This window comes from Pyrgilauda ruficollis, unplaced genomic scaffold, assembly GCF_017590135.1.
Source record: "Pyrgilauda ruficollis isolate IOZ18807 unplaced genomic scaffold, ASM1759013v1 scaffold135, whole genome shotgun sequence".
NCBI classification, from domain to species: Eukaryota; Metazoa; Chordata; class Aves; order Passeriformes; family Passeridae; genus Pyrgilauda; species Pyrgilauda ruficollis.
In genome coordinates this window covers 651,159-789,394 of record NW_024511988.1, presented here as the reverse complement: position 1 = coordinate 789,394, position 138,236 = coordinate 651,159, and the positions used below count along the sequence as shown (strand labels likewise).

General features: G+C 42.2%; 3 protein-coding genes across 6 annotated transcripts in view; 2 read left to right on the top strand and 1 right to left on the bottom strand.

Moving 5' to 3' along the window:
* PPM1A (protein phosphatase, Mg2+/Mn2+ dependent 1A) overlaps positions 1 to 36,622 on the top strand; it is a 37,078-nt gene extending 456 nt beyond the window's left edge. The window contains exons 2-6 of one of the 4 annotated variants that reach the window (XM_041459388.1): positions 13,994 to 14,845; positions 16,561 to 16,678; positions 21,679 to 21,787; positions 24,446 to 24,503; positions 36,468 to 36,622. In XM_041459388.1, the coding sequence (XP_041315322.1) occupies positions 14,012 to 14,845; positions 16,561 to 16,678; positions 21,679 to 21,787; positions 24,446 to 24,503; positions 36,468 to 36,482 (1,134 nt within the window). In that variant the 5' untranslated portion in view covers positions 13,994 to 14,011 and the 3' untranslated portion in view covers positions 36,483 to 36,622. Of the gene's footprint in view, positions 1 to 13,993; positions 14,846 to 16,560; positions 16,679 to 21,678; positions 21,788 to 24,445; positions 24,504 to 26,716; positions 34,407 to 36,467 lie in introns of those variants that run through there. The other 3 variants (XM_041459387.1, XM_041459386.1, XM_041459389.1) reach the window with 3 other exon arrangements.
* Positions 36,623 to 90,535: 53,913 nt separating this feature from the next.
* CUNH14orf39 (chromosome unknown C14orf39 homolog) lies at positions 90,536 to 115,728 on the bottom strand. Its single transcript, XM_041459423.1, has 17 exons — positions 115,680 to 115,728; positions 115,315 to 115,371; positions 112,248 to 112,374; positions 108,551 to 108,640; positions 104,945 to 105,132; positions 104,435 to 104,477; positions 103,860 to 103,980; positions 102,639 to 102,733; positions 97,939 to 98,078; positions 97,386 to 97,465; positions 95,283 to 95,368; positions 95,125 to 95,189; positions 93,960 to 94,027; positions 93,502 to 93,641; positions 92,852 to 92,987; positions 91,376 to 91,433; positions 90,536 to 90,738 (listed from the first exon to the last, which is right to left on the bottom strand). The coding sequence occupies exons 1-17, from the start codon at positions 115,726 to 115,728 to the stop codon at positions 90,536 to 90,538; spliced, it is 1,746 nt and encodes a 581-aa protein (XP_041315357.1).
* Positions 115,729 to 126,840: 11,112 nt separating this feature from the next.
* On the top strand, positions 126,841 to 128,743 carry SIX6 (SIX homeobox 6). The gene is made up of 2 exons (XM_041459400.1): positions 126,841 to 127,421; positions 128,575 to 128,743. The coding sequence occupies exons 1-2, from the start codon at positions 126,850 to 126,852 to the stop codon at positions 128,741 to 128,743; spliced, it is 741 nt and encodes a 246-aa protein (XP_041315334.1). The 5' UTR covers positions 126,841 to 126,849.
* Positions 128,744 to 138,236: the final 9,493 nt, after the last annotated feature.

The following is a 138,236-nucleotide window of genomic DNA, read 5'->3' as shown; positions in this document are numbered from 1 at the left end:
CGGGGCGGGGTGAGGGGGCGGCGGGGCCGGGGCGCTGCGGGGCCCCGGGGCCTGTAAACAACCGGGGGCGGCGGAGCGCGGAGAGCGCGGGAGCTCGGCGCCATCCCCGGCGGCACAGCTGGGAGCGGGTCGGGCGGCCGGAGGAAGGGAGGGAGATGGATGGGGAAGGGGATGGGGACGGGGGGAGCGATCCCGCTGGGATGCGCTGCCGGGAGCCCCCTGCATTGCAGGCGCCTGCTGAGGGTGGGGGTGTCCCCGCAGCCCCCCGGGCACGGCGGGAGGAGGGTGAGCAGCGGGGTCTGGGCCTGGCTCAGGTAGGAGCAGCAGCTTTCCCTTTCTCCCTGCCCCCTCCTTTCCTCGCCCAGAGTTCATTTAATAAAGGCTATAAACAGCCTCCTCTCCCATCGCCACCCTAACGCTCGGGGCACGGCGCTGACTGGGAGGAAAAAAAAATAAAAAAAAAATAAAAAAAAAAAAAAAAAAAACAACAACGCGCATCTATTTATAAAGCACCCCACCCTGGTGAGGGTCGGAGCATCAAGCGCTCCCCAAATAGTGACATTGTGAGGCAGCGGGCGGCTTTCCCTCGCCAACGCCTTTCGGGCGTTTAAAGTTTGTGAGAGATTTCGGTGCCTTTGAAAACAATGTCGTGAGCAAAGGTTGCGCTGACGATCTGTGATCTGTCACGGCGTGCGTGGTAAAAGTCCGTGGAAGAAAATGCTGTCCTCGGTGAGAAAGTTGTGCGGCGATGTGCTGGGTAATTGGGCTTGCGTGTGAAATGCCAGAGGTTCTCAGCATGGTCTAACCTTTTTGTTACATTAAATTGTATTCTAGTAGCTGTGATACAACAGCTTGACGGTTTCAGGAGAATTGATTTTGCAGACATCTGTTCGATATGTATTTGTATTTATTTGATACGGTTAAAATATTTCTTCTTAGTGTTGCCATGTGGATGGCAATTTTGTGGGTACAGAACTAATGTTTAAGTTTACAGTAGCACTTGGGAAAAGCTAAATTTTTTGGAGCTATATATTCTGTCAAATGCAAAAGTGCTGTGCACTGGGGTGGCCTCTGTGGTAACCTTAAAGTTTAAGGTCCTTAAGGTATTTAATCCAAAGGAAATTTTTATTTTCTTAAGCAGAAGGCAGTTTTAGATCATGAGAGCAGCAGCTGGAAAGAAGGTAGGTGATGTTTTCCTTAGGTTGTGATATTTAGCATCAGAGTAAGCAGAATCAATTTAAGAAGTAGAAGTTCTAACTCTTGTATTCTAGGAAATGAATTTCCAAATAGGAACCCTTGTAGCACCTTCCTGAGCTGTTTCAGTGATTAGGTGGCTGAAGCAGATTTTGTGAAGTACTGGTGGAATTAGAGCTGGATGGCTACTGTTACTCAGGACCCTGAGTGAATTGCCAGATGACCAAGAATTGTGCAATTTCTACCCACATTTCTTCTCTGATAGCTTCCCATCTGTTGCTATTCATAGTTTCTTCTGTGAATAACATCAGAGAAAACGTGGGCCGGGGAAGTTTTGCACTCTACCTATCCAGTCACAGCAGTGTTAAAAGGAAAGGTTTTACAGGACAGCAGCTTGGATCGGTGCACCAGCATCAGCTGCTCCTAAAGTTTTCACTCCCAGGCCTTTCTGTGTCTCCCTTTTGTACATGAGACTGGGCTACAAGACTTGCTGATGCATCTTGCCAGTTATTAATGTTTTCCTCACAGAGATCTTTGTTAAAATCCTGGGATGAACATGGAGAGAGTTTGTCTGTCCTCTTGCTCTCCTCTGGCACAGCCATGTTCTTCTCATATACAAGCAAGGCCTAGCTCTGGTTTGCAGGTTTAGTCCTCTGCTTGGTGGTTGTCAGGTAAATCTCTCCCCTGGAGGTACAGTAGAAAACTTTACCTGTTTTCCAAGTATTTCCTTAACTGTCTCTAGGTATGTTCGGGATACTTTTGTTGAAAGCGAGGAGAGATGGAAATGCCAAATGACTGGTGAAGCTTGCAGGTCCAAACAAGCAGAGCTCACTCAGAGCAATTTGAATTAAAGCAGAATACTAAAAAGTTGGTTTTGGTTTTTTTTTTTTTTTTTCTTCCCTATAAAATCAAGCTGGTTGCTTCTTATCTGGAGTGGAGCTTATACAGTGGAGTTGAGTCATTCTTGCTGAGATAGCATTTTGAGAACTGTCGTTAAAATGCTTAGATATTTAACTCTGGCACAGTATAATTTGCAAACTTATGTAACTGGTATGTTTTTGAATGCAGCTGTCAATAAGAGATCTTGCACTTTTCGTTTTTAGTGGAACTAGGGAATCTAAAGCAGCTGCTTTTACAAGATGACCTAAATATAAATAATTTAAGAATAGCATATTTCTTACTAAAATGTTGACATTGCTGTTGGCTTAATTTTTATGTGTTCAGGTCAATTCTGATGTACAAAATACTTACGTAATTGGCTAAGCAGAACGCCATTGCAATTAAGTGATGGAATGATGCAGGTTGTGCTAATAAATAAACAAGTTTTAGAATGGGAAGTACTGTAAAATAACTGTTTTCATTTTGCCTTTGCAAACCAGAGACGTTTTAAAGACTTGAATAGTAGTAATGTTCGAAGTCAAGACAATAGTGGTTTATCATAGTTAAACCTGAGCCAAACTGCATTTATTCTTGCTATAGCGTGTGGACCTTTGCAATTTTTGCTCCTCTTTTCTCATAAATCATACTTGACTTTTAGTTTTTTATTAAAGAATTTACGTATCATCTGTTTCTTTCTAAATGACGCAGCTTGTAGTCTTATTTGTTCTTTTGGAAATTAGTCTGTTTTTGATAATACTTGGTTGCTGAACTCTTACAGATCTCTGTAGTTTTAATCACATGATCCAAATTTCAGTTTAGAATAGTAGGATAAGAAATAAACTTCGGTAACATTTACACACTTAACTACAGTCCTCTTCATTGAATGAATGGCAAATGCGAAGTATCAAGTCTGTGTATACAATGTGTAATCCCTGAAAAAAGACAGCGTTCTTAGGATATTTAGAAGATCCAGGGAACGTGCATAAATGTACATTTTATGGCATTTTATGTGCATTCCATTCACCAACGCAAAAAAATATTTTTAAGGGAGGATTCATATATTTGAGCCATGATGTGGTGCAGATCACAGTGGAGATAACGTTTCCTACTTGGAGCTTCCTTATGTTGCTCTCTGTGAAGGAACAATTTAGCATTTAATAAGATTTAATATTTCTAGAGTAAATCACTTGACTCTTAAGACTGGGAAGAATGTTTAGGCCAAGGGAATTGTAATCAGGGCAGGAGGAGAAAGCAAGGGTGATACCATGGGAGTGAATAGGCTGATTTTTGTTCCTGGGTAGAGGCAGTAACCACTGGGTGTTACTGGTGTTAAGCTACTGCTGCAAGGTCTGCTTTTCTGTATTTGTGTGCTAAACTCTGGTCTGTGTTAAACCACATTCTGAGTTACAGATTTCTGTCAAGTTGCTATCTTTTTTCTTATTTATTTTGTTTGTGTTTAAACACAAATACCAGTACAATTCACTAATGGATATTTCAGCTGCCTGTTGGAGTCTACAGAACAGAGTGTGTTTATAAATACATGAAACAGTTGCTCAGATTTTTTTAACAGCTCTTCTCGAAAGGTGTTTATATGTGACTAAAACAACAGAATAAAAACTTCTTTCACTGACAGACATTTCCAATGAAGTACACTTCTACTATTTAGAGTGTAAACTTTATAGCAGTTTATATGTATCTATATGTATCAAAAGAACATCTAAGAGTGTTGTGAAAGAAAAAGCAAAACTGGCTAACCATGTTTCAATATTGAAACATAGAGAAATGCAGCTTACAGAGAGAGGAAAAAGTACATTAGCCTCTTCATTGCTAGCAGGTTAATTCTCAAAAGTAAGAATATTTTAGTAGATAAAAAGGTCTCTAAAGTCTTCTAAGATAATAATTTACAAACCTAACAAACTCAAGTGTAACATGACTTGTATTTTGATAGCTGCAGTTTAAATAAAGCAAAGCACTTCAGTGTGCTTGTGGTGTTACACCACGTGCAGCTGAATTATGTAGGACTACTCAGATTTGTGATGTTGCTCTCATCTTCAGTGCCTTGCTGGATTGTGACCTAGAGAATGAAATGTACTCTCATGTTTGGGTCTCAGCTGTAATGTGAATGATTTTCTGTATCTATGTGTACCATTCATTTTTACTGCCAACTTTCCTTGTCATCTTAAATTCTAATGGCAGCCTGTATTCTTCTTGACCATATATCATAGCTATTTGTCCATTAAGTTCTGTGGCATTTTTTCCTTAGAAATGCTCTAAAATGCAGTAGCTACAAGAACTGTGTAAATTGTGCCTGAGCTCTTTGTGTTTGGAGATGAGTTTAAGGAATTCTCCAGCTGTTAAGTAAAACCCAGTCTTTGGAAAGGAGTGCAGAATGTGGAAAAATGTGGGCGGCTAAGCAGCTAGCATTAAATTGTAGGAAAATTTAATGAAGAAAGAATCAGTTGCTGTCAGTAAATAATCTTCTAGTTCCCTCAGTCAATTACAGTAAGTATTTGGACAGACCCTTGTTAAAAATCAACTGCTGCTGCTCTCTGTAAAAAAACCATTCTGAGGCTGCAGAGCAAGGCTCTGTAAGCTTAGGAAATGCTGGCATTAGCACTGCTTTGATTTTTTGAAGAGCAGGTGAATTCAACATTGTCCTCATTAAATGACCAGAATGTTTGGAGCTGTCATGAGCTCTGGTTTGGAGTGAGAGGAGCACCTTTACTCCTTGTTATCATGGGCAAATCACCTCTCTGTTGGTAGTGATAGAAATGAACTTGGCAATCAGTGTGCCCTCAGAGGAAAGCCTTCTGTCCTGAAAGCTTCTGTCTGCATAAAAGGCTAAGAACAAGGGTTGCTTTTTGAAATGGTTTATTTTTTATATTTTATGTAGTCTTGAGCGAAAAATCTGTTTTATTGCAGCAGTCATCCTCTGTCCTTGTTCTTTTGATGAGATAGGAATGCTGGGGATGTGAGGGCAAAATAGCTTTGTAAATAAAAGCTCTGTGTGTGTACAAATGAGCAAACTCCAGCTTTTCCTAAGCTTTGAGGATTTAACTTCCAGGTCTTAATGTGCTTCTGGCATAGTTTTGATGTCATTTCCTTGCAAGCAAAGCCAGGTTCCAGCTGTAACTTCAGAACATTTCCTATTTTATTGCCGTTTTATTCCCGTGTGTAGTCATCAGGTTTCGAGTCTCTCGTGCATGCTGCTTTTCCTATATCCTTACCAGAATAGTGTTAATGTTGCTGAGATTAGAACCCCACAAATGTTTTCATGTAAAGTGAAGGATCTGGGAAATTGCTTGTGTATTATTTCATAATATTGAGTGCTTGACTAAACAGGAAGTTTTGGGGCCTCCATGCAGACATCATCTTCTAATTATTGGGCACATGCATACTGGTTGTGTTTTCTCAAAATAGTTTATTTTTATTTTACTCCCAAGCTCTGTCTGTATAAACTTTATTTTCACTTGGGTTTCTTTCAGCCATATTGTTAAAATAAATTGCTCATAAGACAAACCATAAACAGTTGACTGGTGCTTCTTGTTGAAGTTAGGAAGATCTGAAGTTGGAAAGCTTTAAATAATTAGTTTTTAAAAGGAGCAGTGACATTGCTGAGCAACTGGAAACACAGGAGAAATTAAGGAGCAGATAGAGGAATGATTCCATGTGTTCAGTTTTCTTGAACTATTTAGGACTGTATTAACTAAATTGTTAAGATGTTTGTGGTGAGGTTATCAGTGAAACCATACAGCAGAGGGATGGTGGGCTTCTGTAAAAATTTGTACACATTGCCACAGGCAACAAAAAATGTTAAAAAAAATGGCAGCTTCCTGAACTGAGAGTGACTGTGAGTATTTTTTTCCCCATATTTCAGGAATAGCTCAGTTAATACAGTTGCTGTTTTGTTGTTTTTTAAATTATTGTTATTTGAGCCTCCCTTTGTTTTTGGAGTCTCGATGAATAATCCCATTGGGACCTTTTTCCATGGAGCATCTTTTTCCTGATTTATTTTAACACTTAGCTAAAACACTGACAAAAACAAATTGGCAATAGCTTGACTTCAGGTGCATTTGAACAACCAGAACAGTCATGGACAAAACCCATTCTGCTCTAGAGGCTCTTTACCCAATATCTTCACTCTTTTGGGTAGGGGCAGGATGGGCTAGGACTCCTCAGTTGTCTTGATTTTTCTGAATAGATTTAGTTGAACTTGATTAAAAAAAAGTAAATGCTTTTTGTTTGGTTAGATTTGTTTTTTTTTCTTTGATACAGAAATGGCAGTGGAATTATGTGAACCTCTAAAGAAAACATTACTCTGTGAATCTTTAACTTTCTTTTTTGTGGCAGGTATTGTTTGATTGGTAAAACTGACAGTGAATGAAGATATTGAGGCTTCAAGCTGTAAATAAAAGATTAAAAAAAAAAAAGCAATTTAGAGAAAAGGAGGATTTTAGCTATTATTTGAATAATTTGATGTGTTCAGATTTGCTAAATTCTTGCACTCTGAGTGGCTTGTACTCAAGTAGGAATTTTCAATTAGACCCACAGTGTTTAGGAGTGGGGAAATGATCTGCTGTGATGAGAAATGACAGTGGCAGAGCACTCGTGGTATTACAAATACTGGAAAAAATTGTAATTCAACTTTTATGACTTACTATAGCTCCATTCTTCTGGGTTGTCTCTTTCTGTTTCCCTTTCACCCATGTTTTCTTTGTGGTGAAACTTGCTGTGTGCAGTTCTGTTGGAATGGCTGTGTAGCACTGTGTACCCCTTCTGTCATGAGCAGCTTGGTTGGAATCCTTAAATTCACTTGTTTGCCTTGCTCTTTCAAAAAATTTGAATCTTACTGCATCTCATTGATATATAAACTGAAGCAAGGCCTTTCTTTTCTCCCAAATTCTGTCTACACAGACTGCAGCTTCCTTGGATCTTCCAGTTCTTTTTTTCTGTTGTTTCAATGGGGCTCTGAATTTTGACTGGAGCCTGCAGGAATTTCTGCACTGTTAACAAAGCAGTTGTCTAAGCTTTTTGTCTAAAATGGGTGTCTTTTGTTTATCTTCCAACACTTCTAAGTAAGAAATCTTTGGAAGGTGAAGTATAACCAGAAAGGTGCTGAACTCAGCAGCATGGACATGTTTTCTGCTTATTAATGCTTTCAAGCAAGGACCTTGGCATTTTCATTCTCATGCTGTTCAGACAGCAGCACATGAATTTATGCAGAGCTACCTCATTGCTTTTCATAGTTCTTGTTAGTACCATTTTGGTTGTCTACAACCAAATTGTTTTTCGTAGTGATTGGGCTGCTCGTACTTTGATGCTCCTGTGGTTTTTTCTCTTATGCCTTCCCACTTCTAATTTGTAGTACAGATATTTAGAAAGAAGCAAGAATTCTGTCTGGGCCAAGAAATACTCACTTAATGTGTTCTGAGGGTGCCAGTCATGTTAGGATCCTGATAAGTGACTGGCACTCATGGGTGCAAATTGTTTCTCCTCTCAGAATCAGTGTAGTGAATTTTCATTCCCAGCAGTGCTCTTGGTGATTCTGGAAATAACATAGTTTCTTCCATAACTGACCAGATTGCAAAATTAACTCCATAAAGAATTCTTGAAATTACATCACCATCTTTCAAACTTCTGAAGGAACAATTTGTTAGAGGTGAATTATCTGTTTCAATGTCCAAGGCTTCCTTTTGCAAAAATCAGATTACACGTGTCTCTGCTGGAGAGAGTTTGAACCTCAGCCAAAATACACTCATATTGAGAAGCTTCTCATTTAACCTTGGAACAGGTTTAGTTGTCTGCAGGAAAGGTAGGTAGGAGCAGAAAATAATGTTTTAAGAAGAAGCTGAAACATGTTGTTGAAGGGAGGGTGTTAACTTAGAAATGGTTACCTTCTGTGTTCCAGAAGGCTTTAATAATCCTTTCCTAAATCCTACCTGCCCTGCCATACTCACCACGTGGGATAAAATATTTTGCTGCTTAGTACAGGGAGGCATTTGGAAAGGCTGTCAGCTCCTAGCAAGGAGAAGGGATTTTAAGCAGAAGTTATGTTTAAAAAAAACCAACTCTCCAAACAACTTAGCTGAGTGAAATGGCAGTGCCTGTGGACCAGCTATTAAGAGGTCAGAGCTCATAGGTGTTTGTATCAGAGGTGCAGTGATTTAGTATTTTCTGCTGTGCTGTGAAGTTGTAATAGCCATCACTGTTGCATATTAATTATTAGAAGAGAGGGAGGATAAGTTGGGGAAATTTGGAATAGTTCATACTTTCCTTCATACAGACAGTTAACTTGCTTCCTTGCTTCCTCTGTTGTCTTGTTTTTTGGTTTTGTTGTTTTTTTTTTTTAGTCTGCCACAAGCCATACCTCCTACATCTGTTCTAAACCAAAAGTTCTTAATGTTATTAGAAATTTTCTTACCCATATGGGTAGTTTATGTTCTTCCTTTTGCAGTTGTCTTACTGAAATAGAACACAGACTACAGTTGCATCCCCAAGAAACAAATGTTCTGGTGGGTTAGTCTGTGTTTATTGAAATAACCCCAGTTTTGTATTTTATTTCTTTCACATAAACGGTTCATGTCTCCTAGCTGCCATATATTCCTGTGTCTGAAAGTACACATTCAGAAATACCAACTGTAATTTTTTGGTGTTTTATTGATGTTTCGAAGCATGAGTGCCAGAACTCCTTCATATAGCCTCCAATAGCTTTTAAATAGTTTCATTGGCAAGAAGCTTTTTCATGACTTCATTCAGCCCATGACTGTGGTGTAATTATGTCTCCTCATCTGCGTGTTCTGTTTTATTTTAGTCATTCTTCCGATCCCTGGGATGTTCTCTGACATGTTGTTTGTTAAAATTAATTGATTTGGGGCATCCAGTATGTACTGTCAGTTTTTCTTTCAGGAGGCTGTAACTTCTGAAAATGTTTCCACGTTTGCACAATTACATGCTGTCTGCTACTGCATCCAGCCTGCTTAAGGCACAGGGAAAAGTGCTGCAGATCAGGCTGGAGTTGAAGTGAACAAACGCCCTTTTTCTAGTCAGTAGCAGTCTGTATGATTTGGTGACTTGCTCTGTGTCCTGTAGTTCAAGTAAAGGTTGTAATCTTTCTCTATGGTCCTCATTACAACACACAGGGTGTAGTGTCACTGAGAGAATTGTTCCAGGAAATTGGAGTGTGGGGGTGTTTCTCAACTCAGTTAGAACAAGTGCCTGTGACTTCAGTGTGGTTCATGTAAGCAGCTTATCCTAGTGGAAGGAATACAGCTTGAACATTGTTTGAAAAGGATTATTAATTTACATATTGTTCAAGTGAAAGTTTCAGATGGGGGTGGTTTGTTTTCTGGGACAAAATGATCAAATCTTTGTCCAAATTCCTTGGAAAAATAAATTTATATTTCTGTTAGGGGTACGTGGAATTGCATTAACTGTCTTTTGTGAACAATTTAGGGCTTATCTTCGTTTGAACCTTCAGGTAAATAAACATGCAAATAGCAAACCAGTAAAATTTATTTTCCTGTGTAGCAGAAAGCATTACAGTTGTGCTGCCTGGATAGCACAATTTGAGGAACAAATGAAGGGGCAAAGAGATTTCATGCATTCCAGTGATGTATCTGTGGTTGTCCCTGGTTGTCCGTGGCCTGGTATACTAATTACCCTCCTTTTTCTTTGCCACTCTGTTCTCCAGTTGCATCTACTTTCAAGGAGTTTAGAGTTTAGCTACTGACTCTTTGGCATGCTCCATTCATTATTTCAGTTTTGTTTCTAATGCTGCAGTCCTTTGAATTTTGGCACTCTTGTGTTTTATCCAAGACCTTGTTATTTGTGTTGATTTTTCTAGGCTGTGTACAGTATTCTTACTTTTCTGTCTGGAAATTTAACTTGAGGTTTCTGTGCACTTGCTGGAGAGGTTGTCCTTCAGTTTGACCTCCACAAAATCAGTGCTTCAGAAATTGTGGTTAAAATGCACTTGTAGATGCAGAGACGCCCCCCCTGCACATTCATTTCTGTTCACAGGGGTCCATTTTCACATGTAGTTTTGTTCAGATGCTTCTCTCTTCTTCAGAGCCAAAACCCAGAAACTTGGACTGCAGAAAGCTCTTGTCTTTTGGGACCTAAAACTAATGGAAGTCACTGATTTGGAAATGGTGATCCAGGAATCATCTTAGATTAAAATTGAAGCTTGCTTGGCTGATGGCTGTGCAGTTGTAGCACCAGATGATGTGTGAGAATCACCATGTATGAAAAAAATGTTGCACCTCTGATCTTTTTACAAGGCACCACCCTTGCAGTCCTGTTCAGAATGTTCCTGCTTTAAGGAAAAAAAAAAAAAAGTGGTGTATTTTGCCACTAAACTTCATGATTAAAGTGCCTTTTCTCTTACTTTGCCTTTAATAGGAAGAATGTCTGTCTCCTTCACTACATATGTGCATCATTCAAGGCTTCCAAAAGTTGAGGCTTCCAGGGTAGAGGACTGGTTCTGTCTCCTGCCATGAGACTGCAGTTTTCTGATGTGGTTGTAGAAATGTGTGACTGGATTAATTCTTTGGAGAATAAAGATCATAAAATGAGGGCTTCTCTTAAGAAAGATGACTAAAGACATGAAGAGAGGCTGAGTTAAGCCATGTTCAGGATCTGTTTTACGTATTGCACTTACTGCACGCAGTGTGTTCTGGGTCTGTGTTTTTACATAACAAAGTCATGCTGTAACTTGGGCACTTACACTGCTATAGGTTAATCAGATTTGCATACGGAGTTATGTGCTTAACCAAAGGTGTCATTCCAACTCAGTCACTGAGTGCACACAGCACCTCATCAAAGAATGACAAATGTGCTCATAATTTAGGTAGACACTGGTGTGTGAAAGATGTTTCTGTAGATATGGACTCAAAAACAGGTCTGAAAGGTATTTCTAGCAGGAAGGAGGAATGGCTTTCTTATGTCAGCATTTCTCTGTGTGTGTCCATACTTTCTTGTAAACCTTAAGATTCTTTTTGTTCATAGCTAAGACTCTTGAAATTCTTTAGGTTTTAATTACACATTAAGGATATGGGGGGAGAAGTAGCAGGTAGTCTCCAATTCATCAGAATTCACAGATGGGTCAGTTTTAACTGAATTTTTTCTGAATGAGAATTGGAATTCTGGGAAAAAAAAACTAAAGATCTGGCACATTCATCTTAACCACAAATAAACGATGCTTTTTCAGCAGATACAGTGAGGGTTTTGAAAACCTGGCCTATTCTCCAGGTTTAGATGGCTATTCTGGTAGAAGTCTGGTTAGCTGGAATATGGCAGGGAAGACAACTGCAGTCTGTTATTGCAGTTTTCAGAGGGGGATCACTTCCTGCTGTGGGCAGTTTCTGAAGGAGTTGTTCCATGGCCACACCGTGGTTTTCCTTTTTGCCCAGCTGTGTTCTCATCCATGGTGGGCAGCTCTCACTCCTGAAGAATCCTGAATCAACATCTCACCTACAAAGCTTAGCTTCAAGGACCTCCAGCTTTCAGGTTGCCTTCTGGGAAGGGATAAGGCAATTTGGTACTTAAATGGAGAGTGATTTGTTAACTTAGAAGGTGTGCTGGCAGTTCTGTAGTTGTTAGAACTTCACACAGATTGTCTGTACATATTTCTAATTTGCATGATAAACTACTGAGCAGGACAAACAGTTTACAAAGCACAGCTCTGAATGTTGTGTGCATACTAAGGTGAGAGATTAGGAGAAAAAAGGCCCTTTTTAGTCCAGATTTTGACAGTGTTGTCAGTGTAACTGTACACTGGTCTTAATGTTTTCCTGTTTTATTTTAAATACAGCAATAACGTCAAATACTGTACAGAAGTATATTTGCTAGGGCAGTTTCTGCTTTTTGAGCTTTAAATTAAGGTAAAAAAGTTGAATATCTGCATTCTGTTTAGTGATCTCCTCAACAAAAAGAACATTCAGTGTTAAACTCTCCTCCTATCATAGAATGAATAAAAAGTGTTATTCAGCAAAATAATTACCCATGTGATTTATAGCAGCATTCTGTAATTATTTTGATCACTCTGACTTCACTAGAGTTGCATGTGAAGATAAAAAAGTCTTAAGTCGTATTTTTTTCCTAGCAACTGCAGTAATGTGAACCTCCTGCATGTGCTTGGGACACAAGACACATGGTGCACACTCTGTTTTGTTGGTTAGTTACAGCTTGCTTGGGCATCAATATTTCGTGTTTACTTGAGAAGAGACAGAACTCCAGAGCAGGGTTTAGGGTGAGGGGAAGCAGAGGTGAATTGCTGCTGCCATCCCCCTACAGCTGAAGTATGTGTTTTGTTTTTGTTAGCAAAGCATGTGAGCCAAAGAGTGCATAACCAGTCCCCATGCCTCACATTTGAATCACTGTTGTGGTGAGATCAAATATAAACATTTCTTGACTGTTTATTTTAACACAGATGTTTCAGAAAGGTTGACAGTGGAAGAGACAGTGTGAAGAGCTTTGTTGGATATATGGTGTCACTAATGGCTGGTGCTGTATTGCAATAAAAGCATGTTATAAAAATGTGATGTTGTCACTTAGAAAACTGATCAAATATATTCCATGGTCAAGCTAAACATGTCTGAAACCCCTGGTGTACTAATTTTTCTGCTAGTGTAGCTTTTAGCTGGGGCCTCAGGTAAAATCTGTTTCTGAGGTTCTTTTCACAGCTAATTTTTGTCCAGAGTCTTCAAACAGAAAAGCTCATAGTTTTGTTCCATTACTTTGTATTGTATAACAGTGATTTGCAGACTCTTTTGATGCTTCCCAAGGCATAATTTGCAAGTATGCAAAGTGTGTGACCTGTTTTGTATGATTTTTTAATAATGAATGCACAAATAAAGTGATGTGGATTAGAAGGGTGGGTTGGATGGTTAGGGTGTGAAAGCCATGAAGATAAACCAGTCAGTTTACACTGCCTGCAAATATAACTCTTACTCTCTTAAGCGTGAATATTCGCTGCATCACATCCCAAGGAGGAAGTGAAGGAGGAGAGGGTGCTGTGTATGGGTCTGGCTTGAATCTTGATTCATACAAGAATATACAATACACGTGATTTTATTTCCAAACAGATTTCCTCAGACTTGTCAGGGGCAGTTGTCTTCCAGTGAAGCATGAATACATGAGGGTTTTAAGTAAATCTGCAGCACAGACATCTGAGAAGCTGCTGCGTAATTTAACCGAAAATCTAAGGATGAGCTTTCACAAGATGGCTGAGCCAAACTAATGGCTTGCTGCTGCCTAAAGGGACAGCTGCTCTGTTCCTTCCCAGTCCTGCTGCTAATTTATCATGTTGCTTTTTCCTTTATGCAGACTCTGGCATCCTCTTGGTCATTCTTATAATTTATCTGTTTTAAAAAAGCCAAATAACAACTGAACCCAAAAAACCCTGAAATCCCCTTCTTAAAAAAAACCCCCAAACTAATCAGTTTGCTTTCATTTCCCCATCGCTCCCAGAAAAGCAATGTTAGCAGGAATTTGTGGCCAGCAGGTAGGGATCTAGGGAATGCCAGTGTCCTGGAAACATTGAACTCTTTCATGGCTCAGTAGTTGCAGGGGACAGCCATTCAGATGTGTGCCAGTTAACAAGTCCTCTTTGAAACTGGTTTCATACATAGTTCTATTAGAGCTTTTGTCAGAACCATGAATGACAGTGAACATAAATTTTTCAAGTAAAACAGCTGAAAATAGAAAAATGTGAAAAGTGCAGTTCAGCTAGTAGTAGTGTCCTTGTTTCAATTAGATGAAAGCAATGCAAATTTTACTGGAGACACAGAAAAATCAGCTTTATAGCTGTGTATTTTGGGCATCTTAACATGACTTGTACCATTATTTAATATCTTCCAACAGGATTTTTAAACTAGGCATTTAAGAAATATCTTAATAATCCTTGTTTTTTCCTTTGTAGAACTGAAGGAAGGTCACCATGGGAGCATTTTTAGACAAGCCAAAGATGGAGAAGCATAACGCCCAGGGGCAGGGGAACGGGCTGCGTTACGGTCTGAGCAGTATGCAGGGCTGGCGCGTGGAAATGGAGGACGCACACACGGCTGTCATTGGTTTGCCAAATGGACTTGATGGATGGTCCTTTTTTGCTGTCTATGATGGGCACGCTGGATCCCAGGTTGCCAAGTACTGCTGTGAGCATTTATTAGATCACATCACGAGCAACCAGGATTTTAAAGGGCCAGATGGGCCACCATCTGTGGAAAGTGTAAAGAGCGGCATCAGAACAGGTTTTCTGCAAATTGATGAACACATGAGAGTCATCTCCGAGAAGAAGCATGGCGCAGACAGAAGTGGGTCAACAGCTGTGGGTGTCATGATTTCTCCCCAACATACGTACTTCATCAACTGTGGAGACTCGAGAGGTTTGCTCTGTCGAAACAGGAAGGTTCACTTCTTCACACAGGATCACAAACCAAGTAACCCGCTGGAGAAGGAGCGTATACAGAATGCAGGTGGCTCCGTAATGATTCAGCGTGTGAATGGCTCCCTTGCTGTTTCAAGGGCACTTGGGGACTTTGATTACAAATGTGTCCATGGGAAAGGTCCTACAGAACAGCTGGTCTCACCCGAGCCTGAAGTTTATGAAATTGAGAGATCAGAAGAAGATGATCAGTTCATCATCCTGGCGTGCGACGGTATCTGGGATGTTATGGGAAATGAAGAGCTGTGTGACTTTGTAAGATCCAGACTTGAAGTCACTGATGACCTTGAGAAAGTTTGCAATGAGATAGTTGACACCTGCTTGTACAAGGTAGCCAGACTTGAGAGAAGGAGTTTACTGTGCTTTCCCTATTAGAAGTTTATGAGCAAGCTAATAATAACTTTGCTTCCAGTCTATAAATATTCAGTGGTTTATGGTAACATGACTTTGACAGTGATGACCATGTTTCCTACAAAAATGGTGATAGAGGGGGAATGAACACACAACAGAAACAATGTTTTTCTGGGTGGTTTTGGTTAATTAATCATGTACAGATACACTGTGATCAGTGGAAAACTAGAAGCTAATGGGAATTTATGGGCAAGCTAAAGACAATAACTGCCCTTTTCTGTTTCATAATGTACTTTACAAAACCTCAACTCTTAAGACTTAATCAGGCTAGGGAGTGAATTTCCCCTTCCTAATCTTCCCCTGCTTCCTTGGGCACATAGTATTAACATTACTGTCATATTTGCATCAAGATACATGCAGAATCAATGAACCTTGACTTCATATTTTGAAGACCTGGCTTCCTAAGTTAGTTTTTGTTTTGGTTTAATTACTGTATTTCTTACTCACTGTTGTGTGATACAGCTCTGAAACCAGCTCTAGTAGATGAAGATGAGACTGTTTGGTTTAACAAAACTATGTAACTTTGTCTGCATTAACTTCTACTTTGTATTAATAAGTTGCAATGTGATGCAGTTACTGAGTTTCATAGCTTGATACTTACTTTGCAAAGGTAAACTGGAAGTCATAAAGCAAAAAAAGCCAACTTTTTTCTAAAGAAACAAGACAACATCCCTGCTCTTCCCACGTGGCTAACAGGATCATTGTTTCCCTTCTAGAAAATTGTAATTGCTTTCCAACACCTTGGCAGATTGATAATGGTTATATTTTTGTTTACTATTTTTCTTTGGCAATCCTAAAAGCAAATACCAGGAAAGGAACAGTGGCTTGTGAATGCTGTAAGCTTTGCAGGAGCCAACTGTCAGCACCTCCCCATACCCATATACTGTTATTTTGCACACTGGCTTTTTCTTGATCTTGCTGACATGAGTGGAGTTAATTAGTGTTAAAAGTTAAGCCTGTGGATGCATGTTTGTAGGCCAAAGCACAGGGGTATTGAAAGTAAACCAAACAGTTACTTTGCTTAAGCAGAATGTGTTTGTATTCAAGTACTGGGGTTCATTTATTTGGAGTTTTAAATGTAAACATTTTTTGCAAAGATCTGAGTACCTTACAGCTGGTTTTCTAACAAGTTCTATCACTTGCAACTTTTCATGTTTTAAATGAAAAGGAGAAGAAAAAACCTAATAGCTGTGATTTTTAGTGGAATTACTGTCTGAATTTAGCACCTTCCTGATTAGTGCTTTTGAGCAGTAATGGTTTTGTTCACATATTCAGCTGTTTTCCCAAAATGATTGGATGGCACTTAAACCAAGATGGAACACAACTTTGTAATTATACATCACTCATTAGTCATGTCAGTTTTTAGATGACAATGGGGTGTCTTTAACTGGCTCCATGTAGTCTGCAGACCATAAAAGTGGAAAAAACAATGACTGAAGAATTGTACCAAATGAATGGGTCTGGAATTCTGTAAGGGGTACAGGGAGATTAATTCTAGCGATAATATTAATCCATAATAGCGAAAGTTGGATTCTGATATCATATGATTTGTGAATTTCTGTATTTAAAATGCTTTGATGTGTGTTTAGCCTGGTGTGTATACATTTCTCAAATCATTTTTTCTTTTCCACCAGGGAAGTCGAGACAACATGAGTGTGATATTGATCTGTTTTCCGAATGCACCAAAGGTATCACCAGAGGCGGTGAAAAGAGAGGCAGAGTTGGACAAGTACCTGGAAAGCAGAGTAGAAGGTGGATCATTTAAAAAAAAATAAGTAACTTTGTTTCTAAACAGACCCCTGGCCCCCTTCCCCTTCCAACAACTAAACCCTTAACACATACAGGCTTTTTAATAGACCTTCAAGTGCCATTGGCCATCCTGTGTACCTCTGAAAAAGGCACTCATATATGTCCTGAAAAAGTTCTGCTATGAAAGTGGAGCAGCCTGTAGCCCTGAAAATTATTCAGGATGGCAAAGAATTTATTTATGCCCAGTGTTCTTCCTGAGTCTGTTGACAGCACTAACTTCAGACCAGTGAATCCTGGTTCCTGTTACACGGAGTTAAAGAAAATAATCAGAATGTCTTACAAAGTGTCTGTGAAGATGGTAATTTGAGTGCCATTTATAGTTAAATACAAATCAGTTAGCTGTGATACTTTATTATCCAGTAATAGTAGGGTTACAACTTGATTACTATAATCTTTAAACACCTGCTTACATATTTACTTATTTGAAAGTACGTCAGAAATTTGTCAAAGCTAATCTTTAAGCATTCATGACAAACAAAAGCTGGGAACTCATTTTACTCATAGTAACTTAAAAATTTTTCTTTAAATTTGTATTTCAGGAGTTCTTAAACTTTAAATTGAAACTGCAAGTCTGGGGCTTTTTGGATCACGTAAAATGATATTTGAAATCAATTAGATTCAAAATAATTTCTGATTAAAACTGCATTTATAGTGCCTTTTGATATTTAAAACCAACTACATCTTGGAGTTTGTTTCTGAAATCTAAGACATGCTGTATGCATTATTTGCATAGGTTAAGTCTATTTTTGAAGTGGACTCCTCTGTGTGTTACAAGTCTAGTTATGTGTGTGTATACTCCCAAGAATCCTTAATAGCACAGGGCACGATAGGCAGAGTTCTCCACAACTATGGTAGCAGTGATTAGTAAGTTAGAGGAGTACATTATGCACTTTTTTCCTCCTTAACTTGCATGATGGTAACACAGTGCAGCTCCAGAAATTTCACAGAGAACTTGCCTGCATGGAAATTTTGGGCTCAGACAAATCCATGTGCAATTTTTAAAGCACTTACAACTTGTGTAGGTGCTCCTGCAGAAAATACCACGTTTTTCAGAGGCTTCACTCGCCAGGTCTCAGCAAACTGCATCTGTTCTGCCCCTGAACAAATGCCCAGGCAGACATTTCTGTTTTGTCATCTCCACACTTGCCTGAGAGGAGAGGTTGGTGCACAGTCAGTGCTGGTGTGAATCTCCCTGACAGCGTGGCAGGAATGTCCCAGTGCAGTCACACTGCGGGAGGGAAGTGTCAGCAGAGCAGGGAGCAGGTTTGCACCAGGCCTGTGAGGAGCTCGCTCTGTGTGCCCACCCACAGATCTGGTGGAGAACAAGTGTGCTGTACATTCACACATTGATTCACAGCGTGGTAACTCTCCTTATCTGGGCAAGTGCTGCCTTCTTATCTTAGATGTTGTGTCTGAGCTCAGACAAACCCGTGGCCTAGAATAAGAAAATATGATGAAGCCAAGGCTGGCATCTTCAGCTGGCCTCATCATACCCCAGGAATGTTACAGTGAGGAAAGCTGACATTTTTGTACAGCTGCTTCATTTTGTAAAGGAACAGCCTAAACACTGGACCTGCATGTGGTTATGGTACATACAAGGAATTTGGCTGCTGGTACTTTGCATTTATACAAATAGGAAATTTGCAGGAATGATCAAAGTGTGATAATTGCATAGAGGCAGAAGGATTCTATATGTAGTTATAAAGCACTTTAATACTAATTTAATGGGATGATGTCTGAACAACTTGAGGAAATATATTGTACTTCCTCTCAAGGGTCTTTGCTTAATATCTAGAGTTATCCTCAACCTTTTGTCTGTTGTTGCACAAAAATATTATTTAAATGAATGAATATTTAGTAAACACTACTCAACCCAGCAGTGATTTGTGTCAGCTGTTTGCAGAATTTGGCCTTTTAGGACTTATGCATGAGGAAAGTTGAAAGGCCTGAACTAAGGCAGAATTTCAAGAACAGGAGTTGATAACTTTGTTATATTTAATATATAATTAATTAATGTGCCATTGCATTTTTTCTGAAGTGGATAATGCCTTATTGACTAGTAAGGTAGGACTGCTGCAGCATCTGAAACTTTATACACTACAGTGAATAATCTTGCTCTTATATTAGGATACTATAAGAGTGGCAGTGCTTAACTTTAAAAGCCTGATTTTTGGCTGAAGGAACTAAAAAATATAAAGAGTACTTTTAGAATGATCTTACTAATATGTAATATCAATTTAATTTAAAATTAGTTAAAATGGAAACTTGATCAAAATGCATATTACATATTTTTATGCACTTCAGTACTCAGTGAAGTCCAACAGATAATAAGAGTCGATCCTTTCTAAAGTGCATTTTTTTTTCTGGTTGTATTTTTATCCCATTGGCCCAGAATATACCTTTATACTGTTAAACACTAGTGCAAATTTTAAGACTGAATAGGATTTAATAATGATGGTCATCTTGAATAAGGAGAGATGATTCAGATCTTAAAAAATGTAGAAACTTTTCTACTTACTATGTCACTTAAGACTCTCCTGATGTCTTTGTGGTCCAGATTTGTAGCTGCAACAAATAATGGAAGAAGCAGCAAGTGTGGAGAAGCATCCTTGTGCCAATACTTGCAATAAATCAATGTTACTTCTAAAGTAATGTGAACTTCATGGTAGAAGTAATCAGTCATTCCAAAATGTGTTGCTATTATTTGCACTAATATGTGTTATCAATGTGTTGACTCTAAAAAGAAACTTGTCTAAGCTTTTTTTTTTCTGTTCTTTTTTTTTTTTTTTTTTTTTGCATAAAACCATTCCGTAATAGATATTCTCTGCAATATTTATACCTATGTAGAGATAAAGAATTTAAAGTTAGCTGTTATATGTTCCTTCCCTAATTTTCACATAAACAAAGTTCTGGCTTTTTCTTAAACTTTGTATGGAATTCCCATTTTTCAATCCTTTCTTTTAGGGTTGTAAGTACATTTTTCCAGTACTTGATGCCATGAAAATGTGTAGAAGGTTTAAAAGTAAATCAAAGACTGGGGGGAGGTTCGAAGGTGTATTGAAACAAGATAATTCCAATAAATTAAACACAGCTAGCAGACCGACTCCATTTGTTGTGTCTTCAGTGTTCATTCAGTCTGTATCTATAGTTTTTTCAAAATATAAATGTATTCATTTAGTGGAGACTGTATGTTAAATGTACTGCAGTTACAGGTTGTGAAACTGTGTAGTATAGGTCAACTATAAATTCCTTATTTTTGTACAGCAGAACTTTAGAACTAGCACAATGTAGCATATTCTAGATGTTCAAAATTGCACAATAAAGGAACTTGGCAAACCAAATCTGAGATCTTGGCTTCTTATTCAGATTTAAGATTCATAGATTATTTCTTTGCTAAATGTAAGATGGTAAAATGAACTTCGGCTGTAGATTTTGAGGAAATGGCAAGTTTTTGAGGTGTCTCTGGTGTGCGGTGTCATGTGTTTAAAATTTAGGTTTTGAAGTGAACAGCTTAAAGTTCTGTGCTGCAGAATTTGATTCTGGTTGAGGACTAGGCAGTGTTTCCACTATACCTTGCAAATAATTTACACAGCCTGACTGCAAAACAGAGCTGATGGTTTTTGTAAACACACACAGCCCTGAAAAACCATTACATACACACAAAGTAATTCACAATTGTTTTTTAGGTTTTGTTTTGACTAAAAAGGACTGGATACATGTTGGTTTTAAAAACTTTCAATGTGCCTTATCTCACAAATTATAAAATGGAAACTTTGTATGTTCTTCTGGAATTTAGGGCAAAATGTGAATGCTTGAGTATTTTGCAAAAGTGGTACTGATGAATTCCAACTGCTTTCAAACTGTGTAATGCTTTACTACATGAAGAATAGTGTGCATGTACATACATGCATGTTTAGATGTGCACACATGTACACATTATTGTATGCATGTTGCAGTATTCACTTGAGGATGAAAAGCACCAGGTCTTAATAATTCACAATTTTTGCAACTTCTGAGAGGTCGTGTTTGCAGAGAAATGAATGAGATGCATTTTAAAAAATGTTCTTGTTCTTTAAATTTCATAAAATACCTATTTAAGGAATGACTCTTCAGGGGTGATATGATCTTGAATGTCTTGAATTCAGATAAAAATGCGTGCTTTTGACTTGAGGAGAAAAGTGAAAAAAGCAAACACAAAAAAAAAACCTCATAAAAACCACCAAACCAACCAGGCCTAAGAACAAAATTAAAGGATTAATGTCTTGACAAATGTGGCTGTGGCTACAGTACAGATGCTCTTCACCCAGAAGCTGGAGTGGATCAGCTTTAAGTTTCTGCCCTGAATTGAAATATCTTCTGAGCTGAGGATGAAACTGTCAATTAGATGTGGTGTCCCTGGCTTTTAATTTATGTGTAATAGTCCTTAAATTTGCATGTTGCTGTAATGCAGTGAGGTACAAGTATTGGTTAATACACATACAGCCATGGGAATTACTTCTGACATGTCTAACCTTTTATTTCTTGAAAATACTATGTTTTCTGTGATGGCAATAGTATTTTATATTGTGTTGCAGTGATAAAACTGGTGTTAATATCTGCCCCATGCCTTGGGCATATTGTGGGAAGATATTACACCTTCTGTCTAATGTATAGCAGGAAAGCCATTAAAGATTTTTTTCCCCACTGTTACTAGATAGCTGTGTATTTCTAAAACCAAGTCAGCATGTTGAACAGCAGTAAATCTGTGTCAAATCTGTTACAGGTTTTTACTTATGGAACCAAAGTTAACAATTACCATGTTGAGTACGGTCTGTCGCTTTAATTTTTTTTTTTTTAATTTATTCATTTTTAATGTTAAGCTGCCTTTTTATAAAACTGAGTGTTTCAATCTTTTGAAGTTAAATTTGGACTGCACTTACAAAAAAAGTACTTCTGATTCCCAGAGATCATAAAGAAGCAGGGTGAAGGAGTGCCAGACTTAGTCCACGTGATGCGTACGTTAGCAACTGAGAGCATCCCAAACCTCCCGCCGGGGGGGGAGTTGGCAAGCAAGTGAGTTCACATCAGTGTACATGTGGGGTTTGATTTAAATCACGTTGTAACTGCAAGGCCACTCTTAAAAAAGTTGGGGGGCAGGGAGGGAGGAAGGGCACAGGACAAAAGGTGATGATCTGTTCTCCAGCTCTTACTACTCAGTTGTTCTGGATGAAAAGGACAAGCCTAAGAATGGAGTTGACGATGAATCATTGCAAAAATTAAATGTCAAACTGTAGTTTTGGGAAGGAATGAGGGGTTTTTAAGGGTGGCCTGAGTGTCTGGTTTTTGTAATGAACTGGGGTTTCTGGGGGGATGTTACATTTGAACATGTGAAAATAATGCCCTGACTTTAATTACTTGGGTTGAAGTGTTACACATTTCAACAAGAAGTGATATGCATAAAATGTTTTGCTTGGCAGCTTTCTTTTCTTGTCTGTAGCCGTGTTGTAATTGCTTAAAAATTTGCTTTTGTTCCTCTCTGTTTGTGACAAATCTGAAAGCAAGATAGAAATCTATCAAGAAAGAAAAGTGGGAAGTTAAATTTGTAGCTTTATGCAGCTGGCTTTGTCCTTGAAGGTTTCAGTGGTGATGCTTTTTAGTTTCCCAAATATTCAGTCTTTAAGGAAGCAATGTGCTCAGCTTGTTTGCACCCCAAACCAAGTGCTTTTTGATTCAAAAGATTCTTCATGAGCCTGTGCTGTGTTAAAAAGGATTGGGCACATATGATACAGAGTATTTTTGACCTTTCAGAGTCTGATTTTTGTATTGTTACACCAAAACATCAGGACTTTAGGCATATAACTGAATAAATTAGAAAATTAAAAATTGAATAAATTATGAAGGGATAAATTCAATAAATTATAAAGTGACAACTGTAAAGATGGCTTCTAGAAAACAATATTGTTCTTATAGGAGCTGTTTGACTAGGAGAAGAAGAGATGGCAATTTAAAGTATAATAGCATCTCTTTAGGATGGGCTGCTGTACTGTTGAAGTATGAGTGAGTCAGTTACTCATGAAATGCAGCATACAAATTGATTTTTCTTCATCTCCTTTGGCTGGAAGTAGCATCATGGCTGTGAAGAAATGCTGAAGTGATGTGACTTCAGCATTTTGTGTCTCAGTGATGCTAGTTTGAATAGGGACTTAGAGAAATATTGATTTAATTGGATGTTTATGTAACTTAAAGCACTATTGCCAATTTGGAAGGAAAATAATGCTTTTCAAGAAACCTGCCTGTATTTAGAATCAGAGATACCTATTTCTTGAAAGATATGGGAAACTTTCCAATCCATCTATGTAATGTACCTTGTGTGTAATTGCTTGATTTTATTGCTTTAAATCCAACCTCTTCTTTCATGCCCTATAACCATTCACTCTGATGTTTTATCGTGGTAGTTCCTGACTCTTCAGTGTTGCAGGATGATTCCAAAGCTTGTCATCTGCTTTTTCCTTCTCTTGCACTCCTTTGTGATTGCTCTGCATGCATTCATCAGCAGTTTAAAGGTTGCTCTTTGAAGTTTGTTTTGCATCACAATCTGCTACTTCATCTTACTTGGTTCTGCAGAATGGGATCCAAAAGAAAGTTGCATTTAAAGTCCAATATGTAATTTCTGTTTTTTTACTTCCCTCTTTCCTTCCTGTTCTCCCTTCAAAGTTTTTTCCTTGTATACTGGGAAAGGCATAGGCATCTTCTTCCTTGAACCTCACATTTGCTTGTGTTTTGTTTTTTGGGATTTTTTTTATTACCTGTTTTCAAGGGGTTTTTTGACTGTCAGCTTTTCATCCTATGTTAAAAGAAATAAATAAAAATCATGTTCCTCATTTGCATGTTGATTGCAAATGTATTGATATTTTATCAATCTATTTCTTATCAATTTTCTATCACTATTAAAAAAGTCAAGAATCTCAGAGATGAAGGTTCATTTCAAGCTATCTTAAATATGCTAAGCAGGGGCCTTTTTAAAAGGAGGTAACTGTCAAAATGCTTGAATAAATTTTTTTGTATTTTTTACCAGACAAAATTTATCTCATTCTGAAGATACAATACACAAACCTGCAAATTTCTTTTTTTATTTTTATTGTAGTTGTAGTTGTTGGTTTTTTTGAGAAAAAAATTGCAGGAGAGTATTGGCCATGTCATTGTAGAAGAGTACTGTTCTAGGACTATTTTTTTCATGTCTGCACATGGAAAGTACATTTTAGGATGTAACACAAACGAAAATGTACTTCAGAATGTAATTTTTTTGTGTCCAGAAAATAACACAACACTGTTCCCCTATGGAAGTAATACATAATACATGCCATAATGAATGAGGCACTACTGCAGTGGATTTTGGGCACACAAATGACAAGGACCTTAAGTGTCCACTGAGGTTTCTGCTACCCTTTTTCAAAGGGAAGACCTGACTGTCAGGTTGTGCCCTTCTCCTGCTGAAGTCCAAGGGATATTCAGCCTTGTTTGTCTTGAGCCTAAAGGTTTTAAAGGATTTTTAATTTTTTTTTTAATGGTTTTAAAGTGCTGACTTGCAGTAAAAATGTTTCTCTGAATTTGGAATCTTCTAAAGTTTGCATTTAAATTAAAATTGGGAATTTGATTTGGGGAAAAAAAAAAAAGAAAATAAAAACACAGCCTTAAAATCTTGTGGGTTTTTTGTTTTTTTTTTTGCTCTAGACGGAGTGTGATTGAAGCTGTGTATAACAGACTGAACCCCTACAGGAATGATGATGCTGTAAGTACCTTTTCTCTTACATTCTCTTTCTCCCCACCCCAATTATTTGAGCTGTTTTGTAAAGAAAGATACTGCAAATTCCTGCTAAAGACCCTTTCCCCCAAGAAAGAAATAACAGTGTTGTGCTTTTTGGACTGTGTTTTGTAATTGTTTTCTGCTGATCATCATCTCAACCCTCAGTAGGGTTGATTCATTTGTCCTCTGGAATTTCATTATTTCAGTCCTGCTTGGGTTTCCAAGTGCTGCCAAATGGTGGAAAGAGTCATGGGGGGCCTTTTTCCCCATTCTTTATAGGAGATATTTTTCCTAAACATCAAGAAGAAAAATGCTATATCTAAAGGTTAAATGGATGTGTTAAGAATATATTAGTTTACCAAATGGACTGTGTAAACACTTTTATTCTTAAGCATAGAACATCTTACAGCAAGCAAACGCTTTGGGTTCTTATATGTCAGTGCTGAAAGAGACATAAATCCACTGTCAGGATGAGGGGAGGAAAAACCAAACAGAGAACATGAGCATGATCCCAGTGGCAGTTTGATCACCAGAAACAACATTCTGTCACTGAAAATAGTGTCTCATAGAGCAGTTAAACTGATCCTTTAAGCATCAGCAGAAATTTCTTCCGTGCTTGGATGTGACAGAAGTGAAATGCAGCCAGACATAAAGATTGTGCGTTGGCCTTACAACTGTGCACTAGTTTTATTTGGCAGCCTTCTTTCTATTTTTAGCTTTAAAATTCCTGAATAGGGGCTGAAAGAGGATGCTTTACCTTCAAAATACATTCTGTAGTATGTTGCTGTTCTACAAACCTACAGTACACAAACTTCGTGATCATGTTGGCAAGTGGGGCACAGAAATTTGCATATGGAATAGTTGGCAAGCAGCTCCTGCGTTTTTACTCGAGCTGCTTTTATTCTTCATTCTTGAAACAGCCATTTTGCTCTTTCATATAATTGCTCTCCTTTGCTACTTCTGGTCTTGAAGGAAAAGCTGGAGGTGGTACTTTTGCAAAGGGCAATTTCAGTTTGTGGGGTTTTTTTTAAGTACACCTCCGTGCCAACTGTTCCTCTCTGGTTTGCAATGGATTCTGTGTGCAAGTTTGAATGAAGGGTGCAGAGCTTCAGTGCTAAGAAATTATCATGTGTGGCATTGCTAGAGACTTAATTAGCTTCTTTCCTCTCCAAGGAGTCACTAAGGCAGTGCTTTTGAACAGAAGTAATATTTCTACCTCCTGCAGCCTCAGTAATGAGGGGGAGGTGTAGCTGTGGAAGCACCAGGATGAGCTGTTGTAAAAGCCCATCCTGCCCCGTAATTGCTTATGGAAAAGGAGCATGTGATGCTGAAACCACAAGTGGTGCACAGAGCAGTTTGCTCTGCCTCCTGTGCTGCTTATCGAGCTGTTACTTCAGCTGCAGAGCTGTGGCCCCACTTGCTCATGGTTAACCTGTGAGCCCACCTGATGAGGTGGAGGAAGCTGCATGCAGAGCAGTGTAAGCAAGGGAAAAGGAAACAGGCCTGACACAAAGGCAAATGGATTAAAAAACACTTGGTAAAATTAAATACTGGTTAAACCAGGGATTGGTTAAACATTTGTCAGGCTTGTGGTAGTTATACAAAATCTGCTGTTGCCTGTGGGTCTAAATGGAATTAATTTTTGGGACACTCACGTATTGGATAGGTTGAAATACCAAGTAGTGTGACCATACAGTTATGATTTGGAGCACAGCATGTCTCTACTTTCAATTTTTTTGTTACATACATTTATTTTTTCCCCTTGCAATTCTATTACCATCCAAAATTACGATTTCCTTCAGTTGCCTAAACTACACTTCTGTAACCTTAAATTAAAAGTGCTAAAATAGCTCTGAGTTATAACAGGGTGTCAGTTGATGTCTGTATCTTCCCATGCAGCAAGGGAGGGCTGAGAAGACAAAAGATGATAATGGTGATAACACATGAGAGTATCCATTTTGTATTATTCCTAACTACTGAGGAAATAGCTAGAAAGGCTCTGGAAATGCTTTTGAGTAACATGCCTAGGATCTTATTTTCAGGATTGATGAAACGTTTGGTCATATTTTGAAATTTCTTGATTCTGATGTTTTGTTAATTAGGAATATGTGGGGTTTAGATACTTTTTAAAAGCTGTTTCTTTTAAAAGGGGAGAGAAAAGAGACTCCTGAAATGATTTAAGTCTTTACCCTTTTCAGTCTGGATTATCCAGAAACTGCCGCAAGGATGGGCACTCCAGACTTTAAAGGGTTCCTTCTTTTTTCTTTAAGGATTCTGCCTCAACTGATGATATGTGGTAAAACTGCTCATCTAGCTGTGGAGTTCACGTTTCATCCTGCAAATGAAAGTGCAGCCCAACCTCAGTGACCCTTCTTAACATCCATCCTCAACCTTAATTAAAGAAGGGAATATGATGTGTTGGTGAGAGTGACTACAGCAGTACAACATCTAGCCCAGGAACTGATCTTTTTTGTAAAACAGACTTCTGTAAACGTGATTTCAAACCATAAATTCATGTTGTAAATCAGACTCCAGCAATTTATGTTGTATGATTTTGTTTTTGTAAAGTGCAATTGTCTTTGTACAAATGCTCATATTTAATTATGAACCGCTTTAAATCACTATAAAGGTTAGAAGAAATGTTTTGGCTTGTGTGATGCAACAATATATATCCCTTTTAAAAATCATGTTGTGGTTTTGGATTGCAAGGAGCAGCAGCCTAGCCAGCTAGGTGCTCAAGAGGTGCACAAAACTGTTAAAGATAACTTTTTGGTTTATATGAAAGCTGAACTCATGGGCAACCTACCAGAAATTACAGTGTGTGAATTTCACTTGGCAATGGAAAAATAACTTAGGAGTAGTGCACATTCTTCAACAAACAGACATCATTTTCTTGGATGCACTTCTGCTCTCACCTTGAGTCGAAGGGATTTGTGATTTTGAGTTCAGTGGAGTTAAATCATGCCCTATTAACAGTATCTTGTTCATACATGTACCAATCTTGGAATTAGAACCTTGGTTCTTTGCACCTCTTTTTTCATTAACCCTTACCTGAAACTACTAATCACTGAGCATGAAGACAACTTTCTACATAAAGTAGGAGTCTGCAGCATTTTTACAATCCTGATTGGCTGGGTCTGCTGCTGTTCCAAGAAAAATACTCTTGAATTCCATTTTATCAATAAAGCTTGATTTAACAAACAAGACATTTACCCATAAATGTGTAATTCCTTCTTTTCCTGCCTTTTAAAATGTCAGTGCCATTGTAAATGATATTTTACTTGTGGAAGAATATTTTTCTTAATTGGTAGCCCATTTTTAAAATGGGAAGGATTTTGATTATTGCCCAAGACATAGCCATATGCTAGAGGATGATGTGGGATTAATCCGTTACCCTATTTTTTACAAATGTGGGTTTTTTCAGGCTTTTTGGTGTTGTTTTTTTTTTTCCCCTCCCTACTGAAGATGTGCATTGGTTTGAATTTGCCTACTGTTTGATAAAAATACATTTGTCAAAGCCTGACAATCTTTAACATTTTATGGTGTGTGTTTTTAATTGACCCACTTACTTAGAATGAGAGACTAGTGGTTAAACAGTACTTGTGATTTGAGGTATAGCATGTTGACAATATTTAACTGTTTGTTGTTTAAAATTCTAATTTAAAATTTTATAAGATAATAAACTAATTTGATTTAAGCTTAGCTTTCTCCCATTGAGCATACGAAAATTAAGTTTTCAAGTCAGTCGTGTTTGCAAAACTGCTGTTTTGTGCACCTTGTATTGTCTTTTTGGTTGAGAATATTGTATTTAATATGTAGTTTACTCATTTAGTAGGCAGATTCCTCAAAAGGAAAATCAGTAAAACAAGTAGATTGTAACATTTACTGCAGTTAAACAGAATCAGAACTTGGTGTATAATTACTTTTTGATAGGAAAATGTAGTACAATGCATTTTGCTATATTTGTCTTTCCCTAACTTTGACATATACATATTTGTATATATAGCCTTAAAACTAATGCAGAGTTAGGGAACACTGAACAGTGAAAAAGTAACTTATAGTGTCTTGGAACTAAGTATAGTATATACCAGCAAACTTTTCTTTTATCCCTCTTGTCTATGTGGGGTGCTTAAACGTAACTTCATTGTATTCAGTTTGTAATCTGTTCAAGCATGAATGAAGAAAACATAAGCACTATTTGTATTTATAAATTTATAGCAATTTTTGCTTAAAGAACCAGTTCCTTACCTACCTATGAATAAATGCTTAAAATGTCTAATTTTGTTGTAGAGTGCAAAACTATAATGATGTTAAGTTATAGCTTCACAGGCACCTAATTAACGAGCATATTTAATAATACACGGCGTATTAGTGCGAAAAGCTAAACTTAATTTAGGACTAGGCAGATAAAGTTCTGTCCTTTTTTTCATAGAGACTAAAGTTTAGTTTTGGAAACTGCAAAACCTTGAACTGGACTGTGGAACCTTTGAGTTTTAAACTTTAAAAATCGGAAGCAAAACTGTGGTGTGAAAAGCCATACTTCAAACCATAATCACTTAAACTGTCTCAGTGACAAAGGAGATTTTTGAAGCCTCTTCTGACGAGGTCTCCTGAAGGTTAGAAAGGAAAGAATTCTGCTGTTGCTACAGGCAATGTGAGTAGGTTTGAGGGTAGTGGCAGAAAGCCCGTTTCAGGCCTTTCTCTCTCCCGCCTACGTTCAGCGTTTTGATGAGCTCAGAGCACTGAATTATGATGTATGCATAAACACTGCCATTTTAGATACAGACTTTGATTACAGAATAAACGAGTTAAGTATATAAAGCATCCTAGAAAAGAGGCAAGCTGTACTTTTTTCACTGCTCTGAAAAGAAAAAAGGCACTTTTGCACCTTTGTGCATCTCCTTCTTGCACCAGAAACTTTTTTTTTTAAATGCTAAAAACATTAGCACCTCAGGGGCAAGGCAGCAATTTTTATTTGAAATATTGTGTGCTATTTATTTCCCTCTTGGAAAAAGATTCATGTGTGACAAAAATGAAAATTGTGTGATGTTAACAGATGTATTTTTAAATACATGTTCAAATAGGATGGTCCCGATTTGCTTGTTTTTAAAAAGAAATGACATTTGTAAAGCTACTTTGCTTCGTATGCCATGCAACTTTGTTTTCCTTCTACATTTGACAGCTTCACTGGCTACAGTTTCTGTGAGTTTTGTTATAGTCAGATTAAATGTTTGGCTGATCGTTCTGGGAGAATACCTGTAACTGCTTTATAGACAACTGTTCCAAATAATTCTCGCTAATTCAGCATTGAAAATATGTTCAAGACAGAGGCTTCTAAAATGTGCTTTAAACCAATGTTGGATGCACTCAGTGCAGTGTCATTAAGTAGGATCCTAGGTTTGCAAGGCTTTGTTAATCCTTTGTAGCCGTGGAGTCCCCGCTACTCGCACTGGGGCAGGAACAGAGCCTGAGCCTTTCAGCTGGCCCAGGAGCAGCAGCACCACAGCCTTGAGGCACAGCCATCACTCAGTTAAACTTTGAGCTGGAGTCAGAATGGGAGAGAGGAATTTCATCAGCCTGTGCTGAAGTGCTCTGAGCTGCGGCAGGCGTAGGTTGTGTCAGCGAGGTGCCTGGTGAATACTGAGCAGCAGATGAGTCATGGGAGCGCTTACCTTGAGAGTTCCTGAGTTCCTGCAGGTGCCAAAGCTGATCTCTTCAACATTCACTTGTAGCAAGCTGACTTCAATGTCCATTACATTATTTATTGCAAAGCTGGTGCTGTCACTAGATAGGTTCATGTCTGAGCCATTTTGCTCAGTTCAAGAGTTGGAGGCTTGAGATGATTTAACAAAATTAGGGATCAGTTTTCACTTCATTTGATTCCCTGATAAGAATCCCGCCTTAATTTTATACACTGGGGTAGGAGACACTTCCTATTGCATTCCATTTTTAGTAGTTCATGGTCTAAGGATGTGGTTTCATGATCTTAGGCCAAGACTAAATCATTGCTCCTAGTTTGCCCCTACTGCCTTTTTTTGTGCCAGTGCTTGTCCTTAGTGGGTGTGCAGTTAGGAGAAAGAAAAAAACTATTTTCTTGAGCTGGGTGAATTGATATCCAGCTGTGGGCTGCTGGTGCTCGGGAAAAATGAAGAGTGGGGAGACAGGACTGAGAGCAAAGGAATGCTTGCCCCACCCCTCCTGCCACAGTTTGGGAAACCACACCCAGATAAATGATGGCTGTGTAGGGAGCATCGAAGCCTTTGCAGATCTTTCCCCACTTAAGACAAGAATTTTGCTTTGATAAATGTTTCTTTTCTTTAAACTGGAACTATCAAACTTCAGTCTCAATGTCTTGTGTGTGAGTTCTGTGCTCACAACCTTCCTCTGTGTTTGCATTCTCTGGAGGTTTGGAACTCTGTCCTGTGGGAGAGACAGCATGGCTGCCACAATTAGGTTAATGATATGGTTCTTACAGCTTACCTTAGTTCAATGTACATCAGGATTTCATCACGCCAAGATGTTCACCTCCATCTCTACCTGCACCTTCTTGAACTGCTTTTGTGCACAAATGACTTGGTGTATTTCAGTTCCTTGGTATTTAAACTTGGCCGTGTCTGAAAGGGGCTCACCTTTAGGAAAGCCAGTGCCCTTTTCCTCATCCTTTGGCAAATACAGTATTTGATCCAAACCTGATGTACCTTGCATAGGTTCAGAGACGGCAAAACTGTAGAGCTACAGGGCTGTACCTGACATTCTTGTGTAGAAAATGAATTGTTGCTTGGTGCCAAGCTTTACCAGCTGTGAAAATAATGTCTCCTAGATAATGAGTGTGGCTCCTTGTTGCTACAAGTACCTGTGTCTGAGGTGATCATACCTGAGCCTTTATGGATCAGCTCAGGGTGTAAACTCCCCATCTGGCTAGAGAGGTTTTTTGACTCTAAGTGGTGAAAAGAGGCTCCAAACGTGAATTTCCAGGATGCTGTAGCACAAATAAATCAATGTGATTCCTGCTAGAAGCTGTAAGAAAGGAGCAGAATTTAAAAGTATCAATCTGTGGCTAAATAATTTTGACTGACCTGTCTGAAATACTGATCAGAGACTCCAGTCTTTTGTGAGCTTTTTCTCTGGAGTGCTTGCACAGTCTGCAGCTTTCTGCAGACCCAGGTGTGCACATCTGAAGCACTCTGTGGCCTTATTTGGCTTAATAACATTGCTTTGTAAATGAGGTAGCAGCCACCTGGGCTGTGGCACATGTTTTCAGGAAGTCAGGAAGCTGGAGGAAAATTTGAAGCTTCTCTTTATTGTCATGGACCACTAAATGCATTCAAGTAGAAAAAAAAATTAGGCGTGTTGAATTTACATTGTCTCCCATTGACAATTTGTGTCTAGAAAAATGACAAGTGTTTTTACCATTTGCTTAGTATGTGAAAAAAATGTCGAGTTTTAATCTCCTGATTGTGTCAGAGTTGTTGACTTGTAGTTACTTAGGCTTTGTGCATATTCCTCATTTTCTCTGTGTTTTTGTTTGGTGTTCCTTTTGAGCAGCAGTAATACAGATCTTTCTTTTTCCATCTCTTGTACACATTCTTCTAAAGTCTTTGCTTCCAGGCTAAGGGGACAGGAGTAATACTGATGTCTTAGGAGAGTGTTTTGGGAGAGGTTTGCTTTAAATGCAACGATCAAAAAATCCCCCAACTTCTGAACTACAGAAGCTGGGGAAGTGGGCTTAGCTTAAAAAATGCCTTTTATAGAACCAAAAAAATCTGAAAGTGTCAAAATTTGGGTAGAAGTGGGATGACAGGTCAGATTTCTAGAGTGGTTTATGCATAGCCAGATTTTCACACATAACTTGAACTGATTCCTGCCCAAGTACTTTTTAAAATATCACTAGGCACCTGCTTTCTTTTTTTTTTTTTTTTTATTTTTTTTTCCAAAATGGGAAGAATAAACCAATGGTGCTCACTGCTGTGCTCACAGCCATTTATCTGAGGGGTGGGTGCTGTGTCAGGCAGTACCATTTTCCTTCAGGAGCACAGCATCAGCACTTCTCAGCTTGCTCAGTAACATCCAGGCAAAGCTGAAATTCCTTTTTGCTTCCTTGAAGTGTTGGCTCTGAAGAGCTTGGTGGGAATGTGGGATTTTTCCAGGTGGACAGGACTCCCCATGTGTGTTGTGAGGAGGCCTCTGGAGCTGAAGGAGCTGTCATTGTTACTTATTTTGAGAAATACCTTGAGGAATAATGGGGAAACAGACTGGCAGGTCCTCAAACATTCAATACTTTCATTCTATTGATGCCTGTAGAGCAAGGTCCAGAGTTTCAATTCAGCTGTTACTGAATTCCAGCCAGTCTGAGCAGTGCAAATACTGGGTACCCAATTTCATTTTCACTGTTGGGATTTCAGGCTGGATCACAACTGTTCACACTACAGGGGAAAATTAGAGTCAGATAGGCTTGGGAAAATCAGGCACAAACTTAACTTTACATCCTGCTGACGTTGGTGGAGCTTTTGCTCACAACATACAAATTCTGCACGTGTTGTTGGAGCCTTAACTATCCCACTTCTCTTGGAATGAAAAACAAATGTAATCTTTATTCAGTTCAGGTTTTGAAAAATCTTTCAAAGCCAAAGGGAAGACAGTGGTAATGTTAAAGCAAAATGTTTGGTTAATCTGAGATAATTTCCTAATTCTTTAGATGTCTAAGAATTTTTTTGCTTTTAAAACCTCAGAAGAGCACAGTTTAAGAGGTTTGATCTTTGATACAGTGCTTTTAGCTGCAAACAAATGAAATCCAAAATTACGTATCCAGGATAGAAAGATAATGAGACCTTGAAAATGTAGTAATAAATGTCCTAAATTTACACAGAATTATAGCCATGTCCACTGATGGACTCCTGAAAGGTTGGAAGTAGATGATCTTTAAAGCTCTTCCATTTTATGGACCATTCTGTGAAAGGATCTTTGACAGCATTTATAGGGGAGCTTTTTATTCCTGCTGAGTGATGCCAGACTGAGAAGTCTGCTGCAATTTGGAATTTCCAGCCCCTTAAATTGGAAACTGGGCATTGCACACCAGTGCTGGGATGCTGTTACCCCACGTTCCCCAGGTTAATGCCCTGCAGCCTGTGGGAGTTGGGGTTTCCCAGCCTGTTCTTGCTGATGACCTTGGGCACCAAGAGTTAAATTGTATTTATTAACCAGATCTAACTCTTCGGTGCCAGGAATCCACTTTTTGGAGTAAGTGGTGAATTATGCAAATGTTCTTGGCAAATGGTGCCAGGTATTTCACTGCTTGGAAAACTCAATTACTCGTGACCAAGAGTTGATAGGAGACAAAAGCTGAGGTTCTCCCAGCCAGGGAGTGCTGAATATCTCAGCAGTGTGAGCTTTGACTTCCAGGACCAGCTGTTGGATAAATCTTTATAAGCAGAGATGTTGGGTTCTAGCATCTGTCTTGTTCCTAAGACCACGTACAAACATGCTGAATTAGAGAGTTTTCACCTGTCTTCTCACAGAATTGACTCCACACCGTACCATAAGAGTCTCGTTTGTAGTGACATGCTGTGCCTGTCTTTTTAGAAAATTCATGACCTCTTTATATCTATTTTGTGGAAAGTGTAACTTTTTTCATTGATGACCTGTATAAATGTGTGTTACGAATGGAGAGATTTAAGCTTGAAAAGCATGTTTGCAGATTACACAGCTTCATTATGGAATTTATAAATTTAACAGAGTAATATACAAGAGCATAACTATTTTCCTTAAGTAGAATGTATAACAATATATAATAAATTATTCTCCACGTAGTTCACCCACTATTTACAGTTTTACACAATTCAAACTGTGTGTTTACAGAAAGTTCAATAAATGTATATTTTGTACTATGTACAGATTCCTGGTCCCAAAGAAAATGTGTGAACTTAGTTTCTAACTTAACTTTTGAGATTGTACTTTTTTTTTCTTTTTTTTTTTCTTTTCCTTTTTTTTTTGGTTTGGAATCAGTTGAACAAACTGCGTTATGCCTGTCGATGGTGGAGGCTTGCATTGGAGTAAACGGGAATTGGAAATATTTCTAATCTACAAAAGTGATTCCACTAAATAAAACAGGCAATTACATCGTGTGTGTGTATTTGAGTGCTACATAAACCATCCTCACATCTCTTTTATTGTCCCTGATTTACAAACTTTCCAGGCCTCCTTCAGTTTTCTGGCTCAAAGGAGTTAGATTAAAATGAAATACTGAGGGCTTATCATGATCACTTTTTAGTTACAATTATTAAACTCCCTCCTTTTTGCTGTTTTTTCCCTTTCATGTTGAAATTCCAAGATAAAGCTGCATGTGCTTGGCTCCAGCCCCAGCATTCCCCAGGGGCCACCTGGTCTGGGGCTTTCAAGAGAACTAGGGATGGATTAGGATGCCCAGCTTCTGGAATACTACATCACACAGGAGCAAAATACATTTGTATCTTTTGCCCTGATTCGAATTCAGTGCTGTAAAAGAAAAGCTAGATCTTTGTAATATAATTTTTAAGAATTTAAGGATGCTAAAGGCTAAAATAAATATGGTTTTAGCTTTCATGATTTGAAGGAAAAATGAGCCTGGATGTAACCAGCTCACATTTGTCATCTGTGCAAATCTTTTATAGACAGAGCTGGAAGGATTCTGACATGGATTAAATAAATTAAACCTGGGGAGGGGGCAGGAGGGGATTCTGCTGTCACCTGAGACCTGGAGCAAATTTGTCTGTTAAAGGAACTTAAAGATTCAGCCCCATTCCTTTAAGGATTAAAACTCATAACCACTGCATTGTCTAGCAAAAGAAAAGAGTATTTTCTGTAGATTAAAAAAATGGAATTGATATGATAAGATTGACTATTAGCCTTGGTTCACATTAATGGAGCAGACATGGGAGACAAAATATGTTCCAATGTTTTCCTGCTCAAAGTGTATAAAAAGTCTGGTTTATCCTATCTAACTAAAAATATGCATTTTAATGTATTTTTCCTCAAAGCCAAAGAATAATATACCTCTGAATAGCATTGTTGGTTTGTTTAAATGGGTTTTTTCAGTCCTGACATGTAATAATAAATTTGAATGCCATCCAGGCTGTTTAGATAGAAATATTAGGCCAACTGCAGATGTTCATCATGGCTGAATTTCATGAGGCTGCATTTATGTGAGCTAATTTAAAAGAGGAAGAACCCTGAAGCCTGGTTAAGTCATTTAACTCATTTCAGTTTTAGTCTTCAGCAATTTTTAAGAATATAGGAGATTATTCTAACAACTTCTAAAGAAACAGAGGTGAATTTGGCAAAAAGTAGAAGATCTTGCATTTCCTGAAGGTTTGAGTCTATCTCAGAGGTCTTTTCCAACCTTGGTGATTCTGTGATAGAAATAATTAAGACAATTATCCCTGCAAATACACATACCCAGGAGAGGCTCTGGGCCTTGGGTGGACGTGGTGCTTGGCTCTCATTTGTGATCTTGCAGGGCTGGAAGTTCACCAATATAATGAGAATTCCTATACTGATGAAGTTAATTTGTACATACCAATTTTAGTGCAAACTTTCCAGTGTTTTACAGGAAGTGGGAGAGCTTAAAATTATCTGCAGCCTTTCAAAGGTCCTGCTTAGCCACAGCTGTGGGAGAGATTTATTCTCTTTTCCCAATTAGCAGCTTTTTTCTGGGGTATGTGCTCTACTTGAAGAAAATGCTTACTACAGGTTTTTAATCTTATTAAACAGGACTGAAAACTTTGTGACCTACAACTTAGACTTGTCTGGAATTAAGGGTTTGCTGAACAGACATTTGAAACAGGGAGTTTATTTGAACAGTAGAGCAGATACGAAGGAAATACAATTAGCTCTGTGTTTTCTTGTCCTTACCTCTGCTCCTTTGCCTCAGAGGTGTTTGTGACACTGTCCAGTGTCCTGCTGATCTCTCTGTAGGTATCACCTTGCTGAAGCTGCACCTTGGCTCTTCCCTCTCACTCTGGACAGAACACCAGAGTTTGTCCTGGCCCGTGAACACCAAGTGGAACTCGGAGCACTCACCTTCCTCTGAAATTTGAGTCCCGTCCCACGCCATAAGAAAGTAGCAAAACAATTCAAGGTATACTGCAAGCATGCAATAAAACATTTTTTTTAAAAGGCTTTTAAGGAAACAAAACATTTTCTGGTCTGTTTTTAAAACAACCTGTGGAGTCTCTGGGCCAAGAGGAATAGGATTATTTGAACAAGTCTATCCTCCAAGTCTTTTGAGCTGTGGGGTTTTTTTTCCCCTGCATTTCCCTCTTATCCAAATTATCTTTTCCAAAATGCCAGAAGCCTTTTGAAGTATTATTTTTGAAGAGTAATTTCTTCTTCTGGTGACCATCCCTGTCAGGGCTGCAGGAGGAGTCTGTTACCTGAAGAATATGAAGTGACACTGTCAGCTTAAATCAGTCTTAATCCTGAGAATGTTTTAGCTCATGTAAGTATCTGGAAGTGTGCACTTCAGAGTCGTTTTTGGATCTTTGTAGTTGTTACAAAGTTGGTTGTTTCTTTTTTTTATTTGTGAGATTTTAATGCTCACCTGCAGCTGTCTTAGCAGACTATATATAACTGGAATAGGAAAGCAAGTGAAGCCACCCCCCAGCTGGTTGTTGTTAACTCCCAGTAAAGAACTGGAGACTGGTCAGATGTCAGGAATCAGTTCCAGGGAGAAAATAAAACCAAAGCAGAAGGCTGATTTAGAAGGCTTTTAGGGATAGTAATATCAATTAAACGTGCAGCATGAATTAAAATAATGTAAATATTTAATTGCAGAAATGTATTAACTTAATGCTTCTACACTCTTAAAGCTCATGGGAATTTCAGTATGAAAACTTCATTGTTCTGTAAGGAAATACTGATAGATGCCAGCCCGATGGGCCCTGTTTCAGACATTGGGCTGAGGGTCTCAGTTTGCTGTGCCCAAAAACCTCAGCATGGGCCTGAGTTCAGTGCCAGAATAAACCTGCCCCAGGCCACAGCCCAGCTTTTACTGTCAAATGGCCAATACAGAGCTTTCATGTTAGCATTTGATAAGGGGTGTACTCACCTTATCACCTGGCTTCTAGATAGAGTGTAGCCTTTAGCCTGATTTTCATATTTCCTTTACCCAGGGATCAGCTGGGTCTTGTCCTGTGGCCGCCTCTTGCCCTGCATGCGGTGAAGCACATTCCTCCTGCCACCTCTCCTGTGCACCTGATCCCTTTGATTTTTTTCCCCTTGTCCATCTCTTTTTGGCCTGAAGCTGCCAGACTATTCTGTAAAAGTCTGAAAATCCCCTCAGTGTTGGGAACTGTGTCCCCTCTTGGTCTTCTCTGCATTTTCCTGGAATATAAATAGTTCTAGGAATATTATCATTCTGCATGGCCCCACCTGGCTGCACCCTCCCTCAGGCAGCTGTGGAGTGTGTGAATGTTCTCCCCTATTCTCTGCAGGCTGGACCCTCTCAGGCTTTGAGGCACTGCTAAAAAGCCAAACTGAGTTTCCTGCAGGCAGGTAACTCTCACCGTGGTGTGAGCACCCCTCCCAGCCCATGTGGGCAGGCTGTGCCCGTTCCCCTGGGTGGATCCCTGCTGGCAGAGCCCTGCAGCGTGTGCTCAGCATCCATTCCCAGCTGGGGCCAGGCAGCTCCTCGCGTGCTCAGGAGTAAAACCCTTCAGATGTTTGTGTGCCACGGAACTCACAACTCATTTCCTCTGCTGCTTCTGCCGCTCTGGGGGATTTTCTGAGAGAAGAAAGAGGAACAACAGAAGACACAGTTGCACAGTCTGTGTTAGCTGACGCAAAAAAAGATTAATGGAGCTGCTTCTGACCCTTTTTGACTTTTTTTCTTTTTTTTTTAATTTCAGTACTGCTTGACTTCAAAAGTTTTTTGCACAATTTCCTGGAAAAAGTTTGTCTGGTGAACTGGTGCTGCTGTATCATGTTCTCAGTGTTTGAAGAGTGTGTGGTTTTAAGTGATGTGCTCCAATTTACAACTTCTGTGGAAGTAATGCTCTCCAACCTGGTTCTCAATTCTTTGGATCATAGAATCATTTACATTGGAAAAGATCTCTAAGATCACCAAGTCCATCTGTTAACCCAGCACTGCCAAGGCTACCACTAACCCATGTCCCCAAGTGCCACATTCACACATCTTTTAAACACCCCCAGTGTTGTGACTCCATCCCTTCCCTGGGCAGCCTGTTCCAGTGCCTGACAACCCTTCTGATGAAATTTTTCCTTAAAACCAAATTTAAATCTCCCCTGGCACAACTTGAGGCCATTTCCCCTTGTCCTGTCCCTTGTTCCCTGGGAGCAGAGCCTGATCCCCACCTGGCTCCATCCTCCTGTCAGGAGTTGTGCAGAGCCAGAAGGTCCCTCCTGAGCCTCTTTTTCTCCAGGCTGAGCCCTCCCAGCTCCCTCAGCTGCTCCTCATCACACTTGTTCTCCAGGCTCTTCCCCAGCTCCGTTCCCTTCCCTGGACAAACTCCAGCCCCTCAATGTCCTTCTTGTCCTGAAGGGGCCCAAAACTGACCCAAGGATTTGAGGTGCAGCACTGATGGAGAGAGCAGCCTCAATGCATGGCACTGAACCAAAAACTTCACCAGTTCTCTCTCTAATGAGGATGATGGAAACAATCACCAGCAGAGTATCTGCCCACCAGTAACACAACCAAACTCATTTTTCTGTGTCTGTTGGAAGCATCAAGAGTCTAAGAATTGCCACTTCTTTCCTACCATTCCATTCTCCCCAGAGAATGATTCTGGGTCTCTCCTGTGTCTGACTGTTCTGCTCCCTGGCACCAAACCTCATCAGTGTGTGCTGGTCACAGCTTTCACTGGCTGAGCAGAGCAGCTGTAACTGGGCAGGAGTTACAAATCCTCTAAGTGCAAAAAAGCAGACACGGAAATTGGACATACCAGCTGAAACTCACCCCATTTCACCAGTCCCAGTTCTCCTGCACTTGTAGCCAGAGAAAACCTTAAGACAAAGGCACAGGGCAGCCCAAGCCTTCAGGCCAGCTGTCTCTTTTGACATGTATTCCACTAGGCAGTTGTAGTTCCTGAATTAAACACATTCTTTGTCTATTACATCCTGACCCCCAGCACAGCTGGTGATGTTTTCCCAAAGGGGAAGAGGAAAACTGGGGTTCATCTGTTTTGATCTCATGGAAATCAAATATTTTTGCAAGGAAAGCCCACGTTTTCATCTCCTGTCTGAGGAAGAGTAGCTGGGAGGGGCTGTTCCCATTTTTGTCCCCTTTTCCTTGCCTTGCTGAGGATCTTGGGCTGGGACCCCTGGTCTGCAGGGGCTCAGGGAAGATGTGGCTGTTTTCTGTTGCCGTGCAGGGAGAGGGTCATTGACTCCATTCAGCTGAAGGCCTTCTGTAATCGATTTTCAAAACAGTCTGAGGTCGTTGTGTACTGTGCCCTACGGCATCGCAAGGATTTGTACATTGTGTGCTTTGACCTGATTCTTTTTCCCCTCTCTCCCAGCATCCTGAGGTAGATCTGCCTTGCTTTGTTGTCCCTAGCACGCGTCTGGAGGGGGTGGGGTGGCAGTGATTTGATTTGATTTTTTAATTAATGCCTAGAAATGTACATGCAGCAGCAGCTTTTGACTTTCCACCGCCCAGCCTTTGGTGTCATTGCCCTGAAGTGCAGCCCTGGTGGAGCCTTTTGCTCAATGTCTGGGCCTGCTCTGGAGCACATTCACAAAAAATTTTCATGGAGCCACAAGCCATGGATTTCTAAGATTTAAAAAATATAAATTTTGAGTCATGCTGCTTAGTTCATTGTAAGACCCAGAGATACATCTTTGTTTTGTGTAGATCCTTGGTCTCAGCCAATTAACTGAGCCTCCAGGAGAGCTTTCTTTGTCATTGCAGTCAGCTCAGAATATTTTAATTTGATACCTGGAGCAGTTAAAATGTTTATATGGATCTGCCCATACATGTGGCTGGTACTGTACAGTCAGGCATAAACAGGAGATACCAACCCCAGCAGAAATTTAGAAACAAAAGAACTTCACTCAACATTAAGTGTAGGGAAAAATTTGCGGTAAAAAGCACCTTAGAGCAGCAAAAGATGATGTTATTTCTCTAGATTAAATGTTAATTAGTTAGATTAATATTTGCGCATATTGCATACTTATGGCTAATATTTGATTAAAGTATGAAAGTAGGATAAATACTTCTTTTAATAAAGTTTGGCAAACAAGCTCAGCCCTGTATAAATGTCAAATACAGTCTGTGTTTAAATGAAGTCACTGCTGTCAAAAACAGACATAAAAAGTCTCAAGACATTACCCAAGCAAATCCATGCCTACGTTCCAGCCTCATTTAGGAACACAATCTCTAATTGCAGAAGTGCTTTTGAAAACTGTATTAGGAATTTTCTCCACTGGCAAATCAGCGATTTTCTTTACAGAAGCAAACAATGGAGAAGTGACCTAAATACACACAATTATGCAGGAGATTTTGCTTTGGGGCACAAAATGGAATTGTAGGCCGGGTATGAAAGTTAATTTGAATTTCAGACTGAGTCCCAACTGTTGCAGAAGGGAGAGTCAAAGGAAACTATATTTGAGGGGTTTTTCCAGCCAGCTGTGAACGCTGAACTTCCCTGCAGTAATCTGTTTATAAACGAGGCTTGTAAATGCTTGTGGAGCAGCCTCTCTCTCACTGCTGAAGTTTTCTCACCCCTTTCCCTCCTGTGCTTCAAATAATTGTCTGTGTGCTCTCAGGGAGGTGTCCTAGCAGAGGATGGCCTCGTTCCCCTGGTTAGTGGGGAATGCTGGATCTGGGATGCTGCCACAGAGTCTGGCTGCTGCTGAGCTGAGCAGTAGAAAAAGCAGCTGATGTGAAGACAAGGTCCAGACATCTCAGCAGTAGAAAACTGCAGAGAAATCCAAGGGTCAGAATGCTGTTCTTGCCTTCTCTTTCTCTTTGCAGACCAGGGTATGATTTCCAGAACAAAAAGAGAGAAAAAAGGTAATGAAAACCAAAACAGTCCCATGTAATCAATGGGAAGAGGCCAGAAGTGTCTGTTCATCTCAGCTGATTATAAAGCAGAATGATGAAAAAGTAGCAGAGGAAATGAAAGAGAAAATCAAAATAGAAAAACTAATAGAAAGATTATAGAAAAACAGATAGAATTAATAAAAAGTTAATAGAAAATATAATTTAATAAATAGAAAATTAATAGACAATGCAAAGGTGGTGGTCTCCTGTTTTTGTACAGGCTAAACCTGTAGTCTCTGATAAAAAAAAAAAACAAACAAACAAAAAAAAAAAAACAACCCAAAACCCTTGCATTTTCAGTGTGCTCAGAAAATCAGGGTGTTGTAATATGGTAAAGCCACACCTGTGGTCTGCAGTGCTTCTTACTGAGCAAATTCCTTCACTCAGAGATGTCAAAGATTTTCCATGGGAACCACGTCTCCAATTCTGCTCCTGGGCTGGAAAAATCCTCTTCTGGGAGAGCCAGGCAGAGCGAGGCAGTGGGGTGGGACATGCAGACAGGCTGTTGTCATGTCTGGGATCCAGGTGAACCTGAAGACTCCAGGAATGCTGCAGTGCAGCCTCTTACCCATTTCTGTGCCCCTCTGTTCAGCAGCTGAGGAAAACCTCTAAGGGTCATGGGCAAACCATGGAGAAACAGGCAAAAACCTGGTGAGGGCTTCCTATGGAATAGGATCCTCATCCCACTGGTGAGCCCATTTCCTACAGTGCTTGGCATCAAGTCCAGTTTGGAGACAGGTTTTATTACTTTTTTTTTATGCTGTTGATTTCCCATTTAGAGTAACTTGTTCATGGGAGAAATATTTACTGCATCAAATGGCAAGGCTGAGACTGCTGTTTCAAATACCCGAGAGAAGGAGTGTCCCTCAAGAGATTAATTTCCCAGTGCTCCTGCTTTGAAGTCACACCAGTCTCAGTGAGTGCACAGCTGGTCCTGGGCATGGCCAGGTGTCCTGGGAGCTCTGCAGGTAGCTGCAGGTTTGGAGGGAGGAGGTGGAGGTGGTAGGAAGGAGGGACAGATCTTCATTTGGCCCAGAGAGAAACCAAACTGGGAAGGTTCCCATATTGGGATCTCCACCTTGACACTGTGCATGTGCTCATGCCTTAATTTCTTTAGGAATAATTACACTTGGCTCCACTTTGTCCTACAGTTCACACAGATGGAGAATATTTAAAAAAATGGTGATGTAATGTCTCCTTTAAAAATATCTGCCCACTTCCTCCTCCTGCCCATGGGTCAGAGGGAGCCATGGAAAAAAGGACATTCCTCCTGCCTCTGTCTGATTTCAGCCTTGATAGGGCTCAGACCAATGTTGCTTCAATTAATTTATTTTCTTTTCTAATACATGTTTCAGAGCACTTCAAAAGCTGGATTCCCTAATCTTTGGGAGATCAGCATGAGTCAGAAGCATCTGCAGGAGGAGCAGGAAGGTGCCTGGGCTGAGTTTTCCAGAGCCAGCAGCGGGCACGCTCCTGTCAGGGGGAGCAGAGCTCTGGCAGGGGTAACTCAGGGGCTGTAGGAGGAGGCTGTGCTGGGCTCTGCAGAGCCCACAGCTGCTCTCCTCATCTGCTGTGAGCTGCTGCCTTAGGGACATTCAGAGAAAGCAGCTGCAGTACTGCTGCCCTCCCCTGGATCACAGAACCATGGAATTATCAGATGGTTTGACTTGGAAGGGACCTTAAAGATGACCTTCTTCCAACCCTCCTGCCGTGGGCAGAGACCCCTTCCAGACCCCTGCAGAGATCCAGAGATCCCAGGCTGCTCCAAGCCCCATCCAACCCAGCCTTGAACATTCCCAGGGATGGGGCAGCCACAATTTCTCTGGACAATCTGTGCCAGGGCCTCACCACCCTCACAGGGAAGTATTCCTTTCTAATATCCCGTGTAAACCTACTGACTTTCAGCTTAAGGCCATTGGGATTTTTGTTGGGATTTTTCTTGGAGGAAAGACAGGACACACCTTTGATTCTTTTTTTTTAAAGAAATCTCACATGCAGTGGAGTGGCCAGGCTGGGTGGAGCCCTGAGCAACCCGGTCTAGTGGAAGATGTCCCTGCCCATGGCAGGGGCTGGAGATGATTTTTAAAGTCCTTTCAACATAAACCACTTGTGATTCTGTGTGCCACAAAGCCAGGGCTAACAGGGGAGCACTTATCTCTTCATCCCCAGTTCATCCATGCCTGGACTTGCTGCATCAAAGCAAATCAAAGGACAGAGCTGCAAGCCTAAATCATCTCAGTTTTCACTTTCCTGTGATTATCATTGTCACTGTTAATTTGTTTTACAGCAGAGCCCAGGGGCACCAGTCATGGATCAGCCCTGGCTGAGGAGAGCTCCTGCCACAGAACAAAGGGATGGCTCCTGCCCCGTGTGGGTGCAACAGGCGGATTCCAGGAGCTTCTGCGAAACAAAGAGGCAGCAGGAGGCATCCAGGGAGCACCCAGAGATGGGAAACCCTGCTGGCAGGGGCTGGGGAGAGGTGGGAAATAGTAAAGGTAAAAGGATTGGCATGGGTTGGGCTCGATCATCTTTAAGGTCTCTTCCAACCTAGCCATTCTATGAATTCTGTGAATTTAACAGTAAAGGTAAAATGACAGTGAGGAGGGAGAGGTTCTTTCATTTCAAGAGAGAATCTGTTTCATTTTAGTAGCAAGATTTTCTTAATCTGGGGCTTCCAACACTGATGGCTGAACAGCCTAAGAAGGGTTCTGAAACGAATCTCCTCCTTTAAGGGGCACGATTTGTGTTAGATCAGGCAGGTTAACGCTGCCTGGGCTGAACACCCTCCATCAGCATCCTACAATCCACAAACATCAGAGGTTTATGTCCAAAAGGAGACAGAGGAGCCCTTTTACTTTATTCCAATAAAGGGAGAGGCCATGGGGCATTCCCCTAGGGTTTCTTAAATTTTTGAAGGACACCAAATTTTGGAGCCTCCTTTTTATCCCAATTTCCCAGCTGCATTTCCTTTCTCTCTTTCCCCATTGGCTGAGGTACTTGAGAGGTACAGACTTCCCGATATGCCTGATGCTAGAGATTTCCCTCTAATGTATAATCCTCCCTTTTAATTTTTAATTCTTATGGAATTTAGGGGGTTTTGCCATTGTTTCTTTCATCTTCGAATGTCTAATTTCATTTATCAGCAAACCTAAAGTTTATTTGTAAAAGCAAATATCTTTCTCCATTCATCAATCAGTGCAATCCTTCCCATTGTTTCTTTTTATCTCCCAGTGCTAGTTTTATCTACCAGCAGACCCACAGCTTGTTTGTAGAGACAAATCCGCTATTCCTCTTGTTATAAAGGAATACCCCAATTTAATACTTAAGGAAATTTATTAAATTATCAAAGTATAAATTTGGAATAAGAAATTAGACTCTGAGTCAGGAGATCAGGGTCGGGGAGGATTTGGCCTTTATTGCACCAAAGTCCCCGTGAGTCTCCAGAGGTCATTCCTAAGGGGTCTGTTTTATACAGTTTTTTGGTCTCTGAAAGGGGCTCTTCTTTAATATATTATTTCGTTTCCCAGAGCAGGATAATTGCTGGGATCCTGTCAGGTGAAAACTTCCCGGGATAAACTCCTGATGATGCCTATCGAAATGCCTCCTGCTGGGGTCTTGTCAGCCAAGAGAAATCCCTTGGAATACACATCTCTGGAGACAGTCTCCTTCCTGGGGTTTGGATCTTTAGTTTATTACTGCTTGTTGCCACCACCGGTTAGTACACAAAATGCTGTGGTTTTTAATTTCACTTAGCACGAATTATTTTATAACATACATTACACTCTCACTACCAGCTGAAATACTCCAGTAATACAATTTTTAGCAGGACTGGCAGTGTTTGCCCGCAGTGATGGCACGGAGGGCGGTGGTCGGTGAGGTGGCAGGCAGCTGTGGCTGCTGCAGGTGTGGCTGCCTGCCAGCCCTGCTGCCACACTCGGGCTTTTCCCTGTCCCCAGCCTTGTCCCTCCCCAGAGATCCTGCAGGCAGCTCTGCGGGTCACCTGGCAGGAGGCGGAGAGCGCTAATTCCCTTTGTCCCCCGGTAAATTCCATTTCCCTCCCCTTTGTGCCGAGCCCCACGTCGATGCAGCTCTAGGGACAAAGCCTTGGGGGAAGCTGGCAAATTGCAATCCTTCCCTGGTGAATGGCCACGGCCCGGGATGGGCTGGAGCGATGCACCTGGAGCCGGTAATTACGGGCTTGAGATGCGGGGAAAGGGCTGAAGGCGAGCCAGAGGCCAGGTGGTTGCTGTGGATGGCAAAGGAAGGACTTTTCCCACTGGAAGAACAAATGGACCGCTCAAGAGTCTGCTGGTGATGGAATAATTCATCTTTTCTCTTTTCCTCCTCCTTCTTTCCTTGACTTCTGGGGGGTTTTGTTCATCCTCTGCTACCTCCCCCTTTTGTTTGCATTCCCAGCGCAACAACTGGAGGTAGGAAGCCCTACAGTGGCTTATTCCAGCTGAGACTGAATTTCAAATAACCTGTGCCTTAGTTTCCACCCAGACCCCTTTGATCTGCAAACTGGCTGAATGACTGAAGAAGGAATTTGCTTCACCAGCCACCCAAGCTGGATTTCTTGGACCTGCAGCAGCTGTGTGGCACTAAATGAATGCTGTGAGTGATGGTGGTGATTCTCTGCTTGCCAGAGAGGTGCAGTGCTGCTGAGATCACCATGGTCAAAGCTCTCTTTTGGCAATTCTTTGGACTTTCTGCCACTGCAGGAATCAAATGAGCTCGTGTGGCTGAAATGTGAACTAGAGAAACATCTTTAACACTGTGCTCTTCCTTTAAGAAGGAAAGGAGGGTGGGATTTCTAGGGGTCTCTGCATAAACACTGGGGCTTGGAAATCTGTGTGCAGACAAATGTTCATCCAAGTTTAGTCTCTCATCCCCACACAGGTGGGAAGAATCAGAGAATCAGGGAATGGTTTCGGTTGGAAGGGACCTTAAAGATGCCCTGGCACGGGTTGCCAGGGAAGCTGTGGCTGCCCCATTCCTGGGAGTGTTCCAGGCCAGGCTGGGTGGGGCCTGGTCTGGTGGAAGGTGTCCCTGTCCATGGCAGAGGAGTTGGAACAAGATGATGGAATCATCCACAGCTTCTCTGGGCAACCCTCACAGGGAAGGATTTTTTTCCCAACATCCCATCTAACACTGTCTTCTGTCAGTGTGAAGCCATTCCCTGTTGTCCTACCCCTCCATGCCTCTGTAAACAGTCCCTCTGCAGCTCTCCTGGAGCCAGTTTAGGCACTGGAAGGGGCTTTAAGGTGTCCTTGGAACCTTTTCCTCTCCAGGCTGACCAGCCCCAGCTCTCTCAGCCTGTCTGCAGATCCAAGGGCAGATCCAGCCCTTGGATCCCCTTTGTGGCCTCCCTGGACAATGATGTCCCTGTACTCATTGTTCTCCAGTTCTGGGACTTGTGCTGCAGTGAGTGACCTCTTCTTCCCAAATGTTGTTTTCAATCATACCAATTCAATAATATATGTATTAAAAGAGAAGAATCCTTGGGCAACAATCCTGCATCTCCAGAAGAGACAACGAAGAGCTGTTAGTTTGCTTCCATGCTGCTTCCAGCCACAACGATCCAGGGAAAGGCACCCTGAGGCCAAACTCACAAAGCTGGGTTGGTTTCCCAGTGCTGGAATAGTGTAAGGGCTGGCAAACAAGTCTCCCTGCATGGATCTCAGGGAAATCTGCTGGTGCTGCTGGCTTTTCAAGGTGGATTTTTTGACCCTGAAATGAACATGATGGAACAGGCATTGTGAAGATAAGACTGATGATGGGAGGTAACCCAGCCCTTTAGGAGGGATTATTTATAACTCTTTAAACCAGAGAAAGGTAAACTCTGAAACAAACCCCTTAATTTTTTATCTTGTCTTCTTTTCTTCATGTGCCTCATTTTCCAAATTTTATATAAACCACAAGAACAACAATAGTCAATGTACATTTTACCACTGTTGTGATTTTTTTTTGTTTGTTTTATCCACCTCTTTATCTATTATAGCTCTTCCCTCTCCCTTCCCCCTTCCTCTCTCCCCCAGTAATCACCATAACTCGAGGGGAAAGAGTCAGGATTCTGGCAAAACCTGTTTCTGACTGAGCAAGTGAAATCCTGCCCCCACTGACACCAGGGGCACATTCAGTTTGCCCTTGTTGAGGCCAGAGTTTCAACTCTTGTTTTTGTTGGTCATTTTGGAGAGGCCATCAGGGAAGAAAAGAGGATAAGAAGAATTCGATTAACAGGGACCTCTTGCCCCAGAGCAGGTGTAGGAGCACACGCAGGCTGAGGACTGGAGTTAAATGTGAGAGAGCAGCTAAATATGAGCCAGAGAGCAGCTAAATATGAAGGTGGATGCTTTTTGTGACACATCCACTTCCACAATGCTTATTATTTTTTTAAAAAAAAGAGCTGTTTCAAAGACAAAATAAACCCCATTTAAATTAATTTCATTGCTTTCCACGTATTAAAAAGTCTGGGGGAGCAGAGGGGCTGGGGGAACCCTGGCCATTTCCCTGCTCTGATGTTATTTAGCTCTTGTCATGCTCTGTTTCTTCTCGTGGCCATTACGAGCCTCTAATGCGGCACCACAGCCCGGGCAGGGCTCTCCCCGGGGCTGGGGATCTCATGTCAGGAGGGTACGATCCAATTCACATTCAGATGGAGACATTAAATCTTTTTACTCCCTGCCTTGTCAGGAGAAGCCGATCTCTGCGCAGGCAGAACGCCCCAGCCCATAAACAGCATTTTGTGTGCTCGCTGATACAGAATGGATTGTCACTAAACCTTTCAGGCATTGTTGTCAAGGTCAATAATACTGATCTGGTTTAGCACAACAGGGGGGTGGGAAGGGGAATTCTGTCAAGATATGACCTTTAAAAGACCTCGTCTTCGGAGAATCAAAATTTAAAAAAAAAAAATTGTGGGAAGGATGTTATTTTGGTACCTTTGGGCTTATCAAAGCTGGGAGTAATTATCCATGCTAGCAAGAGAACAGCTTGAGAAATTGCATGATCCATCCAATGAGGCAACCAGGGCACTAATGTGGTGAGTTCACCTAAGGATGTTTAAACTTCATTTTTCCAGTGGTCATTTTTAGCAACATTCATAGAATAATGGAGTAATTGAGGTTGGAAAAGACCTTTAAAATTATTGAATCCAACCATTAACATAGCACCACCATGTTCACCACAAAACCACGTCCCCAAGTGCCACATCCACACATTTTTTTGAGCCCTTCCAGTGATGGTGATTCCACCACAGCCCTGAGAAGACTGTTCCAATGCCCAACTTCCTTTTCAGTCATGAATTTTTTCCTAACATGTATTTCAAACCTCCCCAAGTGCAAGCTGAGGCCCCTTCCATCCCTCCTGCCCCCAGTGACCTTTCTCTTAGTAGGATACAGTGATGGAACATCCAGCTGCCCTCACCCTTCCCTCCTGCCCCAGGTTACCCTACTTCAGTTCTGCAGGTTTTAAAGCAATCAGCTGGTCTGCACAGCCCCTGGGTCTCAAGTGGTGACAAGAATAATTTGTTGGGGTCACACACAAGTCTCCAAGTTGGACAAAATCCTCAGCCACAGAGGAGGCAAAGCAGAGGCAAGGCCAGGAGTTGGACTTTGGTGATCCTTGTGGATCCCTTCCAATTCAGAACACTCTGATCCCGTGACTCTGTGAGATATGGATCAGAACAAGACTTCACAACCTTTCTTTAGGCACACACTTCTGCTTTTCCTCCCTTTATCAGAATGATAACTGGGGATGGCTTACATGTCTTAAATCACTTGGCAGTGAATCACACATCCAGCACCTACAAACATTACCAGCAAAAAGATGTGACATGCAAAATTACCAGGCTGGTTACCCTTACCTTGGGAGAGCTGTAGGTAAGAGAAAAACAAGTGTGTAGAACAAGCAGTTTTTTCCAGCCAGCATAAATAAGTTGTTGCCTACTTTGCTCCAGGGAGCTAATTTTTCATGTGCCACCAACACTGGCTTTTTCGCTTGACTTGATCTGTATTGTGGCATATGCACAAGCCCTTCTCCCTTCCTCTGTGTTACATTTGTTTTTAGCCAGTATAAATATGTCTCTGGAAGTCTGGAGAGAGTCTAAAGGTGCTTTGTGCATTGTTTGAAAAAGCTGGGTTTGTGTGGTGTGCTCAGAGCCTCCATCCTGCATCCTGCAAGCAGAAATCCCACCTGATCTGGATTTACTGTTTACTTCAACAGCAGCACATCCCATTTGCCTTGGCTGCTCTCTTCCAGTCTCATCCTCAGCAGCAGCAGAGGAAACACAGGTCTCATGTCCCTAGTGACCCGACAGAGGATTAAAGCAACTGTTCCCAGAAGTTCATTTTTAAGGAGTTTCCCAGAGAGGTAGCACATAACACTTTAAACTGACTTTAAATGTGAGCAGTGCTGGGGCTTCAGAAGTGCTGGCAGAATCCATCTAACAGGAGATGGAATTCCTTTCACCATCCCAGAGTTACTGGGAGCAGCTCTGTCTGTGTCTCATCTGCACACAAACTGAGAGAGTTTTTTTCTGAGCAGTTTCCCTCTTCTGGCTGTCCCAAGGCCTCCACCAAATGTCAGGAGGGGCACGGCTGAGCATGGAACTCCCTCACAGTGTGAAACTTTGTGCAAAAATGGAGTTTTAGCCATTATTTTATCTGCAAGTTATCAATTTTCTGCCAGTTGTAGCAGACATCAGGGATGGCAATGATTTGATTCCTGCTTAGATGACAGGAGCTTTGGGAGACTAAAGCCAGTGAGGACCTTCCCTGCTGCACGAGGAGCAAAGTCCTACTTTGTCAGAGTTCTCTGGAGTGGAGAATTCCCTCCCACGTCCCCATCTCGTGGTATAACTGGGAGACACTGAGTATGTAGGGCTCTGTCTGCTGAGAAATTTGACTTTTTGCACAGTTAGGTAGTACTGAATGTTTCCAGCAAGAAACTGGCTCAGAAATCCCTGTGCCACCCCTGAATGTGAGGCTGAATTCAATTTCCATCTCAAGCCCTGTGCTCTTGGTCACTTAAACATCTCCTGGAAAATCTGGACTCAAACTCATTGCTACTTCATAGCTCTTCCCCTTGGCTTATCTCAGCAATGAAATCCCCGGTCCAGGACTGTCCCATGCAAGGTTCAGTTCTGGGCTGTCCTGTGAAATTCCTCTGTCTTACCTTTTGGAGCAGGGCAATGACAGAATTTAATTGGAAAGTATTTCTTGGGTTGCTGAGCTGAGCTTTCCACCGTGGGTACCCAAGTCCTGTAATCCCTCTGACAGACAAAGGCACACACAAGGAGTGCAATGGCTTTTAGTCTGGTTGGATTATCTCCTGGAGTGTAAATGCACAGACATATAAATGGATGACTCAGTCAGAGCAGTGAGTAAGCACAAGATAGCAGCATTTCCATAGCTTGGGGAAGTCCAGACTTTGTGTGTGCTGTTTGGTGTCAGCTGAGATGAAAAATGGTGGGTTTAGCTAAAATACATCTGCACAGGAACATGGCTTTTCATAAAGCAGGCAAGCACAGGCAGTGCTGCCTAACAGAAATATTCCATCAACCCTGTGCATTATACTTTCAAAAGAGGGACCATATGTACAATTATATGATAAAGTTTAACAGAATCTGTGAGCTCTGCCGGTGTCCTGAACCATGAAAGCTGCAGATATTTATAAATGTCAGCAAGATCTCCAGTGAAACCATCACATTGGTATTTACTTTGGGACTTCATTACTATTTATTAATGTATAAGATCATAGATTTGAAAGTATAAATAGATGGAGGAATTTTCTGTGGACAGCAAAAGCATGATTTGGAATATATGTGTCTGGGAGGCAAGTGGGCTATCTGATGCATAGGAAACATTAAACACAGGCTTTTTCTTGGAAATCTTTTTATACCCTCTAGTTCAGTTTATATTTCCACCACCACAAACAAGGCCCAAGCACAGGCAAGGAGGAATTACATAACTTCTGTTTATATTTCTGTTATTTCAATTGATGCATTTAGAACATCTTGATAAATGAATCATGACTCATGGTCCAATTCACAAAAGTTTGTTGGTCAGTTTGTGTTCCTGCATTTACAGAACCCAAAACGTAATGCACTTAAACCTGGGACACTCAGCAAGTCCTCCCTGTGTTGAACAAACCCATGCCCTAAAACACCTGCTCACAGAGGGCTATGAACCAGGAATTCAGTCGTAAGAAAGGAATTACCTTGGGTTTATGCAAAATGAAAGATTTTCCTTTTCAGGGAAGCTTCTTCCTCACTGCTGTCTCCTTCCTGCCCCATATTTGCTAAAAAAACCCAGGGTGATGGTTGTGTCACTGAGAGAATTACACTTCAGATCTAGCCATGCTCGAATGCATCTGGGTGTGTGGTTGGGGTTTTTGAACAGTGACATATCTTCTGCAAATTTTCTTAAATCAAAAGCAAAATTGCAGTAGCATTGATCTCAGATCCAAAATTAGCCTTGCCTCTTTTTCCTCTGCTGCTCGTTACCCACGTGTTCCTGAAGGGATGCTCTCTTACTCTCCTGGAATTTCCACCTTAGCCACTGGTGTGCATCAGTCCTTCTGATCATCTGTCCCCAGAAGTAAATAAGGTTCAGCTTCAAAAAGTGCAAAAGAACTTGTCATTTTTCTCTCCAGGTTTCCAGCTGCTTTATCTCCTTCAGATTATCTCCCTGACCTCACTGTCAATTCTCATGAATTCTCCAGGGCCCCAGGAGCAGCAGCAGCAGGCTGTGACACTGCAGCGAAGTGTCACCTCTGCCCCTGCTCCCACGCCAGCCCCTGCCTTCCCACCCCACCACTCCCACTGCAGAAAGCTCCTGGAGGCTGGGAGAAGCTGGGCACTGCCCCACCACGGGCTCTGGGCATGTTTATCCTGTTCAGCTTCACATCCCATGGCATCCTGTGGTGCATGGTGTCAGCTCACAACCATCTGCACCTCTCAGAAGGGGCAGAGAAATTGCACACAGAGCTCCTCTTAGTTTGCCACGGCCAGCAGGTTCCAGCAACCCGCTCATCAGCACTGATCTCCTCAAGACCCATTGCAGCCACCAGAGACAACCCTCAGCCATTAAATTAGAATCACAGACTCAAAGGGTTTGGGTTGGAAAGGACTTTAAACATCACCTCATTCCAGCCCCCCTGCCTTGGGCAGGGACATCCTCCACTATCCCTTCAGGCACTTGCTTGAATCTGTCAGGGCATTCTATGTATGCAGAAGAGATGTTTTTGTGAGGGAGAGACAAGGGGAAGAGAAATGTTCTAGACAGCTCAAATCCATTACTGAGCCACTTCCCGTGCAGCAGGTCCTGTGACAGGATGTGAACTGAGGGCGCTTGAAATTTAAAAGGTAAAGGTGGTTCCAGGTCCCATCCAACCCTGCCTTGAAAGCTCCCAGGAATGGAACAACTTCTGCGGACAGCCTGGTGGAAGGTGCCCCTGCCATTGATGGGGTTCCAGGTCCCATCCAACCCTGCCTTGAAAGCTCCCAGGAATGGAACAGCCACAACTTCTGTGGACAGCCTGGTAGAAGGTGCCCCTGCCATTGATGGGAGCTGGAATGAGAGGATCTTTAAGGTTCCTTGCAACCCACAGCATTCTACCATTGTGTGACACACAGCTCTGAGCACGAGAGCTCAGCAGCCTCCCCAGGTAAAAGAGGGAGAAAGATTTAGTTTCAAAATGTCTTGGCCGAGATGAGTATCTAATGAGTAAACAAATAATCACTGGTTGAAATATTTCAGAATGTTGTAAATCATATTGATGCAATTAAGCTGTTCATAAAAGCCATTTTGCCATTAGTAATATTCAACTTTTTTATTTCTCTGATAATTTTTAAGATTCCTTAACTTTAAGGAAAATTGCATCAAGGAACTTCGAGGAAAACAAAGGCTTCCCATTTCAAATTAAACACAAGATTAAACTAAAACTATAAATTACATTTGCAGCTTAATGAAACTCTGTTTTTTTATAAAGGCAGGCTGCAATCTGAGCGGATGGAAGGGATGGGAAGAGGGTCAGGCCCTAATTTTCATCTGGGAAGATGATCAGGCCCTAATTCTCCTCTGGTCCAAGACCAGGGGCTGAGCAGGAGTAGCTCCATCAGCTTCCCACAGGACAGACACCTACAGCCAGCCCCTGGCCCACTGGTGGTGAAGCCAAGCATGATTTAAGAAGGTGAAGGTGCTGGAGGGAGGTGTTTGGGACAGGGGTTGTGCAGCAGCACAAGGAAGAATGGATGGTCTCATCTGGATGTGAAAGGAGAGGCTGGATTGCAAAGGCTGTTTGGAGAACAAAGCTCTGCACAGGTAAGGGGAGCAGCAGAGTGTAATCTTGAATGATTTAATCATTATTATCATTACACCCATCTCAGGCTGGTCTGACTCAGCTGGAGCACAAGTGCTCTTCAGAGCCTGTGTGAACACAGGTTATGGTGCTCTGCAGCCATTAGCATGTACAGTTATTAATATCAGCTCCTATTTTCAATTATGAGTGGGTAATAAAGCATGTTTATTGCTCTACCAACTACAAACCCAAGTGTTAGTTCTTTCCTGAGATCAGTAGTGCTGCCTACAAGTGACAGGTGACTTTGTGCTGACCTTGGGCTTGGGACAAGCATTTCACTGCCAAAGATGCATCCAAGAGGTAAACGATGGGAATGCTGCTGCAAAGCTTGTTCTGAGCTGTCAGGTTTCCACCAAGGGACAAAGTTTCTATGCACCCTTTTTAAATTTTTAAGAATAAAACAAATGGAAAAATACTGTAATGTAGGCGTGTTGGCTTGTCTCAAAATGTATTGAGTGCAAATATCTTAAATATAGAGTTGTAAATAGGGTCATGGCACACAGCAAGGAGGCTGTGGAGTGTTTAACATGCTACTTTATTCAAATCAGCAAGTCCCATTAGAGTACATTATCATAATGTCTTCTGTCAGAGCCTTCCCTCCTTGCCTTGGCTCAGACACCCAGCTGCTGCTGGCAGGAGGTATTAAGGATTCTCTCTCAGTTAAAGGTACCATCAGCATCAATTATTTCCATCTCAGCTGTGCTGGGGTGGGACTCAGGCCCTGCTCACTGCAGTTCAGGCCCTGATGGCTCTGAAACCCAGACCACAAAAGCTGAAATACAAACCAGTCACCTCCTCCAGGTGTTGCCACAGCAGTCCTGAGCCATAAAAGATCATTTTGCCTGTAGCTGTTGTGTTTAACCACGAGCAGAGGAAATGCATCACCTGCCAAAGATGCTTTTGTGGCAGATTATAATCAAGGGCTTTGACATGGGGTGAGAACCAGGAGGCAAAATGGAGAAAGATCAAATATGGCCTTCACCTGTACTGAATTTATCTGTTTCCAACCAAATGCAGACAGATTTTGTTTTAGTGATTAATGTTTGGGGGCATTTTTATAATTTTTTTTTTTTTTTTTGCAAATAAACAACTGGAAGCATCTTAAAAGGCCTGAATTTTGGGAGGGGTGGTCATAGAAAGCCACATCCCAGCGTTGTCTCATCAGCTCAGAAAGCTCCAACTACTGCAGAGAATCTTTTATCAGAAGGGTATTATAACAAACATAAGTATTTCCAAACATACAAACCTAAAGCAAAAATCATCTCAGGTTTTCCCCAACTTTGAACAAATTAATGATTGTAGTTGCTTAAGTAATAGCTTCTCAAAATAAAATCCTGATGCTTCTATTTGAAGTGGTTTCAATATCAGATTTCACTGCTAAGCTGATATTATTAAATGAGGCAGAAAAGCATTATTTATGCGTAAAAGTAATGAAAAGTAACATCAAATTTGCATCAGTTTCCAATAATCTCAGAAATTCTCAGCCATTAGGGTGCCCCTTCCCAAACGTGTGTGTCCTACCATAGCCACAGACTGGAAGATCAGGTTTAGGCAAACTGAGTGGAAATCAGTGGAAATCAGTCATATTGCACAGCTCTGTAGCAGGTGTGAGCAGATTTAATTATCTCATGCACCTCTGAAATTCGAGTGAAATTGAAAATCCTACAGTCATCTTCCTAGCACACGCTTCCTACCTATTTGGTACATGCTGTACCCTATTAATTAAACAGCAGGGATTAAAAAATTGACCTGTTGGAGCAAATCCAGAGGCCACGAGGATGCACAGAGGGCTGGAGCTCCTCTGCAGACAGGCTGAGAGCTGGGGGTGTTCACGCGGGGAAAAGAAGGCTCTGGGGAGACCTTAGAGCCTCTTCCAGGGCCTAAAGGGGCTCCAGGAGAGCTGGAGGGACTTTGGACAGGACAAGGGGGAATGGCTTCACACTAATAGAGGGCAGGGTTAGATTAGATTTTAGGAAGAAATTCTTCTCTGTGGCGGTGGTGAGGCCCTGGCACAGGTTGCCCAGAGAAGCTGTGGCTGCCCCATCCCCGGCAGTGTCCAAGGCCACATTGGATGGGACTTGGAGCAACCTGGGATAGTGGAAGGCGTCCCTGGACACCTTCAGGGTGGAACTGGATGATGTTTAATGTTTCTTCCAACCCAAACCATTCCGTGATTCTCTGAGTCTATGAAAAAGCCACATTTTTCAAAAGATGAGATTAGCGTAGGAGGGCTTTAAATCATAGGATTTTTATTCATCTTTTCATAATTAAACACGTGGCTTTGGAAGCTGAAATCCATTTCCTGCCATTATTATGTGCAGCGCTGCTACAGAACCACAGACAAGCAGTGCAGATGGGCTCCTATTAATAGCAGCTCGCCCGCAGCATCCCGGTGAAGCCGGGGTGGCTTCATCCGAAGGGATTTCCGAAGGGATCCTTGCAAGCCGCAGAACTCAACACAAGAGGGCTCCAGCTCCTTTTGTCAGGGGGAAAAAAAAAAAAAAAAAAGAAAAAAAAAATAATCGCGGCTGGTCAGAAGAGCGCAGCGAGGCTGAGAGGAGCAGCGCCGAGCGCGGTGGCAGAGCTGGCGGGAGATGCCGTGTCTGTGCCCGGCTGCCCAGGGGATGGGAGCGGGAACACCTGGAACAACCACAGCGTGAGAGCCTCTGGGACACTGAATGAAATCGTGTGAGAGCCTGGGGTGTGTGCTCCAGCACCGCAGAGGTCGGGAGAGGCTCGCCCCGGCTGCCCCAGCTCCGTGTCCTCCCCTCAGCGCAGCCCCAGCCATGAGGGCGCTGCCAGGGCCCTGCCCCACGGCCCCACAGCAGCGGCCTGTGGGCTCTCTGGGAGCGGCTTCCCGGCTCAGGAAGACACAGAATCCCTCTGTGGAACCGGGGTGCTGCTCAGCAATGGCTGAGGGCGAGCCCACGCGTGTGACAAAGCCGCTGGCACCGGGGCTGTGGCAGCAGGAGCAGGCAGCGACCGCGGCCCTGTCCCTGTGCTGCTCCTCACACCCTGGGGACAGCTCTGGGCTCCTCGGTACAAGAAGGACATTGAGGGGCTGGAGGTGTCCAGAGAAGGGAATGGAGCTGGGGAAGGGTCTGGAGCACCAGGAGAAGCTGAGGGATGTAGGGGAGTCAGCCTGGAGAGAAGGAGGCTCAGGGGGGACCTTCTCACTCTGCACAACCCCTGACAGGAGGATGGAGCCAGGTGGGGATCAGGCTCTGCTCCCAGGGTACAAACAACAGCACAAGAGAAAACAGCCTCAAGTTATACCGGGATAGTATTACTTTGGATATCAGGAATAATTTTTTCACTGAAGGGTTTGTCAAGCACTGTCACAGGCTGACCAGGGCAGTGGTGGAGTCACCATCCCTGGAGGGATTTAAAATTTGTTTGGATGTGGCACCTGGGGACATGGGTTAGTGGTGGCCTTGGCAATGCCAAGTTAATGGCTGGGCTCAGTAGTCTTAGAGGTCTTTACCAAATAAAACAATTCTGCAGTTCTGTGATTCTGAATTTACTAGAGTGGACTTCAGAGGAAGCAAGGAAAGACATTGTCATCCATGTCTGAAAATAGCCCACAACAGAAGGAAGGAAACGGATGTCAGTCATTTCTGCTGCTCATCTCTCATTTCCCCCTGGAAAATTTTATTCCTCATTCATTACAAGGTAAATCTGCTTTCTGGAGGAGATATTTAAAGCCTTCCACTGCTTTTCTGTGCTCTAAAGCATTTGAACTGTTTTAACTGATACCAGCATTTAAACTATTTCCCTTGTGGTGTGTTTCTAGCCTGTGTGTCCAGGACAAAAAACATCCCATGGAAGTGCTGCATTCCAGCCAGGAAACTCAGTGCGCCCAGTGGGGAAAAAAAGGAGCATTTCCCTCTGTGTTTGCTGGTAACTGAGAGTTGTCTGCAAAAGGTTTGATTTGGCTAAAAACTGTAGTGGGTTGGAATGAAATGAGCAAGGATAATAATAATAATAATAATAATAAGAAGAAGAAGAAGAAGAAGAAGAAGAGAATTATGTATTAATTATTATTTTGAAGCACTGCATGACACATGACCTTGGTACTTAGAAGAACACAGAGCTGAACTCGTGCTCAGTGTTGCATTTGAGGCAACACAGATTTTAAATGCTTTCTGAATATTCTCAACCATGAGGAAAGCCCCAGTTCCATTAGTATTTGAATGAGCTCTCTAAGTTGTCTTAATTATCACTCAGCTTTGTTCAGTGCTTTGCCTCTTTATGGTCTGTATTCTGCACACCCTCAGCACCAGAGCTTGTCCGTGGAAGGTGAAATCTCTGCCACCTCCTGCTGTCTCCACTGCAGGAGTCATCTTCCGGCCCTTAACAGAGCTTCCCAAACCTTTTCCTGTGGCTCTGAACCTTTAGTTCACAGAAAAACCCAGAGAAGTGGTGGGGGGGAGGGCTGAGGGAAGGGCCCGCTTGTCTGTGGAAGGTGAAATCTCTGCCACCTCCTGCTGTCTCCACTGCAGAAATCATCTTCCTGCCCTTAACAGAGCTTCCCAAACCCTTTCCTGTGGCTCTGAACCTTTAGTTCACAGAAAAACCCAGAGAAGTGGGGGGGAGGGCTGAGGGAAGGGCCTAACACCTGAGTCCCAACATGAAACTGCCATCTCGAGTGCCTTCAGCCCAGACCCAGAGAAACCAACAACTGGGGCTCCCACATGGGCCAAAAGGGGAAATCACACACAGGGACTCCAGTGCCATTCCCTGAAAATCATGCCCATGCTGAATTCCTGCAGACAGCTGGGCATTGTCCAGGCTTAGTTCTGGTCATCAATAATTTGGGGGATTTCATAGCACAAGCTAGAGACCTTCCCTATTTAGTGGTTCTGTGCAGTCCCAAGTCCCTTAAATATCACCTCTGTATAAACCACATGCTCCAGCCCTCTGAAAATCCACATTCTTAGCGAAATCCAGCTTTAGAAAATGCAGGTGTTACAACACCTGTTTTTACTCTGGGAACACATTAATGCAATTAACTTCCCAAAGCTTTACTGTATGGGGAGGAGTGTGCATGGGAGCTGTGAGCAACAAGTACCTCTTTTTCTTCTGGTGTCAGAATTAGGGGACAAAAAAGTTCCATGGGTGGTCCACAGGGAAGGGAGGAATCTTTTCCTTTCTTTTTCTTTTCCCTCCTCCACAAACAAGCAGTAAAGAATACACTGCCTTCAGCAGGCAGAATGTCTCTATTTGCTTTTAATTGCACCTTTCAGCAAATTTACCAACTGCTCCTTTGCCGTTTATTTGCCAGGGGCTGGGGTGTGAAGGGTGGTTATCCAAAGTGTGCTCTGGGAGGGTGGTGATACCCAACCCTGGGGCTTGCTTGATTACATGCATGCCCTGTCTAAAAGGGATGTTTTAGCCCTGGAATGAAAATAAAGCCAGGAAGCCCTATGAGGTTTTGTTTTCTTGGTTCTTAGAGAGAGCAGCTGCCCACATTTGGTTGGGTTTGCAGGGTATTGAGTGTTTTGTGCCTGCAATACAAGGTCACAGGTTCACAGACCTTTATGTTTAATTGACGCCTTCCCATCCTCAGGCCACATCTTAGGCAGGTATCAGTGATCACACCAGAGTTATTCCCAGTGCCAGTCTTTTTAGCTGTCCCCTAGAGCTGGGTCCCCACTGGAACAGGCTGCTTGGTGACCTGGGCACTGTGGGAGAAGTCTTTTCACTGAACAGTGAATGTCTGTGCCCAAGCCCAGGAGGATTTTGGCTCCACGTGAGGAGAGGAGCAGCTGGCCCAGTGAGCAACCTGCGATGCTCTGTGGTTGGTACAGATGTGGATTGGGAACAGAGGTGGAGTTTCAGGAAGCTGGTTCATCCCTGGCTTTGCTGCAGGCTCCCTTTGGGGTCTTCCCCGTGGCACAGAGGTACCTCTGCTGTGTCTGAGTGTCAGGTACTCCGACCTTCTCTGGGACATTTTGTGTAATCACTTCTTTAGAATAAGATGTGGGCAGGTGGGAGGGGCTCCTGCTTCTCCTTCAATGTTCATCCCATACAGATGTCAGAGGGAAGTGAGCTCCATCTCCCAGTTCTGTAGCAGAAGCAGATGAGAGCCCCATGGCTTGTCCTGGGTTGGGGACAGTGTGACACCCTGGGCAGTGTGACACCCTGGATGTCCTCTCTGCCTGTCTTGCTCACAGCCTTCAGAGGAAGGAACTTCTGCCCTGTTCAGACATAACACTGAACCCTGTAAGCCACAGCTGAGGGTTGGAATTGGGCCTTTTCAGGTCCCTTCCAACCCAAACAATTCAATGATTCTGTGAAACCCAACTTTTTGGCAGTGGAACCTGTTCAGAGGGGTAGCTCAGGTCTGAAGTCTTTCTACACATGAGGCAACTGCCATTAACATTGCAACCATTTTGAAAAGGAATTTGCTGTTTGCTGGAGTGTTGGATTAGCAATACCTTCAGGACTTGTGGTCCTAGTCTGACTATGAGTTGGACACACCTAAAAAAAGTTATGTAAGAAAGTAGAAAAAGGCTGTAAAAGTAAAAAAGGTTAAACTTATTTTTTTTATCACCAGCTCAGTTGGATATTAGTGTTGAAAATGTTTTCAGGTGTTTATTTCTTCCTGGGAAAGTTAAGCAGGTACAGGTGTGACTTTAGCATAGCTGGCCAGAGATCCAAGGTAGGTTCAGAGCCAAAAAAAGGTTTCAAGGGGCAGCCCCTGCCAGTGCCTTCACCAGGACTGAGAGTGCATCTCTGAGTGAGCATCTCCAATAGGGCTCAAAGTCCAGGGGTGCCCTGACAATCTGCCATTCTTCTGGAACTCGCTATCACCCTTACCTGAAAGGCAGCTGCTTAAAACCCTTCTCTGCCTTCTTTTTATATTCCTCCAATGCTACAAAATACAGCTTCCTAGCCCAATTTTTATATATGCTGCAATTCCATTTAAAAAATGGTAAATTTAAAATGCTTACAAATACAGGCTTGTATTTTATACATAGCTACCTTTTAGCAATGTTGTGTTTTCAATACTTCTTTTTTTCAATTTCTCCTGCCCTGGGTGGGTGTTCAAATGTGTCATTTCCTCCCGAGGATTGTAAATTTTGCACTGTGGGCAAAGAAGCCTCAAAAGAATAAGGTTTTTCAGGCAAAATATCCAGGGGACAATATCTGCTTTCATAAAGCTCTGAACATGCTGTTTGCCATCTCCTAATCTTATTCCTGTTTTTTTCTTTTTTTTTCTTCTTTTTTTTTTTTTTTTTTTTTTTTTTAATGCTGCTGGAGACTAACTTCTGGTGGCAAAGTCCTTGTACAGAAAAAAGTGACTATTTTAACCAATAGCCTGAAATCACACATTCTTTCATTGAAAACAGTTAATTAGGAATTGAGCTCCGAAGTTAATTTCACCAAGGTCATTCCCTGTTCTATTGGGTCCAGTGACCCTGTCTTAAGTAATCACGGCATTAACATACAAGGTTATAGCTTTCTTTTCAGTTGATGACATAATCTCTTTAATTGGTGTCAGGAGGCCTGCTTATGAAAAGACCATGGAAAACACCTATAGACTATAATTTTACTTTCCCCATTCACAGAGCAGAGGAAACAAGCCTTAAGAATGTACTAGAGGCTCATTACATCTCCCAGCCTGTCAACACAAAGCCCCTCCGTTCCAGCCAAGGCATTAGGAATGATCAATTCTGTTTACCCCCAACTCCAGCCCGTGAACTATTAACCTTTTCAGCAAAACTGGTGAATAGTAAATGTCAGATAATCCTCTCTGAGAAAGTTAAGAGGGTAGATAATGCATTTTAATTGATTAAAACTTGCATGAACAAAAGTTTAAAATATCAACAGGACAATCCCTCACGATTCCTATTTTTGGTAGGACGTGATCCAACTATTCCAGGTTGACCCCGATGTCCACTTTAATTTTAGCTTTTCTGAGAGAAAACTTCTCTAAAAACTATACCTGAAAACTCGTATCCTGCTTAGCAGAAATTCAGCTTTTAGGAGACAAGATTCCCTTTGCAGCTTGTGTGCTCGAGCTACCCAGGACTAAGCCAGGGCAAGATTTACACTGGTTGTTACTGAAGGTGGATTTCAACAAATATCTCTGCAGACTATATTTAAAAACTCCAGAAACTGGTTGGAAATACTTTTTTGTGTGTTCTTTTAGTTATTTCTTTCTAGGAATTACTGCTTAGGTGTGTTTTTTTTTCTTTCTTTTTTCTTTTTTCAGTAGTTTGGACTCTTGCATATTCTATGATTGATCCAGCTCCCTCACAGGGAATTTTCTCTGTCATGTCTATGAAATCTGTCTGAAGCACATTCTGAATGACAGAGTCTTAAATTCTATAGTAACCAACACTATATTGTTTATGAAGAAAACAAGACGTATTTCCCCTGCACCACAGTTATTCACATCTTTTTTTCCCTGTTGCATTCCCCTAAACCTTCTGCTATTTCTGGTTTTTATTCCCCAAACATTCCCCACTCCTGAAGACGTCCCTTAAGTTCATATTTATCACTTGAAATAAATTCTTGTATGATTTATATTTTCGGATTGAAAACAATTTTTGTTTTGTTTAAAAATGGGAGGAAAATAATTGAAAACAATTTGATTTTTTCCAAAGGAACAAAACATTTTAGGAGAGAGAACTTAAAAAATAAAAGTCTATTTTTTCTTGGTTGTGTCTGAATAACAAGTTCATGTCAGTCCTTCCCAATCCTTTAACTTGAACAGGCTTTTTTATATTCTGTGTTATATTGAGAGGCTGTAGGCACAAGTGGGGAATGTGTTTTACTATCCCTGGAAATATGTACTGGGTGAATGATGGTCTTTGCCCTTCACCCCTTCCCTTTCTAGGAGAGCTGAGGGTGGAAACTGCTGAGCTTGAGCAAATTCCAAGTGGATTTCTTTTCCTGGGATGAATTTTGTACCCTCAGCCTTACCCTGGTCAACTACAATCTCCAAGTGATGCTGCTCTGTGAGCTTCATGTCATAAATCATACAATCACCTTTCCATTTTCTCTCAGCTGGAGCACCAAGGTGTTTTTTCAGTCTTTTGTGTTGCTTTTTGGAGAAGAAATTGCACTGCTGTATTTCCTGGTGCACAGACACCTCTCTTTTTTTCATACTGTGAACCAGAGGATGGTAACAAGATTTTTAGCAGTCATGGTTTTAAACTGAAAGAGGGTTAAGTGAGATTGAATGTAAGGAAGAAGTTTTTACAATGAGGATGGAAAAACACTGGCACAGGCTGCTCAGAGAAGCTGTGGATGCCCCATCCCTGGGAGTGTTCAAGGCCAGGTTGGATGTGGTTCAGAGCCACCTGGTCTCGTGGAAGGTGGAAGAACTCCAGATGATTTTGGGCATTACCACTGGTTCATCTGGAGCTGCACAGTTGCAAACTCAGCTGGTTGATGTCAGCAGAAGAGCTTGACATGATTTAATGCCATTTTCTGCACCTGTGGAGCTCCCAGGATGCTGATCCTAGGCTGTGGTAAGGTGCTCTACAAACTGGACAAGCTGCACCTACTCCCACCCCAAAGAGCTGAATGTGCCAATGGGACTCAGATCCCTCTTCAGGGGCCTGTTTTCTTATGCTGAGTTTGCTGTGGGCTTCTGTGTTAGCTGCTTGGGACTTTAGCTTCTCTGCCATTACCTTCTCTCATTCTGCTTCCTTCTGGACTCCAGATGAGACCCAGCAATTAGTCTTAGGAGGGCACTGCTGGTTCAGCTCCCTCAGCTCTCCTGCTGGAGCAGCCAGTTTGTGAGGAGCACTCACCCAAACTTCTGCCATGGGCCCCAGTAGAGTTCAATGTGTCAAAATTCAGATCTTTTAAACTCACTCCCTTTTTTATTCTTGGTATTTAGTATCTCAGAGCATGGTCCTGATTTGGATGGAGAGGTAGGGATGTGTGTGTCTGGGAATGCAGTCTGGGAGCCAGAGCAGGTTTAGCTTGAACAAGAGGAAGTTGTTCTTGACTGCGAGGGTGGTGAGGCACTGGCAAAAGCTGCCCAGAGAAGCTGTGGCTGCCCCATTCCTGGGATAGTTCCAGGCCAGCCTGGATGGGGCTTGGAGCAACCAGAACTAGCGGGTGACATCCCTGCCCTTAGCAGGGGCTTGTGAAGAAACAATCCTTAAGATCTCTTCAAACCCAGACCTTTCTGTGATTCTGTGATACTTGAGTTTGCTTATAACTTACTGCATGGATTTGGGAATAAAACGACTCATTTCCTCAGACAGTGCTGCTCCTTAGTCAGCCAGAACAATTATAAAATACATTCTGCCCTCAGCTTCCATTCAGAAGTAAGGCACCTTCCCTTCAACACAGAAACACTCCACAATTTTCTTATTTGTCTCCTCTTTTTTTTTTTTCCAAACTTGTTTAAGTCTTCAGGAGCCCATCTTGCCCATTTAGCCACAAAATGCGTGTGCGTGCATGCGTGCGCGTGTGTGCTTCCAGTGAAAAGAAGGGAAAAAAACCCACAGGTTTGAGTTTGTACAATGTTTGCCCCTTTTCCCAGCAGGGATGGGTTTTGAGAGCCAGGAGACAAAAAGCATGGCCTCAACAAGCTGAATTTAAAAAAGAACATCATTTTCGTTATGTAGTCAATCTCAATTACAAGCAAATGTTTTCTCTGTTGAGACTTTTCTCTTTTCAGAGCATTATGCAAGGCTCTTTTGTGGGTTGAGAGAAAGGATCAGTGGTCAATAGGGAGCAGAGTGTTGTGTACAGTGGATTTTTGTATCCTTTAGTCTACTACATAATGCGTTTTGTCAGGAGAACAGCCCAACATCCTGAGCAGATTTGCTGAATTAAAGAGCACAGCAGGGATAGGAAACTTGTTGCTAGGTGACTGACAACTGCTGCATGTCACTATCTCTGTGCCGGAGGTTACTCTTCCCTTTTCTTCCACCACTCAGTCTTGCCTTTTAATCTGCATCTATAATTAACTCTCTTAATACCACGCAGCCATTTCTCTCCCTTTTGCTTCACGTGGTTCTCTCAATGTTATTTAATCTCAGATAACAGGGAGGATAAAAACTGTTTAATTTTTGTGCTTTGCTTGGCGGGGAGAAGTTGGGCGGTTTGGGAGGCGCAACGTCTCGTGGCGGGGCTGGGATGAGATGGCTCTTAAAAGGCATTTCAGGAGATGTATGCTCTTTGTTTATCCTAATGCCCAGTGAAACATTGCTGTGTTTACCGTCCTCTCTAAAGCCTGTTTGTTTCAATTCATCTTAATTGAAACGTGATTGCTTTTAACTGTTTAGGTTTGGTGACCTTCCAAGCTCTTTCACTTGTGTATTTTGCAAAATAGATTTTCTTTATACGAGGCTCTTTCTTCAATGACTGGAAACCCAGGGCTGCATCTGGCCTAGATTTGTAGTGGCAGAAGTCAACCAAACAGCAAGTGTTTACCCTGCTTCTTTTTACTCTTATTTTGGCTCTTATTTTTCACCCGCTGATCAGCCATTAGCTGTATTTGTGAAGGTCCGTGTTGTTCTGAGGATGGATCTGTGTTTGAGAATTACACCCTCAGTTTGCACCCATCAGTCACTCTAGAAATACATTTATTTTAATTTTAGGTTTTATTCCAACAGCTAATTCAAAATACAGGGTGTTTGATGAATGTTCTGATTGCAGATATGTGACTATTTGCTTGGGGTTTTTATTTAAAAAGGAATGACAAGAAAATGTGTTCCACTGCTTATTCCTTGCACTTTTTCAAACAGCACCTTTTTTCTTAATTTTCTGTGCATGTGTTTTGGGGAAGCTCAATTCAGAAGTTCCAAGGAATTAAACCAACAAAAGCTCTTTTTTCTTCTCACAGGTTTGTAATAAAGCTGCGATCATGGGAAGTGTGTACCTTAGACACTCTTTATACTGAAAATTAGACAGCAATTTCAGAAGAATGGCCAGGCAGATGGGAGAAGTGCTGCTGGTGAAATTAGGTGGCAGTTGTTGCTTCTGGGGGACTGTCTCCTCTTTGCTCAGTGGAGTGCTCGACCTGAGCAATTTAAAGGAAAAAGAAGGAAAAAAATCCCAGACTGTTAAGTAGCTGCTTCTGAGCAGAAGCTCTTTCCTCACCAGTGCAAAAGGTTTTACTGACAGCAGGAACTGTGGATTGTGTCAGTCTCTATCAGCTTCTCTGAAAAGGGTCCTCTGGGGCAGCCTCAGTCACAGGAGCAGGTGGATTAATGAGCACCACCTGATTAATGAGGAAGATGTTTTCACAAGGGCATGGAGTGATAGGACAAGGGAAAATGGCTTTAAACTGACAGAGGACAGGGTTAGATTAGAATTTAGGAAGAAGTTCTTCTCTGTGAGTGTGGTGAGGCCCTGGCACAGGTTGCCCAGAGAAGCTGTGGATGCCCCAGCCCTGGGAGTGTTCATGGCCAGGTTGGGTGAGACTTGGAACAACCTGGGATAGCGGAAGGTTGCAGAGATCATCTGGTAGGGGTCTTCTAGATCTAACCACCCACCCAAATGATCCCTCCAGATCATCTATTTCTGACCCTCTTGTTGGAACTGGATGGTCTCTCAGGCCCTTCCAACCAAACCATTCTACAGTTCTGTGATTCCATGAGCTTGGACCTCAAGTTTGTAGCCTGGGGATGTGAGTGGAGCAACTTTCACCCATAATTGTGCCAGAGTCTGACTTGAAATATTCACAATCACAGACCAGTGTTGAAAACCTGCTGATTAAATGCCATTCTGTTAGTGACAGGGTCAAGCTCACAGCACCATCCCAGCCTCGGGCTCATACTCTGAGCACAGAACTAGTTCTTGCCTCTCTCTCCCTGACTTTGAGGGTGATGGACACACAAATGTTCTGGCAAAGTAGAGGGAAGTTCCTGTTGAGTATCTAAAAGGCTGTAATTTTCCCGAGTGCAAGCTCTAACCCCAGAGAAAGCCCCTGCAGCCTCCATGCATGTTTGCCTTCAGCAGCTCCTGAAGAATGCCATTACTGCAGGAAAACAGGCTCTCCAGCAGGACAAGGTACAAACCACCCTCATTGTCACCTGATTCCTTTCCTCCTCACATCCTCAGCTTCCAGCTCCCTCTGAGCTTTTCCGGTTTTTAATACAGCCCTTGTTAGATGCAGCTATTGCCACAATCTGTCTCTGCAAAGCAGAGCCCTTTTCAGGCACCAGTCCCCAGGCATGAATGGGAGAAGAGTAGGGAAGGTGAAAGGAGATGGTGAGGGAGAAAGATCACAGAGAGGGATAGCTCCAGGACATGCCTGGTCCCTCTCACAGCACTGACAAAGTCTGCCCAAAGGTTTTTTCCCAGGTGTTGCACATAAAGCTGTGATAACATCTATGACCCTGCTGGCTGGAGCTGTGTTGCCATTGCAGGAAGATCCTGAGATAAATGGGAGATGTCCCTCAAGGCCAGGTCTTGTGCAGTGCCTGGAGAAACTTCCAGGCATCTCCAGGAAGGTTCTTGTCGTGCCTTGCCTGTGAAGTACAAGGAGATGCTGAAGAGCAGGAGGACAGATGATGGCATTAGCTGCTCTGAGGTGACACCTGCCTGTCTGTTCTCCTCCTCAGGAAGATGAGATTCAGCTCCTTTCTCCAGTGACGGAAGTGGATTCCCCTTTCATGTCCCACCTCTTTCTTTTCCCACCTTGCCACACAATGGATCTTTAATTGGCTGTACCCTTCTTTGTGCAGCACTGGAGGCAGATCACTTGTCCTTGCTGTGGGTTTGTTTTCCAACCTGGAAAAATGTGGGAGGTACCTTCATACCATGCCTGAGACAAAAAGTTAGGAATTGTGTGAGGAATGTGACTGAGCATCAGCCACCACACCTGCTCTGCACAAAAATGCAGGTGCCAGTGTGGGATTCAAATACACTCCCAGAGATTCCTTTGCCAGGGAACACAAAGGAAATGCTACTTACAAAAGATAAAACATAGAGATAAAAGTATAGAAGTACTACTTATACCCTGCATCTTCTGGAAAAAGCAGGAATCCTAAGGGTAGCAGGAGAAGTGTGGAGTCACAGGTCTGGAACAAGGAGCTCCTCAGCAGGGGAAGTTCTTTTTCCTCCATGAAGGTTTTTTCATAGTTAAGAGCACAAATCCAGATTCAGACATGTAAATTGGAGAGTACAATATGTGTTTCATACCCCAAACTATCCTTGACCCAGTAAAAGGAGGAGCAGGTCTGCATCTCAGGGATTGCTTCCTGACTTGTCTTGATCTCACTTATTTATAAATTTATGGACTCTGAGATGACTCAGCCAGACTGTATTCTTGTCTAAATTTAGCAGTCAATTTGATTTATTGCTTCAAGGCTGCAGTGAAGAAGAATGCTGAAAAAAGCATCTTTTTTTTTTTTTTTTTATCACTGGAGTTACAAGTGCATTTGTGTGAAAATGGATCTGAGCTTGGAAATAACAGCAATTAATTATTTATTAAGCACACGTTGGGGACGGGCTTAAAAAAAAAAAAAAAACCACCTCATTGCACTTCTTTTCTTCAGGGTATCTCATTTCTCCTTTGGCTCTTTGTTGTCTGTATTTTGCACTGGGTTTGCCAACACCGTTCCCTGGACCCAAAAAATGCTCCTGGAGACTGTGGGGAGGAAGGGGATGTCTCTGAGCTGACACAAGGAAAAGAGGTGCTCTTGGTGAGGGACTGATGCTGGAGCTTTTTCAGGGCATTTCAGGGGCCTATAAAGCATCTCACATATTTTAATCTGCTCTGCTGAGAAATAAAATTAAATCGTGCAGTGAAATCAATAGGACCAAGTAAAACATATCTGGAGCCATCTGCTGCCTAGTTAGAGCACAAAGACAGACAGTTTCCCAAATTACTCTTTCAATGGAAAATGAGCAGCAGGTTTTATAACAGAATTTCATCTTGTGGGAAACCAATCAGAAATGCTTTTGTACCCGAATTTAGTGACTGGCTGCATCCCTCATAATCTCTCACTGAGGCTCCTGCTCTGGCAACTGTGAAAGAGTCTGCTGTTTTGTTTTGTTGAAGGAAAAAAACCCAGTGGGAATTAGGTTAAGATCTCCCCTCCTTGCCCCAGTTCTCAGTCATGTGAAGAGTTGTTGGTCTCATCTTAACTCATTTTCAGGGCTCAGGTCTGTGGGAGTGATGAAAACTCTCACTGTGTCTCCCCTGCAGTCTCTGGTCCCTCTTTTTGAGCTACCAGGTTGTTCAAACCCCATCCAGATGGGGCTTGGACACTTCCAGGGATGGGGCAGCCACAGCTTCTCTGGGCAGCCTGTGCCAGGGCCTCAGCACCCTACAGTGAAAAAAAAATTCCTAATATTTAATCTAAACCTGCCATTTGCCAGGTTAAAGCCATTTTCCCTTGGCCTATCACTCCCCACCCTTGTCAGAAGCCCCTCTCCAGCTCTCCTGGAGCCTTTCAAGGTATTGGAAGGAGTTCTAAATTCTTCTCAGGGCCTGGAATGTTCTGTTAAGCCCAGGTTTTTCTTGCTCTTTATTTCAAAGCACTCAAGAATGACAGAAATGCAGAAAATTATCAAAACTGGAATTTCCATTCATTATTTTCCTGATCAAACATTAAATTCTTCAGAAATGTAACCAAACTTATGTTTGTTTATGGAGTAGGGAGCTCTGCTGCCATTAAATTAGTTGTGACATTTTAATGTAATTAGACAACATTAGTGTCAGATAAGATTCATTAATGGACCTTGATCTTTGGTGGTTGTTCAAAACTGATTTTTGCAATGGAAATCTATGTTGGATGGAGGGAAAAAATCATAAATTCACCTTTCTGCTAAAATGCTCAGCTAATTGACATAAGTACATTAATGAGAGCAACACACTAATAGGATTATATCAATATTCCCCCTGCATCAGTTAGAGACCCAGCAGCAATGGTCATTAATTATTGCTTTACAGTAATCCTTGGCAGCTTTTGTAGGAGGTGGATTGCCCTTCCTTCAGAAGATCTTTCTGCCTTGTTATTTTCCACAGATTTGGGGCTTTGCTGTTTTTTCTACCATTGTAGAAAACTTCAAAACTTCAAGGCTGAGTGCCTAAAATTAGTCTCCTAAATCTATGCTTTGATAACTGTCCAAAACAGAGTTGTATTTTTCCCTCTCAGGACTGAAATTCCAAGACATCAGGTGAAACATTTAAAATACTGATGTTTTTAAAGTCAGAATGTGACTATGTTTGACAAGGATTTGCAAGACTGCAAAATATATTGGTTCAATTCTCACTAAAAGTCAGATTTTCTAAAGAAATATATATAAATCTGTTTTAACATGCTCAAGGTGAAAATTTTGTCTGAAGATTTTAGCAGAGTTACTTCTAATTTCTGCTAACACTTTTATATCCTTTGTTTGGCTGTATTAAACCAAAAGAAAATGTTAAAACTTCTGAGTTTTAGATACCAAAGCCAAAAGCGATAAAATCTTCCTGATATTTTAGAATGAACTTGGTTTTGTAATATTAAAAGCAACAGTGCTATTTAATCTTTAAACCACATGGGTTTGGTGATCCTTGTTTATCTTTTATGCCAGGCTTTGTTTATCATGTCATTCCATTTATTTTTTACTCCCAATAGTGTGAAATAAAGCAGCCAGCACACAGGGCTGCTCATAGTGCAGAATTTAGCCACATTTCTTCTGCTGGGGTTTCCTGAGCAGAGAGTATCTATATTTATATAAACCAGCAGAGACAGGGACAATAATCCCACTGCTGTGCACAGGGATCTGCAGCTGAAATGTGCAGCCAATTGCTCTCTACAGCTCCCAGAACCTCTCTTTCCAAGTACCCAGGGACAGGACAAGAGGAAATGGCCTCAAGGTGTGCCAGGGGAGGTTTAGTTTGGGTATTTGGGGAAATTTCTTCATGAAGGGGTTGTCAAGCACTGGCACAGTCTGCCAGGGAAGTGATGGGGTCACCATCCCTGGAGGTGTGTAAAAGATGTGTGGATGTGGCACTTGGGGACATGGGTCAGTGGTGGCCTTGTCAGTGCTGGGATAACAGCTGGATTTCATGGTCTTGTAGGGCTTTGCCAAGCTAAATGATTCTGTGATCCACAATCCAAGAATCATGCAATGGTTTGTCCAGGCAAATGCATGAGCCAATTAAATGCAGCTAAAAATGCAGCACAGGATAATGAAGCAATGCTGTGACATGAGGCAGTGATGTCTCAGCTGCAGTGGGTGTGTGTCTTTTATCCCCCAAATTTCTGCCCCCTCTGCCTCCCCCACCTCACCTCTGCTCAGCTGAGTTGCTGCTTGGCCAGATGTTCACATCTGGACGTGGGGAAACAGCTGTACCCTGCCTGTCCTTCCTCAGCCAGGGTCTCACCTGCCTCTCTTCTGCTCCTTCTCAGGAGAATTTGCAAAGAAATTGGCATTTCAGACTTGATTGAAAACATCAGTAAACCTCTGGCCAGTGAGGTCCAGAGGCTGGGCCAAGCACAGTGTGGTTCCCTCAAAAACAAACCCAATGAAAAGGTGAGGTTTTTCCTTCCAAAAATTAGAGTGACGGGTCAGACATGCCCAAACACCCGCTTCAGTGCTGAGCTTTTTACAAAAGCAACTCAGGTGTTTATTGTGCTGAGCCCTGAAGGTGAGCTTTGAAAAGGTGCTGGTAATGAATGACACAAGTTCAGACCAGATCCAAAAGAATGCCAGATCCAGAGAGGGGAGGAGGAAAGCAAAACTTTGCTGCATTCTCAGTCTGCAAAAGACTTGGTAGGCAACAAGATGTCTGGGTAGGCAGGTACTCAGATAAATGCCAGGGGAGCCTGAGGGCTGAGGGCCAGAAAGATTTGCTGCTAAGAGTATATAGATATTTGCCTTTTTTTCTGTTTTAGGTGATGATTCTGGTCAGAGCATCATCTCTGCAACCAATATAATGGCCAGTGGTTTTTTTTTTTTTTTTTTGTTTTTGTCTTATAGCTTACACAAGTATCTTGCATGTGTGCAAGGGAGCATGAGGAGCAGCTGTCTGGCTTTAAAACCACTTTTAAATCCCCATGCAGGGGAGATCTCTGCTCCTTGCTACCTCCAGAGCACACCCTCAGCTCACACAAACACCTCTGCCCAGGTAGCTTCAATAATTTGCCTGCTCAGAGGAAGCCAGGGAGTGAGTGCTAAACACTCTCCCTTCAGTGGCCTGCAGACCCTCAGGGACTCGTGTGTGATGCTTCAGAGACCCACCAAGGGCAATTAAGAAAAGTCAGCCTTTAAAATGCATGAAAAATCAGTGCTTGCTCCTGCTGGAAAAAGAGACATTTATCAGTCAAAACAAGCTGAAAGTGGTTTTGCTGAAACAGCTTAGCTTAGGGGTGCCCCTGACCTTATGAGCCACATCCCAAAATTCTCCTATGTCCAGGAGTCCCCAGGTATAAATCCTGTCCCATGGAGGTCTGTGGGCAGCTGGTGAGACATCGAGGGCTTCCTGCTGAGGGCAGGGGACCAGCAAATATCCCAGGATGACCCAAGAATCATGGAATCAGAGTGGTGTGGGTTGGAAGAGACCTCAAAGACCATCCAATTCCGCCCCCCCCCCTCCATGGGCAGGGACAGCTTCCAGCAGACCAGGTTGCTCAGAGCCTCATTAGACCTGGATTTGAACATTCCCAAGGACGGGGCAGCCACAGCTTCTCTGGGAAAGCTGTGCCAGTGCCTCCCACCCTCACAGGGAAGAATTTCTTCCTGAGTCCTCAATCATGGCTACCCCTCACCCTTTTCTAGCCTGATCCCCTCCCACCCACCATGCCCTGCTGCAGGAGCCACAGCTGGATTCAGAGACACCCAAATCTCTGTTTTTCCTCACAGGGCAGGTGAGACCCCTCTGCAGCTCACCATTGCCATCCCACAGAGCCCAAAAATGACTCCACAGCAGGCACTGAGGTGGATGGGCTGGGGAAGCAGGGACAAGCCAGCAGCACTGAAGACCCCCATTTGGACAGGCTGATGCAGAGGAGGAGCAGCAGTCCCTGCTGTCATGTGCTGAGTGGATGAAGGTACCAAGGGTTTTGTTTATTTAAGGTGGAAGGTCTTCTTTATGGAAGAAAGGGGTCTTCAAGAACTATTGGAAATCAGTGAGGGGATGACTTTGTGAAGCACCAGGGGAGGGCTGTGAGTGGTGGCAGGAGGGGAAGGTGCAGAAGAGTTGGTGCATAGGGCATGGAAAATGCGGGGAGAGCTGGAATGATGCAGGGCACAGAGGCAAGGACAAGGAGCTCGAGTGAGATGCAGCAGAGACAGGGGGAGTTAGTGAGTGGTTGTAAAAGGCTGGGCTGATCTTGGCAAAGACAGAAGAGGATTTCGACAGCTCTGTTCTGACTGGGTGTCAGGGAGGATGGAGAAAAGGAAGTTTTATTTAATAACTAATAAGCAAATCATCAGCATGGATTTTTATGAGTGCAGTTTGAAAGGCAGAATTTAGCCCCTTCCTTTGGTTTCTCCACATGCACAAATTTTGATTCCTGCCATTTCTGGGAACAGCTCTGGTATTTTATTCAGCTTTGCTATCATTTGTATCGAACTTTTCTTCCTCTGCCACATGTGTGGTAAATATCTTCATTTCATCTTGACTCAGAAATGCTCAGGACTTACTCTGAGCTCTCTTACTCCAGCTCTCTGTTGCTGCAAATCCATCAGTAACATTGTGGTTGCCCCCAGTTTTTTGCAGATGTAAATGAAAGAAGAGTTAAGCCTTGTATTTGGATCAGGAGGCCTGACTGCCTCTTAATAGAAGCATAATGAAACCATCAAGAGTTTTCATTCAATTAGACTTTTTCTCCCTCTGGCAAATGATTATAGCACATTTATAGCAGAATGGACAATTACTTTCTACTCCTTGTCTGTTGACATCCTATTAAGCCTACATTTTCTGTCCCTAACAAAGAGATCAGATATAATTGTTAGGAGCTACAAGGAATACATAAGAACTACCAGAATATATTTAAGCACAAGGAATATGGATCTGTTAGTGAGATGCATGATGTGCAGTGGCAGATTCCTCCACTCCTTTCTGCTCTGGGGAAATACCAATTACATATTCTTCTATTCCTTCATACATTAACTTTTCCTCCAGTGTCAAGAATGATCTTTGTGCTGAGTGGGTGTTGATTCTACATTGAATCCTGTACTTGTGAATTTGAGCCTGAGAGGTGCAATGAGGACTGCAGAGGAAAGTTTTGCCCCTGGAAGATTTGAAGATGCGTATTGGTGGAGGATTTTTAAACCTGCAGCTGGCAGGCAGGGCAGGAACTGATGGAGTCACCTCACTTGTGAAGCACAGAGGGTGGTTGTAGCAGTGCTGAAGTTCTCTTTAGCTCAATCACATTTCTTATCCAGCCTCTGAAGGCCATGGAGCTTCCTGCAGTGCTCTGCTGCCTTGGGATGTCCTGTCGGGAAACAGGCAGATGAGTTCAGCTGAGTGAGTGTTGGTGGGAGCTGGGAGTGCACATCCCTGAGAGCACAGAGTCAGCAAAGCTTTTACAGGGGGATTTCAACAGGAGAAATCCAACAGATTCTCACTCAGGAGCAGCAGCCTGCAGCATCCACTCTGCTTGCACAAGCTGCTGCTGCTCTGGGGCTCTCCTGTCTCAGCATCAGAGATCTCATGGGCATGGCAGCAATTCCCTAATCCTTCTCATCCTGCTGCAGGGCTCAGGTCTCAGGGATGCTGTTAGGTGGGAGGCCAGGAAGCATCTCCAAGTTGCACTACCCCTGGCTGTGGTCATCACTGTGGAATTACCCTGCCTGGAGATGCACTGTACAAGCATTGGCTGTGGCAAACCGTGTGAAATTCTGTGGGACATGCACAGGTTTTTGCAGACTGTGGATCTTCACCTAAATTCTTCTATCCCAGCCCCTGTGGTGTTCCAGCTCATTGCAGCTCCTGGTAGCAGCAGCGTGGCCATCTTGTCACTGACACTTTAAAGGGTGACAAAGCCCTTCTTCACCTGCCTGGCTTTGTGCTCTTGCACTATCCCCTGTGATCACACACCCATGACTGGACAGGGAGAGGCAATGCCACATCCTGACACATCACCTGGGAATTTGAGCACACGCCACTAATTCCTACCTGGCCGTGCAACAGGATCAGTTCCAGCACAGGAATCATCTTACAAAGAGCAGCTCTGAGCACCAGGGATGGAGGAGTCACCCTGACAGAGACATTACTCAGGAGTTCCATCCACAGGATCAGGGGAGTGGGACAGAACTTGGTCTGTGACAATTTCCATGGCAGCAGAATCTGTGTCAGGACTACGTGGGATGTGGTGAAGGTGGTGAGATCAGCAAGACAAAACCACTTAACCTGCTGGTCTGAAAGACCATTTCCAAGACTCTGAGGAGACCTTTTTTCCACAATAATTGACAGCTTTGGGTTTTGGGGATGCTTATCCCCAGCTTCTTTTGAACCATCCATGTGGATGGCTTTTCATGCAACTTGAGTTGTTTTCTCTGCTGATCTCCAGAAGGCTCTCAAGCAGTGAGGGATTTATCTCAGAGTCAGGCTTAAACTGATGAAAAGGCTTGAGGCAAAAAAGGAATCTGGGCATAAATCAGGCAAACCTGTGCCATTGATTTAGATCTACTAACTTTCTCTCTTTTTTTTCCCTCCAACTTTTCTCTCTAACTTTCAAATTTTACCCACAGAGTGGGGTAAAATATCTTCTCAATGTCACCCAAGCCCTCACTGCCACACAATAAAGGTGTTAAACAAGCTGAAGGTGCAAATTTAACACCCTGGGGGTGTTCAAATCCCTGTCAATGTCAGAGAGGCAGGCAGGGACAGCCACTGGCATGTGGGGACTGGCTGTGTGCTGTGCTGGGAGCCCCTCTGAGCCTGAGTCTGTCACCACACTGTTTGTGACCCCAGTGGTGGACTGTGGTGAAGTGGGGATCCTTTTCCATGCCTTTCCCCCCACTTTTCTCTGCACTTCTCTATAGAATAAGAGTGCAAACAGCAGTGCTTCTGCCTGCTGTTGGCTCTTGTCTCTTCTTCCCAAAGGTTTAAGCATTACTTTTTTTCGTGTTCTACCTAAATCATCCATTCCGCAGCCATCTGTCACAGATTTCATTTCTAAGTCAATTACCTGGGTTTTCTGAAATCAAATACCTGTGTACCTTCTGTTTTCAGAGTAAATATGAATTTCATTATATTTTTTTATTGTTTAATAGCACCAGGGACACGAGGTTTGGAGGCAGCCTGAATTTTGATTCAAAATGTCAGTTCTTTTTCTGAATAGCTCCATCAGCTGGAGACCTTCCCCATCAGCTCTTTCATAAAGCAAAAGGAGACAAATGGGCAGATAAGCTAACCAGGGAAGAAAGATATATTCTTTCCCTTGACCTAGAAGCCTGGCAAGACCTTTCTTCAATGCATTGTATTATGTAGTGGTTTTCACTATTATGCATATATTTAGCAACAGCCACTCACCAACCTGCAAAGAGAATAGGCTGGTGAAAGATGGAAATCAAGGGAGGAAAGAAACACCAGGGATGTTTTGTCTCTGCTTTTATATTTCAAACATTGCACTGGAATATACATGAGAATTTCTCTCCATTGAAATGTGGGACTTCATATCTTTTAATACCTTGGGCATCTCTCCATTAATTTACTTCCTGTGACATTTCTGAACAAAAACCCACTTCAATTTTCTGTCAAGATCAATCCCAAAGCAGCTCTAATTATAAGCAAAAGTTTAAAAATGCACCACAGTGCAATGAGGAATGCAGGACCCACTGGAGAACATACACCTGAACAGTCTCATCCTCCAGCTGGAGAAAGCTCAGGAAAGACTTTGCCCAGAAGCTGGATTTTATCATCTCATAGGCAGGTTATTTTTGCTGGGTTCCTACTTTGCAGTATTGTGGCTTACAAAGAACTTTCTGACATCTCGAGTGCTTGGTGTTTAGATTGCTGGTGTTTAGATTCTCTAATTTAAAGACCTGCTGGGGAAAAGTACCTATAACTGTCCATGTGTTGTCCTTTTGGTTCAGCTCCCATGTGGCCAAAGGCAGTTCATTCTGAATATTGAAGTTTTAGCAGCAGAGAATTAATCCCTGGATTAACCTGAACCTTCAGGGAGTGTTTGATCTTCAGCCATCACCCTTCACCACCAGTCCTGACCTGGCAGAGTCCTTCTGCAACTGCAGCATGAATTTCTGTGCAAGAGGATTGGAAATCCACTTTCTGAACACAGAGGAGCTGGTGTTTGTGTGGCCTAAGAGCAAACACAGGCGGCAGCCCCCAAGCAGCCAGACTCGGGGGGAGCTGAAGCAGAGGCACATGAAAAGTTGGCATTTATGGTGTCTCTTCACTGCATTCAGCACTGCACACCTCACAGCAGATGAACATTCCTGTGAAAACTTCAGTAAATGAAATAAACCAAGGTCTTACCAGGTGCCCACTACAGACCCTGTCTGTGTTCTTCTATTGTCCAAACCCTGAGTAGTGAGGAAAAGCCTCCAGGTGAGCCTCACACACTTCCCAAGTTCAACAGCTCCAATTGACATTGTTTGTTCAAGGGCATTTCTATATTAAAAAGAAAGCCCAACTCAATTACAAGGTTTTCAGTCTCTTTTTAAAGCTTTTATAAGCAAGAAGTGTGTTTCGAGTTAATTCTGTCCTTGGCTCTGTACTAATCCCAGAAATGAGACCATTCCCTTGGTTATCTACCAATCATTGCACGCTCTGTTTCAGAAGTGACTGAGAAGTTCAGAACACTTGCTAGATGGAGCATTCAGAGCCCAGCTTTTCCACAGGGGGAAAAAAATATCCAAATATATTTTCCTTTGTCAAAGTGATTATTGATTGGCTTAAGGCAAAGCTGGGGACTCACCATATGGGGATGTCTGTTATACGATTGGATTAGTGCTTGGACCTAACCCCACTCCAGCTCTGTCTCCAGGATCAATAAAGATGCTAAAGAATGATTAGCCTTGCAGCTGCGTTGTGTCTTGTGGTTCTTCAGTCACAGAGAGGAGAAAAAAAGATAAACTGATCAGGAGATTTAGAAAAATTAACATCATGTATATAAAATAACATTTTATTACTTCCTATACTGGGAATATTCAGCAGTAATCAGCCTCACAGAAATATCAAACATAGGTTGTTATTTAGTTCAGCTTGCTGCTCCAGCCTAGCAGATGCAAAATCTTAAATGTTTTGGCTGTAACTTTGCTTGTAAAATTATCAGAGAACTAGATCAGAGTAATTTCTTTCTTAAAGGATGGAGATGCACTGATGTCACTCAAAAATCACAAATTCATCAGAGCATTATAAAGCTTTTTCAATTTTTTTTTTCAAAAATATACTACCTTTCCTTTATTCTGCTTTTAGAATATAGCACAGGCTTTCCTGCTTGCAGATGAATGTAGAAAAATAGGGTTTAGTACAAAAGGACCCCCTACCTTCTAATGCTAGAGATGGCTTGGGTTACTAATCCCTATTTCTAGGAGCAGATGCTGATTGTCCTATTAATCAAAGCAAATCATTAGGCATTAATTACACTTAGTAACAGAATAATTGCTTGGTTTACCTAAACTGTGGTAGGAATGCTTTTTTTTTTCTTTCTGAGCAGGATAAGCTTATTTAAATGATGTCACAAGCACACACACAAAGCACAATGAAAGCAGAGCTGAATCTGGTTTGTTTTGCACATGCATGAGGTGAGCTGCTCTTGGAAGCAGCATCTGTGGGGCTAAGAAGAGACCAGTTCAGAGATGTTCTGGCACAAGGGATGAATGTTGAGATATAAGAGAAAATAGTCAATAAATCTTGTATCTTGAATACTGAAGATGCTGGGAATTGGGGTTTTTTCTGCCTTCCCAGCTGAGGTTTGGATGCTGGGTGATCCAGTCTTTCCATTACAGCATGGGAAGGTGAGTGGCTCAAACACACCATCAGCATTAGCAAAATATCTTCCCTGATCAAAGAAAGGAAATAAAGACCCAGAGATGTGGTCTAACAGTGATCATCATCTTTAGTGTGTTCTATTATCAGAATTTACTTGCTGGGGAGAGCGGGGTCCTTTCTGAGAGTCTGGTGCTGTAACAAAAAGCTGATGTGGCCAGACTCCTGCCCACAGCTCCCACAGCAGCTCCAAGTGCTCAGAAAGGGAAGAGCCCCAGCATGAATGCACACCTTAAACATCCAAGTGAACAGTGTTGGCTCTTCTTCTAAAGCCAGCAGCTTTAGAAGGACCATGTCTTCCCTGGAAGGAAGGACTGTGCTCCTGGTGAATAAAAATAAAACCCAAAATATTTTTCTCAACCAAAACTTAGAATTGCTTGCAGCAGGTTTTCACCTGAAACTCCTGGAGCTAAAAGCTCAGCACAGATTCGCAGTATTTCTTCCCCATGAATGTTCTATGACTGTGGCATTTCAGTGGCATATGGGTCTTTTTCAGTGGAATCCTGGGGTGAATCATGTTTGTGCATTATTAAGATCATAATTCAGCTTTATCAGAATTATGACTTCATGCTCAGAGGATAAGCCTTTATGTAAGAGACACTCAGCTTGCTTCCAGGAAAAGATCTATTGTACCCTGTTCAACATGCAGCTCAAACAACCAAAATATGCATCATCACAACTGAAATTACATCAAATTAACCAACTTAGCTTATTTTCCCACTTGTTCAGTCTAATAAAAGTATTGGAACAGCCTGCCCAGGGAAGCTGTGGAATCACCATTCCTGGAAGTGTTCAAAAAATGTGTGGACCTTGTAGCACATAAAAATAAAAATGAAGGTGGCAAAGCCATTATTAACATGTTAATTTTTATGCCCTTTGAAAACACGAGATGTTGGGAGACTGTCCAGAGACAGGCCCAGCTCTCCAGAGGATACATAAAACAAATAAATTTAGAGATTTGCCATTGACCTAAATAAAATAAGACTGACCCCAGAAACGGTGACATGGTGTTTATAGCTGTTCCAGTTATAAGTTTATTTAATGGCACTAGCACACCAGGATGTCAATGCCCCATCCCTTGAAGTGTGCCAGGCCAAGCTGGATGGGGCTTCCAACAACCTGCTCTAGTGAAAGGTGTCCCTGCCCATGGCAGGGCTGTTAGAATTGTCTTTAGATCATCTTTAAGGTCCCTTCCAACCCAAGCCATTCTGGGGTTCTGTTAGTGGCTTAAATCCATCAGCAGTTTATTTGGACTCTGCACTGATTCCACACTTTCTAGACCCACATGTGCTTTGGGAAGCAGGAGGCTGACAGCTGAAGTGGGTGTGGAACAGGGATTGTGCTGCTTCCATGTGCACACACCTCTGCTTGCACACATTCAGTTTATGAAAACAAAGTTCTTGTGCTCATAAGGACACAAATGGCCAAATTTGCCAGACACAGGAGCGTGTGAGTGGTGCTTGTACCAGGCTGTAAGTACCAGCAAGGGGAACAAAGCTGAAAAGAAACTTGTGCTTTCCCTGGCTCTGGAGTGCAACCAGACTCAGTTAACACTTGACTTCTTATTAAACAAACCCTTCATACAAAACAGATTTATCACCTGATAAATATTGCCGCTATGGACAGCTGTCTCAACAAAATGATGTGTTGGAGTTCAGCAGGTAACTCTGGCTGTCACAAAGAGATGGAGAAAGAAGTGAGCTCCGAGTTCAGGGGTTTGGCTCCATCCTTTACAAGAATCCCACCCCAGTGACAGGGGCATCCTCCGTTTGTAATGCTCTAGGTGTCCTTGCATCCCCAAGAGTATATCCAAGAAGCTGGCCAGCCACAGGTCCTGTTCTGCAGCATGTCAGCAGCTCAGCTGCAGCAATTCATTTCCATGGAGCCTGCGGGGCTGGAGCAGTGCCTGGATTAAGTGCAGCCCACTTCACAAACCAAGAGCGGCCGCTTTGGCCAGCCCAGGTCAGCTCTGCAGAACAACAGGGCACGTTGTCAGCAAGCACAAATGAAAAGATACTTTATGCCTTGGTCAGGCCAGGCCAGTGGCAGTGCTGAGTGCCAGGGCTGGCACTTTGCACAGCAGAGGAGTTACATAAGTGGGAGCACACAGACACTCGGGCATTTCTGCACCAGGGTTTCCACATTTCTTTGCTCCTGACTGTCTCAGCAATAGTTTTACTTGCTGTGTCTTTACTTCAGCATCTCCTCAGATCACTGCCCATCTAAGTTGATGTAATCAGCCATTGAGGTCCTCACAATAAGCTGCAAAAGCAGTAGGAAAGCAGAGGTGCCTGCCTGGCAGGATTTGGCCACGTCCTCAGAGTGGTGCCCAGCACTCGCTGGAGCCAGCACGCAGCAGGGAGGAGACACTGAGGAGATAAAGCATTTGGGTCAAAGAACAGTGACTCAGCTGGAATTAACAGGGCCCATTTGGGGATCTATTTTCCCACACAGTGTTCCTTCTTCACGCTTCATGATCCTGTTCTTTTTCTCATATCCCGCTTTCTTGCTTATTTTGTATTTTCCTGCTTGTCCTCCCCTGCTTGAAGCTCTGTCTCAATGCCCCTGCCTTCACTTTGTGTCTGTCATTCTGCTCCAGATCTTACAACACATGCAGGAACTAAGGTTGCATCCAAGTGATTGGATCCAAGTGGTTGTATCCAAGTGATACTCTCAGCATCTTGAGAGCACACCAGCAGTGAGGCTGGAGGTGGCATCAGTAAGCTTAGTGACACACACCTACTTCCCCAAAATGTATTTTTTTCTCCCAGAGGATGGAAAAAAAATTAAACTGGTGGCCTAAAGGAGTGGCCCAAGACTGCCTTCCTGCAGGTCCACTCTGGCTTCAGTCCCATTGTTTTGGGAGAGCAAGTGACAACAGCATATGACCCCGTGTTTTTCACAGTATCCTGTGCACATCTGTGACACTGCATATAATGTAATACAAACAGAATTACCAGGGATTAAGGTTTTGTTTCTGCTCCTACTAATAAATGCCAAAATCCCTATTGACTTTGCTGAAATAAAGTCAGGCCTTAAGTGACCCACCAGTGACATTTGCAGGGATCTTCCCAAACGCTGAGGCACCTTTGGTACCATGCGCTCGCCATATGGGCGGCCTCCTTTCCACCTCCCTCAGCAGCTGCCAGAAGCTGCAGTGCTGACTGGAGTAATGGCAATCAAAATGGCCCCAACAGAGCCAGTATTTATGATAAGAAAAACAAGGCTGGTTTCCCAGGGCACTGACCTGGCATCTTGGGGCTGCCTGGAGTCCTTCGTGCTGCGACTGACACCGTCCTGCACAGGAGCTGTTGCTGCAGCCCCGGATTAAAGGAAATATGCCAAGGGCTGGGGACGTGCACCAGAGCCACAGATCCACCTTCCCCTGCTTGAATCCATCTCTGAAAGCACTGAAACATGCAGACATTGATCAATCCTGCCTAAAGTCTTGCTACAGTCTTGAGGCAAGCAGGAGGAAATGTGTTACATCTCAGGCACTAATTGTCAGTCTGTCTCTTTTTTCCCCTACAACTTTTTCCTTCTTGCCATTTGCCTCTCTTTCCCTCATCAGATTTGTTCTTTCACCATCTTCCTAGACTGACAAGCACTTGAAAGGACATTCAACACTTTGAAAGCTGCTGGTTTTCAGATTTTATAAATTTCTCCCAGCTTAAGTTCCTGATGACAACTCTGCTCATTGCACTGCTCGTCAGGAACATTGATCTAGTGGAAATGGCCTGGTTTGAATTTGGTGCGTAGTGCCTTCCTGAAATATCCTAACAAAATCCGGCCAATGAGAGGAATTCCATTTTATTTCCAACTAACACAATTTCCAAAGGCTTAGAATTTAGTTTAAGGCTTTCTTCCTTCTGCAAATGCTATGAAACTAGTGGGGATTGTTTATTCTTTACTACTTTAATTGATACTTTCTTTTTAATGGATTCTACACAGCTCAGACTGACTGGTATTGCAAGGCACTGATCACATTTGATTTCCAGTCAAGTTGCTTAGAACTTTTGGGAAGCAGTCAGCATTTTATCATCCAGCCCTTCATTGTCTGCCAGTCTTTTTAAACTGTAAAATGTTTAAGGCCTGGACTCTTTCACTGTGTGTAACACAATGAGGCCCTAAACGAAGCTGTGCCCTGTGGGCACTCTAATATAAATGATAATTACTGCATGGCTCTCCCAGCTATAACTGCACAGTAATTCAGACACATCCCTATTTCCACTGATGGGGAATGGGAAGTATTGCTCACAAAACAATCTGTCAATCATAACAGCAGTGATGTTTTCCCAACTAGGAGTATGTACACAAAATTAATGCAGTTCTCACTTATAGTGATTAAAAAAGTCAGCTAATTATTTTATTTAGGAACAGCTGATTGCATAAAACTAAGTTTTACTTAGTTTTTTTAGTTTATTTATTACATGTTTCCTGAAATCTCAGCCACATTTATGAATATGATCCAGCAGTGGCTCTAGTTTTCTCTTGCCCAGACCTCAGCCACACTGATTATACTTTACAGCTCCACAGGTCTACATTCCAAATGAGCACAAGGCAGTCAGTTGTGTGCCTTGATACCTATTTATCATTTTGTCATGTGAGTGAATTGTAGCTATTTTATTGTTAGCTATTATTATTAACTATTTTATTATTAGCTATTTTAGACTGCAATAATTAAATTATTGTTATCTCTCCCTTTCAATATAGAGTCAAAGAATAATGGAATGGTTTGGCTTGGAAGGAATCTTGAAGACCATCTAGTTCCAACCCCCTGCCATGGGCAGGGACACCTTCCACTAGACCACGTAAATCCCATCCAACCTGGCCTTGAGCAACTCCAGGGATGATGCTCCACAGCTGCTTCAGGCAAACTGTTCCAGTGCCTCTCTAGCCTCAGGGTAAAGAATTTCTTCCTAATATTTAATCAAAATCTACCCTCCTTCAGCTTAAGGCCCCTCCTCCTTGTTCCATCACTACGTGCCCTTGCAGTGTGCTGGTACATCAATTTAACTGGATTCATATTACAACCTCAGTGACAGAACTGTCTCTATAAGGAGCAGTGCTTCAGCTGGGGATATTTCATGTACAGTAAAATATTTTCTGTGTGGATCATTAGGTTAGAAAGCTACACTGGTGACAGTCACTGTACTGTGGCACGTGGCAAAAACAGGTAATAGAAGCCCACAGCTGTTTTAAAAACAGCTTCCACTCAGGAACTTGTAGAGATCTAAATATTTCCATAACACCACAAGCTTTCAAGAGATTTTCTCAGTGTAGAACTTTCCCTGCCTAAAAAAGCAAAACAATAAAAAGCAAAACAAACTAAAAACCACCCATCAAATCCAAACAATATCTTATCTGAAGTTGTTCTGCACAACTTAACTGCTAGCAAAAATTTTAGCAAGTCTGGATATAAGTAGATGGCATATAATCCCATGGAATTAGTCTTGTAAAGGTGGAGACACGCATTTGCTGCTCCTAACTTCATTTTGTAATTCACAAAGGCAATATGTAAGCACTGACTGTCAACTGTCAGGCTTGATCTGATGATGATAACAGATAACTTCACTGTTTCTGAAGCTCTGGAAGAAATCACTAACCCAGCAGCACTCCCTTGTCAAAAGCATCACTGTAACTGACAGAGTAATCCGCAAAAGACAGAAAACAGAAATTTGAATCATTATTTTACTCTATGCCAATACTTGCAAATGATAAAAGCACTCTGCCCAGCCTTTGACGATCTACTTTATTCCAGTAATGTCAGCTCAGATAAAACTCAACAGAGAATCTGAAACATATACAGCATCCACTGGAGCATCCTTCTTTTTTTTTTTTTCCCCCTTCCTTTTTGTGTTGTAAAGTGTTTTGTGATAAAATATTGACACTGCAATATGTGAGCTAGCTGTGATAAACATTCAGGGCAGCGTATGCTGCTGCCAGCCCTACACTGCTGGAAATGGAAACAAGGCATTCACACACCAAAAAAAGACTTGTGCCTGACACTCTGATCCTCTGCTTCTGCTCTGGATCACAGAGACTCCCAAGGTAATTCCAAGGAAATTCTGGCAACACTGGAATTTTTCTGCTTTAGAACAATCTGACCCCAAACTCTGTTCATTGTTATGTTAATGAGGATTATGGATGTTCAATGACTGTGATAATGTGGCAAAACTCACCTAAGGACTATATATAATTGCAATGCAACACAAGACAAATATTCCAAGTGTCATATTGATAAGCAACAAGAATATCTCAGCACTATTTAAAAGAAAGATCTGGAGAATTCATCTCTTCTGTCCACCCAAGTATTGGATCTTCTAACAATTCTTCCAAAACTTGTCACTACAACTGGTAATTTTGACATCTCTGAGAGAACAGATTAATCAAACATTAATCCCCCTGTTTAAGTGATCAGAATGTTTCTCCTATGCTAGAAATTTATTAAAGATCTATTTTTTAGAATGCTGGGAAGAGCATAATCTCAGATGAAGTGGAGGTTTACATGAAGTCATGACCTACTTCACAGAACCAGCTTATTTTAAGTGCTTTGGCTGGATGGCCAACCTAGGTTCAAAAGCACCCCTGAAGTTCAGTGGTGATTTCCATGTAATTTAATTCAGTGGTTTAATTTCCATGTAATTCTGTGATTTATATCCTTTTATTTATCAGAACCCTACTGCTCTTTAGTTTCTGATGACAGGTCACAAGAATTAGGTCAAGAAGAAAAATTTTAAAAAAGTCTAAGAACCATGGATCTGCATCACTCTAATTCAACAAAACAGCAGCAGTGGCAACACTGGGTGTGCACCGAGCAGAGGTGCTCAGGCCTTGGTTTAACACCTCCTCACTAAAGATGATACTGGTAACAACCTGCATGTTTCACAAGAGCCTTTTCCAACTGTGAGGGAAAAAAAATAAATAAGCAGCTGCCTATGATGACTCCTTCAATGTATGTGGAGTGAAATACACGAGTGGTGGTGCTCATTCCCAAGAAAAAAAAACCACCTTGAAGAATGCATTGTGCCCAAGGATTTTTTAAGCCCATGTAGCAGGGTTTGAAATTGTATTGTACAGCTTGGATGATGGCTGGAGTGCTTCAGGGTCTTGGCACCTCCCTGGAATGCAATGGAAACGGCACTTCCAGGGGTTTTGTAATCGTTAAGAAACATTTTTAACCACTTTTTACCCATAATTTCTGGTCAGGAGCCCTTTGCAGCTGTGGCAGTGAGCAAAATCACTGACCACAGCATCAGGAATTTTATGGAAACAGTTCAAACTTGCCACACATGTGCCTCAAGAAAGAGAAGAGAGCAGCAAGAGACCACACTTAGCTCAAGGCAGTCCTGCTCTGGCAGAAGGGAGCAGATGAGAACTGCAGGCTCCAAAGTGAGTTTCAGTCTGGACTGTCAGCTTCCAAGCTTCCCACCAGTCCGAACTGCTGGTTCCCCACTAGCAAGAACTTTTTGTAACTTGATCCTCTACTTCTTTCCCTTCCCCAAGCCAAGCCTCAAAGGATGTTGGATAAAGTCCTGTGCTGTATGAAATAACTTTATGGATGCTTTGTGGACTGTGGTATGATACAGAAAATTAAGTCCATGTTATTAAAATTTTTGACACTATTTCTCCTGTGGAGTCATAACAGTCAAAGTATTTCCTTTTTTGTATGTCTAAACATTCTATTAGCATGGTATCAGCATCTTTTGATATTTCTTTCATACCCTTGCTTAATTTGAATGGCACCAAAAAGAAGCTACCTATTACTGCTGAATTCAAGTGATTCCTGAAAAAAAAAAATCTGTGATGTAGCAAGGTGAGGGCAAAGATTTACCTCTCCAAAGGTAACGTGTTGCAAGTGCTAAAAAGAGCATCATCTTCACATCAAATCAACAAGGTACAGGATCCAAGAAACAACGTGCCAAGAGGCAATTTCTCAGCAAGATGTTAGCATCAGAACAAAAAGTGATGTGTCTGGAAGCAGAACTGCTGAGCTGCAAACAACCTGGGTGTGAGTCAGAGAATATTAGGACAGTGCCTGTCCACCAGGAATAGAGACTTGATTGCATGTGACTTGTGTCAACTCCGGAGACATCAAGAGCAGAACATAAAAGCAAGGCAGCAGAGATATTTCTAAATGAGCCATTCAGCCTCTAAGGCAACGAATCTGGCAACAACTCAAGTCTCAGGAGGAAAAAAGTCAGCATTCCAGGTTTGTGTTCCACCGTTACATCCTTCATTCATTTTTCTCAGGCAAAAGGTCACCAAAACATCATGTTTTAAATCATTAAAAGACACAATCAATCTCCTTTCAAACTAGCCCAGAACTTTGAAACCAGAATCCAATTGCCTGTTCAGGCTCATTAGTGTCTTTGGATCCTAATGACCCACTCAGTTGCAGTAAATGAAAAACTAATCCTTGTTTTATGCCATTGGCCCAAAAGGATTAGCCAACTCTTGCTACCCCTGCAATCAGCCTTGCACTGGGGGGATTATGACCATCTAATACTGTAAGTCTACACATTCCAATCTGTTACAATATGTAGCACTTAAAGCTTATTTCCTTGAAATACTTAAACGTATTAATGCTGTAGTGTAAGATTGTTTTCTTAGGATGCAGTGATTCACCTGCCCCTGCCCCCAAAGCCTGCATTTACCCACATACATGCAGAGATGTCCTGTTACTCTCAACACAAAGTTTTAATTATGTTCATGGTCTTGAAATGAAAAATTCAAACTATTTTTTTCTTTGCATACAGCCCAGACTGGGGATGAAATGATGTGTAGGATTTCTATGAGGTTCAGTGCTGTCATTAAAGATGTAGCTAGAAATAAAGCCACTACTTATACACAGTGCTCTCTGATCTACTCTGTGGATCATAACTTCAGGTTTGTACCACTTGTACCACTTCAGTTTTTCCAACTCAGAATTCTGGTTGCTCTTGTTAATCAGTGAGCAATTAGATGAGCCTACAATGTCATGACATAAACTTTTTGTTTTCCTCAAAGTATTCACACGTTGCCATTGACAATTCAGTGTGGCTGAGAGACAGTTTTAACACTCTCAGTTGCCCTAGTCATACAGTTTTTCTGATATAAAATAGAAATAACTCTTGTGGGTTTATCCCCTAAGTATTATACATAGCAGCACAACAAAATTTGTCCTGCAGAGTTTTATGCTGGGCATATGCACTTTGGAATGATATTCTTGGATTAAAGTTACAGAAAATTCATAAATTGCTCTGAACATGAAACTTGATTTTTGAGTGAGAACAGTTTGCTGAATGCCTTATTTCCTATTAAAAGTGGTGTATGAAGACATAAAACAGCAGTACATGAAAATAGATCTTATATTCCACAACCCCTGGAAGTCATTACAATAGTCTTTACCTCACAGTTTCTAAATTAATTTTTTAGTGTCAAACTTACACAGCAGTTGCTTTTTTATCAGCCAAATATCCCTAACTGTTTATAAATGTTCTTTACATTTACATATCAGTAAAATTATCAGTAAAATAGTAGATGGTGCTCCAGATGTTGTTACTTTAGAAATTAAAATCCTTTTTTTACTGGAAGACTACTTTGCAGAACAAGGCAGATGTGTAGAAATGTTCTCTATGTTATTTCTGATCAGAAAAATGACATTTCCATATAGCTGTTATTTCTGTGGGAGAAATAAAACCAAGGCCTCCATGTCTTCCTCACCACTGCAGCAGATTAGAGTGTAAATTTCATTAGTAAACTTCTTCAAAGTTTTTTACTCAATAAATTCAAAATTTAATTCATTCAGGTATCACTATATTTCCTACAAGGTTGGTGACACAAAATATTTAATATTTATTTAACCTAATGGAGTGTGGCACATTAGCTTTTACAAGCAATATTTCAGGTGAAGTGGTTTTCTGTCAAAAACTTCATTAAAAACCTAAGTGGAACAATAAAGATATCAGGGCTCTAAATAAACATTTACCTTCTGGTTAGGATACTCTTGTAAGATTCAAAGTCCAATCCCTGCCCTGCTTATTCAAGAGGGGTTTTTGCTGTCAGTACCTTTGGGCTTGGCTGTGAGCCTGAACTGTTTTACTCTGTGCAATTCAAGGAGAGAACAAAAAGGCAGCTCCACCTGCAAGGACTTACAGCACAAGTGACAGTGTCACCGTATTGTCACTTTGCTGACAGCTGCACAGCTTTTAAGGGATTACAGCTCCCAGCTGCTGCTGCTTCTGGAGGTTCCTGGGCTCCAGCTCAGCTGGTCACGTGTGGGATACCTGCAGTACCTGGGCTTTGCTCTCCAGCAGCCCTTGCTGCACTGACAAGAGAATCTCTCTTCACTCAGCTTTCAGGCTGGAAATGGGTGTAATAAGGAATGGCTGAGGGTGTAAAGGGCAAACCAAAATGACATTGGGCAGTGAGAGATGTACCAGTGTCAGCAACCCACCAACACAACTGCTATTGACTTTATAGGCATAACCAGGGAACTTTTCTAGGTGGAATTTGACAGGTACCAATGAAAAAATCCCAGTGTGTGTTTATAAGCAGCTCATGGTCTTAGGCCTCAGAAAAGTATCCCAAATGCTGAGAGGTTGCCTCTTCTGAAGCAGCTTTCTCTGCTTTGTTATTAATCAACCTATCCAATTTGTGTCAGTAAACATCCAGCAAGACCTAGGACTGTGGTTTCTCCCACTTCAGCCTGCAGCCTTGACTTGTACACTGTAACATCTTAGGCATGGATAGCAGAATTCATCAGGAAAGATCTTTGGTTATGGAATAACTGAGCAGACAAAATTAAACTTTTGGGTTTCTAAATGATCTCAGAATATCGATCAGCAGTGTAAAATAAAAGGTAGAGACTCAAACTTGCCTCTACCTTAGGTTTTTCAGATTGACAGGTATGCAGGAGATTAGAAAAGCTGTGACTCACTTCTTAGTAGCTGGAACTCAGCAGGAGTTTTAGTTTCACTAAAACTTCCTGATTCACTTGCGGTTTAAAAAAAAATCAAATTTTTACAAATCTCTAAGCATAAAATAAGTCCTGAGGCATTTAGGAAATTTGCAGAAAAGAAACAGTGGCATAGATAATCAAGCTTTTGGTCATTAAGGGTTTTGCAGGGCAGCAGAGGGGAAGTGACTCTACTCCCCTTGGGATTTTGTCAGAAGGGAAGGAAAAGGAAAAGGAAAAGGAAAAGGAAAAGGAAAAGGAGGAGAAGGGAAAAGAAGGGAAAGGGGAAAGTGAAAGGGAATGAAATATTAAGTATTACAATTGCATCATTGTTCCACTTCAGATATTAAGAAATACCTACAAAACTTTAACATAACATTAACAAAAATGTTTATTTCAAATATTTTACGCATCAGCTGTTATACACAGAATTTTCAAGAACATTGTCTTTAATTCAAATTCAGCTTTAACTGCTACAACAGTCATTCTAACACAAGCAATTTAGTTTACATCAGAAGCTGAATGCTCTCACAGACATTGACTTAACACTCTACCTTAAAATGATATTTCTGTTTGTGAGTGCCAATTTAGCAAGAGCATATAATAACAGTTTATGAACAAACACATTTCAAAGATAAGTAAGAAAATCTCAAAACGTGTGGTTGATGAACACATATTGCAGCAAATGCAATAATGTATTCTTACAAGAAATGGAAGGAGAAGAAATGCTTTGTACTTTAACTCAAGAAACTGGAAACATTTGTCAAGGCTAAGTAGGAAAATAATTTAAAGGAAGTCAAAGGTATTCAAAAGAATGTAAATGGCTTTGTATTTTGTGTGGAAGAATGAAAACCTTTCATAGAAGGAGATGGTGATGATCTCTGATCCTGTCCAAAGGCAAATGAAAAACCAACATCATCTCTTTCGTCTCCAAATGCATGAGAAGTTGATTCCGAGGGGAAGGGAAAAGTAAATGCATCCTCATTTTCTGGTTTCCCAAAGAAGCTTCCTGTATGGAATCCATATAATATTTGTTATTAGATTACATCTGAGTGAATACTGCATTCAGCATATGCTTCTTTATTAACATATTGTGCCAAATATCCCACTGAGAATCCCCCTACAGTTGTATGTTTATTCCTGCACCAGAGATGATATTTCCAGGGGGTTGTTATTAGAATTGACATGGAAAAAACTGTGGAGCACTTGAAGGTTTAGAACAACAAAACACTTCTGCATGATACATTTTGCAACAGAGGTATTTGTAAATAGAATCTGCAAAAGTGTTTATTTAGAGAAAAATGTAATCACTCATTGAAATACTTGGACTTTGTCCTCTGCCTTGCAAGTCCTCTCATTTTGCTGCAAGCACAACTAACACTATCCCTATTTCTTTCTTTCTCATACCTCTTCTCTTCCATGATACATCAGATGTTTAGAGCTCAACATGCAAGGGAAGATTTAAGCTGAAGATTTTGTTAAAACACAAATGAGCACAACAAACCACTGAGCTACATTATCACAGCTGAACATCCTTTCAGACAACCGAAGGAGCTCTGTTAAAGCTGGAACATGAGCCTGTCAGTCACAGGAACACAAGCAGAAGAGAGCTGATATACACAAGTACATCTGAGTTTCAGACTTACCAATATCTTCATGTAGGGACAGAGGGTTCAGGTTTCCCATAGAATAATTTTCCTCTGTCTGAAATGCAAACAGATTTTTTATTTAACAAATGAGAAAGGCAAAAGTAAACTTTAATGCTGATATGTATTTGCTTTTAGTGAGAAAAACAGTCTCAGTGAATGTTAGCTGCCTTTACAAAATCTGGAGTTAAAGGTATTTATCAGTCCCTAAAGTTGCAAGGTAAGTTCTTTGATCAAATGGGTTTTATGATATTTGCATGCAGCTGCAAACACCCTTCCTCCTTTCTTCTAGGAAAAAAACCCCAGACTGATAATAGTCCAAAAGCTGACCTGACTTAAGGCTGATTTTTTAAACCAAAATTATTCAAAACTGTGACATTTTATAAAATCTCCAAGCAACAACGCAAATACTTTCTACTGAACAGGGCCTCATATTGCCAGAAAGAGTAGCAGGATAACCACTTGTCACTCTTAAAATGAGTTCTTAGATTTAATATAGGTACTGAAGTTCTTCAAAACTCCCATATAACTTTAAAGAGTCCCAGACCTGCTACAGCCTGGTAAATTCTTGGTTTCTGCTTCTGAGCAGGCACAAAATAATGTGGGTTCTGACAGCACTGGGTGACTTAAAACCCACCTCATTCCTAAACAAGTCACAAACCACAAAACTGTGTGTTCTCTCCTACACACAGTTCATGCTATGAGGCACCAGCCACAGATATCTTGCCAAACCCAGAATGGAATGGTGCTTTCCCTCATGCCTGCTGCAGCTCCCAGAAAGTAACCACAAGACTGAGCACACCCCCAGCAACAGGAGCTACCTGGGCTCAAATCCCTCATTTGCATAATGGGTTTTGGATCTACACTCCCCGGTGATACCTAAGCCCTGTCCTATGCACAAATCTATCCTGGATCCCCAGTTATCTACCTAATAGCCCAGGAGAGGAAAAATTACCCTACAGCACTGGAGTTAGAGAACCTGCAAAGAAAAGGGAAGACCTGGATTCCATTCCCTGTTCCCTTTAGCTGCCTGCCTAGCTCCTCCCTTTGAGTATAGCTAATCCATATTTGCTGTTCAGTAACCCTAATCGACTGTCCTTTCTTCCCTTCTCACTGCTCTTCACTTCTTCAAGACAAAGCCACACAGGAGAAGCATGTGAGTTGTGAAGTCTGCTAGAGGACTTGAATTTCGCACTGTAACACTGAACCAGAAGCCTTTTGGAGAATTGAGTCACTGTATATTTGTACATGATCCATATGAGAGAGATTCATACTTGGTTAAAAGTCATCATAGGGGGATTGCCAGGAAAGGGATTAAACATTTTCAAAGAACATCAAGCTTAAAAGTAACCAAGACATTTAAAAAATGTTTGCTGCAAAGATAACCAGTCTGAAAAATCTCATTCAGTGTCAATGCTGTTTTGTTCATATATTTTGTTTTGTGAAAATGTAATGTGCACAATTAATCATTTTTACCTCATCAGATGAATTTTGTGCTCCAAACAGAGAAGAATCAAATAAATTAAAGCCAGGTGACTTCTGGGAGAAGTTCATATGAGAAAAGAAAGCAGGAGATTTTGATGTTCCTTCTTCACAACCTAAATTTTGAATGCTGTAAATACAGAAAGGTAGAAGCTATACTAATAGCTTTTAAAGTGATGTAGATGGCTTTTTTCCTTCTATTTTTTCCATTTCCTCTTTTTTCACTATTTTACATCCCCATAGCTTCCATGAGTAATTGCTTTTTGCATCACAGATAACAGAATCCTTTAAAGTAAAGGGAGGTGGTGTTCTTCCCAACTCCCTTCCCTCTTAACAAATAAAACCAAAAAGCCTGATTAAAGATAGAAATCAGAGTGACAAATATTACTGCAGGAAAAGACAATGTGTCTCATATATTTCTAAGCAAAGTACTTATCTTTCAAAACTGCTTCAACTGGAAATTATACTGTAGGAAGAAAACTTAATAAATATCAAGCATAACTCCGGAAAAAAAATCTGAGTATTTTCAGAAGAGCTCTCTAGAAAATTCTTTTTCTAGTATCTTTCAAAAAGAACAGAAATGCTTATACAAAAAGTGTGAGTACAACTTTTTGCTCAGAATCAAATAAAAGTTGAAATCATACCAGTCAAATAGAGGTGTTTTTGAGAAGTGTAGGTTTTTCCCCTTTAAGTCAGGTGTTTTAGGTGCTCTTAAGAAACGTTCTGCACTTTCTTCTTCTATGTCAGGATTATCTTCATTTGGCTTAAAACCTGTGTGCACATCCTATTAAAAAGAAATAAACAGTGATGTTTGTAACATACAACATTTCCCAAAATATCGTTAGTCCTTTTAACTGTAAGTATGTTCTCAGTGGAGCCAGCACTGAGCCTGTTTATTTATAGTTTTGTGCAAGAAGTGAGTTTTAAATGCAGACTTTTTTCAAAACATTTCATCAGCTCACATTAATGAAAATGTTATGCAACAATTGACACTTTACCAATTTCTGGGACTTGCCTCTTGCCAACTGAATCAAGTATGTCAAAATACTTTGACTATTCTAAATAAACTTCTTATTTATGACATAAGAAATGCTTTTCTTACTTGAGGTACATACGAACAGTCCATGTGCTCATCTGCTTCTTCATCAACATGTTTGGCCTCCTGGCTTGCTGCACAAAAAAGACAACCCTGCCTGTATTCTAACAGCATTTTAAACAGACACATAAAAATGACATTGTGGGAAAGAATCCTTGAGAAAAGTTCACTAGCTTGGCATTGCTATTGGTAAGGAAGTGTTCTGACTGTGGTTTTCTTAATAACCCACTTTGTGGCTCTGTCCATAACAATTACCTCTTGCTCTGCCACTCGTTGCTGTCAAAGCATTACTCAGGCTGCTGCTTGTGGTTTGGTGTGTTCTTCAAACCTGCCCATTGTTCCCTGAGAGTGCTGTGTGTGTCTACTCCAGCTATTACCCTCTGAGAGTGCTAACAGTCAATAGAAACCAGGTGGGAACAACATAAAAAGCACATCCATGTGGCTGTGATGAAGTGTAGTTTAAAGAATTGGGCAAAAGTCAGGATGAGCAATGAGAAGAAACATTATCAGGCTTTCTGCTGTCAGAGTTTCTGCTCTAAGCTTCAGACTCTGTTATGTCTCATGCACTGTGGGTTAAAGTCCTATGTTGTAAAAAAAAACTAGGCTATAATTTTTTACATGCATCTAAATTAGAAGTTCAATTAGAAAAATAAATATTTAAAGTGAAGCTCAGTTCCTTGTGATTTCAAAAGCTACAGGTGTATTTGTAGCTACCCTGGCTTTTCTCTGTAAGCATTCTGCATGTTTTCTCCAGTTAATTTTCATCTTTAATAATCTTGATCTGATTCTTCAAGGTACCTAAATTACTAGGTTTATTATATTTCATTTCTTTGCATTTTCTCGTGCCTTCTGGCTAGATTTTAAGACTGGATTTCATTTTACCCAAGTAATTTGAGACTCAGGTGTGAATTTACAAGAGATGTTGGACAGATCCATTCATTCACAATGGTCAGTGCAGACTAAATCCCACACTACTGAGCAGTTAAGTGTCTATTTAAATTAGGACTCTGCCTGTCTGCTATAGTCAAATTTTGAGCTAAACAATCAATGTGGAAAAGAAATGCAAATGGTGGCCCTCTCAATGCCAGAATGAAAATCTGGTCCTTAGAATTTCCTAGTTTGTAACTATATGATCCAACCTTATAAAAAAAAATTAACAGTAGTACTTTACCCATTACTGCATTTTCACTCTCAAACTGTTGATTGGAAGTCAACTGCTTTGGAAGATCTGACAGTCTAAAATACAAAGTTTAATGTTTGTCTAAATGTGAATCATTTGCATAAACCCCAGCCTCAAGAATTGAAGCTATTTTATTAAAGAAAAGTTACCTGAATTTCACTTGGTTTTTTATGCTTACTCTGGTTGGAACTTGGGCAATTTGTGGGTAATTAGTCCCTGCAGTGTCAATAACCATCTAAAAGACAGAAAAAACTCACGTGAGGCAGCAAGTGAAATTGTCACTTCAACAATATCATTATGGTTTCTCCTTAGACTGTGGAAATTCCTTTTTTTAACCAGAAATTAAGGATCAGACAATGTAAAAACTTTTCCTTTATTCTACCTACATTTTGACAGCATGATACATGATAATTTTTTAATATTTAGTCACAGCACTGCTAACGAGATGTGATTAATTAACTTTTCTGTAACTCCAGTAGTGCTGTGCCATTTACAAACTTCATGCAGGTTTGCTGCTGCTGCAGCCTGGTTGCTTGTGCTTGAGAACACAGAAGGGGCTGGGGCCAGGCCTGGCTCTGCCTCTGGAGGCCAACTGAGCATCCACATCAGCCTCAGTCAGCACAGGTCTCATGTGGGGATTGAAAAACTGCAGAAAACATGGAAATACTCCCAACCTCACAGATTTGCATCAGAGCAGAAGCCATCGCTCCTCTATGGAGCACATATTTGTGTCTTAAGGGCAGGGTGAGGAATCCATGTCTCAGCATCAAATAACACATTATTTTGCAGGGAGTGTCTAGTTCTTGTTTATTTTTAATTAATGAAATGTATCAAACTGAGTTCTATCCTGGGTAGGGGACAAATGAGCTGGTTCTACAGAATCTGCCTGCCATTCGACTCCTGTAGTGTACAGCACACCTTTACTGAAGCATAGCAGCCTTCTTTCTTCCAATCTTTTTATTTTTCCTCAGACTCCATCTTCTTTTCCTTGTTCCCATCACCCTTTCTTAAAGTTCTCTTAACCTTGACTTACTGCTTCCTACAATTGTCTAAGTGCAATTCTAGGTCCCAGACTCCCAGCCTCATCTCTAGATTACCCTGGCAACAGCCCTTCCCTCATCCTCATCACGTCCAACTCCCTAAGCCAGTCACAAATCAGAATTGCTTGAAATTTCTTCTGGTCTCGTCCCACTCAGTCCTGTTACTGTCCTTCATCTTGTTTTGTGTTATGAAGGCTTTGTCTTCCACACAGACTTCACTCTAAACCATTTAGTGATTCACTCATCTCATTCTTCAGTTCCTTTGAAATTCTTAAGAAAATCACAACTGGTTATGCTAACTTTTTTACGTCATTTTTTTGTTCATGAAATTTTGATTTTGAATAGATCCAGTGAGATGTCCCTTAGAAAGATGGTTTAGAGGTAAAACCTTCCCCAAGCTCCTGCACGGCAAACACAGTTACAAACTCTTCTACCCCTTATGGCCTTACCTCCTCTGATTTCTGCATTTAATACCTTAACAATCTATTGCTCCTATGAATGGTCTTGCACTCCATGAGACTATTGATGGTTTTCACAACTTTGCAAGTTATACCTCCAGCTTTCTTCTGGATTAGTTTATTGCATTTGAATAAAAAATATTGTATCTGAATAAAGCTGAAATTCACCATTTAAAAAAATGTCATAGTAACTATATTCTTATGGGAGAGAGATAGAAAATGGAGCTGTGGGCTCCTGGAGTGCACCAAGGAGTGTTGTTTGTGGTTTTATTCCTCTGATTTCTGTTTGTGGTCAAACCTCAGAATGGAACTGTTAACTGTGGGCTGTCCTGTACACTCAGTCCTTTATGAAACCCTTCATTATGGAGTAGAAGGTTCATGATTCATCAGTGACAGAAGGCTCTGATCCTCCTTTAGAGTTCCAAATATTTGCTACATACAGAATCTACAGAGGTGATTTTAAATGCTAAAAACTGTTATACAAAATGAGTTGGTAAGATGGTCCACCTCGATTTTGGCATTAGAATGCACTTTGTAAGAACACAGATATTTTCAGAATGAAAAGACATCAAAGAAAGATTTTCTTCTGTCATTACCAAGCAATTTCAGATTACTATGATTAACAATTTACAGTGCTAACAGGTTTTATGTCAGATATCATACAATGAGGTATATTTGAAGTGTTTTAAATGTAAACAATCACATAAAACAGATTATATAACTTCATATTTTTACCAGTGGGAGAGCAACACACCTGTGATAAATTTTCTGCAAGGCTGGAGGAACTGCTGGTAACCACTGAAAGTTCCACTGATTTCTCTTTTTCTTCTTTCCCTAAATTTACAAATATTACATAATATTGTCAATAAGATTAAGTATCCAAAGTATGCCATTGTTAAACAGAACTTGGGAACAAACCTTACACATTTTTCTTTTAATAGAGAGCAAAAATAAACTTATCACAAAGTATGAAAGTATCAAACAAATAACAGTTGTTTAATACTTACTGTACTAATGCAAACAGTGTTAAAGGTATTTTAGATTTGAGATTAAATTATTTTCAGATGTTTCTGACACCACACATTAGGTGTATCTGTCATGTTACTTTACTCATTGCACAGATACGGGAGAAATCAGACACACAAGATTTCCAGAACATAAAAAAAGGTAAGCACCCAACTTCCATTGAAAGCCTGGCTTCAACTATAAGTAGTTGAGCAGTTCACTAGATTTGTTATCATCACTTACCCATTATTCTGCACAAAAACAACCCAAAATACTCACTGAAGTCATTAAACACACTGCACCTGTTTCTGGTCTTTGCTTTGAGAATCTAAAACTCTGTACAGACTGGACAAATTTCCGAGGAATGCGTGGGACATGCAATGTTTTATACAGCTGATGTTTCCCCTTTGGCAAAGATGGCTGTTCACGCTCTTCAAACACCCTAAACAAATTTAAATAAAAAAGAAAACTTACTCATTGCAAAAGAAAAGAAATCATAAAATATAGCTGCTTCAAATAAGTGGAATTCTCAAGGCCATTGGATGTTGTCAAGGAAGTTCTACCACTTTCAGCACCAGTAGTTGACAAAAATGAGGTTTTCTTCTTTCACAGAGAGAAAATATCTCTGAAAAAGAAGCCATAAAGGAGTAATAAGCCAATCATAAGAACATTGTTGGCTTAAATTTTGTCAGTATCAAAGAAAAGTATTAGTGTTGTGGAGTTTTACACTTTAATCAAAGTGCCTCATTATTGTAGTTCTGAAATCACATTTTCACATTTAAAACCACTTTTTCTCTCTCTGAGATTGTCTGGAATACTCACACTACGCATACACAAAAGAGAAAACTGCAGCAAGTGTTTTCACTTGTGGGGTAATTATCTATGTAGGGTAAATAGCCCTCTACAGTGCAGAAAGACAAAGGTTAGCAGAACAATGAAGAGTAAAGTGGCTGTTTGGCACAGGAACATTTACTATTTTTTAGAATAATGAGTTCTATTTTATTTTCTCTCTGGCATTTCTGCTTAGTGCCTCTGTGCTTCTAGCTACAACATCTGGTTTGTAGTTGACTGAACAATGCTGTTCAGAACAAATGAAGAACGGAGTCAGTCTTTTTGTTCTTCTTGAAATTCTCCATACACAAAAATAAGATAAAATGTAGGATACACTTTATAAGATAGTGTGGAGTAAAATTAGCAACACTAATTAAAAAATACCAGTGAGAAGCCTGGCTAAATATAAGGACCTAACACATTAAACTCATATACATACATGTGAGCTATGTGAACTGTGTTCTCATAAAACCCTGAAAGCACCTCAGTCTCTGATGAAAAGGACTATTTTCTCTTGCAGCTACATTTATACCTGGTGCTGTGCTGGACTGAGACTGAACAAACTGCACAAAAGATCTACCACCTAAAAAACTAAAATCCAAAGTAAATCTTTTAGTTACATCAGTTTTAGATAAACCTGTGTCAAGAATGAATACTGAAGAAAACAAGATGTGTGTGCCTGGTCTATCTGTAAATTCAAATACAGGGAGTCAAAAGCAAGGAGAAATCAAAACAGAGCTAAGCACAGAACTCTGGCTGAAACTGTTTCACTTTGATCCAAATGCCTCATTTTACCAAAATCATCATTCAAATATCAGTTTAAAAAGGCTGCTGTGGCTGAGGTTATCAGACTGCCATAAATGGAGAGTGGGTTGTGGTTGGGGGTCTTTTTTGTTTGATTGGTTGGGTTTTTTCCCAGAACTTAGGGTGTCAAACTCTGGTTTTAAAAGTTCCTGGAGTCAGTTTCCTTGTGCTTCTGCAAAGCCTAGCAGACAGCACTATAGTTCTAAAGACTTACTCTCCACTAAATAAAAAATCCTCTTACAATACATATCTATACAGGATAACATTTCAAAGGCAGAGTTACAAACCAAACTCAGAAGTTCTTAAGATATTCATTCTTCAAGTAGCAAAACCTTCCAAAAGAGCCTGCAGTTAAACTCTATGCATATGCAGTACACCTGCTCTCTTCCCTCCACAAAAGCACTAATGAAATATAAACAATGCACATCTTCTCTGACATTAATTAATACCACCGGAAGAAAACTAAAGCTGCATCATGAAGCTCAAAACAATCCAAATTGCAGCAACAAGAATAATAATTTTTCTTCTTTTTCTACTTTACTGTTAGTAGACACCTGAGTAGATAAAAATTCTTTATCTTGATCCATACTGCAGGAGTTTTTAAAAGTGCAAAGAGAAAAACTGAAATTCTTAAGCCAAAATAAATTGCCATTTCCTTAGTAGTATTTTCTTTTTTGTAGCATAAAGAAATCCAATGATTAATATTAATTTCCACAACAGGAATCAAGTGTATCTCCTTATACAGATGAAGAATAACATCTTCTGTGGTGTTTACAGTTACTGAAACTATGTTCAGTATTCTCATCAGGAGCATTCTTTTGCGTTGGCTCTTCATATGTTTATATTAGAAATCCAGAAACAACTTCATAATTACTTTTTTAAGATTTATATTAGCAGATTTTTTTCCTTGCTCAGTAGAAGTCAATCACTTCTGACCCAAAGATGCTGCAAGAACTGCAACAATCCACCATGCAATCTCCTTTGTGTGAAGATGTAGCAAAAAGCTCTCACTTGGAAGGTAAGAGGTGGAATTCATACATGACCAAATTGGAAAGAAAAAGCAATAAAGAATTAAGGAGTCGTGGAATTAAATCTCTCCCAACCACTTTACAAAAGCAGAGAGAGTGAACACTATATATGCCAGAGCACAGTTCAACTACCAGCCTTTCTATGTAATAAATGGAATATCTAATTGAGAAATCAAGACCAGAGCTTCAAAAAGAGCTGAGTCCTGTTTGGTGATTGATGAGAACTCTTGCTTTGGAAATTAAACTGTGGTGCTTGTCACTGTAACTGCTGAGCTGTAAATCAGTGACAAGAGCTGGTAAGAGCAGAGGAATCTGTGTTTTTCACTCCTAACCAGCAGCTGGCCAGACCTAAGTGATTCAAAAAAGAGTGTTCCAGGTTTTTGAAGGAACAGTTCCCACTGCCATCCTGCTGCCCAGGGCAGAACATGTTTATCAGCACCTATTAATGGGCTTGCAAGTTGGCTTCTTGTCTTGAAGCCTTCCAAGCTTTTCACGGGTATTAATCTGTACAGTGTTCTGCCCAGTGCTTTCATTGCTCTCTTTAGTTCTTTCCCTTGCTCCTGCTGCTTTCATGCTGGTCTGGACCACTTCATGGAGATTCACAGTACAATTCCTTTTTCTTTCTTTTTTAATAAAATTCTTTTTTTTTTTTTTTTTTTTTTTTTTTTTTTTTTTTTTTTTTTTTTTTTTTTTTTGTGGCAGAAGATGAAGACATCTCCTTTCTTCAGAAAGACCTTTTCGTTCAGTAGTAACTCTGTAGTGGCTGCAGGACAGCTCAAAAGAAACTCCTGCCTTTGGTACCCACATTCTGCTGTTGTATTTCTTTGAGTCTGCAAAGGTTTTATTTCCTGTGGCTCATTTTCTCAATACCCATCTTCTGTTTGACGGTTGTTTGTTTTTGTTTTTTTTTCTTTTTTCCCAGAGTACTTTTTGGGGGTTTTTCTGTTTGTTTGTTTGTTTTACAGCTTCATATTACACCCCTTTTTAACACCAATAGCTACTTAAGCAGTAATTTCCACGCTTTCTAGTGAAGACTTTTCTTAATACACTGATGTCAGATAAAGATATTAAGAAATCAATTTTATGCCATTTTCTACAATCCTTTATGTTGTGGAACAAACACAACTTCAGGTGAAGGTACAAGCAGACTCCATGACAGGAAAAGAAATGTACAAATGGCAGGTCTGGCAGTGCACCCTATGGATTCCTTACCACAAGGAGCCTCACTGAGGGGTTCTTACCCCTCCATACCCAGAGCATGGATCTCTGCTTCTTATGGCAGGTCTTTAACTGGTGTTTTGTGTTCTGCAGACTGAACACACATGGGTTTCTTTGAAAATTCAAAGAGAGTGCTTTCCATCTTTTTTTTTTTTTTACCTTGTCTTAAATAAGACTAGGGGGATTTCTTGCTTCCCCATGTTTCTGTTCTTGCCAATTACAAAAATCTTACATGAGAAGGCAAAATGGGTGCAAAGGCTACACCACAAAGAAATGATCATTTAAATGATTTATAGGTCTGTAAGAAGATGTTAAAGACTTAAAAGGTCCCTGTGAAAAAAACTTAGGAATTACTAAAATGACACTTTTTTAGAGATAAGTTCCACTAAATGCCTATTTAAAGCCCTAAAAGGATTATTTTTCAAGGACACCATAATATAAAGTCACTTAGACAAAGTCTTTCAGACATATTTGTGCTTTAAAATGGATTTTGGTCTAAAAGTGCCAGCTCAACAGGAGATGTTTCAACATTCCCAAGGACTCCAGATAAGTGCAAGATAGTCCTCATGGTGATTTTCAGTCATTGTAATTGAGCTCAAATTAAAGTGAGTCCCAGCTGTAAATGATCACTGACTAATTTACTAAGCCATTAATCCTGTCTATGAAACTTTCACTCATGCTTGTTTTTAAGAACTAAATTAAGAGTTAAATTTCTTAAGCAGTTCAGAGGTGAAGACAACTGACATGTGGAACCCTGACTCCTTTTCCAAATATATATATTTAGTAGAGTTAATGTTATTTTTTCTTTGACTGCACAGTCACTGTAGTTGCATTCAAAACTACTCACACAGATCTCTCAGCAGTAGCTGAAGAGAAAATGCTTCTACAAGACATTTTTATAGCATGTGTCCAGATACATTGAGCTTCCAAGAATCAAAAGTTGTCACTATCTTAACCCCCAGAAATATAAAACTTTTTAAATTACATGATTAAATCACATGACCAGGATTAGAGAAGCTTGTCAGTCCTTACTGAACAACAATATGTGTTCTGTAGCAGTCTTTGGGCAAATTCTGACACAGTATTCTGGATAAAATGGGAAAAATAATTTTGAAGTGTACCTTTCCTTAAATTCTTCTGGCTTCTCAAGATGTTTCTGATTTTTTCCTTCAATCTTTTTGGAATTATTTTGATCTTCTTTAGTCTCGTTGAAGCTCTTAAAAGATAAAGAACAAATGGCATAAAAATTGACAAAACTTGAACTGTTTTAGCTACATGCTGCAAAAGTATTCTAAACCTAATGAATCAGTGCTCAGTAGTGGTTTCTGTAGCCAAGAGGTTCTGAAGAAATGAGGAGAACAAGGTCAAAAAGATGCAATATTTTTTTGTTGGGTCAACTGTAACAACTGGAATAAACAGAGAAGTTTTGGAGCATGGGTCTAAATGTCAGAACCTGGAGCTCTTCACGTGGTCTCCGTCATAGCTATAAACAAATTCACCACATCCCTTCTTCCTCTCTGTTTACACATCACAAACCACATTGGGAACTTCAGTCTGGAACCAGGAGTGTCAAACAGGATGGCAGAATATAAACAGAAAAACCACCTGTGCAAAACGTGCTGCTATCAGCACAAGGCAGTAAATGGAGTCCTTGATCATCTGCTCCAGACAGATGGGTAAAAGCACCCAGATGCAAGGCCATAAAAAGTAACTAAACCTTTACAAGATTGGGCTACTCAGGCTTAGAAGAGACCTTTTACAGAGGAGTACGTCCAAAATCTGTACTGATAAAATCCCTTTAATTATTTTGAAGATTCTCCTTTTGGAATCAACACTTCTCCTAGTCAATCAGCCAGTTTTACTGCTGGGTGTTACATACCCACACATGTATTAGGGGGGAAAAAAAAAAGGAGAGAAGGAATTTCCATAATTCTTATTGTAAAGCATACTTAGTTAAATACAAAACCTTAAAAACCCAGTAGGACCTGTGAAAGCTGCACACTCAATACCTGGGGCTCACTGAGGACTGGCCCTGATCTATTTCCAAGTGTATCCTGCTGAGCTGACCCCAAAGTCATCGTGACACGGTGCCTTAGCAGAACGTGTGGCACAAACTGAGGTCAGCAGAAAGGAAGCTGCAAGAACCTTCACATTCATGGTCCCCTCTTCTCTAAGAAAACATATGTGATGCTATAGAAATGTAATTATAAGGCTGGGATCATCCTGTTGGTCTGTGAGCTTCAAAATACACTACTTTTTGATGTTTCAGAAAATGTAACAGTGCTATGTACGACCACATGTATAACACATATTTATGTAAAATAAAATTAAGATACAGTTACCTTTTTTAAGCAGTCAATTTTCATTTGTAATTCTTCTGCTTCTTTTTCCAGTTTCATGGTTTTCTGTGCAGCAGCTTCAGCAAGCTGCAAAGTTTCCTGTGTTTTTTTCCTCATAGAGGCACTTCCAAGTCATGGAATATATTTTACAACAATATATTTTTTCAAGCAAGGGATGCCATCAGACCCTGGACCTCTCTATGCCATAACACATATGCTAGAGGTGAAGGAAGCTGTGATAAATCTGCATTTCCTTGGCAAATCTTCAACTCTAACATCTATTAAGCTTCTCCTAAATGAAGCATTTTGATGGCTATGTTATTAAATGAAATTTTGTATTCTTTACCCAAAATGCTCCCATAAATTCAAACTGAATAGCTGAATTTGACCTCCAGTTTTCTCATAGAGAAATGCCAATGCTGCCACTCTAAACATAAATATAGAAATACATACATATATATTTCTATATTTATATAGAAATATAGAAATAATTACTATATTTTCTAATAGAAAATTGTGAAAGGTAAATATAAAACTTCTTTCCTGACAACTGAACAAACACTAGAAATCAAGGATACATGTGTACAGCCCAATCATTTATGGATGTAAAAGGAACAGCCTCTGCAAAAATAAAATTTACCTTCAGATCATTAATTAACAAATCAATTTTCTTAAAGAAATACAAGATAAATTAATAGATGAGAAGTATTTATCTTGGCTTAATATAGATAACAAAAATTGCAGTATAACAGTAATGGCATTAAAAACAGCACTAAAAAGTGATGAAAATTAACTTTATAATTTTGAAAGGCTCCATCTAAAGAAATTTTAGAACATTTCTGCCCCAAGAAGTTCAATGACAAATCTCTCCCCATTACACTTATAGGTTGGAGGGAGGAATATCAGTATGTATAATCTAAATTCTTATTTGCTACAGATTTCTTTTTTCTAAAAATGGTGTGACAAAGACAAGATATTTTATTAGCTTAAAGGAAACTTTGGAAAATTGGAGGTTTTCCGTATGGCACCTTCAATGTGCAGTGCACTGCCTAAAGGCTTTATTGCAAAAGCATTGACGATAGCAGTACCCAGAATATCCAAGCAAGCATCTTCCTTCCATCTGTATTTTTCAAGGCGTTTCAAAACTCTCTTTTGAATTTCTTCAACTTCTTCCTTTTTTTGGTAATACTTCTGGGCAAGAGCAGTTTCTGTGTATTTTTTGCGGTGTTCCTCCAAAGTCATTCTACACTGGGTTATGGAATCCTCATATATTTTCCTACAAAAATACATGTAATTTAATTTTTTTCACAGGAAACAATTGTTTATAAGGAAAAAGACCTATAAATTCTGGCATCAGCTCAGTTAATTTGCTGTTGTCATAGGAAGAAAAATCAGATTACATTTAATATGGCAATATTTGGCTTTATTTTTTATTTTCCAGCTATATTTAAGGAAGACTATGCTGTATGTAACAAAGAACAGTCATGATGTAAAAACCAGCCAAGCCTCCCTGTTCTGAAGGGAATGTAGACCACACCATATTCAAAGGCAGCCTGGCAGATGACAAATGTGTTTTTGCCTGTGTAATTATCATGAAACTCACTGCAGGCCAAAGTCTCTGCTGGTGCATGTTGGCACAATTCCATCAGTTTTGGTGGAGCTGGATCAAAGTTACAGTGGGAGAGAATTTGGCCAAACCTCCCATATTTAGAGCAGCCTGATGCACCACTGGACTAAGAGCTGCCTCCAAGGAGATGCTGAGTAATCTCTGACTCAGGGAAGCCCTAAACACACACATCAGTCACACTGAAACAACAGGACTATTCATACTTAAGGTTAAGCAAACACTTAAATGTTTAAGTGGCAAAGAGCCAGAATGCTCAGCTTCTTGTGGGGCTGCCCTGTAAATTAATGTTACACTAAATGTAACTTCACTGACATCATGTGAGCACATAGCTATGAATTACTGAAGTAGGAATCAATTAATGCAGGAAAAACTTATGTGGACAATGGAGAGGCAAATTTAAAAATATTAAGTTATCAGTACACCTAAGGATTAGCAAGAAATTCCTTTATGGGAAAAACCATGGTGCATAAAAGCAATTAAAGCCAGAAACCCACCTCTTAACCTGCTCCTACATTAAGGAACAGCTCTCACCACTTGCAAAGCACAGGGGACTTCCCTTTAAGGAACACATTTTATCTCAAACTGCTATTTATCATTTAATTGCAGCATGACTGAAAGGCTGCATTTGAGAGTCCTGGCTGCCCACCGGCTGTGCCAGGCAATGGGAGAGAGAAAAACTTATGATTAAATTCAATACTAGAATCTTCTGCTCTTACAAAACAAACAAATTCAGAAGGCAAAACACAGATTCTAATTTTCAAATCAAACCACACTCCAGGCAAGAGTTCCTGTTAAACTGACTGTTAAAATTTAGGGGAGAGAAGCTGTAGGTCAACACTGTGAAGCAAACCTAGAAATTTATATTTCTCAGACTTCACATAGAAAATGACACTAATCTATGTGCTTTTCCACACAGGTGGTCTCAGGAATCTAAGGTTTTTTATTTACTTAATATTTCTGTATACTGTACAATATTTTTCAGGTATGAAAGATGAAAAATATTCATTTCTATTTAATTAAATAGATGTTACAACAATCACTGATCAAAAAATAAATTTACTAATAAACTTAGAATGCATTACAAATAGATATAAATAATATAAATAAGTAAAATAATTTGTTGTAACAGGTGTATTTCAAGCTTGTGAATATAATCCTAAAACTTTATAATTTTTTTCCCAAAATCTATTTTTCACATATAATATTTGTGGCCATATATAGTATAGTAGTCTTGAGAAATCATCGCTATTTTTAATATTTTCTCCAAGTAATTTACGTCTTGCAGTTCATGCAGATAACACAGACTATTTAGAATTCACCTCTGTTCACATTAATCAGAAAAAGTTTTAATCTAATTACAAGAGGAAAAGGGCAGCACTCACAACCCCCTGAACATTATGTGGATAGCAATTTATTACTTTTTCCTTCTTTATATCACTTATTTTCAAGATTAACTTCCAGTTCATAAATGCATTCTTATATGTTTTTGAAACCAATAACAACAACAAAAAAAAAAGTGGAACATTTTATAAACCTCCATTATAAGTGCCTAATTAAACATGAACTGATCTGCCCATCTTTAAAACACATCTTTCCATCCAAAGCAGCATGTCCTCAGTGCCCCCAAATGCCAGACTAAAAAGAACATTCAACTCATGAAGTTCTAAAGACACTTATTTTTCTTCCTAGTTTAAATATTTAGAATTTACTGAATGCACATCCTGCTGACTTGAACATATCATCAAATGCTTTGGTGCAGAGAGACTATATTTGGGGCACAGTTTTGAAAAATGCATGAATTAAATTTATTTTGTGATTTGTACTCATGATGTCTTACAATTAAGGTCAGGAAAACAGATCAAACACTTTCATGTTGGAACTGAAACTAGTTATCTAAAGAAGCAATTTAAAAGTAATGCTTCTTTGGCTTGTCAGCTCAAATTAGTGAAAGCCAAAAAGGCTTAATCATATACTCATAGAAAGCCAATTTAGCCTTATTTTTCACCAAATTTAGAGCTCTGAACAGGAAGAAGAAAGATAAGCTACTAAGTGAGTTAATTAAAGGCTCTCAGGCATGCTGTTTCTGCTGTCTTGGACAACTGGAAAAAAGAATGATTACAAAAAACTCAAAGCCAGGGTTTTAAATTACCTAAATTTACAACTCTTAACTGGTATTTAGGTATCTGGAGGGCTCTGCCATGACTTGTGCACCACAGGGCCAGCAGCCTCCACCCCTCACAGGCAGAACAGTGCAGGTGAGCAGACTCCCTAAACTGGAGATCAGTTTTACTTTGTTCAGTAGAACTTTAGAGGATTACCTTGGCACAGCATATTTGGAACACTTCTGTGAGAATCTTCAAGGTCTGCTTTTTATTTCATTGACTGAAGGCAGCTACATCGCACAATTAATAATTTCTTTTAAATGCTGAGTCTAATTAATGAAGATGAAACACCTGAGATGCCACTCACTGAACAGAATTCAATTTGCAATTAATGCTGACTAGAAGCTTGCCCACAACTAGTCCTAAAATGGTTTTAGACCAGGTTTTTCTGAGCCACTTACTCATTTTTGAGGACCTTAGACTGAATTGGCATGCTTTGTGATTTTTTTGAAGAATATACAGCAGCATACAAAAACTTGATTTGTATATTCTGATAATCCTATGCAATTCATATTCAAAAATAAGGAAAAGCATAAACTTATCTGAATGCTTCTGATACCTGAAAACATTAATTATTTTTATGTATTGGGCTTTTCTTGAAACAGTAGGCAATCATACAATTTTCTGAAAAATTATAACAGGCATTTGGTAAGCAACTGAGTTTCAAGAATTCATTTTTGTCATATTTCTTTGACAACTACGAAATAACATATGATCTCATAGTAATGTTATGACAAAACAAAAATTTATTTCAAAACAAAAAATTATTTCAATTATTCAGTCACTTATAAGTGACCATAAACTGAAAAGTTTGCAACAATTTTTTCCTGCAGACAGCACTAGTTTTGCAGATCAGTTTAGTCAGTACTACTGCTGGAAACCACATCTCATGTGATCATAGATACCTCTCACTTTCTGTAGCTTCCTCTAAAGCTTTCATTTCATTTTTCAAATATTCTCCATGCTTTTTAAGAATTGCATAGGTGGGCTTCCAGCTGTGGACAAAACAAACAAAAAATAAAAGCATATTAGTGGTCTTTCTTAGTAAAAAGCCATTTAGAAAAGAAAACACCTAGATACTTTAGCTAGCTTGCAAATTATTTATTAATTTTTTTGAAAGTTAAATATAAATGGGTTTAGAAACAAATCATTTGCAGGCATACATTTATTTTGTTAATATTTTAAACCTGCAAATTCAAGAAAAAAAGAAAATACATATGTATTTAGGATTAAGAAACATTACAAAGCATTTTTTAAAGAAATTATTGGAATTAACTTCACTAATTTTTGGAGCTAATGCTAAGTTATGAGGCATCTAAATCCACATTTTAGGTCCTCAACACACCACCAAAAATAAATCCTTTAGATATGTTGAATCTTTTTGCTGGAAACACCCACAACTTCATTCTCACCAGTATCACCAGCACTCATCTCACACCTAAATGCAAGCAGCACTTACAAACTCAGAATTTCCTCCATTTGCTAAGCAAGTCCTGCTCAGAAGGCATCAAAGTGACTTTCCTGCAGCAGGATGCTGTAAATGGTACTGAGAGCAGAGCAGCTTCACAGAATTATGACTATTGAAAGAGCAGGAGTTTCTCAACATCCAGGCATTAGAGATACCTCTGCCTTGGCTATGGGAATACCAGAAAAAAGGCAGATAGACTTTGTGATTCAGGTGAAATTCAGATGCGATCTTTAGGAGAGGCATAGTAAAAAGTTTTTGAAAAGAAAGAATCCTGTCAGGAAAAAAAGAAGGTATAAGTAGCACAAACCATCCAGCACTCCTGGCACAAATTGTTGGACACCACTGGTGATTAAAAGTGGAACTACAAAATGTTACTTCACTGTATTTCCTGCAAATTCCGCAGAAAGCTGAATTTCAAAAGGGTCAGATTTTTTCAAAAGCAGAAACCAACATATTTATATTAAAAAGTCCTTGTACACCAGACACTGTTGTGTCCTTTTACTGAAAAAATTCCATTACTTTCCTTGGAGGAAAAAAAAACCTGAGATGTAAAATTCATAGAGATTGTATTAATCAGAGCTCAAGCCATGCTGTGAGTTGCATTTTTTGTTCACATCTATTCTGTGGACATGGAAAAAACATGTGGTACAAGAACAGAGGTTTGTTAACACAACCAGGCATGCAGGATTCAAGCAGCTCATTTACTTGTTTGCAAAATGCATCACTGTCTCATGGATGTCCTTGGTAGCCATCACATTTATTTGTCCTTCTTTCATCAGCCAGGGAATAGAAAAGATCTTTAACCACACTACTCCGAAAGCAATAAAATTATCCTGCAGTTTGTCTGGAGACAACACAACAATTTCTTTTCCTAACTAACAACATTCTGAATTCATGTGGCTTTTTTTAAATTATCTTCTATTTCTATTAAATCCCACCATCCTTTCATCCAAATTTAAAAATTGTAAGAGAAACAATAAAATTGGAATAGGTTCCATCAGCAGCATTTCACTACTTCTTACTGCTCTGAGATCAACATTTCTAGTTTGAATCCTTCAAGACACTAAATATTAGCAAAATATCATCACTTGTCTAAAAATATGTTTCATTTGGATCATTTTCTGCCTTCAGGTCTTTTTTACATAGACCAATATGGATTTCTTGAGAAAACACAGTATTATCCTAATACATCTATCCCATAAATCATATTTTTTCTAGACTTGATGAATATAAGAACCTTGTATTTTGTTCAAAGTCTTCAAATCTGCTTCAATATACTCATAATGTCTTGCACCCCAGACAAAATGTCGTTTCTCTGAGAGCTCTATTGAGCTCTATCACTGGCAATTAGTCAGCTGTGAGGGTGATTGTGACTCCAAAACAGTATCTGAATTTACAAAACCAACATTAGAATCATGTTCAGTATAGATGGAGTGTCAACTAGAATAAATTTTAGAAGTTTGGGGTGATTCTACTGTGTAAGTGCTCTAATTGTCTGATCTTATAGCCAGGGCTTGTTTATTGCAGTTTTCAGTCTGTCGTTAAATGACATTTCCAATAATTTAAGACACAAAGTCTCTACTCTTCTGCAAGCATTGTCCTTCTATGAATACATGTATTCATTAATGAGTCACTTCTCATTTTCAGTCTCTTTACACTAATGCCATTAATTATTCTTTGTGGGACTTGAGCCAAAACCCATTGAATTCAATGATTAAAATTTAGATCAGATCCTTAGTTCTACCCTTAATTTTTTACTCCTTCATTTGCATCACTTAACAGTTTGTCATTTGCAAACAGATTTGCAGCCTCAAAAAGATATCAAAGGAAGCAATGTGGATAGTTTCATAAACTTGTGTAAGTGTTCATTTTATTCTACATTGGAGACAAAAACTTAATGTAATGGAAAAATAGAATTTTTTTACCAAGGTCAGATCTTTTCCCCACTCATTTAATGGTAAAGCTACAAATCAGTATTGAATGGCAATTCATTCAAATAAGCCAGCCACTACACCCACTTTATTCACTAATGATTCCATTCTTTCTTTTTCTTTCTGAGAATTCAAAATAAACCTAGAAAGGACCCCAATGCCATCTTTACTTCTCTCCATTCTCAGAAACACCCACACTCTTCATTCACATTGAAAAAAAAAAAAAAAAAAAAAATTCAAATGTATGTCAGATATTTTTATTGAAGTACTTCCCTTTATATAGAGAATTTTAAGAAAACAAAACAGAATTTGCCAACAAATCCTCATTCCAGCTTCTGAGGAACTAGTCAGATTGTGGAGAAATGGAAAACTCTGGTGGATTTTATCACCTGGGACAAACTCTATTGTCAAATACAGATTTGCCTTTTCAGATAACCCAGCAAACACCTGAGGTTTTCATTTTTAAAAATTAAGTGTCAGGAAGATAAAACTCCTTGTAGCTAAATTGTGTCTTGAAAAGCTGTTAATTACTAAGATCCAAAAGTGATCAGCATTCAAAACTTGAACTACTTATCTGATACAAACATTTATGTAAGGAAAACTGTAAAAGGTAGCCCATTGCATTCATCAAAATATTGTGCCCAGAAGAAAAATTTTGCAGTCTGGAGCAAAACTGACACTGGAATCTGCCAGCAGAAACACACATGTGTGTATGGAGAGGCAGTTATGGCACATCTTGTGTAAAAGTAAGTATAGAACAAAAAGTAACTTAAAATGTTGTGAAGAAAGAATAGAAAGATTTTCAATTTTAGGAAGTCTTTTTTTTAACAGCATTCTTAATACTGGTCAAAATTGACAAAACTCAGATGCATCCAAGTGTAGAAAAATTTGATTCTATTACCTTACTACATTAATATTTTAGCATGCTGCAAAGATAGTACTTGTGATCTTCTGAACACTGGAGATTTTAGTTGAAAAACAACACAAAATTAAATGTAGTCTGCTTTTCTATAATTCTTTCTCAGCAGATGGGTAACACTGTAATTTTTATACCTAAAGATCTGCAGTTTAAAAAAACAGAATACTAAAGTGTTCTTTAACATCACTGCTGTCAGAACACACCCACACTTATTTTTCCCTTCCTTCCTCACTGACTTCCTTAGTGGCAGCCACAGCTCAGAGCTCAGGCTCTTTCATACTCACGCATCATAGTGCTTCTTGCTGCTCTCATTCTGCTTCTGCAAATCAGCAAGTGTCTCATTGCCTTTTTTTATATTTTCCTCCAGCCAAGCAATCTGATTCTTCTTTTCTGTGATTTCTGCAGTGCACACTGAAATTTAAAAATAAATGTAAAGGTATATGAATGCATTTTCAACAAATCCGTGAAAAAATGAGTCTACATTTATACTGATTAAAAATTCTTTCCAAAAAACTTAATCTCCCTAACGCCAGGTGAGTGGACAGCCTGCAGTTAAGCAAGGTAACAACAAAGTGAGTCAAAACATAGGGATTTTCAGCTGTGTGGTGAGTACCTTAATTATCATCTAATATTGTGAGACTGCCATGATTTGTGCTGTTTCTGAATCCCAGACTGTACAGAACTGTTATAGAAGTAACTGTTATTGGTATGCCCCAGCTCAGTGTTCCCACTGAAACACTCCAAACCATGCACTGCTCGCTCACTCTGTAAAGCCAGGACCCTCTTTCAAACCTTTGTATTCTTCTACAGAAGCCCAGAATGTCAAATATTCTGAGTGGGGAAGCTGACTACAATAAAGGAAAAATAAAAACATCACAAAAGGTATATAAGCAATTAGTGGAAAAGAGAAAGAGAAAAATTAAAATAAAAAGGAATTTTACTCAATGTAGGAATATGTAATGTATTATAAACTAATAAAGGACACAGGTCAATTAATTAAAAAGTGCATTATAATGACAGGTTCTCAAAGACTATGGTATTTTTGGAGATTCTTAAGGCAAGCTCTTAATTCTGCCTCTTCTGACAGCAGACAGACTTTCTGAATGAGTGGCTAGAGAGAATCCATGTTGTTGAACATGATCAGTGTTCTCTTCACAAGTAAAAGCTGTGAGAGCAATCATGCATGCTCACCTTGCAATGCAATAGGCACAACTTGGTGAATGCTTTTTCTCTGCATTTTTTAATTCTTTTTTTTCTATGCAAGATTTCAGATTTATCAGTGCTAAATCATCCCTTGCTGTCACTGCTGCCCTGAAGCACTAAATGCTGGAGCAGGTGGCCCTACAGAGAAGTCAATTACATCCTGCCCTCTTCTCATCTACTCCATTGGGAACGCATCTTACTGATGCAACATGGGTCTTGACTTGTTGGAATTACTGCTCTGGAGCTTCAGTTCATCCTGGACTTTGGCTCTGGTTTTGCACTACTTGCTATATATTAATTTTCAACAGCGTCTGCATTTATAGTAGAAAATAAACCACTTCTCACAGAGAAATGTCAGTCAGTGAAAAGTAAAAATTTCCCAATGTAATTTAATATCTTGGGTTATCCTTGGGTTATCTTCAGTCCCTTAATATTTTCAATATCTAAAGTCAATAATTTGCCTTTACTTAGCATGAAGCATAAATATTGGACAACTGACATGACTTCATTTCTGTAAATAAACAGCCAAGTATGGCAGAACCCTGTAGATGACTTTTTGAGATTTACCAAAATGTAACATAACATAATCAACAAATATACACTTCATATCTCATTTAGTACTTTTTACAGATAAGCACTTCTGTGAGCTGTTCAACTCACCCTGTGCTTTCACAAGGACCTGGTGGGTGAGATCCATCTCACCCCTAAGTGCAGGGACCTTCTTCAGAACAGCACACCATGGCTGCAGCTACACCCAGCTGAGACAAGCTGACATTTTTAAAGTTTACTTTATCTAACCCAGTTTAAACTGTTTCTTCAGGATAAGGTAAATCACATCCTAAAAGTGCCAGTTTCCCTCCACTGGTAAGAAAGGGACTGTAGCCAAATAGCCTGATGAATCTCACACCAAAAGTCCAAGGCTGAATGCTACAGCTGTTCATCTGCCAAGTAATACTCACGCAGAGACAAAATTACATCAGTGTTACTATTTTTTGCTAAGTTTTTGGAAGGCTTAACCTAAATTGCTAAAAGCCTGAGTGTTGGCTGTGTGTTTACACATATTTAGGTATCTCTGAACACAAAAGCAGCTATGCCATGTTACTACACAGCCCTTGGATTTTCCCTAAGAGCATTTACCCTAAGCCTGCATAAATGTTAATAAAAGCCTTATCTCTCAGGTTCAGTTGTGTGACTGGAGAGTTAAACCAGAATCTGAGGTGTGCCAGATTTAGTGTTACAGATGTTTCCATGTTTAAGGTGTTTCAATGTAATTGTGATAATCTTCTTAATGAATAAGTACTTGCTTGGACATATCAGTGAAGATTATTAGAAATGTTGTAATCAAAAAGAACACCAATTAGACCAGAATTTTCTCTTCTGCTCTTTTTTTTTTTTTTTTTTTTTAATGGAAGTTATGTGCTTGAATATCTACCCATGAAGTACCAGAGGTGAGCACAGATGTTCTCAGGTTGTTTGTGGTAGAGAAACTATTCTTCAGACTTCATGAAGTGATTCCACATAGCAGTATGGTTAAAAAAATCAGTCCAGACATAAGTCCATAGTATTGTGTTGTCTGTAAACCCTGAGAGAGCACAAATTTGATGCAGAGCAAGACTTTCTCTTTGGGTTTACTGTTTTGAATTTCAAATAAAGTAACCAGCTGCTTGATTGCAGAAAAAGAAGAACAAGGCTTGAGTACGTAGTAGCAACTGAGAGAACTTTCATTATTTCGAGAAAACAGAAAGAGAGAAGATGCAGTGAGGCAGAGGTCCAAATCTGGAAAGAACAAAAAACATGAAGAAAGAAAGGGAGGCAAGTGGCAGATGTATTGAGCAAGCACAGCTGAATCAAAGGGCTGCCAGTGACTGTGAGGAGCTGCAGAGTCAGAGCAGGAAATGGCGCAGCATGAAACTGGCTGTCCATGAGGCAGCTGAGCAGCCTCAGCTAAAAGTGGCGAGCAAAAGCAAAGTCTGCTGGGGAGAATGAGCAAGTATTGATGGCTAAAGACGAGGCAGGGTGAGAGCAGGACACGGGACAGCTTCCATTGTTTACCCTGCTTCCGCCCCCGAGACACAGAGCATGTCCCAGGATTAACAAAACAAAATCAGTGTTCAACATCCAGTAAAATTGTAATTTATCACTACTCACAATTTATCTGATGATCCACATGTTCCTTAGCACTGCGATTTTTTTCTATCTGGGAAGCTTAAGAAGAAAATTAACCCTTCATTATATACATATATATGAGTGGAGCAATGAAACAAACATATGTTGTGCAGCACAAACTCTGATTAACAACTATTTTAGCAAAATATCTAAATAGAAATTTTACTATTAAAAATAGCTGTCAGGACTCCTCTCCACAACCTCCCAGCTAACATTATGTAGGCAAAGAACAAAAGCTTAATGTAATACATTTATTTGAAGTTAATATAACTGTTTAAAGCAGAAAATACCACTGTATGCAGTGCATAAGTAATTGTTAATAAAAAATGTATGATATAATGACCTACCAAGCTTGACCAGAATTTTGTCCAAGTTGATCGAAACCTTGTCACTCATTGCTTGAACTTCAAAAGAAAAATGCAATTCAAGGATTTACACAGTCAAAAACCTTGTTGATACAATAAACAAGTCAAAATTGCAAGACAATACCACACATTTTAACATAAAAGGGAGAAAAGTGGCTTTAACTGCATTTTAATTACTATCTAGTGGAACCAAATTTCTCACTAATGGGGGTAAGGGACTTCTAAGTGTCTACAGCACAGTTAGGGAAAAGGACATTTATAATTTAGGTAAAGCGTTGCTCCTGCAGCAGTTCTATTTGAGAGGTTTAATGTTCTCAGAAGGCAATGAAGAAGGCAAGGAGAGATGTTTGTGTACTAGATGTGTAGCCTGTACTCCCGCTGGTTACTAAGCCTACGGACTGCTGTGCTGCTGATGGAAAAGCTCCTTCAGCATCCTGCACACCGCTCCTGTACAACCACAAGTCCATTTAAATCAAAGGTGTGGGAATGCTAGGTGTGATTAAAGACAGAATTGTCACTAAATGGAAAACGGGTTGTTATAAATCCTTTCTTCTGTTTGTACCGTGCTCTATGTGCAGAAATTCAGTTTTTAGAGCTGGGGGGTGATGGCGGTCTCTAAAAGGGATGCAAACACCGTTCATCAGGACGCTCTGGCCACAGCTCGTTAGCTCAGGTGCATTAACAGCGAGCGAGGTTGGCCGGGCTTTAGCTGTCCCACTGTGGCTTCCCCATCACGCCGCGAGAGGAGCAAAGCCACGACAAATCGGTGCTGAGGATGAGATCCTAATCCAGGATCAAGAGGAATAGAAAACAACTGCAGAATTTGACTAAAGTGGCATTAAGGCTCCATCCTGCAGCACAGGGGCTGTGGGAGCGGGAGAGGGCGGAGGCAGCGTTTAAACGCTGGGTGTTTGACAGAAATTAATTTATCTCACAGTTAAGGGAGGATCAGAACACCTAATCCAGGGGACTGGATTAGCACAGGCTACGTAAAAACTCCGAGAAAGAGATAACAGTTTTACCAAATGTATTTAAAGGATTGAAATCCTAGTGCCTGAAAACACTTGAGGTAGCAAATTTAAAAATCAGCTGAAATTACTAAGAAAAATACTACAAAATACTACCTCAAGCTACAGATCAAGGCAGAATATTTTTGCTTTCACACCACGTGAAAAAAAAAAAGTAATTTCTTACTATAAAAAAAATGTGTGTTTTCCAGGATGCAAAGTGGTTTGTTTTCCCAACTGCACAAATCCAGGAAGTTTGGAGGACTGCAACTCCCATGCTGAGAGAGATCCAGAGCCTGCTCTGGGCATCATTTTTGATCACACTTTCTCCTCTGTATTCCTTCTGATGTCCCAGTGCCCTGTCTGTGGAACGGCACTGCTCAATCCTGCCCAAGCTGCTGAGAAACCTTGAGCCAGTTCTAAAAGGAACCTGGACTCATGAAAAAGATATTTAAAAAACCACAGTCACAGGCATCTCCTCAGGAAAGCTGATTCCTACATTTTACAGGAATTGCAGTCTACTTTCCCCACCCCCATTTTTGTGGCCTTTAGAATAGATTGAATTCACTCTCAAAATCACTGTCTTTATGGAGCTTCTGGTTGCCAGCCAGTGCTCCCCAAACTTTTCAGTTCTTGTTCTTCACAGAGAAAATTAAAAAAAAAAAAAAAAAAGTAATTTCTTACTATTAAAAAAAATAATTTGGAGCATGTATTTAAAAGGTGTTCTCAAGAAACCATGTAATAGTGTTTCAGAAGACAAATAGCTGGTCTTCTGAAACTTCCCATAGAAACTGTAAGATATTGGGATAAATAAATTTTATTACTGTTTTATAAACCGCAACAAAAAGTTCATCAATACAGCAGAATGTGCAGCTGTATATTATTAAGATAGAGACTACTGTATTATCATCAAAAAATACAAATAATTTTACCTTTTGAATATTTTTGTAGAAGAGTACTAATGTTTTTGTAGAAACAACTAAAGTGTTTATTTTCTTTTACTGTAGTTTTACAATAAAATTTATAAAAAGGGTAAAGTTGCAGAAAATAGTGCTTCCGAAAATAAGCATGTGTAAAATATTTATTTCTCTGGTATTGTTAAAAAGAAGTAGTGTAACTGCAAATGTCAAATGCTATTCTCTGCCGTGAATTATGAGGATACAGACGTCACTAGTGAAAACGCTGAGAAATTCAGTGGCACAGATAATATACATGGTGTTTGCAGACTTGAAAAACAGTAAGTAACACCAGCCTGCAACAAACTTTTGACATCTGATGTCTTTCAGGATATGACTGTAGCAAAGAGTGATTCTTGGACATAGTGCAGAAAAGCAGCATCAAACCATCAGCCAGCTCAGGATGTTGGCTAATTCAGAGGAAATTCTCCTATGTGGCTGATATTTTTGTTAAAGATAAATATGTAACACACGCGACTGGGTAAACCAGCTTCAGACTAAATCTGTACTTTCTAATGGGGCTGTTCAGAATGCTGCCAGGAGAAAAGTAGTGTTATGCATTTTGCATTTTTGCACATTAATGTAGTTACACGGAATTCAATGGCGGCAATAAAGTTTCATCTATTAGAAGATTGTATTGGGTGCAGAACCCACAAGCAAACTGCCTGATGTGGTCTCAAGCCATTATAGCACTAACATTAATAATGCCATTTTTCAGCAACTCATCTGGCAACAGCCAGGTTCTTCATTAAAACGTGAAAAATACCCATAACCTGTGAGGTAAACATCTTCCTTAAAATCCACATCTCGCTTCTACCAGTTGTAGGCTGTGAAACACTATTAATTCCAGTTGGCTCTATATGAATAATTTTCATTTTAGGGAGGCTCTTTTTAGAGCAAACCTGTGCTTCTCCCGTTGTGTTTATGACTGCAAAGGAACTGGTTGTTTGAATCTTCTTGAAATTTAGAAGAGCTTACATTTCGTGACTTTTTATCTCTGTTGATAAAATAAAATAAAAATGTGCCTCTCGTCGTGTTGTTTATGCTCCTCTGCCCTTCTTTTACCACACTGTTTCAGGAAACCTTGGAGAAGACCTGAACCCCGTGAGGGGACCTGAACCAAGAACCCATTGGATTGACACCATTTACTTAGGACATACCAAACAAAAAGCTTTTACTGCAGATGATTCCCTAAAGTCTTGGGATTTGAAAATTAAAACTATTTTTGTCAAAAGAGAAAAAACTGGGGGAAACCCCCATCCTGTGGGACACCACAGGGGCTGCAGAGGAGCGCCACAAAATGGCGGCGTGAGAAGCGGGGCCCGAGTCCCTGAGGGCTGAGGGCGCGGCCGGGGCGCTCAGGGGACCCTCTGCCTTTGGGGGGCCATCAGCACTGGGAAAGCGACCAGAACGCGGCAGCTCCGCATGGTCTCGGGCTCTGACTGAAGGGAAAGAGCGAGGAGCCTCCAGAGACTCACCCAAGGACGAAGGGGCCAAAACCTCCCTCACGGCCGAACGCTGCCCCTCAGCGCGGGGCAGCCCCCGCGTCCCGGGGCACCTCAGCCCCGCCGAAAGGTGCGGGGAGGGCGGCAGGCGCCACCTGCCCGCCGCGCTCCGTGCCGGGGGCGGTGGGAGCCGGGGTAGCCGGGCAAGCCCGAAGCAGCTTCGGCCGTCGGGAGAAGGGGCTGTGCCCGTTCACCCAGCGGAACAACCGCAGCGCCGGCCGGGCGGGTTTATCGCCAGCGGCCGCGGCGCTCCGCTTCCCCAGGGACACATCGGCGGGGCTCCTGTGCCCCCCAAACCACCCGTTTGCCTGAAGAGTGGGACTTATGAGGGAAAGACCAACGTTTCTGAGGGCTTCGGGCGAAAAGCGATGAGGATGCTCCATCTACCGGGGGCAGCGCGCAGGTGGGCGGTGGCCGGGCGGGGAGAGGAGGGAAGCGCCGCTAGAGCGGGACATCGCCGGGAAGCCTGCTGAGGGTTACTTACACACATACACGCTCTGGGATGTGGCACAAAAATAAGGAGCTGCAGAGTGTAATGTGCTTTGTCCAGCCCTCCAGGTCCCGCTAGTGTTGCTTACCCAGCTGGTGGAAATCAGCCTAAATCCTCCTTCCCTCAATCCCTCACGGGCCCGGCCCTCAGATAGTTTTAAAAGGCATTAAAGCACCTCCCTTCTCATCCCGGAGCAGTGCTTCACACTAAGGATGCTGTGGAATGCCGCCGCTTGCCTCAACACAAGTTGTGTTCAAAAATTTGTCACGTTTGTTTGTTTGTGGGAGTGCAGCATTACAAGGCAAAAATGCACAGCCCGGGTGTGCAAGAATCTAGAACATGATGCTTCCCTCCACACTTGGTTGGTTTTTACTCCATTGAGATTACTGAGACAGAGGATGGATTTAAGATTATCAATAAGCAGAGGAAAATAAATTGAGGGATAGGGTACAACCCGGAGGGGGAAAAACCTCATCAGCTTTCTTCAGAAAGAAGAAAGGATAGAGAAACAGAAACAGAACTGAAGAGAGAGACACACAGAAAACTCTCTCTGCCAGCTGCAGCACAGGTGTCAGTCAGATGCGATGCTGCTTTCAGAACACTCGGTTCAACCAACAAGAAATGCAGCTTCAAAGAGAAATAGCTGAGCTACCTGGCTTCTGGTCAGCCATGAGCAAGGGAAATAAAAAAGAGAGATATGGAAAGTGGCGTGTTCTTTTGGAAGCTAGATTTCTGCTGTCTCTTCTCCGTGGTGAGGCTCTGTCCTTCCCAGGAACATCTCCCACCTCTCTCCCTGCCTGTTCTGGAGGGTGCGAGCCCTGCTTGCCCTGCTCCCTAGGCACGCTCCAATTCCTAGATGCCTCTGGAGCTCTGCATTTGCCACTCCGTCTTCCCAAAACATTCGGTGTTTCCCCCAGGAGAAATGGCTTCAAAGCTTTATCCTGCATCAAGCAATTCCTTAAAGACCTTCTAAACTTCTCGAATGAATGGGAGCTTAACAGCAGAGTAGCAGGTAACTTCAATGATGCACATTAACACCTCGCCGTGTCCCGGTGATTTAAGTAGTGCCAAGGGAGGCTGAGATTCCCAGAGATCCAAGGACCCCAGTTCACCCGGAAGGTGGTCAGTCAGTTCAACAGGCTTTGGATAAAACCGGCAGGGACTTCCCGGTTAATTCCCCCCAGGACCTGTTCCCACCGGAGCTTGGCAGGGCCCGGGAGCTCCTTTACCCATCTATTTATTATAAGGGCTCCCAAGCCGAGGTTATCACTCTGTTCCCACCAAAATAAAACCCTTCTGAAGCTGCAGAAAGAGGAATTTTGTTTGCCGCTGGTTCTGACTTGTTTGTTTTCTCTTGTTTCCCAGCAGAATCCCTCTGAAAAGTCCCCAGCTAACCCCAAAGCCATAAACAACCACTTTCATTACCGATGGCAAGAAGGAAGGGCTCTTTCATAGTATCACATCTAATCAATGATGAATGGCTTGCATTACTCTTGAAAAGAAACCTAGTCAAGTCAGGGCTCAGAAAAGGCTCCCAAACCTTCTCCCCACTGCTGGCAGACCCCCAAACCCATCATCCTGTTAGTGCACAGCCCCGGTGCTGCCTCTCGTTGAGCTCCATGCCCCTCTCCTGTGTTCTGGCGGCTCCCCCGGTCCTGATTGCCGGCTCTTCCAGCTGATGGAAACCCAGGACCTTCCCCGCAGAGAGCACAGGGCACCCAGTGCCCCCGGCAGTACCTATGATCGAGTTTGGGAAAATCTCTGGAGGCACACGGCCAAATACCCCCAGAAGAAAGCAGGGAATTGTCGCTGCCTGATTTACCGGGATAAGGGATGGAAGATTCCTGTCCTCATGGAGCTGCTCCGAGATAAATTTTCTCCTTGACGCAGTGCTGTAATGCTGGAGCCCAGGCAGCGTGGCCCCAAACCTGTGCAGCCGTGGCCCCAAACCTGTCCCCAAGCCCGGGATGGTGCCTGACTCCCACATGGCACCCAAAGCTGCGGAGGAGCTCCCTCCCGAGAAAAGAGCGACCCCCGTTCCTGAGCAGCCTTCAACCACAGCGAGTCACCTCCAAGAGGGGCTGGAAAACAGCTCAGTGCCAGCGCCCAGGCCAGCGGGACACAGGATTTGTCCGGGACTCAGCCCCAGAAACATTTAGACACTTCAGGGCATCTGAGCGTGGTTCCTCACCTCCCCTAAACTTGCGAATTTTCTTCATTCCTGCTTTCTGATAAATAAATGTTTTAGTGACAACCTTCGTCCCCATCCTGGGACTGGGAGAAGTTGTAATGTTTAAAGAACTTGAATGGGAGAGGAGAGGCTTAATGTGGGACAAAACCACGATCAATCAAAAAAAATCTATTTATTTCAATACTTCGTGATTTTGTTGCTTTTGTTGAAATTTTCAGTGAAATCCTGATGGAAGCAGATTGAAGATTGTACAGGAGTATCTCAATGTAGAAGATTTGGCAGTGTGTGTATTTACCTGCAGGTGAAGGCAGCAGCCAAACAAACCCCAAAGGATTCAAAACTTTAAAACCAGGTTCATAGACCAGAAAAACCTTTCATACACCCCAAAGAAAATTAAATATTAATCTTGGGCAGTAGATTCTTTCTGTCTGCAACCACGGCCTTGACCAGAGGCCTGTACAAAGAATGTCTTTCCTTACCAATCTCAAAATAATTTCGACATTTTGAGTTTTTAGTGCATCTTTATTTTAACTTCAGATGTACCAGCCATGGCCTGATACTTCTTTTGACAAGTAACTTGAATAATACACCAAAGATTTCATGAATATATGGTGCGAGAGTAGAAAGTGGGTGAACATCTCTCTCTGTCCAACAGCATTTTAGGGGCTCTTTGGTGCTTTCAACAGGTATCATCAGCTTAAGTGAGTATCCAACCTGCCCACTCTCTCTAATATGAGCAGATTACAGCTTTAAATGTAACTTCATTTTAGGAGGAAATGAAACGATTTATATCTGTTATTTCAACAATGATGGCACCCTTAAAAATAGTAGGACAAGCATGTAAAGCGCATGGATACACAGGTGTTTTCCCCACCAAGCATCCCCCACTCCAGCATCCTAAGCTTGAGGTCCTACACCAAAGCTCTGGGATGACTCGGTGGGAAACGCTCCCGAAAACCCCGTCCCCGCTCCCCGAGGGGCGCTGACATTTCCAGTAACCTTTTCTATCCGCGGCAGCGGGCACTGTCCTCGGGCTGAGCATCCCCCGCCCGCTCCGAGGGAGCGGGGTAGAACCAGCCGGGGGAGGACAGGGAGCCTCCTGCTCTCTCCAGCCCCTCCCGGCCCGCAGCGCTCCACGGCACCAGCCCGAGACCCATCCAGGGCCGCAAAATCCCGGCTGGTTTCCCAGATATCCGCCCCAGGGACCGCCTGCGCTCCGGTTCTCCCGGTCAGCATCCCTTAATGAACTCCCACATCTCTGACAATCCTACCGAGACTTAAAAGAGAGGCTTCTCCTTCCCGAGGGTATTTTTTTAATACACTGCTGAACGCCACTCAAGGGCTTTAAAAATGTATTCGCACCTCTGCTGCGTTTGGAAGCTCTGTCTAGATAATCCCCAGTGACTGAGATTCTGGGACCCAGGATAGCTGACAAATGCTGATGCAAAGGTGTATAAATATGTTGCTCAGTGTATTTTTGCTTTAAGGTTCTGAGGAGAGGGGAATATGTCCCATCCTGAGGCCAGAACCCCCGTGTCCGTGCCGGCCGCCGAGATGCTACAGATGTCTGGTCATATTTTTGGTAAATATTTTTTCACGTACAACTTTATTTCTTGTTTTCCAGTGGGTTTGTTTCCGCAGGGTTAACTCATCACGCTACCTGTAACAAGGGTCAAAGCTGTCACCTAAATAAAAGTAGTTATAATTGCCGGCTATTAATGTTACAAGTAGTGTTTCTGTTATATGGGAGGACGGAGGGGCAAAGAAGAAAATGGGGGTAAAGGGCCGAAACGAAGAGGGCACGGCCAAGTGCACTCGCAGGCTCTCCCGCAGCTCTCGTAAGCCACGGGGGCTGAGGCAGGAGCTTGGCACCGCAGGAATCTCGGCTTTTCCGATGCGGCAGCGCGTCCCAGGGGATGGGGTCGCTCCTGGGGTCGCTGCGATCGCTGTGGGTCGCGCTCCGGAGGCAAAGCCCGGCCCGGCCCGGTCCGGCGGTAGAGCTCTTGTGGAGCGGCGGGGAAACTGGGAACCTGTCAGGGCGTCAGCCATGGATAAAATTCCCTGAGAGCTGGGAAAGGGATGGAGGGGCCTCCTTGAAGCTGATCTCTCTCGGCCCTGGTGGCGCAAAGCAAGGAGCCCCAAGAACCTTTCCCAAACAGGGACAATCCAGTCACACCGGACCGTGCCACTTCCCAAAACCAGAACCCACAGTACCCAGCTGGAGAGGGTTCAAAACTACTGAGCTGGGCTGTTTTTCCACCTTGCACGACCCTTCAAATAGTTAACACAAGGTTCCTGGGTCCATTTCGGTGTCGCTATTCTTTCTCTCCCTCTCCCCTCCCAGCAGTGCTGCCAGCGTCACCCCATCCGGGCCGGTTTCTGGGGAACAAAGGCTGGGGACCTGGGGGACAGCCCCTCGCCCCTGCGAGCCGCACTTAATGAGGATTCATTTCTTTAGCCTACAGTCCTGGCTTTCATTACGGAGCCTGTCTCTCTGTGTTCATGATCATTAGGCTGCAGCCCAGTAACTCCCTCGCCAGATCATGTGCATAATTTTTAAAAAAACAGCAAAAAAAAAAAAAAAATACCCCTTCAGTAATATTAGTAATCATCTCCATCATCACAATCATCATCTGGCCGTTCTAAATTAGCTACCCATTAACACAGACTCTCCATCCTTCCTCGTCTCTCCCAGCAGAGGTTTTTCTCCACCAGCCCCGTCCCGGGACGCTGCCGGGGCTCGGCGGCGTGGGCTGGGGCGGCGGGGCAGCTCCTGCCCGCAGGGACGCGCCCGGAGCCGCCGAGGTCGCCGCCCTCTCACCCGCGCACTGGGGAAGCCCGATGCTCATACCGAGGAGGTCTGGAGGCTTTTTAAATTCCTGCCCGAAAAGGTTTTTTGGGATCTTTCGTAGACTTGGTCAAATTATTGTTATTCCCTAAGGGCGAGGACAGTGGTGGGATGGAAGACTGGAAGAGGACTCTCGGCAATATTTCTAAATTATATTTTTCTCTTTAATTTTTTCTCCCCCCTTAGGTTTTCTTTTTTTCCCTAAGCAGATCGGCAAATCAAACCTGGATGAAGGTGAAGCCGAAAAGTCACTCCTTTTATTTTTTTGAGTTTCTGTGGAGTGTCTCTGAACTCGTGAGTTTTGTGTGCGCTTTTATGTCTTCCCAGCTCTGTCGGGTCTTATGAAAATGAGCAGTATTGAAAGCTTTTCCATCCCGCTAGCTGTGAGCCTCACATAAATGATGTAAATGGCTCGAAGGGTTTTTTTCAAGTGAACTGTGTAGATCTGTGAAAATAATATCAGGGTTTTCCGTCAGAATGAGCTTAGCACTGTACTGAGGCGTACCATAATCTGACCCGACACCTCCGACCATCTGCGCTATCTATCTGCCTTCTGATTTACCAAATCTTCACAAGCAAAAGACAAATTGTACTTGATACTAAAGAAAAGACGGCGAGCCTCAGTCCAGCTCCTTTTCTGCAGAGAAATGATTGGAGAAAATGTAAATCTGTTTAATTTCGGTCTACAGGCAACTAGCAAAGGAGCTTTCTTAAAGAAGGGAAGAAAGAAAAACAAAAACAATAGGGAGAAAAAAAAGAATGGGGGGAGGGAAGAGACAATAACAAGATATCAAATTAAGAAGATATTTTTTTGACAAGCATTCTAGAAAAAAAAAATACATTGCAAAGAGCAGAGGGGAGAACATATTGAGTTTAATTCAAAATATATGCTGCCTTTCTGAGCATAGTCCCTAATTCCCGGGAAAAAATTACCACTGAGCAGCTATTTGTAGAATAAAGAGTGGCTTCTTGATCATCCGCCCGTTCTCTACGGAAAATAAATGGTATTCTCGCAGCTCAAAAAGAGATTTCATCCCACCCCGAGATGTCTGGAGTTGCCCCCGCTTTACTCCGATGGGGCGGCCGGGGCTCACCTTGCACCCAGCCCCGCGATCGCTCTCTCAGGACACCGAGGGGGGAAAAAACCCACGGGGAATTATTACTACAGGGTGATCAATATTTCAAAAGATTCCCGAAATCTGCTTTAAGTCGCTTTCCTGACCTACAAATGACTTCTCACTCCTCGCGACTGTTCTCGGCGTCTATTCAGGACCATTCAGCCGAAAACAATAAGGGTTTAAATGTTAAAAAAAAAAAAAATAAATAAACTGCTTTGGTTGAACGGGAAAGGGCGCTGGGCTTTTTGCAGATAATTCCTCGTCTTAACCGAAATGGGAAGGCACCTACAGGGGGAAAGGGGAGAGTTTTTCCCTAAATCTCGGCTGTTCCTGCGGTGCTCCCGCTGCATCCATTGTCAGTTGACACTCCCAGCATCACTGTCACTGTTAGGCAGCCAATTTTTTGTCTGATTTCTCAGCTCTGCCTTATCCCCCTCTCTGCCCGCGGGTGCGCGGAGCTCTGTGCGAGCATCACCGGGCCGGACCCCGCAGATTTACCGGGGAGGATGCGGGGGTCCCGGCCGTCCTATCGCTGGGACCACTCCCTCCAACCTGCAGCCAGCACTCTGAAGAGGGACCCCATTCCCTCCCCTCGGCTCTGCCCTGCCCGGGTCGGCGGGGCAGGGCGGCGGGGTCGCGGTCCCCGGGGAGCGGGGCGGGGAGCGGGGCGGGAAGCGGGGCGGTGCGGGGCCTTCCGCCGTGATTGGCAGCGGCTGACAGTGAGTGGCAGCCCCGCCATGGAAACCCGGGAGCCAATCTGCCGAGCCCGCAGCAAATCAGCCGCTCCCGCAGCAGCGCGGCGGCGGCGGGGAGCTGCGCTTCTGCCTTTTCTGGTTCCCTTTTTTTCTAGCGGTCCCCATCGCCTCTCCGCCCTCCGCCGTCCCTCCCGCGGCAGCTCCGCCGGCACCGGCGGAGGCAGCAGCGGAGCGAGGGGCGGCCCGGGGCCGCTGCCCCTTCCCCGCCGCGGGGCTGTGCGCGGCGGCGGCGGGCATCGCCGCGGGTGCGCCGAGCGCGGAGCGGAGTCCGGCGCCGCCTCCATGTTCCAGCTGCCCATCCTCAATTTCAGCCCGCAGCAGGTGGCCGGGGTATGCGAGACCCTGGAGGAGAGCGGGGACATCGAGCGCCTGGGGCGCTTCCTCTGGTCCCTGCCCGTGGCCCCCGCGGCCTGCGAGGCGCTCAACAAGAACGAGTCGGTGCTGAGAGCCCGGGCCATCGTGGCCTTCCACACGGGGAACTACCGGGAGCTCTACCACATCCTGGAGAACCACAAGTTCACCAAGGAGTCCCACGCCAAACTGCAAGCCCTCTGGCTGGAAGCGCACTACCAGGAGGCGGAGAAGCTGCGGGGCCGACCCCTGGGGCCGGTGGACAAGTACCGGGTGAGGAAGAAGTTCCCTCTGCCGCGCACCATCTGGGACGGCGAGCAGAAGACACATTGCTTCAAGGAGCGGACGAGGCATTTGCTGCGGGAGTGGTACCTGCAGGACCCTTACCCCAACCCCAGCAAAAAGCGGGAACTGGCTCAGGCCACGGGACTTACCCCCACGCAAGTGGGCAACTGGTTCAAAAACCGCAGGCAAAGGGACAGGGCAGCAGCCGCTAAGAACAGGTAAGGTGCTGCCCGTCCCGTCGGGACTCGGGCTCCCCCTTAGCGAGGCTTCGCCCCCGCCCGCCGAGGCCGGAGGCTGCGGGGAGGCGGTGCGAGACGGCCGGCAGAGGATGGGGGAAACGATCCCGGGAGATTTCTCCCCGGGAAATGCAGCGAGATAAAGCAGGAGCAGCGGGAAAACACTAAGGCTTTTTAATTACTTCGATTTAATAGGGAAGGATCCCCGCCCTGGGCTCCCTCCTGGCTGCCCTGTGGGGAAGCGGGACAGGGGGAGAGGGGCCGCCGGCAGCCACCGGCTGGAGCTGGCGGCAGAAGGGCCATGTTCAGGGGCTGAGCGGAAACAAACCCCCTCCAAAGTTTTACCCGGACATATAAATACTGGTTTGAGATATGTCCATCCTGAGAAGAGCCGGCCGTGCCCTCTGCGGGCCCTGCCAAGGCCGCCGTGTCCTATTCCTCCACCGGAGCCATCCGGGAACATTCCTTGGGATACTGTTCTTGTTTCTATTATATATATATAAATATATAATAGAAATACAGCATGAATATATAGATACAATTTTTTAAAATATATGTTACAGAACAAAATCACGGCTCTAAATGAGCAGTGTTATCCCAACGCTAGTGACCCAAGCAGACGCCCCGGCAAGCAGAGGAGGGAGCAGAGTTCCCCCTTTATCTCCTGTCCAGAATCCCGGGGTGGGGAAAACTCCCCTTGTCACCTCTCAGCCGGGCTGTCGTACCTCGGGGACGTGGGTACTGTCACCCGGAGCCCTTTTTTATGGGCTAAGGGAAGATGTAAGGCCTACTGGACGGGAGACGCCGCCCGGGAGCTGCTGCAGGGCATTACTGACCCCTAAGATGAGGCTCGGTTTGGGGGCAGGCTGCGGAGGACGGGGACGACTTTCCCCTGGGTGTGCCAGCCGAGGAGCGGGGCTGACCCTGGGGCGGGCACCCGGTTTTTCAGACTGAGCTGAGGAACCGAGTGCCCACCCAGCTTCTCCTCTCTCGTACCGCTGGTATAAGTGGTGAGAGCCGGAGGTCGGGGGAAGCAGCGTGGGGGTGCCGGTCGGGGGAGCCCCCGGGGGGACCCAGGAGCTGCCGGCGGGTGCGGAGGGCGGGCGGTGATGCTGTGTGTGCCGCTTCCTTGCAGGCTACAGCAGCAGGTCCTAACGCAGGGCTCGGTGCGCTCGCTGCAAGCGGAGGAGGAGAGCGGCGGGGAGGCGGTGGGAGCCGCCTCCAGCCCCGCAGCCAGCCTCTCCAGCAAAGCGGCCACCTCCGCCATCTCCATCACATCCAGCGACAGTGAATGTGACATCTGACACCGCCGCCATGGCAAAGCGGGGCGAGAGGGAGGCCCGGCTCACCGGTGCCTCGGACGCGGCCGGAGCAGCGGGGCTGGCAGTGCCCGGCGCGGGCGCCGATCGCGGGGTACGGGGCGCTCCCCGGCCGCCCGCCCGCGCCTCCCTCCCAGCCCCGCAGCAGACTGCATTAAAAACGTCATTAAAATCGTTGTCGCCTTTATTTCGAAGGATTTGCAGAATTGATGCCTAAAAAGAAATAACTAAAGAAAGTCCAGAAAACGTTAAAAAAAAAAAAAAATCAAGAAACCGAATGCCAAGTTGCAAAATGTCTGAGCCCCTGCCCTTATCCCGCGGGGTTGTTTCATGTTGAAAAGACGCTGTTCTTTTGGTTGGGTTTTGCTTTACTTTAAAGGGTTTTTATATATATATATATATAATGTTTATTTACTTATTTAAGGGATTGCTATGGTAGATTTTTTTCTATTATTATTATTAATTATTATTATTTTTGGCTTGTTCTCTATGTGCACAGGTGACTTGTAGAGCATGTGCAGGACGAAACTGTATGAAGCAGCCTAAAACCATAATAAAATATTTGGTGAACGACCCTCGCATCTGCTTTGAAATGACGGTGTCGGTTTCACGCCCGCCAATTTACCCAGAGCAGATCTCCGAGGCCACGGCTATTTCAGCAGCAGCTCGGCAGGAACCGAATTAGCCGGTCCCCGGGAGCGGGGGTGATGTTTTTGCCAAGCAGGGAGCTGGGAGGAGCCGGGATGAGGCGAGAGGAGCGGGAGTGGGGCTGGCGGGGGATGCGGGTGCCCGAGGAAGGGAAGGAAGGAAGCGGTATCGCCGCAGCTCCTTCTCTCCCAAGGGCTGAAGCTTAGGGGATTATCGGAGGAGAATTTTCTGAGAGGAACGAGGGGAAGAAAAATAAAAAAAAAATATTATGGAGAGGAATGGTTGGGGCACAGCCCCGCCGGGGAAACTAAGCTTCCTCCCTCACCTGGCAAAGGCGAGGAGAAGATGGGGAATTAACAGTTCTCCATGCCAGTGAAAGGCTATAACGGGGGGCTAAATTACCCCAAATCGGGACCTCTGCGATGTGCCTGTGGCTGTCCCCACCATCCGCCTCCCTCGCTTTGTTTTGCGGCGGTTTTGCTGGAGGAGACCAAACGCCAGGTCCAAGGAGCGTGCTAAGCTTTTTTCCCCAGCAGAAGGATTTTATATTATACAATTTGACATTGATCTTTAAATCGCCTGAGCTGTGCTTTTTTTGTCTTCTCGGTCTCATCGCGTTTACTTCCCTGTCCTCAGAGAGATGCCTCCTCGGTAAGCTGATTGCTTGGCTCGATTTATTTAGCAGCCGAAGCCTGGCACTGGGGGAAGCCGGGCAGCGCTGGCAGCGGGAGATGCCCCGGCTCCCGCTCGGCTCCGGCTGCCTGCAAGGGGCAGGGGCATTTCAGCTCCGTGATAGTTTAATTCAGCCCTGCTGCCTTTTATCTGCAGATAAATTCCCGTCTAGGCAGTGACTTCTGCCCCTCTAAGTATGAATTTAAAACCTGAATTCAAGGCGTTTACACCCCCCATGCCTAAAGCTGCGTTCCGTCCCCAAATGCATGCGCCTTGGTTTTCCCTGCACACTATTCCAGGGATGGGGCGGGTAGCAGGAAATTTTTTTACTGTTTTTTCAATTAGTTTACAGGCAGCTCTTTTCCTGGTGGACAGGCAAATAATCTGCATTTTAGGAGTGCGGAAGGGTCGGATGGCAGGGCGGGGAGCGGGGCAGAGTAGGGGTCTCCACCTGAGTTTGGGGTACCCACCTACGGGAAGGTCAGGAGAGCACTTTGCACCCCGAACCCTGAGGTTTGCTGCCTTCTGAACCCCACTGGATTTAAGCCGTGCAAGAAGAGCCCGGCTGTGTTGTTTAAGCGCCAAACGAGGTTGGGGTTTTACCTTGGGTTTGGGGTTCGCTGATGGGCAGAACTTCCCACCCATGAGCTTGTTTTGGGAGCAAAAGCCATGTTCGCCCTCAAAACCGAATCTGCTGAAAATACATAGTGGTCAGGGAATTTTGGGTTTTTTTTTTTTTTTTTCCTGGGAAATCGGTGAATTGGATTCAATTTCTCCATCGTCTTCTGCGGGCACAGTAGCAGCGCTTATTGTGGCGAATTAAAGATATAAAGAGAGCAGAGAGCACATGCGCTCAGCGTCTGGTAACGTGGGATTTCTTTCCAACTCAAAAACACCTGGAATTTGTTCAATAGGCAATGCGGAGATGACATTGTCTCTTTCGACAGAGGATTTGAGTGTCGTGAAGGATGCGGGATCTCCCGAGCGGGCAGCGGAGGGATCCTCCCGCGGGTTTGTGCAGGCAGCAAGAGAAAAACCAACCCCTTCGGAAAGAGTGGCCGGGGCGGGGAAAGGAGCACGGAGCCCCCGTGGGAAGAGCAGCCCCGCTGCCCGGCCTTGCTTTTTGTGGGAGAACGGGAGAACCGAGCGTCTCCCAGCTCCGCTTCTTCCCCGCCGGAGCTCCGCAGGGCCGGGGCTGCGCCCGCGCCTTTACTTCCACCAACAAGACCCAAAATAAAAAAACTCGTTTCCCCACCCCTTCCCCCCGTTAGTTTTTTGTTGTTGTTGGTGGTGTTTTGTTTTTGTTTTTTTTTTTTTTTTTTTTTTGTCTGTTTGTTTTTTGGTTTTTTTGTTTGTTTGTTTGTTTGTTTTTGGGGTTTTTTGTGGTTTTTTTTTCCCCCACCTGTCCTTTCCCTTCTCTTATTGAATGTCCTTCCCCCAGGTTTTTCAGGAATTTTTTTCCCCTAAAGATCAGCCCAAGCGGTCACCCTCCCGAGCCTCTGGTTGTTTTAAAAATAATAATAATTATAAGCCGGTAAGAGTGAAGGTGCTTGTATTTACATTAAACAAAACGCTCCAGAAAGGGTCACTAAAAAGTCTGCCTTGACCCCTCTCTCTCCGGTTTAACAAAGAAGGAAAATATTGTATCAAAAGTGAAGTGAATGGGGAAGGCGGAAAAGAGAAACAGCTTTTCCTCTCTTCAGCTGGGGAGGGGGGAGAAATGTTTGAATGTTTCCGTTTCTTTTGAGAAGCGGGGCAGCCCCGGGCAGGGCTGAATGGGAAAGTCTTGTAAGCGGGCTGGGAGGCTGTCAAACTGCTCCGAGGTAATCACTGCTAATGAAGGGGTCTCCAGCCCTCCCTGGGACAAAGGATGCTTAGGAGAGCTAGCCGGGACTGAATACCTAATAAGTTTGCAAGGGGGAAAAATGAGTGAGCTGTCTGTAAATTGATTTTGCAAGAGGGAAAAAAAAGAAAAAGAAAAAGAAACAAAACCAGGAAAAAAAAAAAAAAAAAAAAAAAACCAGAAAAAAAAAAAAAAAAAAAAACAAAAAAAAAAAAAAAACCTTGCAGCAACAACAACAACAAAAAAGGAAAAAACAAAAGGCTTGCAGGTTGGGGAGCGAGCCTGGCTCTGGTGCAGCTGGGGATGCAGCTGGGGACAGAAGGCCCACTTATCCAGGGAGCATTGTCCCAGTCCCGCACTGCAGAGGAGGACTGCTGCTGCTTGCAGTGGAAACTGCTGTGGAGGGAGGGCTGGGGGATGCAAGAGCCTTGGAAAAGCCACACCGGCCCCTCCAGGCTGGGGGTGCTGCCCCAGGTGCTGCCTGGCCCATGCGGGGCTCCCGGCAGGTCCATCCTCACACTCCAGTCTGCAGAGCCTTGCAGAGCATTCATCCCACCCCCTTCCCACTGCCCAGTCCCACCAAAGGCACTGTTCCCTATTTCTTCTGCCGTATGTCCCTTGTCTGACCAAGGGGTTTTCTTTGCAGAACAGAAAAAGGGGGTGTCTGGAAATCTGTTGAATATCACACCACCAGCAGCACTTCTCTTGCCTGGGGGGCTCCTGTACAAAGGGTCAGCTTTAGCTGGCTGGCCTGGAGCTGGGTGCTGGGAGATGTAGAAAGGGGCTGGGTTCAGGGGGAAACCCCCTTGTGTGACAAGAGGAGCGTGTGTGTGTGTGCCGTAGCTGTGGGAAGCAGGAGAGTGAGCCGCATTTTGGACGTTTCCCGCATCCAATTAAGGGCTTGGGAGGATCAGACTCTCGCAGATCCAGTTACCCCTGGCCACTGCGGGGGTAATACCGTGAGAGAGAGAGAGCGTAACACTGCCCAGCCGTGTCTGCCCCGCCTCCCAGCAGAGCCGGGCACCGGCTCTTCCATCTTTCTGTGATTTCTTTCGTCTCCAGGAGAAGATCCACGTGTGCTTGCTGGAGAGGAGGATGGAGGCGTCAGAGGCCAAAGGGAAAGGGCATTGTGGGGTGCAGGAGCTGCCGAACTTTGATCTGTCCTTTCCCTTGTCTCTTTCCCAAGGCTGCCCTGCAGCCCCAGCACCCCAAAGGAGCCTGAACCCTGGGCTGACCTTGGTGTGCCCCCATGAGGAGGATCCAGAGGGTGAGACCTAGCTGAGGATCCAGGGAAGAAACATTTCCTCTTAGATCCTCCGAGGCTTACAGCACTTTGCACTCTATCAGCATTTATTCTTGGCACCAGGGTGACAGAAAAAGCCCGTGGATGTATGTTCCCTTCTGTCAGGACTGGCTGCAAGACCCCCATCCAAAGGCCAGGAAAAGGCTCTCCTTCCTTCATCACTAGCTGCATCCAATTTGAACTCCCTACAAATTGTAGAAATTCCCCAGAAAGCTCATTTTAACCCCGCTGCCTTCTGATCTGTGACATAGGTCTCTCTGACACACACTTTCCCCCTCAAGAAATATGGTTTGGAAGGAAATTTCTAGCTTCAAATCATGTTAAAGCAAAGTGGGCTCACAAATTCATCATCTCTGCCTCTTCCCAGAGGTGGGAGAGAGGTGCTGTTGCCCCATAATCCTCCACACTTTGTTAATTTTCTCCTTGCACTTAGCTGAGCTGGTGCCATTCCATCCCACTGGAGTCAGCCCAGAGCATCAGCCCTCACCACTGTTTTCACTATTTCTGTCCCAGAACTCCTAAAAGTTGTGCCAGTCACCCAGTGCTCTCCCCGTACAGGCTCTTCTCCCACTGTGTGGAGTAAAACCCAGGGAACCTGTCTTTTATCTTGGGATTGTCTGACAAAACTGAGCTAAACCCACTTCTGTGGGTGACCCTCACACCCAGCATGGGCAGGATGGGATCCTCACCCTCCCCACTGACTGCTAAGGGAAAAGCATTTCCTTTCCAGCAATGCCCAGGGAAGGGCTTGGTGGGACCTCCAGGACTCCCTCCCCATGAGGCAGCCATAAAAATGGTGTCAGACAGGACTTGCAGCTCACTATCCCCAAAATCTGGATTTGCAGCTCATTTTCAGGCAATCAGAACAGCCTTATGAGGAAGGTGTCCATATGGAGACCAGACTTATGGGGTGGACTCTTTTTTCCTTATCACACCTTCATCCAGCACCCGCTCCTGACTGGAAAACACCTGGCAGGGTTTTATCTCTTTATTGTCACAGAGCAGACTTGCCACAGAGCAGGAAGGCACTGTGCCATAGCTGTGCTATTAAATGACTTGTCCTGACACTGCTGCCTGCTGGGGGATCACTGCTCCATGGCTATCAGCCCCTCACCCTCCCAAAAATGTGGCTGTGTCCAAGGGAAAGACTCTGCATGCCATGCTGGCTGTTGAGCTCTCCCCTAGGGATCGTGTGAGACAGCTCTGCCTGGTCTGAGGCAAACTCGAGCCAGGGACTCTTCTAACGTTTTAATAGGATAAGTGATGAACCTCAGTGCCCTCATATGCTTTAATGTACAGATACAGCCAGACTAAATCACTTGAGACATCCCAAACAGCCTAAAGGATTTAGACACATCTCTTTATTTCCATTTAAAGCTGTTCCCCTTGATACCTCCTTTTTTTTTCTCCTTTTTTTTTTAACAGTCTAATATAAAGCAAAGGTGTAAGAACAGAGGTTATAATAATCTAGAGGTAGGAGCAGAATGGAAGCATCTATTTGCACACATTAGAGAGTGTTATCTTATTTGCACTGGTCTCAGAAGTTCAACCTCTTTGAAAACTCCACAAAAGCTGGATAAAGGTTTCAGAGTGGAGCCTCTAAGAGACAAACAACCACAGCTGAGATCTGCATGCACACACAGGTATTGATCAGCAGAACAAGCTTCTCAGCCTTTATTCAATAACTCCATAGTAACCTCAATGGCACACTATCTGGGGCTCCTCTAGGACAAGCAGGAAGTTTTAACCCAGCACTACCTTCTCTTTTCCAAGACCTGTTGATTTCAATTGGAGCTCTACAACAGGAGAGCAGGACTTGGTTGTTTTGTTTTGTTTTGTTTTTTTTTAATCTTTTTTTATTTTATTTCTTTTTAATCTTTCTTTTCAGACCAGCCTTTTGCTGGTCTGAATCTTCTTTCAATGCCATTAGTGGCTCAGTTCAGGACAAAGCCATCCCGTTCCTCCCAATGTCACCGACTGAAATGCATGTGCTCCTTCAGAAGCAATTCTTGAAATGCTTTCATAACATGTGGTTGTAATACCAAGGTAATTGAGGATGGAATGAGAGCTCTTCTTTGGAACTCTGTAAGGGAGGGTAATTCCCTGTTAAATGTACAGTGAACCAGCCACACACAGGGACACACAGCTCCAGTGTCTTTCAGGCACCTCAAAGAAACACAAGAGCACACAACCACTCTTCAGGGAGCAAATCACTGTGTCTGCAGGCTGGGAAAAAACCCTCTCATAAACATCTCTATCAGGACATTTATACTGGAAACTGCTCTTCAGGCCAGATTGTTTCTTAAGTCAATTTGAAGACTTTATGTGTTGTTCTTCAAAATTACCTTAGCTTGCAACCATTTTCCCTACCACGCCTTCCACTAGTGCAGGTCAGCAGCCAGTCCCTGGCGTCACCCTGGGTACAGATGTCCCCAGAAGTGACCTGGAGGGGGTTGATCTGCAGGCTGCCGTGTGGTCAGTGGGAGAGAGCAGTGCTCAGGTGGGTGGCTCAGGGCACCTAATCCCGCTCTGCCGCAGTAATCCAGCCCCGTCAATCAGGCTCTGTTGCCCGGAGAGCCGACCCCACCCTCGTCCCCCTCTGTCCTCAGCAGCAAGGAGATCTAGGCAGTTTTAACCAAGATCATCTCTCTAATCAAGTTCACTGTCTGCCAAGGCTCGGCTCTGCCTATTGACCGCAGAGTGAGAGGAGACTCCTGAGGCCAGCGTTGATTTCTGTGAGTATTGTTCCCACTCAGTCCGTGATCCTTTTTATCCCATGAGAGCCCCGAGTGCTGAAGGAGTGATGCAAACCAATTTGGTTGTTAAGCTCAAACTGCTGGAGTGTTTCCTGGCAGACTCATGTGGCAGGTCACTCGTGGGTCAGAGGGACTTCAGGGCTCCAGTGGTGGGATGTCCTCTGCAAGGAATGGTTCTTGAGGCAACACTAGAGCCACATTGCTACTTAAGAGCACAAAGCTCATGGCTTCTAAGTGGATCTCATTGTTTTTCAACTTTTTTTTAAGCTATTTTTCCCAGTAATATTTCAATTTATTACTAGTTAATCTAATAAACATTCCTATTACAGTATTTTAGCTGTTTTCTGTCATTTTCTTTAGGCTTTGGTTCTGATGGAAAATCATTGTCTCTTTGCTGAAGAGGTGAGCTAGAGGAACTCTGCTAAAAATCTTCCCCACAGAGGCATCCTTGGTGCACACCAGACCTGATGGATATGGTTGTTTGCAAGCATCAGGTCTTGCCTTTCACCCTTCATCACACATTGGGTTTCAAGTGTCTCATCTCAAAATTAAGTGTTTGTAAGACTGAGGTTTTAAGCAGATGAAATATTTGAAATTAAATTTTTTAGCGTAGCCTCAGAGAAGAGCGAACGAGCTGCTCTGCCTGTGGCTTGTTTTTTTAGAGATAAAGTATTTGTTCTATTACTTATTGATGTTGCTAATTGCCATCTGAGGGTTTGGAGGGGCAGGGCAGCAGGCTGCATTGCTGGATGTGGAGCCCTTCTGAGAAAAATGAGCTCTGAGTAGCAAAGAATTTGCTGCAGCAGCCCTGGAATATGTGCTGCATTTTGCAGTCTGAGCTGCATTTTTGCAAAGGCACTCAGTGCTCTCCATCTCCTTGCAGAGAGAGAGCTGCTAGTGCTCAGCTCTTTTTTTTTTTTTTTTTTTTTTTAGGAAACCACAAAATGCAGTTGCCTCATTTGATAAGCCTGAATTTTAAAATGCTGACCCAAGAACTTAGGTTTGGGCCACGCTTGAATGCTTGCATGTTCACTTTCCTGAATCAAAACCAGATTCTCCTCCCTCCCTCATGCCCACACACATCACACACATCTACACAGGCAGAGGGAGGAGGCTGTGATGGAGGGAGCTCTTAGTGTTCTGTCTAAACTAAATGTCCATTATGGAAATAAACATGCTGGAGGAAGAAAAAAACCACTGCATCCACATTAGCTATTGAATAGGTTATTACTTTACATGTACAGTATACAACTTTTCATACAGCTGGTACCTCTTGTACTGGAGCAGGAACATTAACCTTCCACAGTTCACCTTGGTTTGCAAACTGCAGGAATCAATTCTCCTAAGATGGATGGTCACATCTAGTTAGCTTCCTGCATTATCTCAGCTGGAGAGGTCACTAAAAATAGTTGTATAGCACTTTAAATTTTTAACAGGGAGATTTTATTATCGTTTAGATCCATCATCGCTGCTTTACCTACCACGGTTCTTCCAGCTGAAATAATGCACAGAGCTGGTAGTGGCTAAGTGTTTTCAGAGTTCATGCACTGATGAGCAGGACAGCTTGGACAATATCTGAATTGCTAGCAAGAGCACACTGAGCAAGCTGCATGGACAGTGTAACACTGGTTCAGTAAATCCCCACTGCTTCAACTATTTCATCAAAAATGCCTTTTTTTTCCCTGCTCTGCTGCACTGCAGGACCTGGACTGATCTGTCACTGTGTGCTGCCCTGTCACAGTCACCTTCATGACCAGCAGTCCCCAGGCTCCCTCAGTCCTGCTGCAGCCACTGGGGTGTTTGTGGTGCCAGGGAGCACGAGGGGCTGCAGGGACATACCCACATTGTGTGGGACAGGGTGGCAGAAGAAAGGCTGTTCTTAGCAGTGCTGCAGCACAATTTCCATTTGACAGCTTCGTCTTTATTGCTTTTAACAATTTCCTGTGCTTTGTTATGAATAAGTCACCTTGCCAAGGCCCTCACAGCCTTCCAGGCATTACAGCTGGCTGTTCTCATGTCACCTCTGTGTGTCACTACACACATGGGGTTGTAGGGATACGTTTTGTCTGTTCAGGTTTGCCTGTGCTGCAGAACTAACCCAGTCATTGTGAGGTTTCTGAGTTTCACCTTCCAAATACACACACGTGAGAGCACAGTGCCTTGGCCCAGCTGCTCACACTGGCATTGGTGATCTTGTTTTCACTTATAGAATATTTATTGAAGCCATGAGGGCAAGGCTCAGATAAGACATGAAAT

Bases quoted from the DNA above. Each gene is read 5' to 3' on its own strand.
- CUNH14orf39 (XM_041459423.1), bottom strand. From the start codon at position 115,728: ATGAGTGACAAGGTTTCGATCAACTTGGACAAAATTCTGGTCAAGCTT. The intron at 105,133-108,550 runs GTATCTATGATC...GTATTTTTGTAG, and splicing joins GAAGCTACAGAAAGTGAGAG to GAAAATATATGAGGATTCCA. The intron at 104,478-104,944 runs GTACTGCTATCG...TTATTTTTGCAG, and splicing joins TGCTTGCTTGGATATTCTGG to AGGCTGTTCCTTTTACATCC.
- SIX6 (XM_041459400.1), top strand. From the start codon at position 126,850: ATGTTCCAGCTGCCCATCCTCAATTTCAGCCCGCAGCAGGTGGCCGGG. The intron at 127,422-128,574 runs GTAAGGTGCTGC...GCTTCCTTGCAG, and splicing joins GCAGCAGCCGCTAAGAACAG to GCTACAGCAGCAGGTCCTAA.